At 45.0% G+C, this 144,179-nt stretch overlaps 1 long non-coding RNA gene across 2 annotated transcripts; it reads left to right on the top strand.

The window, feature by feature from the left end:
- Positions 1–2,444: 2,444 nt before the first annotated feature.
- LOC132682139 (uncharacterized) lies at positions 2,445–92,009 on the top strand. 2 transcript variants are annotated; one of them, XR_009611493.3, is made up of 6 exons: positions 2,445–2,700; positions 11,983–13,042; positions 20,647–20,740; positions 21,347–21,563; positions 84,336–84,444; positions 88,304–92,009. It is a non-coding gene; the product is annotated as an uncharacterized LOC132682139 (long non-coding RNA). The 2 variants fall into 2 exon arrangements; XR_009611490.3 differs by lacking the exon at positions 20,647–20,740.
- The last annotated feature ends 52,170 nt before the right edge of the window (positions 92,010–144,179 follow it).

Here is a 144,179-nt window from a genome sequence, read left to right on the forward strand (position 1 = left end):
GGGGTAGGTCAGCTGGTGTCTCCAGCCAGCCCCACAGGGAGATATTGATGGTGGCAAATTGACTTGGGCCAGGGGTTGGCCTAAGCCTTGTGTCCTTGACTGGATGGATGTGACGCTCAGGCCTGGGAAGGGGCACCACACTGATGCACGCTAACAGTCTTCTGGAGAGAATGATGCTTAGAACAGCCATTTTCTTCAAGAACAATGAGAAATGTAACCACCCTCACCCTCCTTATAGGCAAAGTGTACGAGAAGGAGCCTCCAGACGATTCCAGTTCCCGACCGTGGAGGCAGCCCCGACGTTCAGGTCTTCCCAGCTGATGTCCCGCACCTCATGGAGCAAAGACAAGCTGTCCCTGTTGTGCTCAGTCCAAATACTTGACCCACACAATCCATGAGCGTGGGGTGCCTGGGTGGTTCAGCCCGTTGAGCATCTGACTTCAGCTCAGGTCATGATCTTACGGTTTGTGAGTTTGAGCCCCGCGTCGGGCTTGCTGCTGTTAGCACAGAGACCCCTTTGGATCCTCTGTCCCCCTCTCTCTCTGCCTGTCCCCCATTCATGCGCTCTCTCTCAAAAATGAATAAACCTTAAAAAAAAAAAAAGAATCCATGAGCATGATAACATAGGTGTTGTTTTAGGCCGTTAAGTTTTGGGTTAGTTTATTTTTTATGGGTTAGTTTACTTATTATGCAGAAAGAATGACTAAGACACTGTTTCTTATTGGTTGCACCTGTGTTTGCCTGTTAACCTCCTTCTCCTATGCTTCCATTGCTGACCAAGCCTTCTTATTATTGACATATTTGTAACTTTTTTCAAAAATCCTATTACTATAACAATAGAAATCTAAGATATAAGTCACCTAAACAAAACTTTTTTTATTTATTTGCCCAGACTTGTCATTTAGATCCATGAGTGCTTTCTACCTGCTTACTGTGCGACAGGTTGTAAAGAAATAACGTTCCCTCTTTCGATGCCCTCCAGCAAAGCTGTCTTTTCCATACAGACCAGCCCAGGTTCATGCAAAGGAAAAAATTATTCAATGATGCTTGTTAAAGACTTTACCCGAGGGGTGTTTGCAATGGGTGTGGGGACCACTGAAATGGGTTCTAGCACTGGGGGAGAGACATTGGACTCAACTCGGCAAGTGGGAATTTATAGTCAAAGACTGGGCTGGGGGTTGGAGGATGGAAAATTACTAAGAGGGAACATCAGCAGTCAGGGGGGGCTTCTGGGTAGGCTGACCTAACAGGATTCTTGCTGAAGGCAGGCCAAATGATCAGACGTCACCTGGGGAACGGTGGGCGATGAGGAACACAATCAGATATTGAGGTGATCAGATATTGAGGGTGGGGGGGGTTCCGGTTAAACTGACTTCTCAGGACTCCTGCTAAAACTGGACAATGCACAGAGGAACACGGAAGCTCAAAAGTCAGACCCAGCCCAAATTACTCAGAGGAGCCTGAGTAGAGACAGTTTGGTCAAGAAGAGAATGTTTGTCATTCATAAGCTACACACACACACACACACACACACACACACACACACATACTCACACACACTAGAGGTACAATTAAATCTTGCTCTCCTGAGATATATTTTCACTTCAAGGTTGGCTTTGAATGCTGTTGATATTGATCCATTGTGTATTAAATACTTACTACTTACCTAATTTCCAAGTTAGTGTCGGTGGTGACAGGCAGCCACACTTACTTTCCACCTGTCCTCGTTTTCTTTCTCTTTCCTTTCATTATTACTTTTTCCCCAGGAAAGGTTTGTTGATCATATGGTCTAGGACATGGGGGATTAGCAAAATCCCAAATAGCTAGGTGATTTGAGGTGTGGACTGAGCCCAGTAAGAGATGCATATATTCTAAGAGTCTGGAAGACTAGGGTTCCCCCACAACGCACGTTCTTGCTTCTGGAGTCTTAATTCAGCACCAATCCATTCTGTTTCCTAAGTCAGATTTGAAACTGTGCTTAGGTCCTTGGGTCTACCCATTCTCTCATCTCCTGCTAACTCTTACTGAGGTCTTTTGTCTCTGTTTCTACCTCTTTTCTCGGCCATTGGGGCCTTTCCCTCAGGCACAGAGTCAAGGACAGTCTATGTGAGCGCTGCAAAGATGACCTTTCAGAGTTTTTCATTTTATGTCTTTACTGAGAGACTATCTTTAAATTTGTTGAAGGTGGACCAGGAGACCCAGGGCTGGAGTTAGAATGAGACCAATGAGGCAGGGTAGTATAAATGCAGGGCTGGATCCATCCAAAAGTTTGAGAATCTGTTTATTGCGGGGTTTTTGCATTGATTTTGCTTTTCTAGAAAACATTACTAAAAAAAGACGTTTGTCTCGATTGCTGAGTTTGGGGCACCCCTTAAATTTTGCACCCCAGCCAAGTACTTTAATCACCCCTCCCTGACAGGACCACAGGCCTCTTTCCTTGTGGGTTTATCCTCCTTCCAGCTCCTGGTTAGGGAGACGAGGCACAGACACGCTGCTCTGGCCCTGGCCCAGCCACCCTTGCTAAGCCACTGCTTTCTCTCTTCTTCACTCCTGCTGCCCTGCATCGTCACCTTCCTCTCACTCTCGTGTAGGCCTGCCCCATGGGAACACTGGAACATCTGGTTGATGTCTGCACCTGGAAAGGGCTGAAGCAACTGACTGGCAAAATTCCTGCACACATGACTCTCAGCATGGATACAGGTAAGTGAAATGACTTTTTGTTCTTTCCACAAAATTATCAGAGCAATCATTTCAACGTTCCTATTCAGACTAGGGTCCAGAAATGGCATTCCACTGTGACTTGCACAAAAGGATGGCATCGGATGCATCCTTTTTTAAAGCCAGTAACGTGTGCCCCACTTATCCCCTTCCTGAAACTCCTCTGTCTTTGAATGGGAGTGGGAGTCTGAGTTTCAAAGGTGATGGAATGGATGGTCTGTCGGGAGGGACGAGGTTATTCGCTTTCCCGTTCATTGTTTAAAATAAAAGCTGAGGGGCGCCTGGGTGGCTCAGTTGGTTAAACGTCCGACTTCAGCTCAGGTCACGATCTCACAGTCTGTGAGTTCGAGCCCCGTGTCGGGCTCTGTGCTGACAGCTCAGAGCCTGGAGCCTGCTTCGGATTCTGTGTCTCCGTCTCTCTCTGCCCCTTCTCCGCTCATGCTCTGTCTCTCTCTGTCTCAAAAATAAATAAAAACATTAAAATTTTTTTTTTAAATTATAAAAAAAATAAAATAAAAACTGAAAGATTTTTAAACATGACAAATTATTCTTTCACCATAATAGTTGTATCAAAGCAGCAATATAAAAAATGATGCCCTTCACTTTGCTGATTGTACTTATTATGGTTCATGTGACCTGTAATTTAAATTTAATGAAGTTTCAAAGGAAAAGCTAACAACATGGCAGATTTCTCTGACATTATGGATATATGCATATATATGGGCCCCTTCCTTCCTGCCTGCCTGCCTGCCTTCCTGCCTTCCTGCCTTCCTGCCTTCCTGCCTGCCTGCCTGCCTGCCTGCCTGCCTGCTTTCCTCCTGCCTTCCCCCATTTCCCTCTTTTCTCCCCCACCCCAGTTTTAAATATTGAAAGTCCTTTGGTGGGGCACCTGGGTGGCTCAGTTGGTTAAGCATCTGACTTCAGTTCAGGTCATGATCTCACAGTTTGTGGGTTCAGGTCCCGCATGGGGCTGTGTGCTGTCAGTGTGGAGCCTGCTTGGGATTCTCTGTCTCCTTCTCTTTCTGTCCCTCCCCTGCTCATGCTCTATGTCTCTCTTTCTGAAAAATAAATATGTAAACATTAAAAATAAATAAATATTGAAAGTCATTTGGGGTTGGTCTGTTAGCCATTTATAGCAATGTATTACACCCATTCTAATGAGCCAAATACACCTTTGTGTACATTTTAAATACTGATAAGTTTGGTTTTAGTAATGATAATCTATGGGGCTTTTTGGCCAGATTAAGCATAAAGAATACCTTCTTTCTAGATGTCTCTGGGCATTGAACCGTGCTGTTTTCTACTGCACAGACAGAAAATATATTTGGATAGACTGGCATAGAGTAGAGAGCTCATCAGAACATCAAAGTTCCTCTTTCTGGGACATGTTTTGACTGCAGCTTAATTCACCCTCTAAAGGAATTTAAAATAGATTCTTTACCTATAACATATATTTGGCAACACTTTGAATTTTAATGTGAGTCTTTGCAATGGAGACACAGCTGAACCTGGCAGCATATTAATGTCACTGATAATAGCACATTTTATTTAGAGAATTTACCCTCTCCCCAGTTCTCAGTTAGAAGCCCATACACAGTAATTAAACCATTATAAAAACACAATAAGATATACCATAATAGAACTATCCTGCTGTCGAGGCACACAGAGCAGGAAAATCAGGATAGCACAAAGGAACACAATACATCCAATTTAGTCCTGCTGCGGAAATGCCACAAACCAGTGCCCTCCAAAGGATAAGTAGGGGGAAAGTTATTTCCACAGACAACTGGGCCTCGAGTCTTCATTTTTCAGAAAACAGCAAACCAAAAGCAGCAAGCTAATCAATCAACCAGCCAATTGATCAGTGAGAACAAGTGTCCATAGCATATGAGGCATATAAGATGCTGTCCTTGTACTCAAGAGGCTTGCAGTCATTTGGGAAGTAAAGGCTTAAAACAAAAAACACAGCATGACAGTGGTTCAAGATCTACCATAAGAAGAACAGGATTAAACAAATAATATAGAAAGCATGTGATACTAATCCAAAGGAAGCCCAGCTTATTATGCCCCAGACATGCTGGGGAAGACTTTACTCAAGGGGGCTTGAAATCGGCCTAAAAGAATGCTGAAAATTTGCACGACAAGGGAGGAGAAGGAAATGGTATAAAAAGGAAAAGTTTTAGGAAGCCAGATGTTCAAGAAAATATTCACAGGCAGATAGTTGGTGTAGGAGTTCATAAAATAAAGCATCAGACAATTAGACCGTGGATGTATTGTCTTTCCTTTAAAATTGAGAAACAATAGGGATGCCCAGGTGGCTCAGTCGGTTAAGCGTCCAACTTCTGCTCAGGCCACTGTCTCATGGTTCGTGAGTTCAGGCCCCACGTTGGGCTGTGCTGACAGCTCAGAGCCTGGAACCTGCTTCGGATTCTGTGTCTCCCTCTCTCTCTGCCCCTGCTCCCCTCATGCTCTGTCTCTTTCTCAAAAATAAATAAACACTAAAATTTTTTTTAATTGAGGAGCAATAAAATTATAAAATGTAGGAAAAATACAGATATAAGATATATATATAATATGATTGGATCCATAAAAGAAATTCTCGTGTAGCAGAGAAAAATGACTGGAAGGAAATATGTCAGATGTTAATTTTTTTGATGGGAGATAGGAATGTGGGTGATTTTTTGTTTTTAATTTGAACTTTGTATGTTTTCCAAATCTGAATCCAACCAATAGAATTCCTACAATGAAGCAAAAACAAAGGGAGACCAAAAAATCTCAAAGTGTATTTTTAATGGCCTCTTTATATAAATTTTACATTCTACCATTCATTCATCCATTGACTAATGGGCAGAGTGTGTTAAAATGATTTTTCTAAACTGTATGTAAGGACTGAGTTTTTTCTCCCCAAATTCATACGGTGAAGCCCTTCCCCCTTATGTGACTGTATTTGGAGATGAGGCCTTTAAAGAGGTAATTAAGGTTAACTGAGGTTATAAGGGTAGGATCCTAATCCATAAGAACTGGTGTCCTTCTAAGAAGATGAAGGGACGTCAGAGATGAACGCACACAAAGGAAAGTAACAAGAGGGCACAGTGAGAAGGTGGCCACCTGCAAACCAAGGAGAGAGACCTCAGGGGAAACCAAAACTACCAACACCTTGACCTTGGACTCCCAGACTCCACAACTGTGAGAAAGCAAACATCTGGTTTTTAAGCCACATCAGTCTGGGGTATTTTGTATGGAAGCCCTAGAAAATTAATATACTATGTCTACATAACTTATATGGATAATAGAATTTTTCCACCTATGTTTTTTCTATAAAATTAACATTAAACTTACTCATGACATTTCTCTACCAGAGTGAAACTTCCATACCAGTTATGTGTCCTACTCTTGGTTATTTATTTATTTATTTATTTATAATTTTGCTGAGTGCAAGCAGAATGTTGGCCATGGGTCAACGCTTGAAGAAGCTACAGATTATATAAGGCACAGAGGACAGTCTCTGCCGTGCCAATATGAATATAAATAAATATGAATGCAACAATATAAAGGAGTATCAATGGGCACTGCTGGTTACCTAAAGAGACAATCCAGGTAGGAGATCCGATTTGCTTCTTTTCTTATGTGTGAGGCTCCGTGCAACTCTTCATTCCAGGCTGAACTATCCCCTCAGCTCTGTGTGTGCTCCACAGTCAGTCCTCTCTGGGAACTGCCCTCTAGAAGACTGCCTCCTCCCCCAAGGACTGTACCCTGCCTGGGGCAGCTTCCATCAGATAATTGCTAGATAAATGGAGGCAGATAAAAGTCTGACCCCCCTTGTCCCAACTGGGGACATCTCTGAAAGTCCAGCCCAGCTCCAGAGCTCACCGTGCTAAGACCTTTGCCATGTCCACAGTCCAGTATTACCCTCCAGCCAATCCTACTTTCTTCCTCCCCAACAGGTATTAACCCAGAGACCACACCCTCCTAAATTTCCTGTTTGGTAATCCTCATTTCAGGGACTCTAGGGAAGAGACCTACAACATTTCTCAGTTTATCTGCACCATTGCTTCCTGCCCCAATCCCAGACTGCTTATCTATGTAATCTCAAGGCAATTACCTACACATCAAGGATCATGAAACACCCAGTGAAGCATCTGTAATGTGCTCAGGTGGTTTGTCAGGACTTCTGGTGAGCGGGAAGATTTACTTTTTTTCTGATTTGAATTCCTAGTGAAACTGTTGTTGATTACTGGGATTAAGTCATGAAGGTTCAGTTTTGTCTGCCTTTTCCACCAGGTAGTTTTGTCCCTCTCCAGCCTTAGGAGTTTGAAGTGGGGAGTCCAGATCTCCCTTGGTCCTTAGCAACTGATCTATATTAGAATCGTAGAATATTAAATGTCAGAGCTGGAGAGCACTTTAGAAATTATCTAACTCGAAAATGGCCAAGGAGTTTTAATACATGTTGTGATTGGACTAGTTAGTGGTGGCTGTTGGAGAGCTGCCTTGAGGATCCTGAGGATGGCCAGGGCTCATTTGCAGAGTGCTGTGGTTGCTTATGGATGTCGGGTGTGGATGTGGGATGGGGGCTGGTGGCAATCAACTTCACTGACATCCTTGATAGTCCTACTCTCTTTTTTTCACTGGAGATGACTCTGACCCAAGGTCAGACTACCCAAGGTTGTGTGGCTGGTTATAGGAATTTGAACCATAGCCAATATGACTCAACTAACAGTCCGGAATCCTACATCCCATGGATGCTGTATTTAGCCTCTCTGGCTAATCCTCCTCTGCTCCAGCCCCTGGTCTACTTGAGCACATGAGTCTTGGACCAGATCCCAGTCCCCCCTTCCTTCTTGGCTTTCTTCTGTTGCCATATGTGAGCATGATTCTCTGGGCCAAATTCCTAGGAGTAGTTTCTGTTTCCTCTGTGTCTCTCATAGTTAAGCCCAACAAAGTTCTAGCACTTCAGGGTGGGTAAACTTGGTGAGAGATTAATTCTCTGCCTCTCCTCTCATCCATTCATTTATTCATGAAAACATGTTTTAGGTACTTGCTATTAGAAATACTAAAATTCATACCAAAAATCCCACCAACACCTTTGAGCAGTGACTTAAATGTGTAATAAGGCTCATTCTGCCTTTAGCAGACATTTCTCTCTCCTCCCCCTATTCCTCCCCTGCTAATAGCATCCTGTTCTTCACTAGGGGACTTAATCTTCCTTCCCCTTCCACATGGTTTTATTGGAGCCATCAATCACACCAACACATGATCTGGCTATACAGGTGGATACATGGTCAAAACCTGGCTGCGGTAGGTAAATAATGCTGCCCCCACCTTTTCCAAAAGATGGTGATGCTCTGTTCTCAGAACCTGGGTATGTTTTGGGTATTCGTTGTCATCTACATATGAGTAGGCTCTTTAATATACATTGCTATTACATGGCAAAAGGGACTTTGCAGATAGCATTAGGGTTGTGGACTTTAGGATGCTGAGATTATCCTGGATTATCTAGATGAGTCCAGTGTAACCACATGGGCCTTACAGGTGGCCTCTGGAAGCTGAAAATGGTCCACAGATGAGGAAGGAAACAGGAGACAGGGATTGTAATCCGACAAGCACAGGGAATAATTTCTAGCAACAGACTGAATGAGCAAGAAAATGGATTCTCCCCTAGAGCCCACAGAAAGGAATGTATCCTTCCAACACCTTGGTTTTAGTCTGGTGGGACCTCTGCCGGACTTATGAGCTACAGAAACATAACTTAATACACGTGTCCTTTTTTAAGCCACTGGGTGTGGCTACAGAAAATAGAAACACTGGTCAAATATCCTGGCCACAGTGATTGGCCCAGACATGGGCATGTGATTCAAGCTGAGCCAATCAGAGTCCTTCCCCCAAGATTCCAAGAAGTCATTTCTCTTGATTGTAGCTATGAGCGTGGCCCCTGCCAAGTGGAGAATCAGATGAAAACTGAGCCAATGCACAGGCAAGAGCTGCGGTGGGAGTCAGTGCAGGTCCTGACAAGGTTCCTCTCCAGCTGGGCTTGAGGCCAACTCTACCCCTGCTCTTCCCTGTCGCATAAGCCAATTAACTCCTTCTTTGTTCAAATTCATTTCAGCTGGCCTTCTTCTACTTGTCATTGAAAGACTTCTGATTAAATTGTGTCCCTCAAAATGCCAATTCCTGGTCTTCCATACTTAAAATCACTTCTCAGGCTAATATATCTTCTCTAGAAAGAACCCAATGAGTGCATATATCCCCAAGGAGTCTTGGCACATGAACAGAAATGAGTGATGCCAGAGCTCAGAGGAAAGAGTACACACAACTAGGGGTTTTGATAGAAGAGGGGACTGGGAAAGATCTGGATCATGGGGGAAACAGACCAGGGAGGTGTGGGAGAGGGTGTGGTATCGAGTGAATGAGTGAATGCAGGTGGAGGCAAACCATATGAATCTGAAACACTGGGAGACACATGGGGGTTAAAGAGGAGAGGGGCGATAACCCTTCTGGAATCTGCTTGATGCTTTCCACTGAGGCAAGATTTTCAGTTATCTTTGGCTGCCTTGACAGTTTCGATAATCTGTTCCAGTTCTGGGTGAGCAGTGGACCCACCCCGAAGGAAGGAGGACACCTGTTCCTGGGCATGCCCCCTGGGCTGCCAGTGCTCCCCTACATCGAGTGCTTCTGTACCCCTTGAGTTAACCCGCCTGAGCAGGCTGCTATGAGGGCCACCAGGGTGGCCGCTGAAGTCCTGAGCGTGGGCACAGGCAAAGTACCCACAGCTCTATGGAATATCACAAGGTAGAAAAAAGAAGAGCTACAGAAAAGCAACACAAAACAATCTCCCTGTGCCGTTTGCTTATTGTTCAAGTTTGAAATTCTGCCAAGTGCTCATACTTCTCACTTGTCAGCAGTTTGGTTTGAAACAATAGTGAAAACGGCCCTCTTGGCCTCTACCTAAACTTCAGCAGAGAAAAAAACAGCCTCAGAAGTTGAACTTGAATGGTCTCCTTACCTTATTTGCCCTGACCCCGAGTTGCACCGCACTAACAAGGAATCTAGAACACGGGGCATGGAAATGCTGTGTTTATGAGATGAGGCTCAGGCTTACACATTCTTTGAGTCAGAGCCTCTGGAGTTGGTGGTGATTTAGTAGAGATGTGGGAGGGAAGCATTTTGCCAACTTGAGAACCCCCTTCTTAGGTTCAGCATTTTAAGCAATTTGAAAACTCCCATCTTTCAGCTTTGGGAGTTTATTTTCTCTTGGAAAATGTCTGGATCCTTTTTCTCTGTAAGTAGGGAAGAAAAAGGCTGCGAGTGAAGATGACAGGTTTACTTGGGCATGAAATCACTGTTGGACAACTCATTTTTCCTGAGTTAAGTGTCAAAAAATCTGCAATTTACAAAAGAAGTTTTCCTGAAATTACACATAGGGTGGATAATTGAGAGCAAAGTGCCTGGGCTGTCCGGCTGGAGCAGCACTGCCCTTTCTGGGAACTTGGGTCCCTCCCAGTGCAGAGTCCCCGGGGCAAGTTGTTGATTTCCAGTACTGGGGTCTGACCCACACCTGCTTAAGTCCGCAGCTCCTGGCCTTGCCCAAATGTCCTCGTTTCTGAGCAGCCCCGAGGCTAGTTTCTAGTTTGTTTGTAAGATCGGCAAGTATTCAGTTTTGTAGTGTCACTTGATAATGTTTTTATGTGAATCTCAGGAAAACTGGTAAAGAATTAAGAGTTTTATGTGGCCTGGAAGGTGGGGGAGCTGGATCCTCCCCATTTAGCAACAAGTGATTGACAGCTTCTCTGTCTGCAGTGGGCTGCCCGTCACCAATGCCATCAGAATCTAGAAGTGGGTGTTCTGGCGTTTTCTATTTCTGTCTCTATGGGTTCTGACCTATGACTCTCTCATCTCCCTATCTGTCTTCTGGCTGGTTTGGCACAACAGTGCTGTCATGTGGATCCAATCTGGAAGCCCCGAACAGGCCATGGAATTTTAGGTCTGTGCAGTAAATGGCTTCTTTCAAAAAGCCTGTACATAATGTGGCTTTCTCAATTAATGTGCTGCCTACAGGGTTTTCTTAACTCTTATTTGTTTAGTGTGTGTGTGTGTGTGTGTGTGTGTGTGTGTGTGCGCGCGCGTGCGTATACGTGCACGCGTGGGTCTTAGGACTTTGCACCATCATTCGTTGACATTAATAGTATTACTTATCCTTCAGGAATCACCAATTCCACTTTAAAATTATGACTAGCTCCCTAAGGAAAAAGAGAATCTGGAAAGAGGCAGCGAGTGTAGGGATTGAGGCCTCCCTAGAAATACCGGCTTAAGCTTTGCAAGTTTTGGCTCCCAGGTATACCAGTATTCCAAACGTCAGTATAGAAAGGAGACTGAGGCCCCAGGATGGGGCACTAAGCTTTTCCGCATGGAAGTCAGTGGTGCAGGCCAGCTTTGCTGTTCTGGTGCCACATGGTCCCTTGCTGTAGGGAGCAAGAATTGAGTAGACCACGTGCCCGTAGGAAGGGCCAGTTTTATGCTCACGGTGTTCATATGTTCCGAAGTGCAGGCCGAGGTAAGATCCTCTCCTCCAATATCAGACAGTCTGTGAAGAGGCAAAAGCTCCCCAGTGAACAGCCTTTCCCCTGGCTTCTCCCGACTGAAGTGTAAATGACTTTTGAGAGCAGAATAAGCCGGTCGATAAATTCATTCTTTGAACTTCTCTGACTGGGAAGTGGTTCTGAGGCTTTGAAAATCTTCAAAGATCTCAGCCTGTGAAGTCAATAGGTCACGTTTCGAGTTGCCGGAGCGAAGGCCAGGATTCCGCTCGGCACGCACTGTGTTGAGGACCTAGTATGTGGGAAGCATTCAAGGTGCTGCTGACCTAGGAAGAGCACAGCCCCGGCCCTTCAGAAGCTGTCTGGGGAAGAACAAAAGACAAGGACATGCATGTTCTCTAAGCTTAGTCCAGACAGCTGTGGGAACCAAGGGTGGGGATGGGGATATTGGGTTGGGAGTGGGGGAGGGAAGATGGGGAAGGGATAAGGGCTCTTTGCGTGCAAGTCATTGCATAAGGCAAAGGTTGGGAGGCAACAAAAGTGATCTGAAATATGGCCTGTCCTTGTGCATTTCTTGACTCAAAAGTTTGAAATGATGACGCAATGCTAATGACACCTAACATTTATTAAGCCCCTGCTAGGTATCAGATATGATGAGTTTACATGAATTGTCTCATTTAGTTCTTATCATAAATTCTATGAGATTTGTAAAGTTATCCCTACTTTTTTTCAGATGAGAAAACTAAAGCTCAGAGAGGTCAAGCAAGTTTCCCAGGACCTCTCAGCTAGAACTGGATATAAATCCATGTGTATCCGTGTAACTCCAGCGCCTTCCCCCTAAATCAACCTTTTTTTCTGGATTGCTTGTTTTTTCTTTTCTTTTCTTTTCTTTTTGTTCATTGTGGAGACCTGAAGAAGAATCCTGTGGTCCTCGGTCCTGAAAAGGGTCTACCAGAATTCAGAGGACCTTGTGTCTCTTGCATCCAAAGCCATGGCTCCTGGCAGCTGGGACCTGGGCCTCACCACATGCACCACGCGTCACTGGCTTCCAGGTGCCAGGGGCTTGGGCCGAGGCCACACAGTTGTCTGCACGGGGCCCGGCCCCACCGCTGGCTGTCTGGAGTGAACGCCCGGGATGGATCCTCTCCGTCTGCCAGGCTGTTTTCCTCATCCATCTGCCTTGTTGGCTTTTAATGCAAGCAGGAAACAAAACCGAAAAAAGAGGAAATCGGTGCTTTACAGAAAAGGGACAACATCTTCCTTTAGCCAGTGGGGGTCTGAGGAGGGGCGCGGTGACTAAGGTTTGCGGGGCGCTATTACCTGCTGGTGAGGGGCTACAGAAGCCAGCTGCGGATCAGGCTGTGTCGCCGGTGCCTGCGAGTGGCTGATGCGGAGGCCTCTTGGCGGCTGGGGGAGGCGGCACGAGCTGTCAGCTTCGAGCAGGAAGCCAACCCAGCCCGCGGCACCCGGAGGGCCAACAGTTGAATGAAACACACACTTGGTGAGGATGTTCGGCTTACAGATGTCACTAAGCTGAAGCCGTGATCTCTAGGAGCCAATACATCGCGGCTTGCGGCATTGGACCCCACCGACCTGACGCTCTCTTTCCTCACCTGTGGCCGAGAAGGGATACGGGATAAGCCGCTTCTTGGCCGCAAGTCCTGGGAATACTATTTTGTGTTTGGAAACTGCCAGAGAAGCACTGATGAGCCAGGCCATTGCGCCGAGCACGTTGGTCGTGGCGGGCTCCCTTCCGGTGACTGAGGCGGAAGCCAGGGAGAGCACAAGTTCTGGTAGGTGTCCAGCGGGCAGGCCAGGGCCACGGCGCGTCCTGCGCTCATCGCCTTTGGCTCAGGTGGGGGACGCGGGGTGTGGCTCTTGCCGTATCCTGGGGCAGGCGGGCTTGCGTCTTCTTCTGACTTGAGAGGCCATTGTTCTTGGAGGCCTTACACTCGGGTGGCACGTGATGTGTCGCACTTCGGGCACCTGTTCTTTTCCAGGGAAGAAACACTGATCCAGCACCGCAAGGGCTTTGCAAACAGTGCTCACAGGCAGCAACCAAGGGATCCTCCGCCCTGTGGTGTCTAGGCAAGGGTCGCACACACGCACCTTTGTGTCTCAGCATTACGTTTTCATGATCGAGATCAGAGAAAATATTTGTCCCTATACTTGGGAGACTGGGACAAAAAACAGCCATAATCTCACCATCCTCATGTGCCCATTCTTGACACGTTTGCATACGAATTCCCAGCTTTTTTAGCCAGGCATTTTTTTTTTCCTACACCCGTGGTTCAAGACCACGCCATTTGCCGAGCCCTTATCGCGCGCTAGGTACGGAGGCTGCTGGAGAAGCTTTGGGAAGTTTCGGGAATATCAGTTTAACCAAATGGTAAGCGATTTAAAAGAGTTTCTTAAATGAAAGCAGATGTGGTTGTACTATGCAGTAGAGTGAAACAATGTGCATGAATCAAATGTCATTATGAGCGAAGACTTCAAAGATGGGCCACCACGCAGCTTCTGCGTGGGGGAGGGGAGAAGCGGATTCGTAACAGGCCCCTGTGAGGAAGTCCCTGCAGCTGGTTGAGGTCTATCCTGTGAGAGATGAAAAAAAACCAGACGAGGGCAGGGCAGAGTGCAGGACCGAAGTTCTTAGAATGCAGAGTTGAGCTCACATTGAGTTCTATGTGCTAGGCATCATGCTGACCTCTTCACATGTATTATCTCATTTAATTTTTACAGCCACCCAGGAGGTAGGTTCTACTGCTAGATTTCCTTTGCAGATGCAAAAATTGAGGCTCAGAGAAGTTAGGCCACTTGCCCAAGATTAAACAGCTTTTCGTAGGCCAACACCCACGTGGCTAAAATATCAGGAGGGCATCTTCCAAGATGAGAGATCTCACATAAATATAAACCACAACTCCTCAGTTTTATTAGAGTCCATTGAATATGAAAATATGAATGTTTCTGCATAGTGTGTTGTGTTTTTTGTTTGTTTGTTTTGGATATTAGAAACATAGTCCCCTTTACACACTCCTTATAAAGCTTGAACAACTTGGTAAGGAATCCTTTTAAAAGATAGCCCATGAATCCCTGGCCTCTTACAGAGATTATTCTGTACATGACTTAACCTTTGATTGAAGCTCCATTTGGCTGCCAGGAGCATCCATACTGTCATTCCGAGAGGCTCTCGGGGTGCTTGGGTGAATGGGATTCTTGGTCTCCCTGGAGCTGGCCTTGCTCTGGCACTGCCTGTGGCCTCCGTCCCCTCTCCGCCACCTCTGGTCTCTGCTTCCAGGTCTGCCGTCTGCTGGACACTTCCCTGTCTCCTCTCTGTGTTTATCTTCCCGTCTTCCTTGCCCATCGCCTCAAGGCTCAGCTTCCACAGGAAACATGTTGTCTTTTTCTTTTTTTTAATTTTTTAAATGTTTATTTATTTTTGAGAGAGACAGAGCACGAGAGGGGGAGGGGCAGAGAGAGAGGGAGACACAGAACCTGAAGCAGGCTCCAGGCTGTCAGCTGTCAGCACAGAGCCCGACACGGGGTTCAAACTCCCGGACCGTGAGAGCATGGCCTGAGCCAAAGTTGGACACCCCCGTTGTCTTTTGTGATGCAAAGAGCTTCTGTTTGCCAAGTGCCAGACGCTGTGAAGTCTCTACACGATCCCGTTTAGTCCTTCATGCAGTCCAAGGGGCATCTTGGGCTTGGTTTCTAGCAGAGGGCACTGGCTCAGCCACGAGGCCATTTGTCTCTGTAATAAGCTCGCGGCTCTTGAGAGTGGAGCTGGGATTTGGACCCATGTCTATCCAATTGCAATCCTGCTTCCTTAGGTGTGCGTAGCGCCGTCTGTAATAACTGGGCCTAGGAAAAGGGTCCGCTCCTGGCCTTCCGCATAACAAAGCAAGACATGGTTAGAGCCTCCGCCGCTTCTGGCTTGTTTTCACCAGAGCAGCAGTGAGCTCGAGGGGTCTTAGGGAGGTAGCAGAGTCCTGCCTCTGAGTTGATGAGGAGCCCACATTCTAGAGACAGCGGCTGAGGCCCAGCCCTTCACCCGAACGCACGTGCTCCGTGACTCGGGGGTAATGCCAGCACTGAGCTCACTGTGCCCTAAGTGCAGTCCTACGAAATGCTGGTGATGGTGACAGTAATCCTAACGCTAATGGCAGCAGACCTTCTCTGAGGGCTCGCTCTGCGTCCGGTGCTGCTCGGAGGCCTTCACACACAGGAGCTCTCGTACCCTCACTTTGACCCTGTGCCGTAGGTCCATGCCTTCTACGTCTTACCGACCGGGAAAACCACGGCACAAAATGGTCAGGTGACGTGCCTGAAGCCACAGCCCTGGGAAGTGGTGTGGCTGCGGTGCCGACCACGGGCCATCTTGGTTTAGTGTGGGGACGTTGCCATTCCTGTCCCCTGCCAGACAGGGGGATCCTATCTCTCCCTCTGTGCCCCTGACTCACCCTGTGCCCTCCTGTTTGGCTCAGGTCTATGCGGCTACTCTCTTGCACCCCCCCCCCCATCCCTCCTCCTCCTTTCTCTCCTCCTTCCCTGCTTCGTCTCCTCTTTCCTCCCACCTCCTTCTCCCCTCTCCTCCCTTTCTTCCAGTCCCCACAGTGGCCTCTGCCTCTCGAAGCTGGGGCTGCCGACTTCAGGTAGCCCAGCCGTTGCTGCTGCCGTGTTCGTGTCCCTTGGCGTGCGGTGCTCCCCCAGCAGCCACGCTTGCCCTGAGCACACAGCCCGCTCTGAGTGCCAGTTGCTTACCCACCTTGCCACCGATCGTGCCCACGTATCATAATTGTGCATTTTTTTCCTTGAAAGCCAAATGATGGAGCTAATAGGGTTCATGCTGAGAACAGATGTTCTTATTTCTGTATGTGGCGAGGATTCTGATTCTTTTGTACTCCCATTTGAAGTGTTTCTGGTCGAAGGGTTCTTGGGAAGGGCTGAAAACTCACGTTGTCCTTCCAGTAAGGAACTGGGCACAGGTCTTGAGGGGGTGTGAAGTAGCCTTCCTTGGCATTTTAGACTCCATCTGCTTCCTGAGGACACAATCCTGTTCCTATTTGAAAACTGCCTTTGCTCGCATTTTATAATTAGGCATTCAGATTTTCGCTTTTCTAGTTGTTTCAATCTCAAGCTAATGTGGCAGTTAACAATTCGTCCATTTTCTGCTTTATTTCCTCTTCTCCCCATGCTTGGAATTCATGGAGGGCTTTTTTTTTTTTCCATTCCCATTAAGAATGCTAAAAGACTGTGATAGTATTATTCATTCATTTAATATTTATTGAGTGCCTTCTATGTGCAAGGCACTGGGGTACGAGACAAAGTTGCCACTTTCCTGGGGATAGTGTTCTGGTCAGGGAAGACAGACAATAAACAAACAAATAAACAAGATAATTTCAGCTTATCTTGTTTCAGAAGTGCCGTGGAAAAATGGAATCAGATGAAAGAACAGAGACAAGAGGGGAAGTGAGGGTGACTTGGTATAAGCTGGTCAAGGAAAGTCTTTCTGGGGAGGGGAAAGTTAAGTTGAGGTAAGGGGAAAGCATTCTAGAAAGGGACTGACAACTGCAAAGGCCCTGGGGCAGGGGAGAGTTGGAGAGTTAAAGGCACAGGACAAAGGCCAGCATGGTTGGGTGTGCTGAGCATGGGGAGGGGATACAAGGTAAAGTCAGGGAGGTGGGCAGGGACTACATCTCATAAGACCTTCAGGGTTTCTACCTCTCCCCCCCCACATATTTTTTTTTACGTCAATCCGTAAAGGATGACTAACTAAAAACTTTCCCTACGATCTTCTTGTGAGTTCTGGTCTGCTTTCTGGACCACCGGCAGATATTCTATACCAGTTTCCCCTTCACCTGATGGGCTTTGGCTGAACTCTCTTCAGTTGTACTTTGTCTTAGGGCTGAGATGGAAGAGGAAAATGCAGACTTACTCAGACAAGCCCTAGATGGATTTCCTTAAATCAAGCCTCAGTCCTGGTGAAATTTGACCACAGTCACAGTTGGTATTTCAGTCATCAAAGGCAGCAACACTGTGCTCCAGTGAATGATACATCGCCTTGAGTCAGAGACCAAATCTTACAGCTTTGTTCACTTTGGACACACATACATACAGAGAGATGTCTGCATATGTCTGCGTTTTAACGGTGCTGCTAATATCAGGGAGGGGTGTGATGATGCCCCTGGACAACTCCTCTGGCTCGTGCAAAGCTAGTCCTCTTCTGTTCTGCTCAGAACGGGGAGAGCAAAGGGTTTCATCATGAAATTGCCCGAGGTCATCTGTGGCCATGTGGTGAGCATTGTTTTGGGGTCTCTTAGGCTCCCTCTGTGGTCCCAGGTCAGAAGTAGAGGCTGGGGTCTTCTCGTGGAGTCACGGGCCTCTTCCAGAATGAACCCAACTTCCCCAGATGCTGTTCACAAACTTGCCCTGCCTTCAGAACCTGAGGTCATGTCCAAAGATGAAAGGGAAGGTTATCTCAAGAATCTACCCAGTTTCGGGGCATCTGGGGGTGGCTCAGTTGGTTAAGTGTCCGACTTCGGCTCAGGTCATGATCTTGCAGTTTGTGGGTTCGAGCTCTGCGTCGGGCTCTGTGCTGACAGCTCAGAGCCTAAGCCTGATTCGGATTCTGTGTGTGTGTATGTGTGTGTATGTGTCTGTCCCTCCCCCTCTCACACTCTGTCTGTCTCTGTCTCTCTCTCTCTCTCAAAAATAAATAAACCTTGAAAAAAGAAAAAAGAATCTACCCCGTTTCATTCAGGGGGAACCTATACACAGGCATCACAGGCATCTATGGGCTTCTACTGGCCACTCTTTAAAGTCAGTTCCTGAGCACCTGCTGCAGTCCACACCACACCGCCTCCACAGGTGTGCCCATGGACAGGTATGCATACCACCCATCAAGCACGAGGTGCCTCATCCTAGCTAACAGTAGAGTAGGGACTGGAACGGACCGGGTGAGAGAAGCCCAAAGAAAAATGGAGTGGACTCTGAGGAGGTAGGGAGCAAACAAAATAGTCTCTGATTCACTGGAGAACTGCCCTGCCCAAGACCCGGGTGGGCAGACTGGGGCGGAGAGCCCTCTGGAAGGACTGGCGGTGAAAGCACAGAGCTCTAAGATTTCTGAATGCAACTGAAGGAGCTGGTGTGTTAGACTCAGAAGCCCATGACAGCGGTCTTCAACTATTTACAGTGGAAGAAGTCATTAGATTTGTGCTTTGCCACCCTGGAAGGCAGAAGGCAGAACTGGAAGGCGGAACGACGCCAAAAATAGCGGTGACACACGGGTGCATGGCAATAATTGAGCGGATCCTGTGTCCCAGGACCTGGTATAGTCTACGAGGAGTTCCTTTATCAGTCCTCACCACAGCCCTCTGAAGGAAGTCACACACATGTCCTCCTTTGCCCTTTACCCTTGGAAAAGATAAACTCAGGCACAAGAACTTAGGCCTTTGCCCACGGTCACGCAGCTAGCAATACGGAGAGCTAGGGTTAGACCTTTTATCTATAGCTGGCTCCAAAACACATGCTAGTAATTGATGCCCATTGTCCCCTTGCGATTTGACACAAGGAAGAACGTTCTCAAATAATGGAAGGAGAATATGTGAGCTCTTTGTTGCTGGAGGTGCTCAAGCTGAGACGGTGTCATTACTCAAGGGAGGTGTGTGGGCAGAGATGTGGCTGCATGACTGCCAAATCCCCTTCCAACCCTGAGATGTCACAAGGGTTCAGGAGCTAGGGAGTCTTAGGCCAGCTTGTTCTCAGCTGAAGGGAGACGCAGAGCCTAGGAAGGGCACAGGCTCATCTGTTCAGATAGATTCTGTGGATTTGCCATTATGGTCCAGTAAGAGCCTATAGGTATAGGGTCCACTCTGTCTCACACACCTCAAACCTGTGGAAAATCAAATGGGAAGCACTGAAATGCTGGCCTCAGAGGGGGGTTGGCAGTGACTTGCCTTATATTTTGAAACAGTTTCCACCCTGAGCTATTTCTTAGTTAAAAGTACCACAATTGTTAGGAAAGGCTCTTCTGTATATATATATATATTTTTTTTTTAAAGGCGCTTCTTTTTAATTGTCTGAAACTACTGTAAGCTGGTAAGCACACCGCTTGATTTCCTCATTCCTGACCTGGGTGATCCAGGTGGAAAAAGGGTGGGAGGTGGGGATGGGCACAGAGAGAAAAGTGTTCTGGGCAGAGAGGACACCAAAACCTGTGGGTCTCTCAGACCTGCCCGAGGTCCTACCTTCAGACATGTTGGTGTATAAAATAGCAATTTATATCTATTAGTTTGAACTATTGGAAACTGCAATCTTTACAGGTTAAGATGGCTAAATATAGTAATATAGAGTGGTAGTAATAATGCTAGCAATTAAGCAAATAGTGGGCATTGAAGCTTGCTCATTAGTACTCAGATCTGCAAAGGGTTGGAACGTGTTCTTATTTTCTTTGGAGGTCTCATTTCTCACTTGATAGCAGAAGGGTGGGTGAAGGAGGGAGAGCATGTTTTAATTTCCTGATTTAATGCAATTCTGGTCCTGTGATTTCAAGCAGCCTCTTTTATGTTAACATGGTTCATTTTGAGAAAATAGTGGTCCTTTGGGGTTTCTTCCCGTTTCTGTTCTCTTTCTGTTCGTCTAATGCTGCCACCGTCTAAGGGAAGCTCGTGTAACAGCACGGGCAGGGGAAAGGGGTCCTCAAGGGTGTCCCTGGGTCCTTGCTGGCCTCGCCTGAGCTATGTGTCCTCCTCGCTGCTACTGGGCACCCTGCATGTGTGCCTGCTGAGGGCTCCCGCGGACACCTATGGACCGGGCCTCCACCTCTGCCTCTGCCTGGAGCTCCCTGGGTCTGTAGCCTCCTGTTCCTGTCTTCTTCCTCATCTTTTGGTCTTTTTAGTGTCGTTGAGGTCCCTGGAGGCTGGTAAATTTCAATCACGTTCTCTCCACCTGCCTCCATCACGCGAGGCCCTGGGAGGCTGCTCGTATGCTTTCCTTCTGTCTGTGCTTCTCTGCCTGCTCCCATGCCACGCCGGATGCGCTGGATCCCAACGCAGGCTTTCTGTGAAAGGCTTTCGGGTTTTCCAGCCAGCGCCCAAGGAAGGAGGGCCCTGACCTCAATGAGTGTGCCAGTAGTTTCTCAAACCTGTAGAGAGCTTCTAGGAGTCTCATGTCCTCTCCCTATCCTCTCTTAAGATTTGTTTGAAGGGTAATGGACAAAGAGAAGTGGGGACCCTGCTTGGGCTGACTCATGCCTGTTCTCTCCTCTCTTCCTACTTCCTCCTGCTTCCCTTCTGGGTGGAAAGAGCTCCTCTTAATGTCAGATCACCCTCTTTTCCTACTTGATGGAAGGTTTCTGCTGATTAATTTACGTGTTGCTGTTCTATGACTTTCTTTGGTCTAGGTGGAATGAACTTCACCCTTGCTTGGGAATCAACATGGGAAATACAATAGGGTGCATTTGAGAAACAGTATTCCCGATGTCTACAAAAGGCCAGGTAGGTGCCAATCACTTTGATTCGATTCTCCTAACAACCCTGTCCACAAACTCAGTTTATAGCTGATACAACGCAGGCAGAGAGATGGAATGATTTGTCTGAGGTCATACGGAATGATTAGTGCCGCAGAACCGTGATTTAGACCCAGACCTCCCAGACTGTAAAATGTAAGGACTTCCCACTAGCAGCAATCCTCACAGGTCTAAAATATCTACTACATCTGTCACATATGTACCACACAAGTGTGCTTTTGGTGAGACTACCATATATTCCTGTATTTCATAGAGCATAACTCAGAGGGAAAGAAGAACCTTGCAATATTTCAAGATTATTGTAATATGTTCATATTTAATGAAATATGCATAATATTTATGTAGTATTTTAACTCGAAGAGTTTTGTACCTCAGTCTTATCATCGTCTGGCTTATTTACTCTCCCCCACCTCTGTGTGGCCCCATTGACGCGGTGAGTCTCTGCTGGCCATTGGTTGGGTCTGTTGTTAGTAGTCCCAGGTATGGGTTGGCAGAGCGGGAACCTCCCATCCTGTCCCCCCACGACCTGTGTCGTGTTCTACTCCCATGGTAAGCTCCCATGTCTCCATGACAGGCTGGCCGAGAGAAGCTACTTGCAGACGGCCACGGCCAGCACTCAGAAGTGGAGAACATTGTTTGGGAGTCAAAGAGACAGGCCCCAGAGGCAGGCAGGAAGAGTAGCAGACTTAGCACCATTGCCAACTTCCACAGACCAGCTGATGACCCATGTGAGCCCAGAATGGAAAAGACTGTCACATGTTGGGTGCTTGGCCTGGACCTCACATCAGGTGGTGAGTATTGTCCGTTCTGACCGTGAAGGTCAGTGACTAAGGTATGAGTACAGTGTGGGTCTGACAGCTCTGGCTTCTCACTATGCCAGCCTGTGAGCCCAGAGTGGGGACTCAGAGAGACAGGACCCGGGCAAGATCCTCCCGGCTGCCCTTGCTCACAAGGACTCATGTAAGGCACAGGTGCCATGATCGTTGAGTGCCAGAACACATTCTACGGGACCGTCAAGGCCGATGAGCTAGACCTGAATGTCATGGGGCACAGCTCGATTTGGGGCACTCATGGGAAGCGTCATCGTGTGAGCTCACGATAGAGATGACATTTGAGTTGGCTTCTGAATAACAAGTGAGAGTTTGCCAGATAAGAAGTGGGAGAAGGCATTCCAAAGAAGAGGAAACAGCAAATTCAAAGGTGTCAGAGCAGGAAAGTGTGTCTCTGTGCGGGGTCTGGAGAATGCCTTGTTGTGGGTTGGAGGCCACTGGACCATGTGTCCTTGGGAGGTTGTATTTCCTACTCCAGATGCGCTTTTTGCATCATCATGATGACAAACGTCTGCTCCCTTGTTTTGGTCCCAGTTTCCCAGCCCCTCCCTAAGTGGAGCTGACTTGTCACTCTGTCCTCTTCCCATAGACTCAGCCCATCCTGATCCTTAGCACCAACCACTGACCTTTGTATATTAGAGATGAGAAACATCTCATAATATAAAGGAACTGTGGTTTAATTCTCGATTCTACTTGATCTTTCTCCCATGAAGACTTTGGCCTGGTCCTCATAGACTCATGGTTAGGCCCATAGCTAAGGGTCCTGCCTCTTTTACTGATATTTCTCCAAACATTTGAGTCCTTTTTTTGGAACTGAAGCTCAGTGACTGGGGACTTAACACATGCTATAAAACTTCTGTGGTGCAGCTGCCTCTAAATTGATCCATTATTTGTTTAGAGGGGCTACTTTTTTCATTATTGCCTGAAAAAAAAATCCTGCTTCTAATTATTTACGGTTTCCAAAATTGCCTCTGTCTCCATGTGTCGACTCTGAGGTTTTCTCTCATTTACCACCGTGCGTGCTCTAAATTATTAGTGCTAAGCCCATGCCTTTGTGTGCTCCACACTGTGTCAACATTGGGGGAAATTCTCTTTCTCTTTCTTTCTTTCTTTCTTTCTTTCTTTCTTTCTTTCTTTCTTTCTTTCTTAAGTACCTACTATGTGCTAAGCACTGGAAATAGAGTGGTAAGCAAGACATAGTCGTTGACATCACAAAATTTAAGTTTTAGTGAAGGAAGACTGATGATACCCAAATAAGTCAATAGGAAAGCTATTTAAAGACTTAGATGTGCCAAGAAAAAAAAGATCGATGTGTTAGAATCTGATGGGGGGTAGATGCAGTGGTAGTGGGATGACCTCTCAGGGGATGTGTCATTTGAAACAGAAAGCAGGGGCACCTGGGTGTCTCAGTCGGTTAAGCGTCTGACTCTGGATTTCGGCTCAGGTCAGGATCTCACAGTTCATGGGACGGAGCCCTGTGCGGGGCTCTGCGCTGACAGCGTGGAGCCTGCTTGGGATCCTCTCTCTCCCTCTGTCTCTGCCCTTCCCCAGCTCGCGTGCTCTCTCTCTCTCAAAGTAAATGAATGAATTAATTTAAAAAATTAAAAGGAAAGTACGTGATGAAAGTAGCTGAGGGAAGCACATTCCCAAACAGCAAGTGTGGAGGCCATGTGGCAGGGAAAAAGTTGGAGGCTTGCAAGAGGCAGTGAGGCATGCCGTGAAACAGGATAGTAGACAAGAGCCCAACCTTAGGGAACAAGGCAAGGGTTTTGCATTTTTTCAAAGACACTTGTTGAACCATGTTATGGAGGATCTGTTATTTAGCCCGGATTCATAAAAAGTGATTGCAATGGAAGGTCCAGAGACTGTACTGTGAGGACGGAGGCTTCGATGAGGATACGAGCCACATTCAGAGGCAGAAGCTCCCCATGCTTTTTGCAGTGTTCAGTGGGCTGCAGGGAGATAGCCAATTTCCATCTTAAATGTCCATCGTCAAGCCAAACCCGTGAAACCACGCGGAGGATAGAAACGGCTCCCAACCCCTTGGCCTCGTAGCATCATAGTCTTTCCTGGGAAGGGGTGTGTGTGCGTGTGTGTGTGTGCGCGTGCACACATGTGGATGTGCAGGGAGCGTGGAACGTATGCCAGGCTGAACGCCTCATTTTACTTTCATTCTAAAGTTTGCATAACACGTTGGGTTGGGTACTTTTGAGGTCTCGGCTCTGGCTAAGAAATTAGTGAAACTGCAAACAGGGAAAAGGTAACAACAGGTCACCAAGACAAAACGCTTCCAGGACAAAGGTTTTCAACATCTTCCGCACGTCTCTGCTGTGGCTTGCATAAACTGTAGCTGTTTCGTTCAAATTTTATCTCAGAAATAGTTTTTTGTCTATCAAGAAGTTATGATTGACAACACTCGCATGGATTTCTTTTGTATCGAAAGTTCATCCACTGGCGATAGCACTCACTCCGATAAATTTGTGCCGCCACATCCACTTAAGTTATGTGAACTATGAGGGAAAGCTTGTCTCGCATCTTAGTTGAACTGGACCATTTTCTGAGCCCATCGGATGGCTTAGTTATTGAAACATTATTATATGTAAATATTTACCTACTACGAATCAAAATTGTCTTAGCACAATAGATTCTGAGGCCAAGACAGCAGCTGCCCTCCATCACCGCTAGCCTAAAATATTTAAGTAGCCTCGTGTCTTTATTAATTAACTTCTTACATTTTACAAACACCAGAGTGCTCATGAAGAACTATTACTATGGAAAAAAAGTGGAGGGAAATTCAGCCCACTTGAAAGGTAAAAGAAAAGGTGAGAGGACGGGGGTACAGGAGTCACAGGAAAGTCAGAAGAGTGCTCCGTCCAGGACAGCCTCCTCTGGTGTCAACATCCCCGTCTTCCTGCCTGTGTTTGACAGTTGTCACAATGTCAACAAGTCTTACATGTGTACAACATAGACTCACCACATACGTATATATACACAGAGGCGTACGTATACATATGTGGACATGTGTATGGAACTGTTTATTACAAATGCATTTCACAAACATTCACTCAGTGAGGTAACTGACAGACCTTTGAACTCTACAAAGTTCAACACTACTGCAGGCAGTAGGAATACAGCGGTGAACAAAACAGATAGAACCTCTGCCCTTGGAGAGTGTCCACCAATTTTAAGAATTCTGGGGTATTCTGTCAGATGCTGATACCATGGTTTGCTTAACCATTGTCCTGTTTTGGGACTTTCCAGTTGTTTCTCATGATTATAGAAGGTCCCTGACCTATGATGGTTCTGGCTTACGATTTTTTGACTTTATGATGGTGAGAAAGAGATACCCATTCAGTAGAAACTGAATCTTTGAATCTTGCATTTTGATGTTTTCCTGGGCTAGCAATATGCAGTGGGACCCTCCCATGTGACTCTGGGTAGCGGCCGCAGCCCCCAGACGGCCACATGATCACAAGGGTGAACAGCCGATAGGCTGGCAACCACTCTGTATCCATATGGCCGTTCTGTTTTCATACTTTGAGTATAATAGTCAATCGATTGCATGTGATATTCTACACTTTATTATATAAAATGGACTTTGTGTTAAGTGATTTTGCCCAACTATAGCTAATGTAAGTGTTCTGAGCACGTTTAAGGTCAGTGAGGCTAAACTGTGATGTTTGGTGTTAGATGTGTGTTAGATGCATTTTTGACTCGTGATAGGCGTAACTCCGTTGTAAATCCAGGAAGATCTGTATTAAAAAATGCTACACTAAATGTCTTTGTACATTTTTGTCCTTGTGTGTGAGCATGTATCTGTAGGACAGATTTTTTTATTTAAGGCTTTTCCAAAAAGTTATTCCCCTAGTTAAAAGCTTTGAAATGAGTTTCATTTTGAATTATGTATTTTGATTAATGCCATTTTGCCAAATCCAGAAAATCATTTTAATAAAAGGTTAGGGGGAAACTCCTCTGGGGTTCTTTTTCTATTTCCCTGCCTTTTGCCAAAAATTTTTTTTAATGATTTCCTTGCCAGTAACTGCTTTTGGCATAGCCAGAAGCTGAACATCATGGGGTTGGTGGGGAGGGTGGGGGGAGACGGAAAGGAGCATTTGGCTCCAAATTGCATAATTTGGCAAGTTTTCCTACTACGGTAGTCATGTTTTTGCAAGATTCAGTGAACTTTCTGAAGGCTGACTCTCCAGAAAAACCATGACAGCATGGCTGCCTCTCTCCCTCTTGACTCATCCCTCTCGCCCTTGTCGTTCAGGGCTCTGTGGAGGCTGTTGAGTTTCTTGGGCTGTTCTCTTGCCCGGTGGAATAGGCCTTACTTCTTCTTTATTCCATTTTGCATTTGAACTCTTTCCCCTTCTAGTAGTTACCTCAGACACGATAACAGAAGGCCAGTGAGGGTTTTCCTTGCCAAACTCCACTGGTGTATGTGTGTAGGTAGAGACCATGAAGATGTGCTTCCAGGATGACTGATGAAACGGCATTCCATCTTTGTCTGACGCCAGAATAGTCATCGACAATGGCAAATACCCTTTTTTTTTCTGACCGTAGGTGACACACAATGTTACATTGGTTCCAAGTGTACACACAGTGATTTGACAAGTGTATACATTGTGCTGTGCTCATCACAAGTGTAGCTCCCATCTGTCACCATACGTCACTTTTATAGTATCAATGACGATATTCCTTAACGGTAGCGAATAGTCTTGATCACTTACTCGGTGCCAGGCACTGTGCTAAGCCCTCGTCTTGTTTGTTTCATTCCCTTAATAACCCTACAAGGTAGGAACCATCCTCCCCATTTTCCATGTGGGAGAATAAGAAATGAGAAAGTAACTGCTCAAAGCGCACCCAACTAAAAGTTGGAAGATCTGGAATTTGAAGCCAGGTCTTTTGCATTCTGGAGTCCCGCAGTCCTGACCTCCGTGCATCCTGCCTCATTTCCTGTCTAGGCTATGTCTGAGGGTATCTCGTGTTGAAGGAGCTTTTCTCTACTCGTCCTCTGGCACGCATCAAAGCCACAGCCGTAGGCCAGTGCTGAGCTGCTGAGAAACACGATAAAGGCGTTTATGATGCTGCTGCAGATGACTATGACCTCATCTTCCAAGACAGACCTACTATGTGGGAGAGAGGAGGCAGAGTTAGACTCAGAGACCTGAGTTACAGTGTTAGCTCTATCACTTATCGAGCACTGTGACTTTTCTCGGTTTCTTAACTTGGAAAATAGTGACCATCACTCCCTTCTAAGTTGCAGTGAGGACGAGACAGTATGTGTACAAGCCCCCACTAAAGGGTACTTTTATTGTTATTTGTTATTATCGCCCCAAGTGAGGCAAAGACAATCCAAGTCTCCATGAGAAGAAAGAACGTAAGTCTGAGTTCCTGACTGAGGAGAGGCAGAAGTTTCCGGGAACTGCAACATGGATGAACCTTGAAAACATTACACTAAGTGAAGGAAGGCAATCACAAAGATCACATACTGGATGATAACATTCATATGGAGTATCTGGAACAGGCAAATCTATACAGACAGAAAGTGGTTCGTTGGTGGCCCAGGGCTGGGAGGCCTAGGGGGACTGGAGCGTGACCACTGAGGGGTATGGAGTTCCTTTTTGCGGTGATACGCATATTCCAGTGTCGATTCTGGTGATGGTTTTGTAACTCTGTGAACATACTGAGAACCATCGAATTGCATACTTCGAGTGGGTGAATTGTAAAGTATTGGAATTACATCTCAATAAAGATTATCTGTCAAAAATAAGTTTCTGATGTCTGCTTTCTTAAAAGAAATTGAGAGATACTCAGTCTATCATGTTTATATTGAACGCATTTCTCAAAAACAGCACTGCCTCTTTCTTAGCCAGGGCATTTAGACAAAAGTATCAAAATATCAGTACAGAGTAAAACACAAAAAAAGCTAAAGGCAAAACAAAGTCAGGAAGAGAAGCTAGACGGAAAAAAGTAGAAAGCTGGAAAGGAGACTGCCTATAAGTCTACACTGAACCTGACTCATGCTCCACGGGGCAGGCATTTTGAGCTGTTTGTTATACAATGATGGATCTGCAGTGATTCACCCACACACTCTTGTGGGGAATCCATGTGACAAAATGGCCTCCATGAAAAAGCAACTTGACCTTGCCCCACAGGCCACACAGATGTGCGTGTGGCAAGATGCCAAGGTAAGATGAGGACAGTTTGGTCCTTGTAGAATCAAACCATGGTGGCTGAATCTCAATTAACTGACCTATCCATCCAGGTCCAGCTGTAGGTGTTTGGTCCGCGGCAGGTGTGATACCTGCCAAAATATGACAAGATGCAGAAGAAGTAACTTGGCCATAAATGTCTTGTCTCTTGTCTCTGAAAAAAAAATACCTATAAAAGTGCCTGGCTCATGTTAAGACCTTAATGGATGTTTGCGGAAAGGATTGTTGTTGGAATGAACCCAGCCATAAAAGATGTTGTCTCCCTCCCTGACTCTTAGGTAGTGAATCCAGGGGGAAAAAAAGAGATGAACCACTTTTTGACATAATAATTTTTATTTTTGGTTGTACCTTCCAGTTTTTAGAGCGCCCCTACCTACGTCAATAGCTCATTTGATTTTGAACAGCACTATAGAGGTATAGAATGCTAGATGGCATTTAGAGATGCCTGTCCCGTTCAAGGTCATATGGCCAGGGTCAAGACCCAAGTTCAGTGTCTTCCCAGGTCATGTGAGTTGAAATTACCTGGCCTAGTTAGTCAATTTAATTTTTCAATGTTTCAAGGGATTATATCGAAGCTACCCAGCATCACAGAGTGTGCTGTTGGTAAAAACATCACATATGGCAACGATGGGGGTTGACCAACCAAGTACCACTTCTTGAAGCCAAAATGAAGGAGGGAGCTATGACTAAGAGCACAGAATCCAGTGCCTGTGGGGGAAGGGGCTTAACAAGGTGGTTAAGAGCGTAGGTCCAGAACCACATTCTGGTTGCGGTCCGGTTTTGTCATCTGTTAAATTGGGACAGTGTCACCATGATGTAAGATTGTTGCCAGGGTTGAGCGTGCTGTGTGCTGAGTATTTAGCAGAGTGCTTAGCACATAGTTAGCGCTCCTTAAAAGCTATGTTTTAAACACTCATTTCTTTTTTCTATTTTTCTTCCATCCTCTCATTGCCATCCTCTTCACTGTCATTTGCTCAGGAAAGTACAGGGCTGTCTCATAACAACTGAGAATTTGGATGTCTTGTGAGGAGGCACAGACATACGGATGGGATTCAGGGTATGGCTGTGGTCTGCCCTCTCCACAGGCTGGACAAGGTTGGAACTCAGAGGTCCACACAGGGCAGCAAGCATAGGCAGGGATGTGGTGAAGGTGGGGGTCCGGTGGGGAAGGCTGCGGCAACAGGCACCTGTCTGGTTTCAACGCTGCAGTCGAAGCAGCCAGGTACAGGACTTGCACCGAGAGGCCGAGGCATCGGTTCAGAATCGGATGGGTGAGTGGGCCGTCCAACCTCCCACCACACACTGTGGGTGCCCCGGCTCAGGGCCTTTACCCCCAACCCCTGGGCAGACTCGGGCTAGCAGACAGGTGCTTTTCCCTCCAGGCAACGCGCGGGCCTTCAGAAGCTGGAGCTTGCAGCAGAGGGTTCTAAAGGGAATCTCATTAGCTCTCAAATGCCCAACTTTATTCTTTTTTTTTTCCCCGTATATGAAATTTATTGTCAAATTGGTTTCCATACAACACCCAGTGCTCATCCGTGCCTTCCTCAATCCCCATCACCCACCCTCCCCTCCCTCCCACCCCCCATCAACCCTCAGTTTGTCCTCAGTTTTTAAGAGTCTCTTACGCTTTGGCTCTCTCCCACTCCAACTTTATTCTTGATGTTCCTAAGACATGAGGGACAAATGCAAACTAGTAAGAGGGGGCGAGTTAAAAATCACGTGATGTCTCAACCACTGCAGGATTCTCCAACCCATTAATCAACTCTGTCAGTCGCCAGAGACTCATTTGACCCCATGAACCCATCACCGCAGGTGCACGCGACCTTCTCTGCACGGCCCAACATCCAGTCTCCTGTCTTCTACTAAATCTTTTGGTGTGCACCTGTGCAACAAGGTAAAGGACATCGTCTGCGGTTTGTCCAGTTTAAACCAGTACCTGCGAGAAATGAGTGTTGATTTCAAATCTGGGCCTTGCAGGAAATGCTAATGATGTGCTACGGGGAGAGTGGGAAATACCACTGGCTAGATGAAGAGTGCAGAAAATGCCGCTCAGTGGAACGGGCTACTGTATCAGGATTTAAGAGACTTGAATTCCAGACTTTGCTCTACTGCTGACTGTCCTATAACCTGGGTTGGCCCCGGTGTTGTTGACTGTTAAATATGGTTAACCCTTGAGCTCTGTCTTTGACTGTCACAATGATCTGATGAGATAATATGGGGAGAAGAATTTTGGAAACTAAAAACTGCTTAATCCTTTCATTCAAAAGTATTTGATAGCAGCATATTGGATACTAACTCAATGTAGCAGGTCCGGAGGGGGCAAACAGACCCGGGGTCTCTGTTGCTTACAGGATGAGGTTAAGCCTCAACTGCTATGAGAGAAGGAAGCAGAGTGGGGAGGACGGGGTGGAGGAGCAGGGCCCGGAGCCTGGGAGGGAAACTGACAAGGCAGTTCCCTCAGGTTCAACGGGCAAAGATTATGCCCATGGAACCAGACTTCAGGGATCAGGAACCACAGCCGGGAACCTGGAAAACAGAGGCGCCGAGGTTCAGAAAGGGGGCTGCCGAAGCCCTGGTCAGGAACCCCAGCAGGCCCGGGGTGCAGGCAGCCCAAGGGAAGAACAGGCCTTTTCAGCATCACCCCCTCTTACCAGACCAGCTGACCGAAGAGACACAGAAGCAGCTCTAAGTAAGTGCAAAACAAAGCAGTGGGGCTCCCACTTGGGTGTCATCGGGATCACCTGGGGCGCTTCTGAAGCCACAGCTCTCTGGGCCCCACTCTCAAGTTTCTGATTCAGTAAGTTCAGGGTGGGGCCCTCGCCCAGGGCATTTGCATGTCTAACAAGTTCCCAGGTGCAGCTCGTCTGCTGGTCTGCCGGGGACACTTAGCCAACCGAGCACCCTGGGGCAGTCTCTCTGAATTCCTGGCCCGTGAAAGAAATGGTAGGCAGAGCAAACATGTCCGAGTGTCCCCGCATCCCCCTCACCCGAAGCAGGTGCTCTGACTTGGTGCTGCCACAGGCTCAGACCGCCCACCCCCACCCCCACCCCCACCCCCACCCCTGATACCAGGCTAGGAGCCCTGGTGTGGGCGGTGCTGGGACTGCCTTCTTCTCTTTGTAATCGTGGACAGGGGCCGGCCCGGGGCGTCTGGTGCCCTCTCTGCTTTACCTCCACGACTTGAGGATGCTCGGGACAGGTTAGAACTACCATCTATGGACACAGACGGTTTGGGAGCATTTTTCTCTCTTGGAATATTTGCAACTAGGAAAACACCTTCTGTATCACGTTGAATCGCTTCCCTCGTCTTTGTCTGCCTTTCTTCAAGGTTTGCAAGTGGTTGTGATTAGCCGGTTCCGTTTTTCTCATGTTCTGTGAGGCTTCTGCACTGGTTGTGCACCGTAAACTGGAAGAAGTTGGGTGGCCCCTTGACTCTCCATCCCTTGCACGGTCTTGGCAACACGACTGGTAATGCAGGGGCGTTCTTCTTCCCCCTCCCCTCCCTTCTATTCCCCGTCCATTGAGACATACAGGTGCTCTTTGCCCTTCATTCACAATTTCCTCAGTGCTCCGGTGGTGGGGAGAGAAAGACTAAGTAGAGTATAAGAAGCAAATTGTTACTCGAGCATAGAGGATGGAGTGTGTTGGCCATGGCTGGGTCAGGGAAGATTCTCTCAACTGGCGTTTCCTAACTCCGGCTGTGTGATACAATCCCTGGGAGTTTTTTGTAACTAATACTGATCTGGGATGGGACCCTTGGCATTGGAAAATTTGAATCTCCTCAGGGCATTGTAATGTGTAGTCAAGCCTGAGATTTGCTGTTATAAACCAATGTTTCTTAACAACACCTGGGTGCTAAGCACAGCTGCATTTTGGTGTGACTTCCTTTTCATAACCACAAGCCATGCTAAGGAGGGTTGGAGGCTGCCACCTATGGGGTAGAAGTCCACTCCACAACCCTAAGTTTAGACAGGTAACAATAGGAAGTAGGTTACCTCAGGACCAGGTGGGCAAGATTAAAAAAAATGCAATTTCTGAGGGCAGCAAACAATCCCCAGCTGAGGATGACAGGGGCCGGAACCAATTCAGGAGTACGAGCCAAGGATTTCAGTGCCGAGAGAGCAAACTACCAGGGTCAGATCATCCCAGGCCCCTGGAGCCAGCACAGGGATAAAGCTTCATTCCAGAACCAACTGCGGCTCAAGGCAGGAACTCCATGTCCTGGGCCAGCACTGGGTGAGTGGGACTGTGTTCACCCGGGGTTTTCCCACCCGGGACATGATAAAGAGGAAGGTAGCAGGGTCTTGAAAAGTAAAACGTGGAGAGGAAATCGCCTGGCTTCCATAATGCTCAACAACCAGTTGCATTGTTTTTGTTTTTGTCTGCACCAAACTGACCTAATGTTTCTGACGTTGTACAGATCCCCGGGATAATGAGAATCCAGACAAAATAGTCTCTCGGAGCAGCGCTCTTTAAATAGTGCAAATGAATTCCCAGGGGATCTTGTGAACTTGGGAGATCCTAATTCATCTGGTGTGCGGGGCGGGGGGAATGGAGGGGCCCGAGAGTCTGCATTCTTCACGGTCCACCATGCGATGCTCATCTGAGGGCCACTTTTCAGTAGCAAGGACTTAGAGACAAGGGGGTGTCTACCTCAAATGCACCGGAGGACAACACCCCGCGGAGACCCGTGGAGTCGCTATTGATGAGGAGGTTGACACCTGCTTTCCCTCTTTTCTCAGATCAAGGGAGTCTATGGTTTTTGCCGAAGCGTCCCCTTCCTTGAGAAAAATGGCTTTCTGAAGACCTGAGTGCAAGGACAGCATAAACAGTGTCTGTCTCACATCACACGCTGTCCTTCTCCTCACCCTGTCCCATAGGAAAGACTGATGTTCCACAGAGTGAACCAGGCTTGAGCTGACCTAGTGAAGCAAGAACCACAAATAAGTAACCTGTTACCTGGGAACAGAGCAGCAATTCTTTCATAAATGAATGTCAATGAGGTATAATTTTCTGCTGTAGCAGAATTTCTACACCTGACAGTATTCTTAATATACTTTAATTAAGAGGTTAATCTGTTGTAGAAATTGCTTTTCTCTGAAGCCACCTGAAATCAATTTAAACTCAATTACAAGTGGTTAGCTATTGTTTATGTGGTTAAAAATTAGAGAATACATTTTTGCTTGTCAGGAGCCATCCGAGCAAATTTTGAATGTCATGATCAGAGGAGAGTCTGAATAGTTGAGTGCTCTTTAATGGGCATAGAGAAACCATTAGAAAATATAATCAGTCATATTTGATGACTGGACCTTGGGACTCAGCTAGAAAAGGGTCTAATCATTTCTGTCCCTTAAGTGCCACGAGGATTGCTCTGCTGAAATTAATTGATCATTACGTGCTTTCTGAGAGCCTAATATACCCTATTTGATGGAATATAAATTGCAAAAATAATCTGTAAATTATATAACAAGCTTCAGAATACATTTGCCCTCTGTCTCTTTCGCACAGATTAAATCTGACAGCTAGTTTCAAAATGATCAAAATTGCTTAACTCCTCCAATAGTTTGGAATGCTTGAGTTTTACAAAGAAAAAAAAAAAAATCTATTGCCTGCCGTGTGCCCAGTATATAAATTTGAATTACAATCCATTTTCCATCAGCAAAACGTAGAGATAAAAAGAGGTCTGAAAAGGTTTTTGGGGGGCTTGAATGCATTATTTTATTCAATCGCTTAGTAAGGTACTTAGCTGCTATTAAAAATTTGGATGCATGTCAGAGAGAAAGTAGCTGTTTTGAATCCTATCCACTTCCACACTAAGTATATGAAAGACTTACATGCCTCTAATAGGGCAGCCAGCTTGCTAATGTGATATCCCATAGTCTGGTTGAACGACACACAATGACAGCACCCTCCGCTGATTATCGGCGGGTTAAAGGTTTCTTGTCAGCCTTTCAGGTGTCAAAATGATGAATCCAATTACCTCCTCTGTTTGTGTGGATTCTTCTGGGATCAAGACATTCTGCCATGATAGCGTACACATTCCATGACATTTTGGTTAAAGTTGCAGCAAAGTCTTTTCTCTAGAACCCTTCCCCTCCAGAGAATTATTTTCAAATTTTTCCTTTGGGTTGACACTTCTCGTATTTGAAATAAACCTTCCAGGATTTTCTTCCATAAATGTTGAATGGTTAACTATTGAGTAGAGGACCATCTGTTCCTGCCTAATTGGTGTAATGAGGGAAGACCACATTTTTGGAGCCTGGAAAGAAAAAAAAAAAAAAAAAAACAACCAAACGTGCGATGAAGCGGGTTTCAGAGTAGTGTTTAGCATAAGAGGCTGGGGCAGCTCCCTAAATGTCAGGACAGTGGGAAGTTTTCTGGGAACTGGGTCTTTGAAAGCTAGTTATCTCTTGGGAGTTGAGGGAGGGGTGAAGTCAGCTATGGGGACCATGTTTATATTACGTTAGGATTCTGGGTTGGACTCCAGAGGTTCAAATCCTGGCTCTGTCACTTGCTAATTGTGAGAGCCTTGTGGGGGGAAGACTTCTTAGCTTCTTAAAGCCTCAGTTCCCCCCAACTGTCAAATGAGGCTAGTAATGAAGATTTAGTGCGGTAGTGTCTATAAAGTACTCGGTGGAATGTCAGGCATGCTCACTTCCTAAGCTTTTCATCAGAGTCAAAGCAAAGCATAAAATGACTTGGTGTCTCTCTTTTCTAAGCCCTAAATAGGGGTCCGTGATTTGAGAAAGCCTTTTTTTCCTTGGCTGGTGAAATTTTGGTATGAAGTCTTTCAGAGGTACCAAAACGAAGCTGCGTTTGATTTTTCATTTCACAACTACCTTGATGACAACTCCTCTTGGAGTGAGGGTGGAGGTTAGGGATCGGAAGGATAAGCTGTGCATCGGGAAGGGGGGGGGGGCGTCTCTGCGTGGTAGTCTCAGTTCCTCCATAAAGCAGCCGTGGGAGCTTGAGAGCAAGAAGTCCCTCCTTCTCTGTGCTCAGTTTGTGCAAAATGACAGGGTTGAACAGATAGATGACTGTTAAGGTGGCTTAGAGCACTGAGATTCCACGATTGTGTATTGCTCGCCGTCTCTGGGAGAACGTTCCCTGCTCCACACCCAGGCCACAGGCAGAAGGTGGGCACAGACGGGGCAGCACGGTAGTATGGTGACTGCGGCTTTCACCCTCAGGCTGCTTGACCTCGCTGTTCATGACCCCCATGGTCCCACTTGGGGGGCCCCATTCACTAAGGCACGGTTTTAACAGCCTTTAAAAATCATGTCTCCCCTTTGAAAAACCCAGAACAAAAATCCTGTACTTCCTGGGTTCGCTCCACCCTGGGAGACGCTAAGAAACCCCCATCATATCCCCTGACACCCCTTCCCTGCTTTGTGATTTGAAGAGTATCTTCTCTTCCCACCTTGTCCTGCGCTTCCCCAAACATCCACCCTCAGCAGAGGCATTAAAAGGGCACCGTGAGGGCCAGATTCAGCCCACAGATGATGTCACTTGTCCTGCCCCCCACCCCAAAAAGGTTTTCCACAATTGGTATTAATTCCCAGCATATAAAAATCAGAAGATTTCACATAAAACCCAGATTTCCAGCTTCTTTTGAAAAAAACAACAAAGAGGAAAATATGAGCAGAATGTCCCCCTAGGAGGATGACCTCATTCTTATACCAGAGGGTGAAGAGTCTGGTCAGGAAGTGAAAAGGGCGACACCCTGATTCTGTACTCTGGAGAGTCTCAGGAGCAAGGTGAGAGATGTCCCCTCGAACTGGCCCAGGACCATCAAGTTAATGAGTCACCAGGAGACCCTTGGTGCAAAGAAGCCTCAAGGAAGAGACTCATTCCTGCCCCCTGGCTTGCTTCACTCCCAGCTGCCTGCCAGGTGCTCAAAGGCATTAGTCTGTGCTCCACCCATGGCTCATACCTTTTAAGAGTTTCAGTTCTATGAGATTCAATCCTTGTGAACATGCAAATCCCTCAAACAGGAATTGCACTTTGAGATTTAAATAAATTATACGTCACCGATTGTACATTTTGCTGGGAACAGAGAGGAGAGGGCCTGGGGGCATAGAGGTTCTAGGCTGGGCCAGAGGGTTAAACCAAGAATCTGGGAGAGGTGAGAGAGGGGGTGGGGCTGGACAAAGGACGGATGGCTCACAAATCTCCCTGGACCAGAAGTTCTGAAAGTGAGCACGGGGTAGGGTGAGATAGGGAGTGCCATGGCCCTCTCTCAGTGGGGTGATCATCTTGCTTCCACACGTTGTCTTGGGAGGATTGGTGCTCCCAGCCGTCTGCATCCATAGGAGGACAAAAAGTCCTCAGGGGCAACAGAACGGTGAACAGGAGGTCTGGAGCAACCTCACTGCAACGAATTTTAGGAACGGAACACATGTAAATAGTATGCTGCCTGTGGACCTAATTTTCCTTGGACGCTAAATTGCCTTCCACCTCTGAATTTCTGTAATTCTGGTTTCTTTTGCCATCCCATGACAACGGTGACTTTGGGCCACACGTGAGGGGTCAACACTAGTGTAAACCTGCATTTGACTTCACATGATACTCCACGGTTTGTTTGCCTGTCAGGTCACAGGTGAGTCCTGTTGAAAGCAATCCTGCAGAAATTGTACTCTAGAGAAGGTTCGTATTAGAACCACAGCATCACTAAATCAAAACTAGTGAGGAAAATACCACCAGTGGCTAACGTCAACCCATGAGATTGGGTTCAATGTGCCGGTCAATGACTGACCTCAGAGAGAGTCAAAGGCCATGAAATCAATATCTACATAGTTACTTCAATACGATACTTAGCATCACCTTGAATGGAGTCATTCATTTGCGAACCCAGTTACTGAACCGAATGCAAGAACGGATGCCCTCAGAGTACACGTGCAGACAAAAGGAAATTCCGATTGAGGAGATAATCTCCATTGATTTAGTCATACAATGAAAGGTTTCACTCCTGTGCAAAATACTTTAACAGGCAAAGGCTTTCTGCTTTGTACTCTAAAAGCTCTAACTCCATTTCCCTAGAAATTGCAAGCATACTGTCACATTAAATTCAGCTGAATTGTCTGACATGGAATTTTGGGGTTGAATCATTTTGTCTAAAAAGGAAAAAAAGTAGATCATTGGCTTTTTCTCTCCATAATTCTTTTGTTCATTCACTGGGTACTTCAGCCCAGTCCTACTGACGGACTGAAATGTGGCTTATGCTGCATGCAGACGTGATACGAGATTTGGGTTGTCCACTAAAGCTGTCAGAATATTTTTAGAAACATAGTTAAAAACACATTTCTGTCATCCGTATGCAACTATCATTATCTGTATTTCTCCTCTAACCTTTTGTACGTCCATTGATACGTTGTAATAAAAGTTAACACGCATTTTTTGGTTTCTTCTTTTAACGCTCTAAACTTGTTCCATAGGCTTTATTTTGAATGACTGGATAATAATCCATCAAATGAGTCCACCATTGTGGCAGATGACAAAACTGCCTCTTCATCTCTCCCTGTTTCTACGTCCTTTGCCACGTGATTTTTGCAGCTCCTTCCATTGAGGTGAAGTTTATTTTCCACTCCTGGAATATGGGCTGGTCTTATGACTTGCTCTGGCCGACAGGATGTAGCAGAAGCGACCGTGTGCAGATTCCAAGCTTGTGCCTGAAGATTTTTGTACTTCCGCTTTCCTTCTTGGAACCCTGCTGTAGACTATCAACATGAGAACAGTCCCCAGCTAGCCTACTAGAGGTGGCAAAACCACGTGGAGGGGTACCAGTCGTCCCAGCTGTCAGAGCTAAGCCCTTCCTGTGCCCGTCGGCTTCCGGTTGACCTATCAGCTGACCAGTTTCATGAAGCAGTCTGGCTGAGATCAGAAGAAACCTTCTCCTGATCTGTAGTTCAGTGTGAAAGAGCAAATGCATATTGTTTTAAGCCAAAGAGTTTTGGAGTGGCTTACTGTGCAGCAATAGCTGACTGAGATAGCCATAATTCTCTATTTCCATTTCGTTGTTTGGGTATTTCCAAATTTTCTTAATTGTCAAAGATGCTGGGATGAACATTTCCGTGCAAGTGGAGAATGTGTCTCTCTGAGGAGTTTCATTTCGTTTAAGGAAACTGCCAATTAGATTTTATCTCCTTTAACACTTACCAAAATACTGTATTATTGAAATTCTGGGGTTGTCTATAAAATTATCATTGTCAAGCAAAATCAAAGCTTTTACATTGCATAATTGCTTTATATTTCCATATGTGGTGCAATAACATGCATTTTCCTTATGGAAACATATGGCACATGATCTATCCAATCTTAAACCAGGAAAGTCACAAAAAACCTCAGAAGCTCATAAAAACTCTGTTTCAGCTGTGTGAACCCTGAGCATATTGACTTCTCTCAGATGGTTCTAAATAATGACAAATATATATATGTATATAAAACCAACCCATCTTTTCTCCTCCAGAGAAACCATGATTACCCTCAAAATTTGGCAGCCTCTTGAAAATGCCAAACCTCTTCCTGAAGAAGCTGTGACCACTTGGATTGTATATTGGCATGGGGTCTCCAGCAAGCCATCTGTTTAAATATAAAATCATTCTACTTAATGACTGCTGCATATAAACTGAAACAGTCCCGCGATAACGGCACTCTTTATTTATAATGTTTCTTCATTGGATCGATACAGGTCTTGCCCAACAATGGTCTATATCATGTCAAAAATCAGTCTGAGGTGTTTGATATTTGAGAAGAGTTGTCTGAGGAGAGCACTGGCCGTCAAAGATCTAGCCCTTTGTAAATTAGATCACCAGAAAGCAATATAGCCGTGTTATTTATTTCAGGTCCCTCGGTTCATCATTATTATCATTGTCATTATTAGTGCCATTATTGAGGTGTCTTCAAGAAACGAAAAGCTGATGAAAGGCATTCTTGGAGTTTTGGAAATCTTATCCTGGATGATCCTGTCACTTGGGTTTTTACCGTTTCTCCAAACCAGACAATACATCCTATTTAGATTTTGAAGCTGTTTTACACTACCTCTCCTTTGGTAACTTGTTAGGCATCCTTTTATTAGCTTCTGAGAATTAGAATCATTTTCTTGCGATTCCTTTGACCAGCAGGAAGTTCAACTGCAATACGTGTCTTTACCTAGATCATGCTATAACTCTTCTCCTCCCTCCATTTCCCCTTCATGGCTCGCCTACTAGTTTAATCTTTATTATAATGGCTCTGTTATATTTGTATACATTTGCAGATTCCTTTGAATACTTGTTGGTAATATTCCTGTCCTGTCCTGACTATGTAGGCCTCTGGAAAAGTCTGAGTCATTCTGATCACTTGCCTTACCAGAAAACTAGAACTATCATCATGGAGTATTAGAACCATCTGGTCCTTCATTCATTTTGCAGAGATGTGGAAGCTCCGAAAGTCTGCCTACTTGAAGGGTGTTCACTGTGGCCGTAGCTGAGCCAGCTCTGAGACACAGAGCTCATGTTCTCTTTGAATTATAGGCATTATATACAGTACTTGTTCACTAAAAATGAGAAAAGTACCCCCTGTAACATTTCACTCGGTATAAGAGTCTTCATGATGAAGAGAAAGACCTTCCCCCACCCCATGTCAATAGAAGTTGTATTTTCCAAGCATTTCTGACATCCACCCCTTCTTACCCAAATCTAAATAAGGTCCAAGAGGTGAGTTAAGCCCCGGATTTTTCAGGGTTCTTACCCACTTATATAATTCCGGTGTTTTGAGTCATACCCACTAAAAAACCCAAGAGTGTGAGTTATCTGGCCCAAGACTCTCCCTGCCCAGTCATCTTGAGAGTCCACGATTTGTATTTACGAATCGTCCATATTTTCCCAGGGGTCACTTGACACTTTTGTATGGGTGGAGAGAGAGAGAAAACCCCACAAGCGTCTGCCTCCCTCTCCCCCGGCAGGGGGAACCTCAGGTTAGCATCACGTGCTGCCAGGGTCATCAGAGCAAAAGGGCTCTGTGTGTCCCCGTGCATCCAGTATGACACTCCCCCACCCCATCCTCGCTTTATCAGGACCCCTCCTGCACAACCTTGCCCCATGAGGTCTGGGGCTATTATTATGGACCTGAGGTCTGCTGGGATCAGGCGCTCAAGTGATCATGTACCGTTAGATTTCACTTGAAAACTGGATCATGTGTATATGAGTTGCCACCATATAATAAAATCACATTTCCCTAAAGAAATATTTTTAAATAACATTCCCATTTGACCTTATTAAATCTGAGAACTTAGCTGAACTAAAGAATTTATAATAAGCATCAGTAATGAGTTTAACACTGAAACTTTGCAATACTTTTTGGAACCTGCATTTTTTTCTTAAAGGAACGCCTAGTGAGCCATTTCACATCAGAGAGATACGTAATGTGCTTTACTGAAGGAAACTAAAATCTCAAAATGTTCTCTGAAACAAATTGGTTAATCAGTCCCCACCTTTTTGCTGCTTCATGATCGGGAATCCTGCTGTTAGTAAAGCTTCTATCTTCCTATGACTGCCTTCACTTTCCTTTTCAACAGGTTTTTTCGCCTTTCCTATCTAAACCAAGAGTGAATGTGTATATAGTCTTGGTGGGAGAGAGTCAAAGTCAGGATTTTGTCCCATGGCCAAGAGGAAGCTCCAGGATATGTCTCCGAGGTCATAGGTTATCTAAAATCATGGACATGTAATAATAAAGATGATGATATTGTCAGTTAACATTTATTGAAGTCCTATTATAGGTGGTAAATTAATGTGCCTCTTTCTTTTGAGCCTTAGTTATCCCTTTACTTACTAATGCACCTAGAAACGTTTAGTGAATCACCTTAGATAGATGTTTGGTTAGATCCATTCATTTATTGATACCTTCTCTGAGCTGGGCAGTGACCCATATGCTGGGGGTACAGCAGTGAACATAAAATATCCCTATTCCCAAAAAGCTTACATTCTAGTGGGGTGGGGGATGGACAATAGGCAAATCTGTTTGTCAGGTAATAAGTGCCATAAGGGAAAAAAATAAATAGGGAAAAACAATAGTGATAGAAACAGAGCAGGAAGCATTATTTAAAACATTTATAAAGGTGGGGGCGCCTGGGTGGCTCAGTTGGTTAAGCGTCCGACTTCAGCTCAGGTCATGATCTCACACTCCGTGAGTTCGAGCCCCGCGTTGGGTTCCGTGCTGATGGCTCGGAGCCTGGAGCCTGCTTCAGATTTTGTGTCTCCCTCTCTCTCTACCCATCCCCACTCATGCTCTGTCTCTCTCTGTCTCAAAAATAAATAAACATTAAAAAAATTTTTAAAAAAGGTTTATAAAGGTGGTCAGAGGAGAAATGTAAATTTTTGTTTTCACGTTTTGGAATTATTAAAGTTTCTTTTTTCTCATAGGATAAATGCAGATCATCTAAATCCCATTAGGGCAGCAATTCCAAAATTTGGACTCTAACTTCCTGTTAGCTCCCTTGACATGCATTTGCACACCTTTAGAGATGTACCTGGAGAAGGCAAATAATCTAAAGAAGCATGAGCATATGACCCTGGAGGTCACCTTGCCCTTAACTTGTAAAACACCATTTGTAGCCAGTCTGACGTCAATCAGCAAAGGCTGACAGATGATTCATCCGTGTTCATACCATTGTTGGTTCCTGTTATTGTTTTTCTCCTCACATTTTAGTTAATCATTTGTTTGAGTTAAGGTTAAACACTCACGTGCTCTATTGGGCCTTTTCCTACGGTTTTGTCCGGCCAAACCTTTGATGAAGAAATGTAGGTGTGGGTGATATAAGGTCCCTGTCCTTTTCCCGAGAGGGCCAGCACACTGGCATGAGAGGCCAGAATGAATGAATCCAGCTTGTAAAACAAACTCCTAAATATCTGGAAGCTGGAGAACAGAATGTGTCACTTTTCACACAAGCAAACTCACCTTGAAGGTCCTATTTCTACTCTGAAATTACTGTGAAGCCTCTTTTTTAAGTTCTTTGTTCTATTGAGGTATAACTGACATATAACATCATATTAGTTTCGGGCATATGTTATAATGGACTTGTATACACTGTGAAATGACCACTGCAATTAGTCTCATGTCTGTCCCCACACAAAGTTACAAAGAATTGTTTTTTCTTGGGATGAGAATTTCTGAAGTTCATTCTCTTAGCAACCTGCAAAGACGTAATACAATATTATTGCCCATAGTCACCATGCTGTGCATTACACCCCCATGAAATACTTATTTTATGACGGGAAGTTTATACCTCTTGACCTCCTTCACTGGTTTTACAAAACAGCACCCCCCCCCCCCCCACTGCCGGCAACCACCATTCCTTTCTCTGTATCTATGAGTTTTGTTTTGTTTTGTTTTGCTTGTTCATTTGTTTTGATTTTTAGATTCCACATATAAGTGAAATCATATGGACTTTGTCTTTCTCTCTGTGACTTATTTCACTTAGCGTGATGCCCTGAAGGTCCATCCATATCACACATGGTAAGATTTCCTTCCTTTTTGTGGCTGAGTAGCAAAGTTTGAAATAATTCCATAATGAGCCATTGACCTGAGTCCACAACATCAAATAACAAGAGAAGGGAGGGCAGTGAGGATTTAAGGATAAACACAGGAAGGACAGAGACCAGACTCCATCAGGAGTTCAAAAACCCAGATCTGCTTACAAAGTACATTCGAACCAAAGTTTCTGAGTCAAAAGTCACTCCTAAGATATGCAGACATGAAGGCAATAGCTTAATAATACCCTCCTACTTCCTAGCCAGGGTGAGGCACAGTCAGACCGCAGGAGGGTCTTCAGCAAGTCTTGCTTTTTTTTACCTTTTTTTTTTTTTTTTTTTTTTTTAATATCCTCTTTCTTAGCTTTACAGCAAACAGGACAGACACTCTGGACCCGACTGGCTCCGTCTGGATTGGGAAGCCTTCTTCCTACGCTTGTCAGAAGGCTCTTTGTCCTCAAATACAGAAAGAGGTAGATCTCGCTACCATCAACAGCACATTTCTGCCCAGGCTCCAGATGAAACTTTAGACCGGAGTGAAGTCTTTCAAAGTTGGGTCGAGCCCAGGCTGGGCCCTGCTCGCAAGAACCTAGTAATGACTTTCTGGTAACCACCCAAGTCCGAGAAGCCTACAAAATGCTCAAAACAGGGTTTTGGAAATGAAAAAGAAGTTTCTTCTCTTAGTTCATCTCATCACCATCTGGCTAGCTTTTATAATCCTTGTTGCACTGTGATTAATTTTTTATGCCATAGGCTTCTGCTAATTAATTGTAATTACCAAGAACAGGAAATTTCAGCGTGACCAGATCATGTTTACTCAGAATGACAAAGTTGGAGAACGGTTCTTTAAGAGACGTTCTTGGGGTTGTCTGATTTGCAGAGCTGGATGGACCTTTGGATATCAACTTGCTCAGATAGTTCACTAACACCTGAGCAAACGTGTGTGTGTGTGTGTGTGTGTGTGTGTGTGTGTGTGTGTGTGTTAGCCCAGGTCTTGTAGCTAGTTAGTGACAGAGGGAGGATGAGCACACCAGCCGGTGGTGTTCACACCAGGCTCCGCTGCCTTGAGAACTAGTTTGAACCAGAAGCAGCCACTCCTCCCCATTTGGGTGGATTCATCAAATCCAGGATGGAATTTGGTCAAAATGCTGCATTGCGTCATCGTGTCGCTTTGAAACTCCAAGTTCTTTGGACATAGAGTTCTTGTCTGTGTGATGTGAACCAATAAATTCCCTGGAAAAAAATCAGTCCAAACACTTGGCTGGTGTTTTGGAGGAAAAAATAAATGTGGGTGATTGAATTTTTAACATCGAATTAAGCAGCTGTGTTTGCATCCTATGGGCACTCATATTAGATCTAGAAAAACTTGTCCAAAGCTGGGCTTGGGTCACAGAATTATATGGAAATTGTGCCGTGACTGTCAAAGCAGCACAGGACATATCAGTGCTCCGTGGATGTCTAGGGTGATGGGGGAAGCTCCGGGTTTTAGTCCCGTGTTTTTAAACTGCCAAGCTATGTTTCACTTTGGAAGAGTCGATTTTTTTTTTCCCCCAAAGGAGATATTTATAGATAATCTAATCTATGCACATAAAATAGCTAAGGGCAATATTCTATGTTTAAAATGATAAATTTCTCCTTTCTAAAAATAACAAGAACAATAATATTGTCTTAATGAGCTAAGATTTGAAATTGTGAGTTACAGGAATCAGTGTTAGAATTAGAGCATCGTCAGCACTAATTCGTTTCTGGATGTGGATTTACTGGCCCCGTAACCTATTTATCTGGTATATCAAGTGCTCAGCGCATGACCTGTCTTATGCGAAGAATGAATGCTTCAGTGACTCTTAGCTTGTGAGTTTCGTAAAGGTAGGAGCTACATCTTAATGCACCAGTTTTAATCCACCCCCCCCCCCCCCCAGTGAAATGACTGCCAGACTTTAACAAAGTAGACCTGCCACAAATATCGGTTGGATTGGGAGGTACTGAGTTTGTACCTGAGGAGGTTAACGAACGGTGATGCTCTGGGAGCTCAGAGCAGAGGAGAACTGTGGCCACGTCCGTGAGCTCAGTGGGGTATTCGAACTGCCATGTGGAGGATGAATTAGAACGGAACGTGTCAGCTTGCTTCGTGCAATCTCCCCCTTACGGCAGACTTTAATTAAGGACGTTCTCCCATCCATATGGTCGTCAGGACAGGGACATTTTTCAGTTCCTCCTCCGGCCTTCTTCTCCTCTTTCAGCCAATGACCTAGTGTATAGATTCTATCTCTTTTGTGGCCTTTTGGCCTCTTGAGACCACAATCTTGACTCAGGTCTTCATTATCTTTCACGTGGACTCTTGTAATAACAGTATAACTGTCTCAAGAGTCTGGTCTGCTCTGGTTCATGTTGTGCTTTGTTACAAAGTTTATTTTCTAAAACCCAGTCTGGCCGGTGAACTCACCTGCTTAAAAGTCTTTAACGGCTCCCTAGTGTCTGTGGGTTAAATTTCACATTCTTTTGCAGGGCATCGAAGGTCATGCTTTTCCTTCACCCCCACTGTCCCACCTCATGTGACCCTTACTTTACCTGCAGGACGTGGCTCTCCTTGGGGCTTCTGCTCCTTTGCTGGTGTTATTCTTCTGCCAGAAACAGCCTTGGATACTCTCTGCCTTTTGTATCTGTCCCCCACTAGCCAGCAGTCCCCATCAGAGCAGGCGCTGTGTCTCTTCCGCTCGCTCTTTTCTTCCTAGTATTTAGTCCAGTGTCCGGCACGAAACAGGCATCCAATAAACATTTGTTGAATGAAGGAGAAACTTACAGAAGACGGTACATATGATTTGCATTGAATTAAAAATCAAATACATTCTCTGGACTAGGAGGGGGCATACCCAGACCGAGCTTGCTCCGTGCAGTTCAGTGTTATACATAGCAGGGAACACAAAGAGCGAGGAGACATAGTCTCTACACTTTAGGAAGTCAGTCTGAAATAGTCAGCACTGGCAGGAAATGTTAAGGCTGTCAGAACAACAGGGCAGACTCCAGTAGGGAAAACCTAAGGGTAGTCTCCTTACAGGAGGATTGATTCCCTGCCTATGATTTGCGCTCTCCCCAAGCCAATCTGCACGTAGTTCTCAGATTCACCTTCTCAGGGGCCCTGATGGATATATCAGCCCTCCTCTTAAAAACCAAATGTCCTGTGAACCTTGTTACCTGAACGTAAAAGCCCAAACAACTTATTGAAGCCATCTCTTCTCCCCAAAGGCTCCAGTCTTTGGCTACCGGGCTTCTGTGGGCCTCTGTCTTGCTCCGGGAAACTCTTACACTCCACCAGCCTGTGCTGGTCCATTCTTGCAAGGGCGCTGAGGGCCGTGGCAAACCTAAGGCAGCAGTACTGTCCTGGGAGCAGTCATCACCTGTGCCGGTGTGTGATAACCTTGCTTGTCTGGGTCCTAGGAGGCAGGTCTCAGTGTGCCGCACCAAACTCTTTTTTATTTTTTATGATCTTCTAGTTATGTTTTATGACACCCTCCCCCTCTCCATAGCCTACATTCAGGGCCCTTCTGCCTGCAGGAGCCTCAGGGAGTATAACTGGGCTTCTGTCTGCTGGCCTCTCTTCCAGCCTTATGGTCAGGGTCCACTACAGATACTTTCCAGTTTCACTTCGGTGACTTCCAGAGTCTGTTCCCTCCCTCCTGCTTTCCTCCATCCACAGCATTGAGAGCATCCTCTCGCATTGAGAGCCGTGAGGATTACCCAGGAACTTGCTAAAATTCAGATTTCTGAGCCTCACCTCCAAGAACTGTGCATTTTAGATAAGCCTTCTGGCTGGTTTTGATACAGGGGGTTCACTGCCTACACTTTGAGAGACATCTTAAGTGTGGTCGGTCACCAACAGTTCTTGTGCATATGTTCATTCATTCAGTCAGTCGGTCACATATTCAGTTCCAAACATAGGCATTTTTTGGTGCAACAGAGCTTTTATAACAAGAATTGCATGTGATAGGATCAATTAATTAAGAACAACGGGTTACATCTGCTGTTTATAGTTCTAAAGCATTGTCTTCTAAAACCATTCAGTAATCATACCTCCTTAAGGGGAAAAAAATGCTGGAGTCTCTTGTGCACAGCTGCCTGGAGAAGCTGTGTGATTTACTTGGCACATCGGCGGATATGAAAATAGGAGAAATCTGCCCTTACATGGTGAGAAGAAAAGAAATGCCTCACTTCAGTGAGATGGATGGGTTTGCTTAATGATGTTTAGTTTTTTAAATGTGATCCTTATAATTTTTTTAATTCCGAGAGGAAAATAATAACTTTATAATTGTGCATCCAGAAAGGTAGCCCCTAAGGCCCTAATATGAGTTTCGCTAACTAAGCGTTTATCAGGAACAGAACTGTCAAAGTAGAGAGAACAAACCGTATTGGTTCATTTAGCCTACTAATTTCCACATGCTATGGTGGGGACATGGTGATAGAATCACAAGGGGGGACTTACTTTCCTGGCTTCAGGGGTTCATCAGGGTTTAGTAGGTGGTGACATAGAGAGATCACATTTTCCCAAGTTCAAGGTTAGGGGCCATGATATCACATATGGTCTTACAAATTGCAATGTGAGATTATTCTCAAAATGCCTGGGTGTATGTTCCTCTTTCCACATGAATTTACAACTCATCAGCCAGACTGATCTACTCACCAGCCCCTAACCTTGCCCCACACCTCCCAGTTGCTTCCCTTTAGCTCATGCAATTTTCCTTTCTTGGAATACCCTCCTTGCTATTGTTCTACCGTCTAAACCTAACCTTTATCCAAGATCCAGTTAATGTTCTACCTTCTTTGTGAAGCCAGCCTAAATCATCTCAGGCCACAATGAACTTCAGAACACCTTTATGCCTTATTGTTCGCCCTCTTACTTGGCATTTAACAGATGCCAAGACAGCATTGCACACCATCTTACGTACAGGTCCCATTTCCAGAGGAGTTACACCACTTCAGTCTTGTGGACGGCAGTGGTCATGTTGTGTTCACTTTGCATTCACTAGATGGAGCATAACGTCCGACCCGCGCTGGCCGCTCCTTAAATTTAAGGTACGGACAAGAACATGGACGTTGTCTTTATTTTTTATGTGTCAGGTCTTCTGTTTGGGGGGCCATTCCATCGTGCAGGCTCTGAATTCCACTTCTGTCTGTGCCACCTAAAATTTAAACGATGGAGGTTGTCAAGTTCAAAGTTATCTCCTGGGGTAATGTCCATTGACACCGGAAGCCTCAAACTCCTGCTTTCCAGGGCCAGTCAAGTAACTAAGTCGGTCTGCGCCCACCCAGCTCCGTATTCTTGCCACAAGGTGATATGGGGTCTAAGCCAAGGGGGTCTGTTCTGCTCAGAGCCATTACTACAGCATGTTTGCAACCCACAGTGTGCCCCACTGGGGCTCTAATGCCACCAGCTCTCCGTGGTCATCTAACTCACTGCTGTGGCAGTGTGTTCTCTGGTTAAGACCCTCTGGCCACCCTGACCCAAATGAAATGTCTGGCTGGACCCAAGTGCAAACTCCTGTCTTCAGGTGTACCCTGACATAGGACCCCCTTTTTGCCCAGAGCCCAGTTCTCAAATATCAATACCATCTTGCTGTGCAAGGCTTTCTGTTGGCTTGCGTCTCTGTTCTCAGTTTGATGGCCAAAGGCGTTCACCAAGTTCCAACTCTCTGCTGCCCTCACCAGGCCCTTGACCTCATGGGCAACTCTGATTAACTGGGTTCCAGATGAGACAAATAAGTCTTGGAGTCTGAGATTCATCACGTATTTTGTGTTGAGGGATTTTGTGTGTTTGGTCACTGATGTTTGTTCTGGTTGTGCGTGGGGGGAAGGGGGCGGGGAGGAGTTGCTTTCTTTCTTGGTTCACTTTCAATTATTTAGGTGCATTTTGATTTTTCTTCTCTATATACCCGCCATCTTTTCTTCCATCCACTTGAAAGAGCAATGCTATGAAGTAGGAGAAGTCAATTATTTGGGGAAAGGCAGTATGGTTTAAACTAAAAACATGTGACATTTGGAGTAAGGCAGATCTGTGTTTTAGTCTCAACTCCACCTTTCGCTGGCCATGAATTTGGACTACATTTTTCTGTTGTTGTTGTTTTTTTTTTCCTTTATAAGAAGTGCATTATGTAATAATATGCAAGCAAAACTGACTCACAGAGGGTGCTCAGTACTGTCTCTCTCTCCCCGCTTTCTCATGAAGTATTTTCGCTTTGACTAAGGTAGCCAGTCATCAGCTTTCCTGCTATAGAGATTAGCAGTCACTGTGTGGGAGACATTTATTATCTTCTTCTCCCCTCCCCCTCCCTCTTCTTTGTCTTCTTCGGTCTGTGGTCTCTTAGACTCGGGAGGAAGGATATACATTGGGCAAATGTTTAGTCAGCAAGCCCAGAATTTTCTCCTAGCGCTGACAAAGGGATCTTACTTGACCTTCAAGCTCGGGAACCGTCCTTAGCCTACAAGCTACAATGTTAGTTATAGGAAAGCTAGGCATCCTGCTATGTCCTGTTGGATGACACCGGGTCCTGAAGGGCTTGTTGGAAGGCTAGGTGCTAGTTTCTGTAAGTATGATGGCCAAATGTGATTCTACTAGCAACATGAATACGGGGCAAGACCTGACTGACATTACCAGTGGTTGAATTTGTACCGTGTCAGAGATTTTGGGATCATACCATTCCATTATCAGAAGAGACTTGTGTGTTAGACTCTCACTCCCACTTTACAGATAAGGCAACCGAGGCTCAGAGAGGTAGAAGTAACTTGCTCAAGGTCATAAAACGGGTAGAAGTCAGAGCTGAGATTTGAGCCAAGGTCTGACTGGACGCAAGTCTGTGCTTATATCGTTGTGTTCCATCACCTCTAAAAACCAAGAGAAGCAGCCAATGGTGAGGGCAGCCTGCGGGGATATAGATCTTCATTTGGCTCTGTGTGGACCCACAGGTATTGGCATCTCATTACCCTAAAGAGGCTCTTAAAGGGTAAGTTGAAGGCCAGTGTTAACTATGATACCATAAAAGAATAATGTCAGATCGTTGCCTCTGTCTGTTACTGTTCCAGTGTTGATTGATAGGTTACATTTTTAAAGATTGCATCAGTAATTCATGCTTTATTACTCCTGAATTAGCGTAATGCTTCAAATCATCTTGTTATAATTCAGCATAATTATCTATAATTAAAAGTAAATTCCTGTAGGGTGAGAATATTAATTCCTATCTAAATCTCTTTATTCTGATTGAGCCTATCAACCATTACCCAGCTCATAGCCAGCAATTCTGAGCCTTTACCGTGGAACTAGCTTTGCTCTATCCAGTGAGTTTATCCTTCCTGTGCCATGGCGTGTTCTCTTTTCCTCGGGATCAGCATCCCTCCAGGTATTTTGCCTGAGTAAATGTTCTTAAGGCTCTTGGCTTTTGTTTGTTTGTGGTTTATCTCACTTTGAGGTTCTGATGAAAGCTCTGAAGCAAGGTCTAGGACAAAACCACTTAGGCACATAGACACAGTTCGTGCATAGAATTTTAGGAGAGTCAAGAATCTCCTGGGACCTAGCTTCTCCAAGTGGGGCTCCCAGGAATTGGGAGTTTGTCAGAGAAGCAAATCCTTTGACTTTGGTCGAATCAGAAATTCTGGGAGTGGGGACCAGCAATCTGGGTTTTAAGAAGCTTTCCAGATGATTCAGATGACAAAAGTTTAAGAACCATGGCACTGGGAGGAATTGTAGACCTTGCCCTGGCAGGAGGTCATTGAACGTACTCGAATAAACATCAGTGCTTCTGAAAGCAGAAAGGTAATGGATCTTTGCAAGCTCTGAACTTGTTCCTTTCACTGGGTATTAAGAACTGCTTCGTGTTTCAGACCAAGGATCCGTTTCCTCCCAGTGAGCAAGGAGGAGCAAACATGGAACCATCTGGGGATACCTCAAGGAAATGTTCCCAGGTGCCTGGGAATATTAAAGAAGATTCAGGAGGTGACAGAAATGGGTAGGCCCTCTCCCTGGGTACATGCACATCCTTAGGCGGCTCTCCAGCCCTACCTGTCCTCACCTGGGGTCATCCTTGCCCTTGGGGCAAAGATGCTGTCTCTGGAGACTCTCACACTCCACAGCAGAGCCTGGGTGTGATTCGAGAACATGGTGTGATGCTCAAAGTTTCAAGAAGGCAACTTTTGAGGTCTGTCTCTAAGTTTTTCCGGGTAGGAAGTTTTACTTAGCCAGGTCACTTGGTCGTTAGAGCTCATTTTTGAACGATGTTTCCATGTTTAAGTTTTACTGTGTAAGGAAAACATTGCTTAGATTTATAAAGAAGTTCTCACAGAAGGCCTAAATCTTTCTTTTTCTTTTTATTATTTTTAAAAACTTATCTGAATGAGGCTCCGAATTTATTTTTTTAAATTTTATTTATTTATTTTGAGAGAGAGAGAGAATCCCAAATAGGCTCTGCACTGGCAGCACATGGGTCTCAAACTCACGGACCATGAGATCATGATCTGAGCCAAAGTCAAGAGTTGCACGCTTACCTGACTGAGCCACCCAGGTGCCCCAGGCCTAAATCTTCCTTCCTTTCTCTTCTTTCTTTCTTTTCTTTTTTTAATTTTTTAAATGTTTATTTTTGAGAGAGAGACAGAGCGCAAGCAGGGGAGGGGCGGAGAGAGAAAGGGAGACACAGAATCCAAAGCAGGCTTTAGGCTCTGAGCTAAGCACAGAGCCCAATGCTGGGCTCGAACCCACGAACCGTGAGATCATGACCTGGGCCGAAGTCAGATGCTTAACAGACTGAGCCACCCAGGCGCCTCCCTCTTTTTTTATGTTTATTCATCACATTACTGTGAGATCATGACCTCAGCCAAAATCAAGAGTCAGAGACTCAACCGACTGAGCCACCCAGCCGCCCCCTAAATCTTTCTTGAGTAAATGCCTTGACACATGGAGTGCATTGCCTTGATTAACCATAATCGTGTGTCTTCACATCATAGGCTCTGCTTCCAACTCTTGCCCCTTCTCTAATAAACCCACCCACTAGCCTCCCAAACTTAGTGCAAGGAATGACAACACACAGAAAACGTTTTCTTTAAAAGTGAGCTTCCATTTAGATACTTATCATGTTAAGTGTTTACATTTGTGTTTTCGTCTTCGAAATGTGAGAACCGCAGAGGGGTTATGTGTTTTAAATTTAACATTTTACCATTTCAGTGTACTAGAAGTTCTCTTGAATGCTGATAAGTAGGGTGCCTAGAAGAGTATGGAAATGTGATTCTTCTTTATGTTGGTCACTTGGCTTCTCTGTGTTCAGTGGCCAAATTCCTTACAAATTCATGTTATTGGTTTCAAGGAGGGACGAGATTGCAGAGTGTAAAAAAATATCTATTAGGGGCTGAAGTTGAGATGAGTTCAAGAAAGAGCCATCCTCCTTCTGCAGGCTCCACTGTCCTGAATGCTTTCTCACCTTTGTGTCAAGCTTCTACTCATTCTTTAAGATCCAGATTAAATATCATGACCTCTGTACTAACACTGTTTCTTGTATTACACGCTTACGGCATCGTTTCGTAAATGCCTGTTTTCAGGCGTGTTTTCCTGGCATTCTGTGACCTCCCCAAATTGAAGCCCTATGTTATACTAATTCTTGCACCCTCAACACCTATCATAGACGGGCACACCATAAAAGTGCTGTAAGTACCCCTTGAGTTTAGAAATGTTAGCACGCACACAAAGCGGGTGTAGAGGGGTAGAAACGAAACACAGTTTTGCTGAGTGAGCCACTTTGTGGGTCCAGCTGAAGGCTACAGCTATTTCTATTGGCAACCAGGACACCAAGATGCCTCGTGACAGAGACTTCACTCCATTCCTACATTTCAGGAGATCTTAACGCTTTTAAAAACAAAAGAAAACAGGGAAAGAGGCTTTTAATTGAATATTTGAACGGGCCCCAAACTGCTAAGCACTTTCCATGAATCTAAAAATTCCCCGATTTGCTTTCCCCTCTGGCTACACACCCCATCTCTCTTCTCTGCTGAACAGCTGTTTTCATGTGTTTTTTTTTTTAATGTTTTATTTATTTTTGAGAGAGGGAGCATGAGAGGGGTAGGGACAGAGAGAGAGAGAGGGATGGAGGACCTGAAGAGCGCTCTGTGCTGACAGCACAGAACCCGACCCAGGGCTCAAACTCCCAACTTGCAAGATCATGACCTGAGCTGAAGTGAGACACTCAAAAGACTGAGCCACTCAGGTGCCCCATTGCCTTCATGTCTTTAAGCCCTGATCTGCCTTCGGCCCCCTCAGTCCATTGAAATGGTTTGACACCAATGTGTCCAATGGTGACCCTGTCTCTGTATCTGCTGGTATTCAGTTCTTACCTCATTTGGGCCTCTTTGCAGTGTTTACTGCTGTGGTCATATGATCACCTCCCGCTTTTCGAAATGATTCCCTTCTTTTTCAAAAGCACCTTTTTTTTTTTTTTTTTTTTGGTAATTTTTAAAAAATGGTTGTTGTGCCTTGGCTGCTAGCCTGCCTGAATATCTAAAGTCCTTGTTGGTTGCTGTGTTTCCTTCAGTGTGGATTTCCCTAGCAGTTCTGGAGAGGAGAGGGGCTATTTCAGAACCCAGCTGACCAGCATGGACCCATTGTTCACCGCTCCACTCCAGCTGTTTCTTTGAGCCGTCATCCTCCTTTCCGCCCTGGAATCTTTATACTCTCTACTCCCTCTGCCTAGAGATCTCTCTCTCTCTCTCTCTCTCTGTCTCTCTCTCTCTCCATCTTTGCTTTGCCTCAGATATTTGCCCAAAAACCCTTCCTCATAGGAGTCTGTCCTGAACACCCAACCACCACCATGCTAGGTGACTTATCCTTCTTACCATTCTTATAGCACAAGATGCTTTTCCTTCAAAGCGTACGTCCAAATTTCTGAATGTATATTTTGATTTCCATCTCCCCGACCTCTTTATTTCATCGCCACGGGTTAATACTCTAGATGCCATGAGTTGGGTGTTATTTGGGACCCTAACAAAAACAGCAGCCTTCTTAGATTTTCCCTTTCCCTGTTGTGATTCATGCCCTTGTTCCCTGAATAGGTCTGAACACTTTTTTCTGTTTTCTACAAATTATGGTATAAATTGTAACTGAGTTCCTTTTCCCCTCCAAAACTCCTCTCCTAATCAAGCGCTATAATTCATTGAGATGACTAAAATACATTTCTCATATATGTTTGGCCTTCCACCATGGTTCCTGACTCACCTCTACCAAGAAATTCTTGGAATTTCCAAAGTGTTGAGAGTGACAAAAGTGTCTCTTGTGATGTTCATGAGGTAATTTTGAACCCCACCTAAGGATGGGGCCTCCCCACCAGGGAAGCCAACCCAGGCTTAGAGGGTGAAAATTTTCAGTCCCACCCCTCACTGCCACCTCCATATTTGGGGAGAAGGGGAGAGAGGGCCCCGAGGCTTGAATCAACTGCCGATGGCCAATGATTTAATCTATTGTGCCTATGTAATGAACTCTCCATAAAACTCCAAAAAGGGTTTGGGGGTCATCTGGGTTGGTGAATATGTAGAGGTCCCCTGAGAGAGCATGGGAGCTCCTTGCCTTTTCCTCATGCCTTGTCCTATGCGTCCCCTCTGTCTGTCTGTTCTGGAGTTATATCCTTTTATGATATACCAGTGACCTAGTAAGTAAAATGTTTCTCTGAGTTCTGTGAACCTTTCTAGCTACTTAACTGAACCCAAGAAGGGGCTCGTGGGAACCTCTTATTTATAGCCAGTCAGTCAGAAGTATAGGTAACAACCTGGGGTACATAACAACGGCCTCTGAAAGGTGGGGGTGGGGGACAGTCTTGTAGGACAGAACCCTTAACCTATGGGATCCGATGCTAGCTCTCCATAAATAGTATCAGAACTGAGTTGATTGGGACACTCAGCCGGGGTTTGAGAATCATCTGTTGCTATGGGGGAACTGCCACCCCCACCTCCTTGTTGGAATTGGGTCTAAGAACGCGTCTAACCTACCACACAATCTCCCCCACTCCTGGCAACTGAGCAGACCTGGGGGCTGGGGGCACTTGACCCATGGGCAGAGACGCAAGGGGATCAGATTTCTACCTGGCGTATAGTCGGTGAGGCAGTCTGGCACAAGAGCACTGTTGTAACAAGGTCAGCAAATGATTAACTAAGCTGAGTAGAATTCTTCCCCGAGGGAGCTGAATTGGAGATGTGGGCAAGTGTCCACTAGTTGGAAGGAGAACCCAAGAAGGAAAGCGCATAAAGAAGCTGGAATCTGATAATAACTGAATCTTGGTAAGGGAGGAACACCAGAGAGAGGTCACCAAGATCCTGCTGCTGGATGGGAAACCAGGTTGCTAGAACTGTCTTGGAACCCTAGTGCACTGTGCTCCACCTACAATACTAGTCGGAGTCTGGGTACTCTCTTCTTTCACAGCCACAAAAGCCCAGCAAAGACTCAAAATTCAGGATGCTCCCATTTCTCTCTCCTGAATTTCCCTTGTTTTCTCCAGGCCCCTTGAGGAATTTTCTACATGGTATCCCTCAGCACAAAACAAGAGCATTTATCTATCCTTTTTCTTTTTTCAAGTTAATTTAATGTATTTATTATGAGAGAAAGAGCTGGGGGAGGAACAGAGACGGAGAGAGAGAATGAGAGAATCCCAAGCAGGCCCCATGCCGTTAACACAGAGCCAGACATGGGGCTGGGTCTCAGGAACCGTGAGATCATGACCTGAGCTGAAACCAAGAGTTGGATGCTTACCTGACTGAGCCACCCAGGTGCCCCTCAATGGTGTTCTTTATAATCAGAGTTTCTGACTTTATAACTTGAAATGTTCTACTTAATAAAAATTGTCAGGGAGCCTCTGTCCTCGAAATAAGGTAATTTTTGCACACTGAGATCTTTCTACACAGATTTTATTTTTATTTGAAAGAGAGAGAGAGAGAGAGAGAGAGAGAGAGAGAGAGAGAGAGAGAGAGCGCGCTAGCATGAGTGGTAGAGGGAGAGCAGCCTCCATGCCCAGGGCAGAGCCCAACACGGAGCTCAAACCCACAAATTGTGAGATCACGACCTAGCCGAAACGGAGTCAGATGCTTAACCGACTGAGCCACCCAGGTGCCCCCAATGCACGTATCTCTTCTACATCAAGCAACTATATCCATGGTCTTGGTTCCCTCCCCACTTCACATATGACCTTGCTGGCCACAAGGTTACATGTAATCTGTGTGGTGGAATGGAGGAAGCAGTGTGGAACAGAGGTGGCAAACACACAGCTTGCAGGCTGGTCCCAGCCCTTCTTTTACTTTGTTAGATTTATTTATTTATTTATTTACTTACTTACTTATTTATAGAAAACGAGTTGGGGAGGGGCAGAGAGAAGAGAGAGAGAATCCAAAGAAGGCTCTGCACCAGCAGTGTAGAGCCCAGTGCGGGGCTGGAACCCACCAACGGCGAGATCATGACCTGACCTGAAAGTCAGATGCAGGTGCCCCTGATCCCAACCTTTCTAAGCGCCCGGTTTGGCTCACAAATATTTGTAAGATAGAATTTCGAGTGAATGTGTAAAAAGAAGGAGATTTGAATGTGTAAAAAGAAGGAGATTCCCCATAAAAATCTAGATTTTTAGATGCTCTTCAAACTGTGAACACCCGTTGGCCAGAACTGAGTAATAGTCACCCCCCTACCTTAGTTAGTCATACCCTTAGCTCCAGCTCTCATTCATCCCTGGCCCGCCCTGTCACTTATGTGCCTATCCTACCTCTGTATTCATCGGACTTTGTGCTCACCGACAGCCAGAAGGAGGGAGCAAATGAATGAGGAGAACTACAAGTTGTTTCTTAAGCCAAGACAGGAAAGAGATTAAGGAAGGGGTGCATACAGGAGAGGCTGTCAGGGAGAGATGCTAAGGATGAGACCCCGGCAGTGTCATTGGGTGTGAGGGAGGGATCATTGATGGTTTTCATGAGCCCGAAAGGCAGATGGCACTAGGGTAAAGAAGCTGATGATGGTCACGTCAGAAATTGGAAATTCTAAGAACTGAGTCATGAAACACAGAAGAGAGGGCTGTTTTGGAAATGCATGATAGTGGCTGTTGATAATGTCTTCAGAATTTCAGAGACTCATGAAAGCCTCAAACAAAAGTGAAGCCTAAGATACGAGGGGCAAACGGATATTGTCCAAAAGAGAGGTGATATATATCTATGAGGAACATATATAAGGAAGTAAGGATGGTCCTGATTACTACGTGGGGAAGGTTAGCACCCAGGGCTGGAGAGAGGTCGTCCGTCCCCTACGAGATTTGTGAGCTCCTATGGCACTTTGTCAATCCGTGTTTTCATTTTTCTCTCAAAATGAAAGGAATCTGAAAAAGTTTTGATTCACAATTGAAAGCAATGCTGCCTCTAAAAAAAACATGTTGCCATCACAGGGTTTTTTTTTTTTTTCTTCCCCTGCATATTACCCTGTGGCCTGTTTTGTTTTTCTCAGTGCTTTTGAGAATATCTCCTATAAAATAAATACTGCAAATTTACATGGATGAATTTGACTTATCAAAAATGCTATATAATAGCTATTCAATACTATTTGGCATATCTGCATATATCACTGAGAATTGTGATTTCTGTTTGCAAACTCCACGTGCCTCAAACCCACAACTGCTCAGACTTCATTTCATTAAGACCTCGAGATAAACTCGCTTTGCGTTCCCCTTCCTTGCCTCCCTAGGAGTCCTACTAAATGCACCCACTTCTGTCTTCCTCAAGCTCCCAGACTAGAGATATCCGCTGTTGAATAAAATTTTAATGATTTATCAGGGCTAGCCCTTCTCACAAAGCCACGTCCGGCTCCTGACAGAGGCTAAGAAAATTCTTTCCGATTCACTCACTTGGAAGGCCATCTCTTCTGTGGCCTCAGGCTCTTTGCTTCCTGCTTTGTTGAAAGCTGTAAGTTATCAGGTAATTTTTGCCTCTCTAGCTTGAGCTCTACCTGAAGCAAAAGAATGCCTGAACTCCCTTCTGAGGTCAACACGGGAAGAAGACTTGGTTCTCTTCATTGGTGGCCACCATCTTGTTTCTACTCCCAACACTGATATTTCTCCGCCCACGTCTTGCTAGTCAGCTACTTCTCCCAGCATTGACTCCCTCCCCTACGGCGAACTCCCACAACACACAGCTGTGGAGTTTCTCTGTTTACAATTTGCTGTGGGGTTCATTATATTTACTTGATGGGGAAGGTTTCAATTACACCTCAGCTGGCTTGTTGTCTTTAATTTGTACTCCCACTACCTGCTCTCTTTACCTGTGCTTGTAAATATATGGAAGGAAGATATTAAAAATGTCTTCCTAGGTTGGCCCAATTGTTTAGTTCTTTTCAACTAACAACTACTTATCGAAGGGCAAATTAAAATCTGAGGTCAGTGAGAGATTTGTAGTGTTCACAGCATCAGTGTTTTTTGGAGCTGGAAAGATCTTGGGAGAGAGATTAATCCAAAATCTTTATATTCCAGATGAGGCTTGGGGAAGAGAGATGATTTACCTAGGATCATTTCATTAGCTAATGTCAGATCTCCTGATTTCCAAGACAAGACCCTTTCCAGCCCAGAATATTTATGTATACATGTGTGTGTGTGCATGCGTGTGCGTGTGCATGTGTGTGTGTGTGTGTGTGTGTGTGTGCATGAACGTAGGAGTGCATGCATCCTCAAGAATGGTTGCCATACCTGTCAGAATCATCTGGCATGTCTTTTAAAAACTACAGTAGCACAGGATGCTATCAGACCCCCTGAAACAGAATCTCTGGGGCCAGGAACCCCGGGTCAGGGGTGGAGAATGCTGTTTTGCCTCCTCCCCCTTTTCTCTCACATCAGGCACTGCATTTTCTAAGACTGGCCCCAGTTTTATGTGAAATGAATCCTAGGTCGGTTCACTACACCACATCGTCACAGCAGAAACCAGAAACCCGGAGGAGAGAGGTGTGTATAGGCCCTGTATCTTTTTTTAATGTTTTTTTATTTTGAGAGAAGAAGAGAGAGAGAGAGAGAGAGCACACAAGCAGGGGAAAGGCAGAGAGAGAGAGGCAGGGTCTACACTGTCACACAGAGCCTGATGTGGGGCTTGAACTCATGAACTATGAGAATCTGAGCTGAAATCAAGAGTCAGATGCTTAACCAACTGAGCTACCCAGGCATCCCCAAGGCCCCGTATCTTTAAGTAGAGCTCCACAAGCCTAACGACGGGCTTTGTTTATGTGTTTACATGGAGGCAGCCACCAGCTTGGGAGCAGTACCTGGAACCGTGGGCGTTCTCTGGGGAAGCTGCCACATGAGTCAGGCCTGCAGAGAATTGTAGAGTGGAGTCCTTGATGTGCTTGGTGATGATTCAGGGGCACAGCTGTCACCTCGCTGTGCTGGGCTGACCGAATAACCCACTCCTTCTGGACCAGAGTTGGCCTTTATGGGTGGTAGGGAGTTGTCTTGACTTGGACGACTGCATAACCACTTCCACCAGTAAAAGAGATGGAAATGATACTGTTCTCCCAGAATCAGCCATGGTGTATGTGTTGGGGGGTGTGGTCAAGCCATGGAATTGTGGGGTCAAATGGTCCAGGATGACCAACTCCCAGTGACTAAATTACACTTGCTACTAAGGCATTAGCTCTAAGAAGACTACAAATTAGCTGGATGTACCCTTGGGCAGTTATTCACCAGCCTGATACAAAGGTGGGGAGCTAAATCCCTTCCTATATTTAGGCATTGGAAAGACCCCCTGTGGTGGAGGACTTGGGGCGGTCCTGCGTGGAAGCAATGAGAATAACCCAGTGACTGTGGGGCTGCCTCCCAGTCCCACTATGGATACATACATCTGCATTTTGTTCAGGTGCTCTTTGTTCTTGACCCTCTGGAGGTGAAATATTGGCCTCTCTTGTCCTGAAGATGCCCAGGGTGGTGCCAAGTTCATAAATATTCACCTTCTTCTCACCCAAAGCCTTGCAGTCTTGCAGGAAAACCAGAGGCTGAGGAGTAATAGGAGGCATACTGTGTCACTCAGATTTTTCTGGCATCACTTTGTCTCAGAATTGGAGAGTATGTCTCCTACTTCATGTTCAGCAATCATTTAGAAACCAGGAGTCACAGAGCAAAGGGTGGATTTCATGTCGAGCAAAAAGATCTCGTGGAAGTCAATGAACAGATGCAGCTAGATCAATCGTGCCCGTCCACAGAGACAAAGGATTACAAGTCCCAAGATCTATGTGTCTTTATTTGGTTTTGCCTTGAATTCTTCAGGCATTCTTGTTGGACAGCCAGTCTTGGGAGAGGAGCTTCTTGACTAAGAAGCCTGCCCATGTTGAAGGGGCATAGTGGGGAGAAGTGGGCACTGAGGTTGAACTATAGCAATAGTTTAGTAATATGACCCTCTGACAATGCTCCTTGTCAGCTTCTCTACTGCCTAAGCACAGGTTGGAGCAGCGGATGAGGGCATCTTGAGTTACAAGAAGAGGAGCCACCATGATAGCTGGGTCATGTGAAGAGAGAAGCCCACCGAACTGCAAGAAACAAGGGGAAATGAAGAAGTTCTCTCATAAGAACCCACAGGATGGTTAGTCTATGCAGAGGTTAGGGCTGGAGGCAAGATAGCTCTTGGGGCCTTAGCACTTGGGGATGGTGGGTCTTCATGCCCTTCCACTAAAGCAGTGTGGCCAGCTCTTAGGTTTCTGTTGCTCTGTCTCTGTATACTTTAGCTTTCCTCCCAGCACCCTTGACTCAATAAGACCCTTCTATGTTGTATCTTCTGTTTAATCATAGTTTTTACTTCCTCACAATTTCGGCTTGTTCTTAACATCAGCTGGCTCAAGGCTCCTCGTATCCTTACTTGGTGTGACTCAGCCCCCATGGCAAACAGCCTGTGTCTCTGTGTGCCTCCCAATTCAAAGTCCTGTGAGTGAATATCTGATTGTCCCAGTGGATCCCTGTGTGAACTCAGCTCTTTACAATAGGTCATGTAATAAGCCTGGATAGGCAGCCTTGAGACAAGTAGCTACTTCCAGTCCAGTCACATGAGGACGGGGTAATGGGGACATATATAGGGCTGCCATTTCAGCGGGGTTGGAGAGGACAGTATCTCTTAGAAAAGGCTGTGGATGTGATCTAACCATGTTTTACTACAAGCAGATAAAGGTCTCCCAAATAAAGGGAAAAGCAACAGTTCCAATCTCCGGCAAATTCCATAAACTCAAGTATTGTTACTAGGCCCTTAAAATATGGAGAGAAGTTTGAAGTGGCCTTGATAAACTATACACAGGCTAAAGTATAATGTTGATGGAACCAAACACTAAATTTAGGGATACATTGAATTGCACACAGATGCAAAAATGGCAGGCAAGGGGAGAGATGGGGAGAAGAGAGGCTTGGAAATCCAAGCAAGCATGAGATACAAAGATCTGGAGGTCCCGGTGGAACACAAGCATCACTGAATATGTCAATAATGTTGAGTTAGAATATGAAATATAGGAGCCAATAGAATCTCTTGTATTCTTCTCAGCATTGGCTGACTCCTTATTACATTTAGTTTTGTTTTCATGTTTTTTTGATAAAAGAAGAAAGGAAAAGAAAAAGATACTAGAGAAGATTGGGGGATGCAAGGGAAAAGGAAAGAATTTACGAGGAACGTGAAATGATAGTTGGATTCTTTTCATCTGGGAATTAAAAAAAAAATAAAAAAGCAGGCTAAGGATTGACTTTTTAAATTAAGCATCAAAATCCAAGGCAGCAGATGGGTGGACTATCCTTTTATTCCAATGCCACAATTAAAATCAGAGAGAAAAATGGGGAGGCAAAAACTATTGGCAAGTTGATTGCCAAGCAACCGATTGAATTGCAAAGGGCCAAGCCAATTCATTTTTCTTAACAACAAAATAATTGGGCTGTGTCTGAACTCTGTGAAATTATCTCCTTTTTAAAAACACCAAATGAGTTTGATTATTCAGTAATCAATTCGCTCCTCAGCACTAGCATGTTGTATCAGCCAAAATAGCTGATGTGACTCCAAAAATGTCAATTCAGGGGCACCATGTAAACATACCCCCAACTTTCATGTGAGAATGAGCTCCAGAACCGGAACTTCAGTCACTGCTTTGCCCAAAGAGACAGCTGACACGAACGCCACTTGGCTTCCTCTCGGAGGGTGTAGCGCAAGGAGGTGAAAGGCAGTTTGCCTTGACCTCCCTCCCTGGACTGTAGGAGACTCATCTATTTGTCAAGAACATGCTGTAAAGCAATTCTGACACAGACTACTCAGAGGTAGCCCAGACTTCACAGGTCAAGGGCATGTGTCCTCCAAAGACTCCATTTTGTTCACCAGCCACAGCCACCCCTACTTGTGAACAAATGGCTACAAACTTGGGGCTGTCCACAACCCCCGTAGATCTGATGGTTCATTAGAATGACTCAAAGACCTCAGGAAGGCACTTGTAGTATTATTATAAAGGCTGCAAATCAGGACCAGCCGAGAGAAAAGACCCACCGGGCAAGGTCTGGAAGGACCTCAAATACAGAGCAGCCACGTCCTTTCCTCCTAGATTCAGGGTGCATCGCCCTCCCGGCACACTGATGTGCGCTCCAGCTGGAAGCGCACCTGAGCCTCTGCGTCCAGAGTTTTCCTTGGGGGGTTACTATGTAGTTACGATTGAGTCACTGGCCACTTGTTTGAATTCAATCGGCAGCCTCCCTCCCCTCCTTGGAGGCCAGCGTGTTGATATCTCAGGGCTCAAAGCTCCAACCTCTAGTCACGTGATTGATCTTTTGGGCATGGCCGGCCTCCTTTCTGAACTGACCTAGTGGACCCCCGAGTCACCCCATTAACCTAAACCCAGATGTGATCCCAGGGGCCGCTATCTTCTGATGAGCCTGGAAACTCCCAAGCTTCTGAAGCTGCTACCATTTCCCATGGGGAGAAAAATAAAACTTAGATGCCTCTTCTGCCTCCTAACCTGCCTCCCAGGGGCTTGCCCCTCCAGCCCGACCCTCCCCTCTCCTATCAGGCTTCCCCACAGCTCGTAACTGCAGGCACCCGGAGCTCGGAGTTGGGGACGTGGCTCCTTCCTCCCATTCTCATCACTTGTTGATTCAGACTGTTAGTGAGATATTTATTCCAAAGCCCCAGCCGACAACCCTAAAAAGAAAAAGTTGCTCACTGGGGCATTTCCCAAGGCGTGTGTTGGGCTGCTTGGCCTGCGTGTACCTTTCTCCTCCTCCGCCTCCTCCTCCAGTCGCCCAAGAACAGTGGCCTACACGCGTCTGTAGGAAGCTACCTTCTGTGTTCTTACCTAGAGAGAAAAACCAGGCTCTGGGGAGGGAGGCAGACAATGGGCCAGCAGGCACAGCACGCGTGATGGTGGGCCCCACAGAGCCGGGAGGAGGGAGGCGGGGAGAGCCGGCAGGAAGGACGTGAAACATGGGCCTTCCTGCAGACGGCTGGCGAGGCCGGGCCGGCTGCCGGCGGTAGGCCAGAATATGCCAGAACGTGGCCTCCCAGGGAGACGGGTCCGCCGAGGCGGTCAGAGTCAATTGTTTGAAAACGGCTTTCTGAAGGAAGGATGGCAGCAAGAGTAACGGTGCTGGTCCCTGCCCTCTGCGTCCCCAGACACAGGGACCAGGAAGAGCACAGAGCCAGAACAAGCCTGCTCCGTGGGCGGCCTGCACTCACAGGGGCAGGTGGCCACACAGGACACATGCACCGCTCATTGTGTTCTCCTAGGTTGATCCGGTCGTCATGGAGACGGAGGGAGACTTGGGAGGTTGTACCAAGGGCACAAACCGGGAGGTTGTGCCCTTAGCTTCCAGATACGTAGCCGAGTGTGGCGCTTTAGTCCCGGGTAGACTTAGGTTCGAAACCCAGCCCCGCCGGTGGTTCGCTGCCTGGTGTGGGGCACGTGACCTGGCCTACACTGAGCCTTGGTTACCGTGTGTACAAGAGAGATATTAGTACCTTCCTCTTTAATGTTGTCGAAGCTCCTATGTTACCGTCACGTTTAGACTGTTTCCCTTTGTCCTCTGTCTTCAGGTCTCTGGTGCCACTGTCCTTCTGTACACAGGGCTTGTAGATTTGGCTCCTGCTCTGTTTCCTGCTGGGCCGTGACAGTTCAGTATCCCCTGTGGTCCCCAGAGTCTGCCCCTGAGAGCGAGCAGTGCTGAAAGAGAATTTACCGTTTCCCCTTCACTCGCCCCGTAGACTTTGCTGGAAGAAACTGGAGACTGGCATTCTGTGTTGTGATTCAGGGACACCGGAAAGGCCTTTCCTCTACTCACGCCCCCCCCGCTAATAATCGGAAACCAAAACGAAATCTCTCCTCTGTGTTGCCTGCTGACATGTCACCATTGGCATTTTGTTCTTTTGATTTAAGGCTTTTCAGTAAAGTGCAAATTTTCTTAGAAGTCATATTTAAAGGCTGACATTTGTCTATCCCCGTGAATGAATGAGTCATTCACTCAAGGGTCCTCCTGTTAGGGAGGGCCTGAGGCCACCGTCCACGGAAGAAAAGCAGTCCAGCCTCTTACTGACACCTACTTCACAATTTTGCTCTGAGCCCTTTTCAGCAGAGAATGCAGGACCAATCTCTCGCCAAACCCACAAAACTCTGATTTTCAGCCTTGGAGTTTCTTCCTGCTTTGCCCAGCCCCCACTCCACTTACGGCCACCTCCACCTGCCACTATTGCCAGAAGAAAAGGGTTAGCGTTTGTTGGGGGCCTACCGTGTGGCTGGTAGGGAGGGCGATGTGTATTATCTCATTTAAACCCTCATTGCAATCCTGCACCAGGGACCTCTCATCTCCCTTAATGAAGAGAAGAAACAAGTAACATAAGAGCCAGTAAATTGCCCAAAGACATCAAACCCGTGGATGGTCTAGCTGGGATTTGGACCAGGCTGGTCTTGCTCTAAAGACTTTACATAAGGCAGGGTTAACTGTTTCTACTTTCTTCTTAAAATTTTTTAAAATGTTTTTTTTTAATTTATTTTTGAGACAGAGAGTGAGCGGGGGAGAGGCAGAGAGAGAGAGGGAGACACAGAATCCAAAGCAGGCTCCAGGCTCTGAGCTGTCAGCACAGAGCCCAACACGGGGCTCAAACTCACAAACTGCGAGATCATGACCTGAGCCGAAGTCATATGCTTAACCGACGGAGCCACCCAAGCCCCCCTCTACTTTCTTCTTGATCCTGTTGCTCTGCTTTGACTTCTAGTTTGTTAATCTTAATACGTAAAAAAAAACAAACAAAAAAAAAAAACAAAAAAAACACCTTCTAGGAAGAGGATAATACATCTCAAACAAAAAAACAACCCATGACAAAACGCTAGTATTTTAAAGACATTTTATTATGAAACAAACATCCATAAAAGGTAAAGAATAATATGACAAACTCCCTCTAATCATAGACTGTTCCTGCAGGTGAACAGGGAAGATCAGGGGAATAGCCAGGCAATATGAAAAGCACAGGGAGAGGCTTTGACAGGAGCCAGCAAAGCTTGCATCCCCTTCAGGGGCACCTGGGTGGCTCAGTCGGTTAAGCGTCTGACTTCGGCTCAGGTCATGCTCTCACGGTTTGTGGGTTTGAGTCCCACGTCGGGATCTGTGCTGACAGCTCAGGGCCTGGAACCTACTTCGGATTCTGTGTCTCCCTCTCTCTCTGCCCTCCCCTGCTCATGCTCTCTCTCTCTCTCTCTATATCAAAAATAAGTCAACATGAAAAAAATTAAAAAGAAAAAAACTTGTATCCCCTCCAGAGTCTTTCTGCAATTCCTTTTCTGCTACTCCCCACCGGAGGACAGGCCCCAGCTAGGTCCTTCACAGGTAACCACAATCACCAGTCCTTACTGGCAGCTTACCGTGAGGCCCAGTGCTTTGTGCCTCACAGATCATAATGCATGTCATTCTTCTGGCCACCCCGGGGGGAGGGCAGAGTTACCACTGCCCCAGTTGGCAGAGCTGGGTGCTAAGTGCAGAGATGTGCGTTTCTCATCTGACGCCTCAGGCTGCTGGTTAGTGGTGGAGCTGGGACAAGGACCCAGGTGACCAACTCCAAAGGCCTCCTCCGGTCCTGAACTTGACTTCCTCAGTTCTTCCCCCCACTAAATTTATGAGGCACGGCATAATCTGAAAACACTATGTTCCCCATCCTTTGATCACAGGACTATGCTAATCTCTTCTTGTTTCCTTCTACCAAATGCAAACCATTTAGAATTATTATTTGGTAATTCTGCGACATTTGTCCTGAAAGAGCAGGGGGCCCGGGACTTTGAGATTTCAGGCCAAACGTTGTTCACCCTTCTCCCAACTACCTCTTTCCACTAAGCTTCCCTAGACAATCTGTGGAAACAGGGCATCCACGGCCCCGGTCTACCCTCCACCTTACCACACCCCAGTTTTCAAACAGAACTGAGACTCTCCTTATTTGTGAAGTTGCCAAATCAATTCTACGTCATTAACTGAGAGCAAGCAAGCCAACAAGGGACCAGATCAGAGGTGCCAGGATAAAAACAGGGATTCACAGACAATTTTAGCAGCATGGGAGAGGTGCTAGAATGGGCACGGCTGGCCGCAGATGAAGGCATCAGGAGACACCCCAGGACCTCAGCTCTGCTGAGTCCCTTTCGAACAAAATCACACCCCGGAGCCATGTGATCCTAGCTCACCTTCCATGTAGTGCTGGAGACAAAACCCGGCCCCAGGAAGCTAGGGTGCCGGCCTGGTCTGCCCCAAGACAGCAGCGGAGGAAGGGCCCCGAGATGCCTCACACCCATGAAGGGGGGAGAGCCAACTTGAGGCGGACGTCTTCAAAGAGGCATGGGGGCATGTTTATAGGGTGGGACACCCCCCTGTGCCAGACTCTGTACTAAGGCCTTAGACCCATTATCTCCTGGCCGCTCAGCACAGTGGCCCTTCCTCTGCCGCTTGTGAGTGGTGAGTCGGGTCCTACAACATAGTGCTCGAGAGGGTGGCCTCGGGACCGCAGGGCCTGCCCTTCCATCTGAGCCATCTCCAGCCACGTGGCCTCAGGCAGGTCACAGAAGTTGTCTGGGCCTCAGTTTCCTCCTCTGTGTCTTGGGAACAAAAATAGTTCACGTTTCATAGGGTCGTTGTGAGGCTTACCAGTTAGCACGCATAAAGCTCTCAGAACGGTACGCGGAACCTGGAAAGCTCTACACACGTGGTCAGATACCGGAGAGAAAAGCCATGCCGGCCGGCAGCGGCTGCCAGAGTCCAAATCCTGGCACCGTGACTTGTGTGACCTTGGGCTAGACGCTCAAATCCTCTCAGACTCAGGTCCTCGTTTGTATGAAGAGGATAATGGTGACCATATCAGGGGGTTGTTGAGAGGTTTAAATGAGTTATATTACAAAGCCCTGAAAACAAACAGCACAGGCACCCAGTGAGCGCTCAGAAAAATTATTATTCTACTCTACCACAGCTTAACATTGTGCGAGGCCGTTACCTGGAGCAGAGGTAATGGAGTGACCGTGGTACCTATGATTTTCTTCCGTAATGAAATAATACAAAATTTTGACCAGAAAATGACCACTTCGCACACTAATCAGAATTTCCAAATGAGTATTTTCAACAGCTATGGTCTCAGTCATCAGCTCCTTATCCATGACCTCTCCCCTTTCCTCCTATCTGAGTCCCACGCCCCCCCTGATCCTCTGTGCTGGCGACCCACCCATGTGACAGTCCTTTGTTACCGACTCACGGGTTTCTGCCACCTGCCTGAGTCTGTACATTAGCCATCATTGCTCCACAAAGTTATATGGCTCATGAAACAGAGTGGCATACTGAATGGAAAATTAAGCCACAAATAAGCTGGTTTCATCACACTCTTGCAAAGGTGCATGGAACAAAATTTTTCCATGCGACTTGACTCCAGATTCAAAATTGCAGTAGGGCTTTAGTAAAGGCAGCTACTATTTATATCTCACATTGTTCTGGGAGTTTTCCGACTATCTCAGAGTCATAGGCGTTCTGTAAATGTGTCGTCTGTTAGCTCCTCCCCTTTCAGTGCTATTAAAAGTAGGCAAGGAACGTGAGATTTGGGGATTTGCTTAACCAGTGGCCACGCAGCACGGCCCAGGTGATTTTGGAGAACTGGAGAAGGTAGAGGAGGAGGGGTTTGAAGGTTCCGCTTTGATCCTCTATGCAGCACGGGATCGTGCAGATGGGCTGGGCCAGGGCTACAGAGCTGCAGAGAAGTCGATCGGTCAGATGTCGCTGAGAAGGGATCAGGTGGATCGGGGACAGTCTGGATCTAGGGTAAATGAGAAATTGAAAGAAATCCCCTCTTTGAGTCTGGAATGAGAGGGAGACAAGTGTCATGAAAAGGTTGGGAAAAATCAGGGATTTAAAGAGAAGAGAAACCACCAGTCTTTATCTATTCAGCACCATGGGAGAAATGTATGAAAGATGTTTCTGCTCTCAAAGGGCTTACACTTTCCCTGGGGGAAAGAAGACACAAATATACAAAAACAAGAATGATAAGACAACTGATTCAGAGACCAGTCTGGGCCATGAAGAAGGATGTTGCATGACAGGAGAGCATTAATACTGGTGTGTGATTACTTTCCAAATGGTTTCTGTAGGCAATAACCATTGGAAGGTCGTGTCAGGCTAGGGGCGGGGACAGAGGAGGCTGTAGACAAGAAATGCCAACGGAGCTGCTTTGGAAGCATTGGCAGGAATTGCAAAGGTGGAGAGGGAAGGCCTGCAGGCGGGAGCCAGAACATGGAGGCCCAAAGGCCAGAGGCAGGGCGACTGTTGCCAAGGGGAGTCCTAAGGGGCGAGTGGCTGGACGTAAAGCTATGGAGGGAGAGCAACACGAAGGGCCTGCATGAAGGCTAGGGAATGTACTATAGTGTCAAATGAGGCACGTTATGTAAAGTATGCAAATACATTGAGCCTCTTCACTGGCCATGGGGCTTTTATCCTTGGCTTTTGACTTGGTCTTCCAACAGTTACCTGCAGGACAGAGGTTTAGGCCAGTTAGGGAAGGTGTAGTCATGGTGCAGGATCGTGAATGGTTCAGGACGGCAGTGCCCTTGGCCGCAGAGAAGAATCCTTCCAATCACAGATCTCTGAAATGGATTAGTCATCATCTCCCTGCCACTTGAATATGTCACTTTATTTTTACCACTTACACCTTCAAAGGTACCGAGCAATTTGTACATGTCGAGCACCGTGGTAGGCACTGGAGACACATGATTAAGAGATACTTACAGGAAAATGTCTCAGTGCAGGGATTGCTGCTTGCACGAAGGGGGTGTGGGAGGAAGCACGTAGCCTGGAACCTCAGGCTCCTCAGGCACCAGCCCCAGGGTTCAGGGAAGGTTATTTGGAGCTGCTCTGGTCTAAGCCAAGTCTTTGCAGGTAAGCAGAAGATGGCAGGCAAGAGCAAAGAAGGGAAGGAGAGGGCATTCCAGGCAGAAGGGAGAACATAAGCAAAGCCACAAAATGGGTGACAAAATTAAGAGTGAGTTCTAGAGTCCAAGTACCTGGGTTGAAATTCTATCTCTGTCCCCTGCAAGCTTTGCCAAGTTTCGGCAAGTTACGTATCCTCTCTCTGACTCAGTTTTTTTGTGTATAAGTGAGAAAAAGGATAGCATCTATCAGATAGGGTTATTGTGAGGAATACACGATACACCACATATGAAGAGATCAGCATGGTGTCCAGGGCATGGTAAACACTCACTGAATAATAACAACAATGATCGTGACGATGGCGACCACCAGTGGTTCAATGTTATTGGAAATGCAATGGAACATAAGACGTGGTAGGCAATGAGGCCAGAGACATAGGTGTTGATAAAAAAAAAATCTTACTATTGCTTTTTATTCTACAGGTCAATGGGACTTTTTAGAGGGTTTTCAGCTTGGAATAACACGAGCAGGTTTGCAATTTAGATGGATTCTTCAGGGCTCTCTGTCATCAACTGATTTGAGGAGGACAAGACCAGGGGCAGGAAGATCTGTCAGTGATATTACAGTAGTTCAGGTGAGAGATGAGAAGCACTTACCTAATCCAGGGGCATCACAGTAGGGATTCAAAGGAAGAGGCATATTTGAGAACTTGAGGTGGCGCACATGATGGGAGTTGGTAAAAAAAGAAGAAAGAGCTGAGGATGTTCTCAGTTCTTCCAACCGGGAGACTGGATGAAGAGTGATTCATCCACTGAGAGGGGGACCATAAAAAAGAAGCTTGTGTAGGAACAACAAAGATAAGATCATTCAGAAGAGCTGAGTGGGAGGAATCTGCAGATAACCTTGGAGAGGTCCAGTAGACTGTTGTTTACTTAACAGGGAAGCTTATGGGAAGGCCCCAGCTAGAAATACAGATTTGCATGTAGCCAGCCAATATAATAGTGGTTATAGAACCATGAGAGCAGATGAGATTGCCCAGGAAAACAATGCAGGATGAGAAAAGAAGAGGGTCAAGGACAAAATCCGGGGAAATACCACTATTTAAGGAGCATGATTGGAAGAGCAGCCTATAAAGCCAAGAAAGAACTGATCAGAGTGGTTGCCAGAGAAACAAGAGGCAGTGTGATGGACATTAGGAGAGCAGAGAGCATGAGAAAGAAGGGAGAGATGGATTCTCTTGAGCGCCACACGGAAGCCCACCAAAGCAGGACAGAGAAGCGCTGACCGATGGGTAAATAGGAGGGAAAGAAGGGGAGAAAGGGGTGTGAGATGAGGAAGAAGAGACAGAACGTTGCCTCTTTGAGATATTTTGTTGAGAAAAGAGGAAAGAGAAGTAGCCAGAAGAAGGAAGGGAAAACAGAGTTAGAGGATGCTTCATTTTTTCCCCTTCTGGTGGGAGATATTGAAGAAAGTTTGCATCTCATAGAAAAGAATTTATAGAGAAGAAGTTGTAAAGGCAAGAGAAAAACAAGATATTTGATGGATCACAGTCCAAAAGGAGATGGGTGGACGTGATACCAAGAGCTCAAGAGGAATGAAGTTGGTCTAGAATGGAATAGGAACGAAACAGACAAACGAAAACACCATTTTGTCCATCTTTTGTGAGACTCTAGGCAAGGTGAGGGGATGAAGTTGTGTGTGTGTGTGTGTGTGTGTAGCAAGCTTCAACTTTGCACATAACAGTCTCAGGTTTTTAAAAGATGGAGAAGTGGAGGCCATATACTGGAAGTGAGGGGAACAGGGGGTGATAAGGATGATGAAACCTTGCTGGAGGGTTGCAAAGAAGTGGGATTTCCACTAAAAGGATGCTGAGCAAGGAGAAGAAAAAGACGGACCCTCTGTCCTGAAGCTCAGTCGAGGGAGACCACGATTCTGTAGCAGTACCCATCTGAACTGCTGGGTGCTGTTTCTCTTCCCTCTTTTAATGAGCTGAGTCTAGGAGGAGAAATGCAGTATTGACTCAAGGCTGGAGTTTTGCCACTTAGATACGGTGAAAGTCCAGGGATGCAAGGCTACTGGGGGTCCTGGTGACAGAGTAGTTGCAAGCCACAAGCTTAAAACAGGCTCAGGAAGCTAACAGTAGTTCTTCTGTCTTCTTGTTATTCCCGTTGAAGCTCAAGGGAAAGAAGTGACCTCAGGAGCAATTATGCATATCTTATAATCATTATTCTTTGATAGATTAGATCCCGTTTTCATTTTTGTTCCAATTCACAATCATGAAAAACAATATATTTAACTTCAGATGTCTCCTTGTCCTTGTCCTGGTGTTACGCTTCAGCTTCAGGTTTTGGAAACTCCAGAACCATTGAATGATCTCCCAGGGAGATCAGAGTTTCCTCAGCCACCTGGGGGATATCATGGTCTTTATGCACTTTTCGCAAGGGAGGGGGCATCTACCCAGACCTGCTTGAGGGGAGGTCATCCAGCTCTAGATAGATGTGACAAAAGAAAGACCAGGGAGTCACCTAAACAAACATTTGGAACATGTGGTAGAACAGGAACCCAGCTATCCCTCCTCCCGCCCCTCCCAAATAAGAATACGGCACGAGAGGTAAAGAGAGTAAAAAAACAAATAGGCTGGGCTGTGGTCTAATAGAAGTCAATTGGTTGGATGGGAAAATTAAGGACATAGCAAACGAGGTTGTGGCACTACCTTAATTTAATCAGAGCCACCTTTCTTTTGGTTCTTGGGGGCGGTGGCAGTGCAAGAGCAATAGTGATTTCCTCTCCCTGGTTCCAGAACACTCCCTCAGCAGAGTGGCTCGAGAAAGAGCTGACACCACTGTGGATGTGTCACGGCCGGCTCCTTGGGAGGCCAAGATGCTCGGAACACGTGCATTCTGACATGTCTGGCAGATATTTGGAAAGGCCCTTCATACTCATCAGCTCTAAGATAAAAAGTTTCCTGACACGGTCTCTTCCATTCATTAGCCACGGAGAGCATGCAGATGGCTTGGGTGTCATTCTGACTTTGGACAGTAGAGAATTGAATTAAAGACCATAGAAATACACTGTTAAAAGTAGGAATGACAATTGGTACAGCACATAATGGTTTACAATGGAATCACTCTTTTTAAAAAAAAATTTTTTTTTAACGTTTATTTATTTTTGAGACAGAGAGAGACAGAGCATGAACAGGGGAGGGGCAGAGAGAGAGGGAGACACAGAACCTGAAACAGGCTCCAGGCTCTGAGCTGTCAGCACAGAGCCTGACGTGGGGCTCAAACTCACGGACTGTGAGATCATGACCCGATCTGAAGTCGGACGCTCAACCTACTGAGCCACCCAGGCGCCCTACAGTGGAATCATTCTTGTTACCATATCTGAGCCTCTCAAAGACTCTTAGTAGTAGGTTGTTATTCTGAATAAGAACAACCCCTTACATTTCTTAGCTTGAAAATATACTTTTTTATTATATTAATTTAATTGTATTTCATTTCTTTCCTTGTATTTCTAAGTCACTTTTATCTCACTCCCTTCCCTCCTAAAACTTCCATAGATTTCTAGAATTAAAAGCTCTCATTGATGTTTAGACAAGTTGTTCTTCCAATGCTATCTCCTCACTTCACCTCCTTGGAAATATATTTCTTTGTTCTCCTTCCGCCTCCGATCCTGTCCTTGCCTTCCTCTTCTCCTGACTCTTCTGCTCTTCACAAGGCTCTGTCCTAAAATTTAACCGCTTTTTAAAGGCTTCGCGTAAACACCGTCTCCTTAAAAAAATCATTCTTGCCAGGGCACCTGAATGGCTCAGTCGGTTGAGCGTCCGACTTCAGCTCAGATCATGATCTCACGGTTCATGAGTCTGAGCCTCGCGTTGGGCTCTGTGCTGACAGCTCAGAGCCTGGAGCCTGCTTCGGATTCTGTGTCTCCCTCTCTCTCTCTGCCCCTCCCCCAATCGTGCGCGCTCGCTCTCTCTCTCTCTCTCTCTCTCTCTCTCTCTCTCAAATATAAACATTTAAAAAAATTAAAAATAATCATTCTTGCTAATACATTCGGATGTGATCTCTTCCTTTCCAAGGTTCCCAATATATGTGATAACTTTGTTTCAACAACTATGTCATAATGGTGTCAGACATTTACTGAAGTAACATATTAGATTTTAACTTCTTGAAAGCCCTGGCTTTCTTCTTTTTAATTCAAACCCCAGATCAAACATGACTTCCAGTGTGAATTCTTTTCCACACACTTAATTCCCTTCTCTGCCTACCATGTACTTTTTACATGCTCCGCACAGATGCGCTTATCACATTATGTTGAGATGGTTGGTTTTGATATTTATCTTCTTTTTTAAGCTGTAAGCAACTTGAAGGAGCATAGCATAGTGGTTAAGCTGCCAGACTGTCTGGGTTTAAATTCTAGCACTGCTAGCAATGTGACTTTAGGCAAATGACTTAACTTCTCTGTGCCTTAGTTTTCCGATCTCTAAAAATGAAAAAAATAATAGTAGCTACCTCATAGAGTTGCTGCAAGGATTAAATGAGTTTTAACATGTAAAATGCTTATCAGGCAGTGAGCAATTATAATTACTGTACTTCATTGTCCTTTGTATTTTTATTGACAAGAACAATGATTACAGTACACAGGCACACAGCAGGTGTTTGCTGAATGAATGAATAAATAAGAAAAGGTGTATATGATGTTTCTTCCTAATAGATCCCAAAGTCAAAGATAGAATGTCTTTTCACCCAGAGGTTTCCCACAGCAATTAATATGGGGTTTATAATAGGTGACCAATAAATGTCCGTGGAGCATGCTTTGTAACTATTAATCCAGGGACTGCCAGATTGAGAGCAATAAAAATAATAAATTATACAATGAATTAGGCTCCCATCAAATAAACGGTCACACAGGATCTTACATTAAGGTTGTGAGAACATTTCCCTTTCCGGTCAGGAAGATTACTTAACTTGCATGGATGGTGTTAGCCAGACTCTGGCTCACTAACGATGTGGGGGATGCCCACAACGTAGATCTCAACCCGGATCACGGAGGGTCCGGGACCACACGAGGGGAGAATTTTGACACTGAGGTTCTGTGGCCCCCAAAGGGTGGATGTGGGCCCCAGCCCTGCCACGAGGGAAGGTGCACAGAACCCTGCAGAAGCTCTCCACAAAATCTGGTCAATCTGACTCTGCATCCCAGAGGAAGGCTCCCACCGCCCTGGGGCTTTGGCTACGAGGAGTGAATCAACTGGGGATTTTGAAAAAGTGGACTAAAAGAGAAAAAACAACCCTTCGGGGCAGATTAATCAGGCAGGCATGGGGCTATTTCACAGTCCGGCAGACAAGCACTCTCATGTCAGCCACCCCACAGAAAAAGGCAGGGGACCTGTTTGTTCGACTAGAAACGCTTACCCTGGCTTCTTCTCCCTCCCTCCCCACCTTTGTCACTCAACTTTCCTACTTCTGTGTTGGAGAGGTTTCTTTCCCCCTCCCTTCGGCTTTTGAAAGTAACATCGGTGGAGCAGCTAATGAGGCGGTGGAAAGCAAGCTGGTCCGTTCTGGGTTGCTAATGACTCCATTCCCGGGAGCCTAATCAAAGATTTGTACATTTAATTGCTGTCAAGTCAGCTCCAACCACCTGCCATTTCTGCAGCACCTGAGCTCCTAGCTCGGTAGCCCCTGATTCTAAATGAATCCATCACCATTTCTAAAGGCCAGAAAGTCAGGCTGCTGGGCAACCCTGAACGGGGTATATCCTGGAGGGCAGAGACCAGCCGGCCTCGCGGAGCGTGCCTGATCTAACCGGGTCGGCATTGGAGGGACACCTGTGCCTCTCTGGGACCAGACTTCTGTTTCTAGGGGGAAGGAAGGGTGGGTGTGGTGAGGACAGGGTGTGGGAACAAAGAGGAGGAAGAAGGTGACATCTGATCACACTCTTTCTGAATCTGTTAATGCTTTTATCCTGAAGGATGACTTAACTTCCATCCCGGTGCATGGTTGGCCCATGGATCAATATTTGCTAGGCAGCCTTTCCACGTGAAATGGTAATTGTTTTATTGTCTTTCCCAAATTCAGGTCGTAGTTGTCCCCCTGGGCTTTTTTTTTTTTTTTCTTTTTTTTTGGCGATTTCAGGAATGAGAAAACAGTTAATCTGGACCTGTGTTCAACCTAATGGTAAAACAGGCTACCTCATGGGGATTTAAATGAGTTGGGAAAGAAAATTATGTTTAGCGTCTCCTTTTCTAATTGCAGTAAAAATTCTTTAAACACACATCCTATACTCGCACGTTATTCTTTTCTCCTGTGATGGGTATATCGAGTACATGCATCGTAGCTGACCTTTATGAGATCAGTCTCCAGAGCGATGGTTCTCAAACTTGAGATCGCGTCGGAATCGCCTGAAGGACTTCTTAAAACCCTCCTTGGCCGGGCCCTCCCGCAGTTCTGATTGAGTCTGCTGTGGGTGAGGTCTGAGGCTTTGCATGCCTAACAAGTTCCCAGGTGATCCTCACCCCCCCCCCCCCGGACTGAGGGAACTTTCTTAAAGCCTCTTGGAAATGGCAATCTCCTTGTCTACAGGGCAATGAGATTGCCATTTACTGAACACTTGATTAGCTGCGTCTGGCTGCTGGTAACTGAGTTGACCATGGCAAAGAGGCACTGACCCTGACACCTCAAGCGGGAAAAGAAGGGAATTCTCCTTTTTCACCTTCCCATCACACGCTCACATGTGATGTGTAAAGGAAGAAGATACAAAGCACCGAACAGCGGTTGGGCAGATACGGTGCTTTGCCCTATAGATAAATAGCCCCTCCCGTCCCCCGAAATCCTTTAGTTGGAATATGGCTACTTGTATTTGGGAATTCATTTTCCCTTAGGGTGACCAGCCCTCTCGGTCTGTTCAGCCCTGAGCTTTCCCAGTGCTAAAACTTAGGGTTATGGGCAAATGGGGGCCCTGATCACCTTCCCTCCCTTTTGGTTAAGCAGAATCTACATCAAGAAGGGCATATTGTTAATTCAGATCTACAAAAACACAAAACAAAAAACCCCGCAAAAAGCCAAGGTAACTATTGTCAGACTATGAGTATTTTTGCCAGACCCTGCCAAGAAAAAGGAGGGAAGTAAGGTATTTAGATTGATAAATATTCACTCACGGTCCCCAACTTGCCATTGGCAAATACTTGCCCTAGGCAACATTGGGACTGGGCCCATTTTTCATTATCGATTAATAGTGAGGAGGTTTTCTTTTTTTATTTCCTCGATCTGAATTTCTAGCCTTTTATGACCAGCCAGTTGATCTGGTGAAGAGGTTGCTGTGACCAGCTGTGTCCTACAGCTTTCTGTTACTTGCTGTTTTCTTATATTTCTTTGTCTTCCTCCTCTCCACACAGTTGTCGCCATGTTCCAGACAAATGCACACTTGTTTTGATTTCCTCCTTACGGCTTAGTCTATTTATATCAGGGGACCCTGGAAAGTGTGCAAGATAACCTTACTAGAAAGCTAAATGAATTCTAAAAAGCAAACACCATACGATCTGCCAATCAGATGGGAAAATATTGTTAACTGTTATTCACTTACTACCTGAGATCTTTCCCTAGAGTGCTTGAAATCACAGAACTGAGGTACACTTGCTCTCTGTTCACCTTTGGAATTTAGGTCTAAATGCATCGATGATCTGGGCAGATAGAACAAAAAAATAATTGCTCGCAACCTGACAAGACCAAGGACAAGGGTATGTATGTGCACGTATATATTTTCATGGAAAAATTAAATCAGCGGCTCTCTTGATGGAAAATTCAGTGCTCTCCGAGTTGAGAATTCCCCAGGAGCAAAACTGCCTTGAAGGAGGGGTCTCCTGATTCTGTCATTTTCCGCTCATCTTGCGAGGCTGCACCGAAGCACCATTTTCTGGGAGTATCCTTCCCTAGCCCGGCCCCTCCCCACCTCCCGGCCTGTTTTGCAATTATTTGGTGCCCCTGTTTTAGCTCTTCTTACGTAGCCTTGGGGTTGTTTGCGTGTGTATTTGTCTTTACCTTTGACTGTAAGACTCGGAGGCCAGGATACAGGATATATTGCTAGTGGGCGCCTTGCTACCTCATGCAGTGCTTGGCATCCAGTATGTGCTCAATAAACATTTGGTGATTGAACACTGGCCGTTATACTTGAAGCCGTTTCGGGGGTTCTAAACACGACTCCTGCTGATCGTTTTGTGGTATTTATTTTAATACGGTAAACAGGATTGGGGCCAAGTCCAGAGATGTTTTATGTTCCTCCCTTGTAACATACAGTCTGGGCACAGACATCCTCAAAGGTCAAATTGACCAAGAGACGGGATTAAAAGCATGAGGTTGAAAAGGCAATTGGTTCGCTTTATTTCACTCATAGTTCATACGCTTGCTTCGTTCCCAGTGGTCCCATAAAACCCAGAGCTATGGAAAGTGAAACGATCGGGAAGCTCATCCCTCTTGCCACCATATTTCCCCCTCCCCCTTTCCCGTGTAAGTTGGAAAGCTGCCTTCTGCTCTGCTGTGGGACAGACGGGCTGACTCTGGCCCGGAGAAGCATTTATTATCAACCTGGAAACCTGGCTGGGAATAATGTTCAAAATGGTACTGTTGGGGCCTGGGACAGAGGTCTGTGCTCAGCCCAGCCTAATGCTGACCTTCACTTTTTCTGCCTTCATCTCACCAGAGTATAAGGCAAATGGTGAAAGAAATGGAGAATGTTCTCCTCTGGAAACTTGGACTTTATTGCAGGTGGGACTCACTTCACCCCAGTAGGAGTGGTCCCAAAGAGCTATGTGAAAATCACATTTTTAGAAGTCTAGTCATATTTAAAATGCACTCCAAAAACTGGCCATTTGAGAGAGGTTTTCATGAATACTTACTTTCAAAGTCTCGTCTTTGCTAATGGAATATTAATTCATAGTCCCGCTTCTGTGAAAATCCAGATTTCCACCGGCTAGATTTGCTCCACGCAAGGTGCATGAGAACTGTTCAAGTTTGGTTGCAGGTGGCATGGAGATGGGTAATCATTAATCATTATTAATAAGTTCGGAGTCCTCTCAGGCACTCGTGCTTGGGGACTTCAGCTTTTCCTCCCTCGTGCCGCCTCAGGAGTGCCCCTCCGTCTTCCCTCTCTCTCCCACCTCGCTCTTCCCTCCATGGGATGAACAAGATAAAAACAAGAGGACCAAAGAAGAGAGACCTCTGCAATGTTCTCCGCTTTATTCGGAAGGTATGGGCTTGCAGCCAGAAGGTGATGAGCGAAACTGAGAAATGGAAAGCAAAGAGAGGGGAAAAATTCCAAGCTCCGGACCAGAGGGTAGCAACAGGGTGGATTTAAACCTCCTGTGGAATCTTTCTTCTTTCTGAGACATACCCTGCCTGGGAGGGGGATTCAGTGTGATGTGTAAGAGTGCCCACACAGCACTCGTCACATCCCGTCCCTAGTTTCCTCTCACACTAACCCCGTGTTCAATGTTTCTGGGCCTCAGTTTCCTATACGGGCACGGCAGAACCTCAGACGGTCTGTAAGCAGGGGTGCCGTGCGAGGGTGCCATCCGCTTAGTGCGACTGTTCTGGAATTACACAGGACTGTTTTTCAGTTAGGCCGTGTGCCAGAAAGAGAGGAGAGAGTCTAGTCAGGATATTTAGCTTATCAGCTGCCACTGCACGAATTTTCCCCTGCTACAAACTTCCTAACATTCCGACCCTTCTGGTTTGAAAATTTCCAAGGCTGTTCCTATGCCAACCAAAAACATCACACGATCCGTGTTTCTTGTGCAATGTAGCAGTGGGGTCTATGTTACCAGGAAGATGTGTCAAAGGTGTGGTTTATTTCTCATTCTTTTATGTGGAGGCTAGTGATTTCAGAGAATGCAACAGAGCCCTGTGAGACACTGAAATGCTCATCCAGACACCCAACTGCCCTGTGCCTCCGCCAGGTCCCTTAGGATAAGACAAATGCTCCCAGACATCTCGTCCATATGGAAAATGTCAGACGGTTCATCTCAAAACTCCAGTATCCGGGTGTTTTCAAAACACCCGAGCGCCGCCCTGAACTACACAATTATAAATCAGATGCTTGGTTTCATGCAGTGTCGTCTGACTATTCTGGACAAAATCCTGACATGTACTTTGTCTCTTTTTTCGGACAGTTATCCTAATTTCTATCTTTGCAGTGAAAGAACAGCTTCTATCTGTCTTCACCAGTCGGTCTTCTTATTTTGATGAGGGGCTCACCTCAAAGATGAAGAGTTTAACCACTCAAACCACCACCACCAATAACAACAGTCACCGACCAACCGCAAAAGAAAGAAAGCATGAAATCAAAAGCCCCAGGGCCCAGCCCTGCAGTCCGCAACCTTGCTGTGATCTGGCCAGGTCATGAGCTCCAGCCTCAGCTTATTCACTTATACAACAGGGATGATAACCCTCGTTCTGCAGACTTCTTGCAGGATTCAATGAGACGCAGTTTGGAAGTACTTGGAAATAACACGTGCACTGCATTATGTTTTGGCCCATTGATCATTCAGGCGTTCGGCCTTTGCTCTGGAGAAGGACCACTGACAGCCATGCACCCACAGGCCCCAAGCTGGGCTTTTACTCCAGCCATCCCTTTGCCATCCCAATCTACACTGTCCACAAGCTCTAGAAGTCAACAAATTTGAGATTCTGTTCCCACAAGGGCCCTCTCTGGTCTTCCAGAAAAACAGCCATCAGCTTGCCCTGCTGGGTGAATATTGCTCAATGCTGACCTTAGTTAGCTATCATTTTAACCATTCTCAACCAAAAAACATCTACCTGGGTTAGAGTAGTATAATCGCACTACCATTTTTTTTTTCTTTTTAGAAGACATTTTATATTAAAAGTGTTTTTGGTCAAGTTTATTGAGGCATAATTTGCATACTATAAAATTCGCTCTTTTTATTGTACAGTTTTATGAGTTTTGAAAACACATGGTCTGTGTGACCACCACTGTGATCCTTATCTAGATCGATTCCATCATCTCCCAAAATGCCCCTTTTCGAGGTCAACCTCTTCTTACTCCAGGTCCTGGCAACCATTGATTGGTTTTCTGTCTCCATAGTTTTGCCTTTTCCAGAATGTCTTACAAATGCAGTCATAGAGTATGTGGTTTTGGGGTCTGGCTGCTTTCACTTAGCATAATGCATTTGAGATTCATCCATGTTGCTGTGTGTATTCATAGTTTGTTCCTTTTTATTGCTTAATAGTAATAAGCAGTCCAACGCATGCACTGTATCCGTTCAACAGTTGAAGGACAGGGAGATGTTTCCATTTCTTGGTGATTATAAATAATGCTGTAAGCACTTTTGTAAGGTGTTTCATATGTACATACATTTTCATTAGACCTTTGCTTTTAAGAGATGTATGTAAGTTTCATTCCGGATGAACAATCAGAGACTGAGAGATTTGGGAGACCCCTGGGGAGAGGAGAGAGTATATTTCCTTCAACATTCAGTCAGGCCCAGACCTGCCAGTTAAACAGGGACTAGTTGTAGCAAGAGGCTGTTATTATTTCCACCGAGGACACTTGTAGAATAGAAATGAAAACTAACATTATTTTTCTGAGCCCCAGGGGAAGAATATAAGTACATGATGGCAACCATCAATTTAGTGGGTCCAAGGTTGTCTAGGCGATTAAAGTAATATTTCCACGGGTTTTGGCAATTCCCGGCATAGGTCACCTTCATGTACTGGGTGAATTCTTTTTCAAATCACTGGTAACTGTTCTTTAATATGTAGAGAAGAATAAAGCACCTGTTGGCAGATTGTTTACTAACAAACTCTCCAGGGTCGTTCAGGTTAAATAAACTCTCTTTTTGGCTAATGTAGGGGGGAAACCGTGGTTCTTAGTTGAAATAGTTATATTGGAATCTCTACTGTGCACACGACACCAGGGTAATTATCAACCCCCACTGAGAGTTTCAGGCATAGCATCAATTCTACCTGATTTCTCCCTGTACCCATCACAAAAATAGGAGTTAGGGAGGAGAACCAGCCATACCAGTAAGAAAGTTCAGCTAACCCTGGAGTCTCATCAAATCTCTCCTGCCGTCGTACTTTTTCACCCTGGGGCTCCTGTGTCCTCTGACCCCTTACCATTAAATATTTGTATCCACTCAGGAGACATTTACTGTGCGCTTGCTTCTGTCAAGCCCTTGGATGAGTCGGGAGCTCCCAAAGATGACTGCACTTAGAGAACAATCATGCCTCTCTCACGTAGCCTTCAGTGTGAATGAGTTTCAATGCTGGTAGTGCTCCAATCATCTCTGGACAATTTTTTTCACAAGCAGCAAAGGCGAAAGAAGAGATAGCTGAAATAGCTAAACTAAGATGTAAATAAACAAATGTTTTATTTAAGTAGAAAAATAAAAGTTTTGCCTACCTAATATATGGCGTTACGCAAGTACGACAGTCTCGTGTTCCGCCTTTTGATTACGCGTGTGGGGCATCTCAGCTTACCCGTGTGGGCCAGCCCTCTCTGAAACGTTATTTCAGTGAGGAAGTGTGTTTGGAGTTCTGAACAACTAACTTGTGAACAGAACTTCAGACACAGCCTACAAACAATTTGAAGAGTTAGATCTGTCGACGGCTGATTTACGGAACTGCTGGTTTGGGGTTCGTTAGTGTCCACGTTGGGAGGCACCCCACCGTCTGAGCCCTGAGTTCTGTCAGTACCACTCAGTAGCACTGAGGCCTTAACAATATGAAAAATACTAATAACAATGGCAATAATAGTGAGAGGAGCTAACTTTTTCGGAGCATCATAGCTGAGAGAATAGGAACGAATTTAGCACCGTGAGTGGTTCCAAAGGTCTGAGACTTGGAGCGGGTGGGTTAAGTGGAGATGAAGACATACAGACACACACGTGTGCATACACACACATATACGCATACATGTGCACGCACATACATACATACATAAACACATGCACACAGATACATGCATACATGCATGCATGCAACTGGGGAGCAAAGCCAGAGCCTGCTCCCCTCTAGTGTTGTTATAGGGCTTGACTGTAGGGTTTTACAGAGGGAAGTCTTGATTCCATTTTGATGATGACCATAAATGTGAGATCAAAGGCAGGGAAATCCGTTATTGGCTACTGCAGTAATCCAAGAACGGGTGATAAAATCCTCAGGATGGAGGGAAGGCAGCAGACCCAAAAGGCTATTTTACAAAGACAGATTCATTTGGGTTTGGTAGCCAACTGAATGGGAAGAAAGGGGGGTGTATGGGGCCTAGTTTCTAAGCGGTTGATCAGTGGTTCTATTAATTAGAATGGGAAACATCAAAGAATGAGCCAGTTTGAAGAGGAAGGAAGACACATTTGGTGTTAGATCTGCCATGGAAATTACCTGGAACTACTCTGCCTTGATATAAAGAAGATCTTCCTGATATTTTAATCTATGCAGAAGTGAGCTCTCCATCACTAGGAGTATTCAAGCAGAGGCTTATATAACCATCTGTCAAGGTTATAAAAGAGGCATTGCCTGTATTGGGTTAGAGGCCAGGGTGAACAGCCTTTACATCCTTTCCAGCCGTAAGAGTCTATGATACTCCAGAAGTAGGGGGAAAAAAGGCTATTTATTTCATGCACTGTTGTGGTCTCCAGACAGATTTTAAATACCACTGTGACATATACCATGAAATAAAAACAAGTTGAAAAAGGGAGTGGTTAAGTTAACTGCACACTTTTTATGTGCGTGCCAGTAGCTCTATATTTACTTTAGATGCATTTTTTATCTGAGGCTATTTATATCCAGAAATTTAGCTACTGCATCACAAATCGACATTCAGTATTTGGCACACTTACAATGTCGGGGGCTCTGACATAGCCATCTCTCCGCGCGTGTGTATAAATGTGCGGTTACGTATGTGTAAATAAAAAAAGACCATGATTTGCAACCAAATGATTACTATTTTCCATTTAGTGCATATCTATTCTATTACTGCAAAGCAGTCATTTATAAATCTTTCACCAGGCAGCGATTTTGAGGAGAGTTAAATATCAATCTAAGTATAACATCAGTATGTAAACAGATTGATGAATTGCTAGATTGCTACGATATAAACCATATGGAACCGTGAACAACGCTCTGAAGAGCTAGGGATAATTTTAGCATTTTATGAAAACCGAGGACAAGACAGAGCTACCCTACCACTTCTTGAAACTTCTCAGCGCTCTTCTGTTTTCACTCTCCAGGCTGCATGGAACAATTAGCATTCTGAACATTAAAAATATAACCTGCTAGATTGTTTCCGTCCTCAGGCAGGATCAGCGGACTCTGTGGGTGTGAGTGCCGGAAAAGTCTGCAGAAATAGACTGGGGAGGATGTATTACCCTGAGAGGCAGGCTCTGTTATCTGTTCCCTCAAATTCCGTACGTACATGGTTAAGGTTCCAAAGCACTGAGCAGGTCTTCAAAGGGATCCACGAAGGGGGAAAAAAAAAAAAAAAAGAAAGAAAGAAAAGGCTAAGAATCCTTTACTTCTCAAGTGGCAGGAACAACACTAGAATCCAGGCTTCCTGTCTGTCAGTTCTGAGCTCTTTTTATAAAATGACACTAGCTTCGCATACTAAATCCAGTGATGGCATAATACAGTTTATACTTTGCTGCAGTCATGAAAGCTTCTCTCTCTCTCCCCCCCCCCCCCCCCAGTTATATAAGCGGATCCTTTTCTCTTTCTAGTTGCAGATACAGCACTGCACTAACGCTGAGGGTGGATGGAATGAAGTTAAGGGATCCTGGGGATTCTTTTATGATTTCAGGAATTTTAGGCTAAAATCTATGTGGTCAGAGTAGAGCAGAGAATTAAGCAATTTTGGGCTGAATTTAAGCACAAAAGGCAGCCAATGTGGAAAATTACTTAATCCTTCGCTGAATTTGGGTTCTGCAAACCTGACCTGCATCAGCACAGAAGAGAAAATTCCCTGGGGGGTACTCAGAGGTGAGCCACGGAGATTAGCAAAGAAGGCTCTCAGGTAAGGCTCTAAGAATTGCAGTCATTTAGCCAAGGAGGCAGAGGGCGGATACGGTAATGGCCGCCAAGTTTACACCACACTGTCATACAGGGAATTATGGCCTGTCGTCTCTGAGCACAGAAGGAGGTGGGCTGGGCCTCCAGACCCAGACCTTCACCTTAGCTTCTGGGAAACCTGTTAACATAACACGAGCATGTGGACAATGAAGTGTCCTTCCTCTTCAGAGGGGAGGCCAGCAGCCCCGGGGACAGGCTGACACTTTCTTCCTGAGGGCAGGAGAGGGGTCCGGGAGTGCCTGGCTGGGCTCGGGAGGAGCTGGGCTTAGGAGCAGACCCTGTACTTCTGACTCCAGACTGGCCTCCTTCCTCTCAGGAGGGGCCCTAGAAGGAAGACTGGAAAGTGACTGGAGCGAGAACCATCGTTTTGCTATGTTTCCTGTTTCATTCTGCTGGGGAGTGGGGGTGAGGGTGGGGTGGACGCTTCATGGTTTTTAAAAATAAAACAAACACGAGTGCCCTGATTTACTGTGTTGGGATAATTTTCTTTTAGGGACTCTAACAAATGCCTCTTGCCATTGAATATGATGATTTATTCTAACTTCATTAGGTATCGATCCCAGATTCGTCTCCCGAGGCCCTTCCAATGCGCTTACCTACCTGGAGCCTCTCGCTGGGACAGGCACAAAGAACAGGACCGAAGAATTCCATTTCTAAGAGTGAGTATAGTAAGCAGGGGTAGAAAAACATGTGCACATCACCTTGAGTGGAACCCGGTAGGGCTTGGTGTGAGGCCCGTCTTGCAAGGTTCTAGTGAAATAAAAAAACATGACACCATAGGACAGAATGGGCTTTATAAGTTCAGTGCATTGAATTAAGTGGGCTGATTACTGTTCAATGAGAGAATGGGTAATATGGAGGAAGGGGGGAAGGAGAAGGAGATGGAGAGAATATTGTAGCCGCAGAAGACTATATCCTGAACCTTAAGGCACTAAAACCCACGCACTTCCCAAAGGGAGTGTCTCCATGTCACTCACTACCTAGACATCGGTATCATTTCTTCACTGCGTGTGCCGTCATCAGAGGCGCTCCCGATGATGTCAGCTGCTCCTCTAGGCACGTAACCTTTGGCAGCAATAGCACGTATTTGCTCCTGCCCGACTCCGGGTAGCAAGTCCACATAGATAAAGCCCTCCCCTCAAGGCCGTCTCCCCACCGATGACCTCTGGGGCACTCAGGCTCAGCTTTCCTGCTTTGAGAACTTCCTAGTTAAGTCCCCCTTATCACTGGGAAAACTTGACCTCTAACATGCAAAGCGGGTCATGGAGCAGGGAGAACGGAACTCTCTGACTTTAAAGTCAACTTGGCTTTGCTTACCTTTGAAATAGAGCATTTGTATTTTGAAACTGTTTATGAGAAGTTCTCTGAGTACTGAACTGCAAACACAGATACCAAGAAATTCTGGGGCCAGAGTGTCCAAATAACTGGGATAAGGACAATTGAGTTGAATAGTAATAAAATCTGGCACCGATTGTTTAGGCTTTCGAATTCTCCGATGACAAGCCTTCCTTGGCTCGGCCCTTTGGTCCAGGGAAAAGAGCACAGGATCTGGAAATAAAGAATGTGTATTTGAGTCTTTTCACTGCTGTCCCCCAACTGTGAGAACTTAGGCATTCTGCTTTGTTCAGGACGCTAAGCTTCGGTTTTATCACATGTGACAGGGATCAGCAACATCTACTTTCACGGGATTTTTGAGAGGATTAAATGAAGGAATAAATACTTTCCAAGTGCTTCATGAGGAGTCCTCCCCCCGCCCCCATTTTATAGATAAATATACTGAGGTCCAGAAAGGTTAAGTAACTTGTGCAAGGTAACACAGCCGGTAAGTATTATATCCTGGAACTTCGATCAGAGTAGGTGGTCAAGAAATTTCTGTTAAAATGAGATTAACATCATGTATGTGATTCCATCTTCCTGAGAAAAATTTGCCTTTTGGGCAAAAAGAAGCCTGGTGCTCTTTCACATTTTCCCAAATTGCATTAGGCTCAATTTTCTGCCATGAGACATGGAAGGAAAATGAGCCCCTGTTGCATTTGTTTCTCCGGTTGGTTTCTCTGATCCTTGTAATACAAAAATTACAACAGGATTAACCCAGAACTATAGACAAAATTGAGGAAAGCATTAACAGATAGAGTCCTTAGTATCGTGCTTTACGAAGAGTACACGTTCAATAAGCGTATGTTGACTGAGGGTTTAGAAAGATCAGTTCTCCGATATTCTGGTAGAGGGCCAACCAGTCCCGGAAAAGAAAACAGGCATTTCAGATGGCTTTAAGTGTCCTACTCTGGAGGAAAATAAACAAGCACAGAGTGAGGACAACAGGGCTGGAGTCAACGTGACACTCTAGGAACTACAAAATCACATCAGTTATTTTGGCAAATGGAGTTCTAGACACTTGCCATAGCACCAGATGATGTTTATTCCCACAAGAAGATTATTATAATGCATCTCTTGGATTAAGTTTTTCCTTTTACGAGGACGCTATGTCAGAGTCGGCTAAACTAAACTAAGGCTAAGTCTGCCTTCCAAATGTACCTGCTTTTCACTTTCAGAAGCACGCCTACATCTTCATACACTGCCTTTATGACTTGGTCCTCAGAATAATCGCGGTGGGGGGGGGGGCGGTAAATAGAGCAGGTATTATTATTTGTGATCTTTACGGGGTGGGGCTGGGGAGACTGTGTATCCTGCGTGCATCTAGCAGGGTGGCTGGTGTATAAACAATACATAGGAAATACACAATAAATAATAGCTATCATTGAGTGCTTTTACTGGGTGGCAGATACTACTTTAAGCACTCCACATACATGGACACATTTCTTTAAGGGGAGTTAGGCATAACTGATGAGCGTGTGAGCCTGCCACTCGCCAGCTGAGTGACCAAGGGCACCTTGGCCCTGGTTTTATCACCTGGAATATAAGGAATAATAACAGGGTAACCTCATGGTGTTGTTGCAAAGATCACCTGAGTTGATACACATACAATAATGCTAGCGTACCTGAACGCTCGATAAATACTGGCTGGTATTTGTATTTATCCCAAAGTAACCTCTCAAGTCGTTGGCGGAACCAAGATTTGAACCCGGGCTGCCTGGCTCAAGACCCTGTATCTCTAGTCACTATTTATTTTGAATGAATAACGAGACAAGTGAATAAATAACCTAGAGTTGCCCTGCAAGACGGTGGCCGAATCCAAGTCCCCTGTCACTGCCCCCCTCCCCCCCCAACAACTATAGCCCTAGATCGAGGCTGGGCCCTGGCAAATACACAGAGCCACTTCTTGGAAGGAAGCAGGAAGTTGCCACTTATTTATGGGTTTTATGTTCCCTCTTTGTCCTCAGGTCACACTTCCTTCCAGGCTGCTGAGCCTGGTGGTGTGTGTGCGTGTACTTAGAAGTGTACCCCTTCCCTGCAGAGGTCAGTTCTTTTGCATTTCAGTGGTAGAGGATTGGATTCTTAACTCACTGAAGGAGAAACAGAGTGAGCAAAACTCTAATAAGTGACATTTGAAAAACACTGTCCGGTTCACAAAGCGCTCTCCCATCCATTTTGTCACTTGATCACTGGACATAGATTATGTTCTCTGTCTTTGAAGCAACCCAAGCATAGAGGCATCACGTGACTTGTCCAGCTCGTGGAATTGGTAAGTCCAGACCCCAGACTTTTCACCAGGGTCTGCCACCTCTGGGTCCCACGTCCCTTCCTTGACGAGAACTATGACCCTTTACACTAAGGGAACTAAGGGAACTTGGGCCTTGTCCTTTGTCCTTGGCCCTGTCCTTGGTCCTTGGCCTCAGAAAAATAATTTCATGGTATTTCCAGTGTAGATTTTGATCTCCTTGGGAAAGTTTCGTTTTGGACCTTCGTGATGACGGAGGAATGGGACAAGATGAACTCCCAGGTCACACGCACAACCGTGGAGTCTGTGATTCTTTCCCAAGAGTTTACGAAGCATGGAATGCTTGGTACAGGAAATATCCCAACAGCTGTAAAGAGCTATTTATTTGGGACCATCCAACCACGTGCTGTGATAGAAAAATGTGGGAGAAGGAGAGGGGGCGTCGGGAAAAGGATTTTACGGATTTCACGTATGCTCTTGTCTTATTCTGATGTCCTATGTCAAAACTTTTGTTCACGGCACTCTCCCACATAAAGCAATGCTCCCTGGATGCTCTCTGCCTCATCACGCTCCTTCCCCTCACGTGTATAGAGATTGTTTTTCATTTTGAACCCAACTGCTGCTTCTTTGATTCTGTAGCAAATCGCCCTTTTGAGTGTGTGGTGTAATTACTCCCATGGCAATGGACCGAAGTTAGACACAGGCCATCATGTGAGCCCGCAGCCTGAGCGGAGAGACGGGAGCAAAGAGTTCCTTTTAAAACCGCTCTCCTTAATAATAGCAGGACAGAGGTAGAAAATTACTGGCATTACAAATTGCTTTTTTCCATAAGGGTTTTGTCCCTATCTTTTAAAAGGCTGTGTCACACTGAGAAAATTTCTCTACGTTTTTAATTGCAGATAATTTTGTGTAAGGAAAACCTCCCAGTGAAAATGGTCTGATGAAATGTGCTTAGTTTGGCTTTGGCCGAGCTCCTCGTCGTCCTAAACGAGGGCACAGAAACACGCACAAACAATATTTGCTGCTACCTAAAAAGTGTAACCGCGCATTTACGGCAAAAGCAATGCAGGAGATTGAGAAGTGGAGACTGGCCCCTAAGAAGAGCTCCGCTTACATAAAAGAGGAGGGCCGAAGGAGGTGTGGTCTGCTGCCACCAAGCGGTGAGCCACGTAAGCCTGATGGCTGCCAAGAGCCCTCACTTATCGGGAGCCCAGCCTGGTCCCTGGGGAAGGTGGACAGGAAGAGGAGGAAAGTGAAGAAGACGCCAGTGCCGCCAAAGTAACCGTTAGGAAAAGACGCGTCCTAAAGCCGAATGCGCTTTTTATTCGGAGAACGCCGCATCGGGACCTCATTCGTGCTGTTTTAAGGCCCGATTCTAACAAGCTTAGTTTTCAAACCCTACAGCACGTTAGAATGAAGGAATTAGCACGCGAAGAAAGCCAGCGAACACACTACATATTTATTTTAGTCTTAACAAACACCAGTAGCAACCAACGCGATACTGGTTACGGACTCAATTTTAAGGATGATGAAACAGGTTCAGAGAAGGTCAGCCAGTAAGTGATCAAGTCTGTCTTCACATTCAGGGTTCTGGCCTCAGAGCTCATGTCTCTTCCTTTTCTCCCCCTCGCCTTTCCAAAGAGAGGCACGCCGAGAAGCAAGCCTTCATGGCCGCACAATGACAGGACAAGGGCGGGAGACAGCATGGAATCAGTATTGAAAATTTGCCGCACCCTGGGATGATCCAGTATAGAGGAAAATGGCCTCCTCGGTTCCCAAATGCGTCTATTTTAGAGGATAGTCGTCATTGATTTGCATCAATATGTCCAAATGCGTCGACTTTCTCGGGGTAAAGAGTAGGGAGAAAGAATCCTGGGGGGGATACAGGTTCAGGGGATCCAGGCGTAGCTTTGCCTTTCACTGGCTGTGGGAACTTAGCCATGTTACATCACCTCATCGCGCCTCTGTTTCCTCATCTGAAAAATTAACATAATTATTCCGCCTACCTCATGGAGCTGGTTCCGGAGGATTCAATGAGGCAATTCGTAGAAATAGTTAAAGCTGTACCTGACGCTTAGGAGGCATGACTTATGAAGCATAGACGCTTCAGAGAGGTAGACGCTTACCTCCCGAAAGGACTAAATCTGACTTCATATTTAAATTGCTCATCTGTCCATTCATTCGTTCAACACACATTCACTAAGTCCATATTATGAGCCAGCAGCGGGTGGCCACCAGGCAAACAAATATAAATAAACTACCGCTCTTCGCCAGTAGGAGCTCAGACGTGTAAACAAAAAATCTGCCGCGACGAGGGAGGTGCTGGGAGAGCATTTCTGCGGGAACACGGAGACGGGAACGTGCAGCCTCCTACCTCGCCCTGGAAGGAGTCAGGATGGCCGCCCGGAAGTGAGGTTCCACAGAAGGTGAAGAGGGAAAGGGCATTCCAATGGAGGGCACAGCATGTTTAAGCAAAGACCCAAATGGAGGAAGAGCAGGTGAATTCGCACGTCGGGTGCCGGTGTGTGGGAGGCGAGTAGGAAAGGGTATAAGGCTGAGGAGGGAATATACACATATTTGTTCTAATTGTACGGTACTGAGAAAACGGATTCGCTCACGGAACTAGTTGCAAAAGGTAGCTTTTTTATAAAAAAAGAACTCAATTTGCAATCTTGGGGTCCTCTACTAATTTGGAAGCTCGAGAGGCAGTAAGACATTTTTAGTTCAAATCTAAATTATTATCTCCCAACATCTTACGTTTCTTACCATAAAAGTCAGATGGAAAGCAGCGCGACCCTAGGATCGGGACTAAAATGGTGTAAAACACAGTAGCATGTGCGACCTGGTCCGTGTCCACTTGTCGCTGCTTGGCTGTCAGACTGGGATGAGAACACGCACCTGAGCCTCACCGGGCACACGAGTGAGCAAGGCCATGCGTGTGCACCCTGGTGAGCCGGGAAATGTCTTGTACTGAGCAGTTGACGTGAAGTAGGCTGGTGGCTTCGCAAAAAATATGAGCAGATTTTTTTTTTAATTATTGGGGCGCCTGGGTGGCTCAGTCGGTTAAGCGTCCGACTCTCGATCTTGGCTCAGGTCGTGATCTCACGGTTCATGGGATGGAGCCCCACATTGGGCTCCGCGCTGACAACGTGGAGACTGCTTGGGATTCTCTGTCTCCCTCTGCTTCTCCCCGACTCATGCTTAAGCTCTCTCTCTCTCTCTGTCTCAAAAGTAAACAAACACGTAAAAATAAATAAATAAAATAAAAATCATTATTACTATTATTATTACTGTCAATTTCAGTGACAAATTCCGCAAGTATCTGGATGCCAAAGTATATGTGAGACCCGACAGCCGACACCACGTTTTACGCATTTCCCTCCGCCCGGCACCCAGCCCCGAGCCTGCCACACAGTAGGTTCTCTATTGATGTTTGTCGAGTAACGAGCAAACATCTGGATTCGGACATTTCCAGGGTGCGCGTATGGTAACCGAGACCCTCCACAGCGGTTAATAAGCCCGGGGAGCACGGTGTATGGAGTGGGAAGACAGGTAGGGAAGCACGTGAAGGAGACGGAGAAAGTGCCAGTTGGCGGGCCCCGGTGATCTGACTATGCGACGCCAGTGTGTGCCGTGAGAACTCCTTGGCCACATCACGTACCTACTCGACTTCGCTCCCATGTAACCAACTTTTCATTTGCTTTAACAGCAATGTAAAATGTAACGGTGATTCATCATACATTTTGGGAGGACCTCTCGCTTGGAAGGAGTTGGTTGGACTCTAGAGGATTAGTGGGTCGAGAACCAAGTCGGTGCATACTGAAGGCACTGGGCTCTCTTAGGAGGCTGAATCATACACCCCAATGGAAACTTTCCCCATCCCGGGAGTCATTAATGTGTCATAACCCATAATTTAGAAATTATTGGGTGTTTGGGACTTCCTTTCTCACTCGGCCCACAGATCCTTATCCTCACACACAGACCGAACCCTCAGAGTATCGATGAAGGAGGGGACCCTCCGTCAGCTCCTGTTGGAGGAATAAGATGAGCACAGACCTAATCAGGGAGCGTCTACTCTGGGCTTCTGAACAGGACAATAATTTTTGCCGTCCTAAGTCCTATGCGTGACTGCTGCTCATCGTTCTCAAGATCTCAGCACCTTTTCCTTCTGGCGGGCCCTGGGTGACGAGTCAAAATGAAGTACTCCTCCCCGCTCGGCTGTCCGGTTCACCAGGGGTCAACCCACAAGGGAGACTGCTCAGTGAAGTGACAGAGGTCACGCCTCTGGGGATGGAAGTCAACCTTATCAGTGTTTTAGAAGCAGACCTGGATTTCTAGGCGCCTCCACACGTGAGCCCCTGTTCTGTTTCCGCATTTGCCGTCAAGGGTTATGAGATGGAGGGAGAGACGGGGTCAGGTGTTTGCAAAGGTCACTCAGTTTCATGTCTGAAAGGTGAGCGGTGATGTCAGGATCAAGTGGCCAGTGAGGACAGGGGAAGGATGACAGAGACAGACATTTCTTTTAATATTTTTTAAATGTCTATTCATTTTTGAGAGAAAGAGAGAGAGAGAGAGAGCAGGGGAGAGGCAGAGAGAGAGAGCAGGGGAGAGGCAGAGAGAGAGGGAGACAGAGAATCCATGGGATCCATGCTGTCAGCGCAGAGCCTGACGTGGGGCTCGAGTTCATGAACTGCGAGATCGCGCCCTGAGCAGAAATCAAGAGTCAGATGCTTAACGGACTGAACCACCCAGGTGCCCCTGGAGACAGACCTTTTTAAAGGCATAACCCCCACCCCCCGGACTCGCTCCCATTTCCCCCCCTCCGGCCATCCCTTTGTGCATCCTGCTGGTAAATTTCGATGTTGATGCTGATATTTAATTTTATCTGCAGAAAGAAGGCAAAATAGAGCTCATCAGACATTTAAAGGCAGTCATCTGTGTTTCTTATTTACTTTTAGATAAGCAACATACCCACATAATTTACTCTTGATAAAGACTACAGGAACTGCTCGTTTGCCAAAGACAAGTGACTTTTAAACAGCGAACAGTTTGAGATGTTACCAGAGCAAAACTTGTAATTCCTACTGGCCAATCCCCACCTGCCCCCACCACCCCCTTCTCTCTCACACACACACAGTGTTTGTTGAGCCCATATTTATAGATGTCACCAAGAGCCTGTGCCTCTGTCCACTCCTGTTTAAACATCTGCATGCCCATATGTTGGGACATCAGTCAAACTTTGCTCCCTGCCAGCTCAACTGTGTTCCCCACATGCCCGGGGCTTCTCCTGGTCTGCTCCCCAGCCCCATGAGCCCCATCACCCTCCAGAGGGTTCCACATGAAGGCGAAGGGTCTCCAGGGTGTGCACAGGAATAAGAACAACATGACGGCCAGGCCTGCGGGACAAGGACATCTGTCTGATTGCTCCACTCGTTTCTGCCCATGACCTCACAGAGGCCTCAATTGGATCAGGCAATTAGTATGGGCAGGATCAAATGCTGCCCAATTTAATTCAATTACTCTTCACCGCAAGAGAAAATATGGTTATTATAGTGACAGGACCCGTGTGCGGAATACAGGCTCCTGGCCAGCGACCTGCCAACACGCTGCCAAGCTGTGAGGGGCAGGGAGGGCGCAGAAGAGGATGATTGGAGAGGATGGGGCAGAACCGTACCAGCTCCAGAGTGTCGGAAGTGGGGTTCGTGTCCGGCCACAATCGCCCAGAGGCCCCTTTTCTGACAGAAACCCCCGGGTAATGGGGGCATATCTATTGCCCAGGCTTGGGATCGAAATGTGGAGGAGTCAGCTGTTCCACGAGAACTATGAATTATTTACCGGGTCCCGGGGAGAAAGGGGGAAGCACGAGTGACAGCAGCCAGAAGAAGAACGGCAGCTATTTTCCAAAATTACCGTTTTAAGGGAAATTTCTTATTTATCATTCTTAAGTCTCCATGGCAAATCTGACAACTAAGAAGACAATGTAGACATTGAGTCTTTTTTTAAAAACGTTTCCGTCCCTTCACTGCCATTGATCTCCCCGTATTTAATAACTAGTACTTTCATTTTGCCCTTATGGTGCATTTCCTGTTGGCCGGTTATGGTCAATGATGTTTATGTGGGCCCATTCCTTTTAACCTCTCAAGAGCCCTGTGAGCTAGAAGCTTTCATTACTCCCATTTTGTAGGTGAGAAAAATGAGGTTTCAAGAGTTGAGTAACTGCCCAAGGTCACATAGCTGTAAGTGGCAGTGGATGCCCGTTGGATCTGTTGATCCCAAAACCCCTGTTCTTGACCATTATGCTGAACTTCCCCTTGGCCTCCTTTCATCAAATCTTCCTTGCCTTTCTATGCACGTCCTCGGGTCACTGAAGAGAGAGAGGTCTGACCACACGCTCAGTACATTGGATACACAAGAGCCCACGTCCACATGGAATCATATCATTGTTTCTTAACTAACACACTGAGCTCTGGGTTCAAATCCCAGCCCCGCCGCTTCCTGGCTGTGTGACCGGACAGTCTCTGGGTCTCAGTCTCCTCATGCATAAATGAGGAACATATTTCCTCATCGAGTTGTGGGAAGAGCTATCAGAGTCAACGCACTTAAAATGGTACCCGGGGAAAAGATGCAGAAGTTGTCAGCCGTTAGCATCACTTCCCTTCTGGAAGCAAGTAATGCAAAGATCGGAGGCAAAGCCGTTATCTGCCGTATGCACACATGCACACTTCCAGAGGTAGACTGCACATATTGGCAGCGTCCACATCAGTCAAGCCTTTGCTGGGCCCGGTGATCATGAGTAGTTATCTTGGCTGACGAGCCCAGGCTTAGTGGGGGTGGGGCGGCTGTAGGAGACCGGAGCGACTCTGAAGCAAGTTTCTTTTGGGGTCGAGTAGGGTGCTCCTCTGACTTGATCCCTTGTCTGAGGCTCTACCCCTTTTTCCTCAGAAACACAGTGAATGGGAGAGATTGGGGGACTCACACAGGGAAGGGGCAGTAGCTCCCCCCACCCACTTACACTGAGTGACAGGCACCGGCTATGCCCCTTTCCGTTCCCTTCTGGCCCACTGCCCTCTACCCCAGCGGACCAGGGAGGCACGGTGCTGAATGTCCATCGTGGTAAATGGCCTTCACACAAAATTTCTGAGTTTGCCAACTTGAAGTACTGTCTCGGAGCTTTGCAGGGAGTTTTGAAAATTCTAGAAACTCACAGGAATTTCCCCAAGGCCTTACCACACTCGCTTGGGTCGGCATGGCAACATCTCCGTGAAGCCAGGGTGGGGGCGTCTCCAGCCTGAAGAAACGGAGCGTGATGCTTCGAATCATACGTTGTTCGTGGTCATTCTTCACCACTCGAGCTGCTTTTAGGGCCAGGGCCACTTTTGCAGGTACTATAAATCTAAGCTAATACACATATCAGTGTGTACCAAATAACGTGAGCTCTGGTCTGGAGTCGGGCTTTACGACGATCATTTCCTCTCTCCACCAGAGCCCGTCATGGCTCCACATTGCTCGGATGTATGGCGTGATGAACCACTGCATTTGGTGCCTGTTGTGATCACTTATGATGTCTTGGCCCCATGCCCTCTGCTTTCAGATCCCCTGTGGAGGATACAGAACACGCTAATAGAAGCCAGATCTTTTTGGTTAGTTTTGATTGAGCTTCATGGAGTTATAACTCTGACAGTGGTATTTTCATTAAGAGGAGAATGGTTTACTGTCCAAACTGGAAATGGTGTCTTCTTGTATGGGATTGCAGCTGGAATAAATGGAGTGAAGACGAACAGAAAAGCAGGCACCTGGCTCTTCTTCCTTATTCTGCACTTCTGAGTGAGTTCTGGTCCCTCCCAGCCTCAATTTCCCCATTGCTATGGGAACTGAAATCAATCCTACGGCCCACACTGTCTCCTGCAAATGAGCTGGATTAGTGTTCACCACCCTGAGCCCTCCAATATCCAGCACTGTAAATTTCAGTTGTAATTGCCGGTATTACTCAGACAAGGAAAAGAAATATTTCCAGTTCTGGGAAGAGCAGGGCTAACAGCTGTAGCTGAACACGAGACGGGGGAGGATGACAAACCACAGACGTGCCCAGCTCTTGGGTGCTCCGAGGGGAACCTGGGCAGAAAATGGCGGCCCCCGTCAGGTAACTGTTTCAGCGTAACACGAAGAGATGTGACCTTGATATCCACGCCAGCTGAGTTCCTGAATAGTAATATTTTAAGCAATACGGAGCATAAGACAGATAGACTCACTTAGCATCTGGGGAGCCAATGGCACCCAGGCTTGCCCAAACTGGCCTTTCTCATTGCAGGGTGTGGGAGAACACAGGGCTTTGTGGGTCCCTGGGGGCCTGCCAGGCCCAGAGCTGTTGCTCAGCTGTGGGAAGCACTCCAGTTCTCAGGTCTGCTAATGAGTGGTGTGGTGTCTGGCAAGGGCCTGGCCTGTGAGCGAGTGTGACTAATCATGAATCTTTTCAATAACGCTGACAGTTCATTCTCCGCTCTCTCCTTCGGCTGCTCTCTGTGCTGGAGCTGGCTGAAAGAGGAGCAAATTAGCCTCATTCTGGAAAAGGCAGGGCATGATAAAGGACCCCCTAAAAGGTCTCCAGTGCTCCGTGCCTGGATGTTTTGCAGCCGGTGTAATTATCTGACTTGGGTGGCTCGACAGGGTATTTTTGATGTTGTTGTTCCCTCTCCTCAATAGCAGGCAGTGTCTGAAGACAGTGCCCGGTTACTGTTCTGGGAGCTATTTAACAAATATAGGTTTGACACCAGCAAAGACAGTGTCATGATTATCCTGCATATGCGCCAGCCCAAAGTGACGACCCTCCCATTTCCTGTCCAAAGGCTACATTTTGTTGAATTATGCTTCTGTCCCCACACGGAAATGTGGTAGACCTTAAATGCCCTGGACTCCTTAATTGGGGGTGGGAGCCAAAGAGGGGATGAAGCTTTCCCTCCGATTCCTCTGTCTCCCCGCCACCCACTTTGCTGCTTGATAAGTTCACTGTGCTTCTCTCACCACAGCCAAACTGCGTGTTCTGTCACGGGGAAGGGGTGTGTGTGTGTGTGTGTGTGTGTGTGCGTGCGTATCTCAGGAAAGTTAGTAATGCCATCTGTTGGTTAGTGGACTGGAAGAATTTCAAGCTGGAAGGCAAGCTTTGCTGATGTTGGACCAAAACACTTAGAAAAGAGTGGTAATTGTCAGTGGATGTGGTACTCTCATCATGGACTGGGCTTCTGAGAATAACTCATATATAATTTTTTTTTAGAGAGGGAGAGAGAAGGAAAGGGGCAGAAGGAAAGAGAGAGAACCTTAAGCAAGCTCCTCGCTCAGCGCAGAGCCTGACGTGGGGCTTGATCCCACAACCCTGGGATCATGACCTGAGCCGAAATTAAGAGTCAGGCGCTCAACCAGCCGAGCCACCGAGGGACTCCTCAAATATAACTTCTTAATAACAGAGCCAAAACATTTGCACGTCGAGAGACATGAGCAAGTGAAAGGGGAGGAGAAGTGCATCCAGTGCTGGGAAACTGAGGCCGTGTGTACTGTTCTTCATTCCCTAAGATAAACGCATTGTCTGGCACTTTTCACCCTCTAGCATGTAGGCCTGTTTCTTCTCCCTTTCTGAGCCTGGTGGGATCACTATGCACTCTTAAGGAGGTCCAAAAGGCTAACTAGAGACACTCAAGCTGTATTTTCCAAATCAAAAATTGAGACATGTGTCAGAATATTCTCAGGAATGATAAGTGAAAGTATTTGAAATTAAGAGTTTTCTTTGAACATCGTGACCACAGAATTCTCTTTCAGTTTCTGAAGGCCGTGTGTGTGTAAGGTGCCATGGGTTATGGTTTCAGGTAGGGGTTGTAAGTGGTGACCGCAGGTCAGATTTCTCTTCAGCCATGCGGTATCTCAAAAACTGGGGAACTTCTCATGAGCATCCAAATTTCGAACTTTTTTTTAAAAATCATCAAATCTGGCAACACTGACTTCATAGACCCGCATGAAACTAAATGGTTGCTGCCTTTTTACAGAATACTTTGTCACACTCCTCACTACTCTCTATTGCTTCACATTTAACCTCCTTTTCCTACCTATATGATCTACCTGCCTCTCCAGGCATTTAAATCTGTGCTTGCTGATTCAGTCACACATACCGGTGGTTAAGGCTCCTGTCTGTGCACCATCACAGAAAGGATAGAGTTTCTTGACTCCTGTCAACTCACGTCCCACCTCAGAGGGCTGGCCCTCAGCACAGTGTTGGTCAAAACGTGACATTCCCTGAGACATTGGGAACTCCAATGTTTATCATATGTTCCAGCTTTGCTTCTTTGATCAGAGAAGATCCCCAAAGAGGGACTCATCAACAGATGATTTTGGTCATTCCTCGATGATATAAAATGCAAGACACAAACATCTCATATGCCTTGTTTGTTCTACTGTTCATGCAGCCAGTTTTGTAACCACAAGAATCTTTTTTAGAAGAATAGATGGCTGGGTCTGGGGGTAGGACTGGGGGGTAGGAAATTGTTGGGCTTCCAGATAATACACTGGTTAATTATGGGACTTCTTATAGTGTTTTGAGCTGATTCAGTAGGGGAGAAACAGGGATGAGAATGCCCAAGTTTAGAATTTAGAATGGTCTAAGTTCATTCCAAAGTGTTTATGTGAGTATATATGTGAACGTGTGTGTGTGATCATCTTTTTTTTAATTTATTTATTTTGAGGGAGAGGAAGAGAGAGCATGAGCAGAGAGGGACAGAGAGAGAGGGAGAGAGAGACAATACCAAGCAGGCTCTGAGCTGTCAATGTGGAGCTCGACATGGGGCTCGATCGCATGACCGTGAGACCATGACCTGAGCTGAAATCAAGAGTCAGATGTTCAACCAACTGAGCCACCCAGGTGCCCCTCATCATAGATAATTCTTAAATCTTCTATTTTCTTGAGAACAATATTATGAACTTCATCATTTCATGTAAAAACATAATTCACAGATACAACATGTCTTTAACAAAATTCTACTAGAAAGTGAGAAAGGTATTAACATGTATCCAGGAGACAAATCAGCGTTTGTGAAAATCATGGTGTCATTTATGATACTTGTCAACTAGTTGTAGGCCAGTGGGGGGGAGGGTACCCATTCATTCATTCCCTCATCAGCAGATATTACTAAACACCCACTCTAGATTGAACCACATAAACCTTCCAACATTTGAGCTTTTAATCTTTGAAAATAGACATCTCACATGGTTCCACATGCACCGTGCTAGGTACTGTGTTAGGAATGGGGATAGAAGAATAAGAAACAAGAATGGATTCGTAAACAGCAGTGCAATGAAGGGTCACAAGTGCTGTAATGGGAACATGTAGAAAAGCCTGTGAGGACCCAGGGAAGGCGGAAGTCGGGGTGGGAAAGTCTATTGTGGTGAACACGGTAATCTTCTCAGTAGATGATGCAATCTTCTTTTTAAAATTATTAGTGGTATTAGCTAATTTAAACGGAGGATTTCTATTACAGCTCCATGTTAAGAATTTTATATTTATCTCATGTTATCCTCACAGACCCCTATGGAGTAGGAGTCATCATAATCCCCATATTTCAGAAGAGGAAACAGAAGAGTAGAGAGTTTAAGGACTATACTCAGATTACACAGCTGGTGAGTGCTGGAGCTGGGATTCACCCTGTCACCGTGTAGACACAACCATATCATGACCATGTAAACACAACGTTGTCCTGGTTGTGAATAAATAGCAGTAACAAGAACAAAGACTTATGACTTTTCAGGTCAAATCCGTCTTGGGACCCACAACCCACTTGGTTTCAACCCCTGAGAGACAGTTTTCTGGTACCAGTCTAGACCACTTGGCATTGAAGCAAATAGGAACGTACTTACACTCACATTCACACACGCACGCACACGTATGCTCCCAGGCCCACTTTGGAGTGGACTTACCCCCTTTCTGAGGCCTGAACTTATACCTACTGAAGAACACGATGCAAAGGCGGTAAAATGTGGTGGTTTCTCAAGCAATTCCCTATTGTGAAATGGAACGAGAACGTTGCCATGATGTAAATTCCAGGGATATTACATGAAGGAGCCAGCTACTATTTTGTAAAGTGATTGGTCCTCCTTGGAAGAATTTCAAATGGTCATTATTCATTGGCATAGCCCCGGGGACGATGAGGGGAATAAAAAAAAAATTGTAAGTTAGAGCCCTTGAGGCTTTTTATCAGGCACCACCTTGTCATAAACACAATGAGATTGGGTTTCCTGGGTGTTCTCAGGGCTCATTATGCAACAAGCCCCTGGCTCTGTCCTTCCCAGAAAAAGTCCAAAAGCCACTCTTGCAATGTAGTCTCCCCCCTGACCTCAGCAGGGCACAGACAGCCAGGGCTCGGAGTGTGATTCTCATAGTCCTGGGATGGAAAAGAGGACTCAGTGTGGAAGGGAAAACAAGGAGAACACACCATCAGGCGACTGTGTCCACCACCTCCTTCTCCTACCATTTCTTGGATTCCTGACCTCAGCCGTGGGCAGCAGTAGCCTTTGTAAGGAGAAAACCAAGACTCAAGCTCTAATGAATGGACTGACAGGTGATTCAAAAGAGGTGTCCTACTCCTTTCATCATGTGAGAATAGAAGTCTTCAATCAGAAGAGGACCCTCACCCAACCATGCTGGCACCTTGATCTTGGACTTCCAGCCTCCAGAACTGTGAAAAATAGATTTCTGTGGTTTATAAGCCAAAAAAAAAAAAAGGTATTACATGGAATATGTCAACCAGAAATGTGAAGAACCAAAAAAATGGGGAAGGAGTCATGAAAAGAGACTTATCGTTAGTGAAAGGAAAATGACGGCCCTGAGAGGGGAGGGGTTGGCTGTGGCTGATACACCACAACCTGCCACGTCAGTGACAGCAGTGCTGTGAGAATAGGCAAGTCCCCAAATTGCACTGGTTTAGCACCACATTCATTGTTTGCTTAAAGACCAGTCTCAGGGAATCCTTCGCTAACACAGTATTTCACGGAGCCAGCCAGATGATGGAGGGTGACAGAGAACTTGCAAGATCACGGGTGTTCATGGGCCAGGCCCGAGTGTCACACATCACTGTCGCCTACATTCCTGACCTGGAACCGAGCCAGCATGGACCCACGCAGATACCAGGACAGCCACTTCCGAGCCATGACTCTACGCTGGAGAAGGGAAGCCTGAATCTTCCGCGGGTAGCCGCTGTCTTCGCCACACCTGCACGCGTATTACGATACAACGAATGAACTTCAAAAGACTGTTTGAGAGAGTCCCACTCTCCAATCAGTCACTCATTTCAAGGAAGCACTCACATGGCATCGAGGGTCAAACCACTGAGAAGGGAACCTGTGAGTTTACTGTAATTTGTGACCTAAATTATGTTTCTTGTGAATACCACTCTTTTTATGGTGCTCTAATTTTGAAACATTTTCTGTTAGATCCTAGGTGCCTGGAAATGTTACTGTATTAATCACTTTCAGAATTAGCATTTTTTTAATGGTAAATTGAAGTTTGTCAGGATGCTTTATTACGGTATCATGGACACTTCCTTTGGTTGATATATATTGTAGAGACGTGACAAAGACAGTAAGACCCATATCCGTATCAATGTGGTGTCTGTGTTTTTAAGACACTTCAAATTAAAAAGGGGTTTGCATTTAATGAATCTTTAAATGATTTCCTTTGTGTCTTGAGCTGTCATCCTGATCATTTGCCCCGTAGTTCTTGTTAAGCAGCAGCAGTAGCAGAAGTCCTCAGACATAGAATAGAGGGGGCTATCTTCTGTCCGCCTGGAATGTGTTCATATGTGGTCATGAGGGGTCCTCTGTAAGCAGATAGTGGGAGCAGGGCATTACCAAATCTTTACAGTTCCAAAAGGTGAGGGGACTTTCCCCATCTCATCCTTTCTGAGCATTTCATTTCTGAACACATGAATAGCAGAAACTCTGGGTGTATAGGGGAGGAAAATGATAATTTACAGTCCCGTGTAAGATACTTATTTGAAACTAGATTGAAATATGTCTATATCAGATCTCCATTTTTCTGTGTATCAGTCTATCTGTATCTACCTTGTTTATGTTCTGCCATTATTCCCACCGAGTAAGTCTCATCCTTCTGATACACTTCTTCATGTCAGGGATTGTTTCTTCTATTATTTTTATAACTCTACCTCTACCACCAAAGTGTGTGCATGCATGCAAGCACACACACATGCACACACATACATACACACACACATGACACAGCTTGAAAAGGCAGCCCATGACTTGAAGTTGATTTTGCTGTTTTCTTATTGAAGAAACAAGATATAGTGGCAAAAGAAAAAGACCACAATTCAAAATGATATATTAGAATCAAGTAAGACAGTGAGTAAGTGATGGGAGAACTCCAACATTTTAGGCAGCAATGGAGAAAGGTGGGGGAGCGTGAAGTGTATACTCTAGGTTGAGTTATCCTACGTTGAAGGGCTATTCTGGAAGTTACACTCAGTAGTTCAGTTTAGACTCTATTTGTCAGAACCTAGCTACAGGTCCGTCCTTGCTGCAAGGGAATCTGGGAAGCATAAATTTTGGTTGGATGTTTTGTGACTGGGATAAAATTGGAGTATTTTTAGTAGAGAAGGGGAGAATGGGCTTTAGACAGGCCATTCACTGTGTCTAGCAGATCCAAGTTATGCTTTGGGGGCCATCACTGGAAATGGAGTCCTAGAACAAAATACAATCAGTTACAGAAAAAAGGCTAAACTCGGGGTGCCTGGGTGGCTCAGCCGGTTAAGCGTCCGACTTCGGCTCAGGTCATGATCTCACGGTTTGTGAGTCCGAGCCCCACATCAAGCTCTGTGCTGACAGCGGGGCGCCTGGAACCTGCTTCAGATTCTGTGTCTCCCTCTCTCTCTCTGCCCCTCCCTGCTCATGCTGTCTCTCTGTGTCTCTCAAAAATAAATAAATGTTAAAAAAAAAAAAAAAAGGCTAAACTATGTTTTCCCCAGTCTGAGTTGTCTTATGGAAATTTCAGCTCTGTTATGAGTTTTTGCTACAACTAAGGATTCTTGCTGTTGTGGTGACAGTGGTTCGTTGGAAAATACCACATCAGCAAGCAGAGGGAAGAAGCCATGTCAAGCGAAGACAAAACCCAAGCACAATCTTCTTTTTACTGAAACACACGAGAGCTTTGCCACAGCATAAATGATGATGACGGAAGTGTCTACAACAGCAAGCAGGGCTCACAAACACCACCGGACACTCCAGCGCTTGGAAGGGCGCTCCGAAATTACACACGGGGGTTAGGTATCACCAACTCGAGGGGGTGGAAAAAGCATTCTCGATCCTTCTCTGCCAGAAGAGGTCTCTCCGCATAGCTGGAATGGGGATGAGTGAGGTCAAGTTAGGCTCAAGCACGGCCCAATGTGAACTAAGAAAACCCTTCACACTGTCTGGGGAATGTTATCCAAGTACTTGAATTAGGCCGATGCCCTAAAACAGCCTAACACAAGAAAGACTTTGGTATCTCACTTCTCTCCCATGTCTTCTTCCTTTTGCCCAGCCAGGGGGAGTAAGTGAATTCATTGCCTGAGCAGAATTAGGTCAGACCAGAGCAGAATATCAAGCTGACAGAGGGGAGCTTCGTGCCAACATTGATTAAATGAGAAGGGAAAAGAAAGTCTCACTCTGAATCCAAATATGGGAGTTTAGAAGGGAAAAGGCTAATGTTAGGCTACTTAAGAATTAATACAAAAAGACACATTTGTTATCAGAGAATCAAAGAGTTTCCATCCGTGAGAATACTTTGCTGTAAAGAAGCCACGTTTTTATGTTGATAAATCTTTAAGACGCTCAAGCTTTAGCTGTTAGGCTAAAAACCGTTCATTTGTTTTTTAGAAAGCCTTCAAAAACTGTGCGTATTACAGCTCTTCAAATATATATCATGGCATACATTATTCTTGCAGAATTGTTTTCTTAAGAGTGTTCTGACTGCCACCTTCCACCCTGGAACTGAAAGAGCGGCTCTCCGTCATAAAGGGGACAGCTTCTGACAGTCTTGTCTCCACAAATGACAATCTCATTAATGATGCTAAGTTTATATTGTAAATATATTATCACCACTCTCATACCAACTGCTTATGTTAAAAAATAATTACTAATTAGTTCCAGCAAGTGCATTATAAAAAGGTGGCTAATTTTAACTATTTTTCTTCTCCTTATTTCAGAAAAAAAAATTGAGTGATTCAGAGAAAGCAATCTGTTACCTGCAGCAATTTAGAATTTTTTAATGATCTGTGATCAGAGTTTTTAATAATCTCATGAAAATGGTGGTTCAGGTAACAAGAAGTGACTTGTAGCTTCCAGCTTGTGTCTTTATCCTTGAAATTTAACGATTGAGAATAAAGCTATTTTTTAAACTTTTTTTTCAATGTTTATTTTTTGAGAGAGAGAAAGAGAGACCGAGTGCAAGCAGGGGAGGGGCAGAGAGAGAGGGAGACACAGAATCTGAAGCAGGCTCCAGGCTCCGAGCTGTCAGGGCAGGGCCGGATGCAGGTCTTGAACCCACAGACCATAAGATCATGAGCTGAACCAAAGTCAGACGCTTAGCCGACTGAGCCACCCGGGCATCTCAAGAATAAATCTATTTTACTGACTTTATCTTTGTTTCTGATTTACCTCTAGGATGCCTTGTAAGACGTTGTCTGGACACCCATCCTACTCTCTCTGACAGCAAGCTAATATTCTTCTAGGCCTCTTCTCTTGCTTTCTGCTCTTCAGCCTCAAGCAAATGCCTGGTCCCCGTGACCCCCAACCCCTTGCTGTCTTTAGCTACACCTTCCCCCTGACTCGCAGCACCACCACCCCCCATTCTGCCTAGATTCCAAGATGGAATTTTTAAACCAGTCTCTCCCCAGACCATCTTGTCTTCAGCCACTTTCCAGCAAAACCCCAACCTAGGATCGATCAACCATCCATTTTCTCTACTCTTTATACGTTTCCCTATATTGGCTCTACCACAGATTTGTGTTCTCTAATATCAGTTGTTCCAGAAATCCTGTTCATTCCCCAAGAGCTTATATTCCTCGTTGTGGTGGGGCTGAACTTGACCATTCCCCATTGCCAGCTGCAGTCTGGCTCTGCCTGTAGCCTTGCCTGGACACCATTCTTGCCAAGCTGGACAGCACCTCCTCTTTGCCGAGGGTGTATTAAATGGCCATGAGTGAGGGTTCTGGGCTGGACCATTGGGGTCCATATCCTGACTCTGTTACTTATGGGCTGAGTCATCATGGCGAGTTTCTTCACTCCCTTAAGGCTTCATCTTTCATCTACGAGACAGACATGAAAAAGGAAGAAATAATAAAAGAATTAAGTGAATATTATGGATATGATTGTAGAACTAAAGTCTAATAATCTTTATCTTTTCATTGCAGTAGTTCGTTTACTAAACCCTAAATTCAATCGCTGGCATACTGAGTTTAAATTTTCCGTCTCAGTATTTGTTTTGTTTGTCCCACCTTTTTCTGTTCCCCCCACCTCTTTTTTCTCCCACTTGTTTCTTGCTCTCTTTTGGATTAATCAAGTATTTTTTTAATTATTCTAATTTTGCCTATTATCATGATGAGTATTACTTTTATTTGGGTGAGGATACTATCAAATTGTGGATTAAGGATTTGTTTGAGGGAAACTGGCAAGGATGAAATTCTTGATCTGGCAGCAAGGTATTATTCTTTTATTTATTGAGCACCTACGCTATAACACGGCCTCTTCAAAGCTCGGAGAATCAAGCAGGGAATAAAAACAATAAAAACTGCCCTCATGCAGTTTATAATCTCAACAAAAAAGAGCACGGACTCTGAGGTCAGGCAATCCTGGGTTCAGAAACTAGGGTTGTTGGGGCGCCTGGGTGGCTCAGTTGGTTGAGCGTCTGACTTCGGCTCAGGTCATGATCTCACAGCTCGTGAGTTCAAGTCCCGCTTCGGGCTCTGTGCTGACAGCTCAGAGCCTGGAGCCTGCTTCGGATTCTGTGTCTCCCTCTCTCTCTCTGCACCCCCTCCGCTCGCACTCTGTCTCTCTATCTCAGAAATGAATAAAAACATTTAAAAAATTAAAAAAAAATAAATGAGTGTTGTCACTAACTAGTTGTGTGATTTTAGACAATTGCCTATGCAGTTCATTCAGCTGAAAAGGTTGGGGTGACACTTTCCTCGGATGGTTATTATAAAGACTAGAGACAATGCATAGAAAGCTCTGGCACAGGTGGGGCACACAGTATATAATTATTGTTATTACATTCACCAAACACTACCATCTGAACATCTTGCCACAAACTAGTATTATTAAATATATGCCAAATGGAGACCACTTTAATATTACTCTCACTGTCTCTGCCCACACAATGAGACTGTGATATATGCGTCTTAAATGTTTGTATTTTCCTGCACGCTGATTTTCAATTTTGTGAGCATGATTTACCTCGTGGTACATGAGTTTGCAATACTAATAGGATCTGGAATAATAATAACCATGTGTAACATATGGTGACATTCGCCATCTTCCTAGAGAAGGCAGATGTTTAATGTTAGTGTTATATTACTTCTGGTGATTATTATTAACTACTAAGTTTCACGTTCATGCAAAAAAGGATGGGTGAGGAAAGCAGGATCATGACTTTCAAACAGTACCGTCTACAAATCTACCTACCCAGAACTGCGTAACTAATTAGTAGGAAATGTCTTTTCAAATTCCCTGGCTCATAACTACAGTTGTTCACCTTTGGAATGACTAGAAGTTCAAACTCTTTATAATTATCGCCATGTTGAAGTTAGTGCAGACACTTGTTATGTATTTATCGCGTTTGAGTTCACCTAGACACCAAGGAGTGAATTGCTCATAGTGTTCAATAATACGTGGTTTGGGTTGTACCTCCTAGGAAAATGCAATTTAGCCAGAAAAGAAGTGACTTATTGTTTTACCAGGGGAGGTCATTGGCAGTAGTTCTGGAACTTTGGATGCCTAAGGATTGCCTAGGAGAAAGCAGGGAGTGAGGGAGTGTACTTTTGAAAGTTAGGATTGTTATAAATGCAGATTCCTGGGCCTCACTCCCTGTGACTCCAAGTGGCAGATTGGTCACAAATAATCTCTTAATCTAAAGAGGGAACTCAGTGGGGATCTTTCACTTCTTGTGGCGGTGCCCAGGAATCAAAGCTACGGGTAGGATATCTGCCGAATTATTATCCTTCAAAGCTTTTCTTGGGATTTTTACCGTAGTTATTACACTCTAGAAAAGCTTACAGCTGTACCTTGACCCTACTTTAATTTAATATTTCTATAAATGTTTATCTGTAAAGAAATTATATGAGCTATATTTCTTGACCTGAAAATGAAATCGTACATAGTGATAAATTTAGCTATAATTTAAGGGGAAAGGATGAAATTAGAAATATCGAACCAGTGATTGGCAAAACTAGAGGTCAAGTCAATTCGATCACAAAAGAAATGTATGAGATGTCAAAGAGCTCAACATCCATCAGACAAAAGAAACAGATAAACAAAAACTAATCATACAGTATTTTAAGCATTAAGGCACAGAGAAAGATACCATGGAAATGAAGAATGATGGTGAAGAAAGAAACATTTGATTTCATCTGGATGCCCAGGGAAGAAGTGACATGTAAGTGGACTTTGAAAAACAGGTAGAAAGTCATTGAACAGAGGAGGGAGAAGGTATATCGAAGCAGAGGGAAGAGCGTGAGCAAGGATGTGGCTGGGGCAGCTGGTTTATTCAGGTGGGCAGAGTAGTAGAAATAGATTGAACAAGTAAGCTGGCCGAGTCGCAAGGGGCCCTGCATGTCTGCTAAGGACTTGGGACATTTCTCTGTAGGGAGCAGGGAACTGTTAGAGGCTTTTCAGCAGAAGAATGACATGATAAGATCTGTGTTTTAGAAATGCAACTCTTGCTGTGACACATAACCGAAATGGGGCCTGGTCTGTCCTGCCCCTGGACCTTTGTATATGCAGTCCCCTTGCCTGCATGCCTTTCTCCATCTGTGGCCCTGGTTTGTGGCTTCCAACTGTCTCTTGCTGCATCTTCAAGCATCTGGCGGTTCACTCTGGTCTACTTAACTCCTGCTCATCTCCAGGTCTCAGCCTTAGATGTCAGTTCTTCCATGAAATCTTTCCCGGCAACCCCACCCTACCCCAGAAATGGGTCAAGTGCACCTAATATGTATGTGCTCCCCAAAGGCCCTGTGACCACCCCTACCAGAGCCTTTGTCCGATGGTAACAAAATCAATATGTCTTTCTCAATAGACTGAAAACTTGAAGTCAGGGAATGTATCTTGGTTCATTTTTACATAGATCATGTCTGCCTCCTCCCTTGTCTGACTTACATGGACACTCTTGATTTTCCTTGAATTGATTAATTTTTGGCACTGGCCATGGAGCCTGCTTGATAGTCTCTCTCTCGCTGTCTACCCCTTCCCCTCCTCTAAAATTAAAAAGAAAAGAAAAGAAAATATTTTGAACTGAATGATAATGAGAAGACTCTAGTCAAAACTTGTATATGCAACTGAAGTCATTATTTTTTTAATATTTATTTATTTTTGAGAGAGAGAGAGAGAGAGCATGAGCAGGGGAGGGGCAGAGAGAGAGGGAGACACAGAATCTGAAGCAGGCTCCAGGCTCTGAGCTGTCAGCACAGAACCTGACAGGGGGCCCAAACCCATGGACCATGAGATCATGACCTGAGCCAAAGTCAGATATTTAACTGAATGAGCCACTCAGGTGTCCCTGAAGTCATTCGTAGGGAGACATTTTATACTTTTAAATCAATGCATACAGTTAAAAAAAAGAAGGGCTGAAAAAAAAATCAATGGTCTAAGTATCCATCTCAGCAGTAAACAAAATTTTGTTAATATCTTACAGACATTTAAAAAAATAATAAATAAACATCTTTATGTCAACCAACTTGAAAATACATATGAAATAGATGAATTCCTAGAAAACCACTACTTGCCAAAGCTGACTTAAAAAAAAAAAAAAAAAGCAAAGCCAAAACCCAAAAAACAAAACTCTAAACAGTCCAAAATAGATGTAAAAAAAATGAGTCCAAATAAAGGAGATAATGATGATGGTGATGGTATTTGGAGTGCTTTGTAGACCCTAGCTCCCATTTTTCCTATTGTGGGGTTTTTATTAGGCTAATGTCTGGATTCCCACCTTACCTCTTATTTATTCCTCTTGACAGGTTATTTATTTAACCTCAGAGCGGGGTTGAGGGAAGGTTCTAGGCATGCTCAGTTCAGTCTCTCCTTCCCTCAGTTCAGATCTGGCTTCCTGATGAGAGGCTCTCTGCTCTGCAGGTGGTAACCTGCTTCTCTTCCCCAGGAGACTCGCGATTGTCCAGTGATGCCTGTAAGTGGGAGGGCAAATTGTCTTCTGGGAAAAAAGATTAGCAAGGTTGCACGTCTGGAGACGTCTTCTCTAACTGCATCAGTAATAAAAGTAACGTTTAGAGCTTCCTCTGCCTTCGCCCTGTGTTTATCTCTCAATTCTTTTCCAACCTGGGAAAGGAAAAAAGTCATATTATTTATTGATCTTTTAAATTTTCAACAATTAAGTGGCTCCATTTCCTCATCTGTAAAGTGAGGTAATAATAGTATTAAATGGGTTGATGTGAATGAAGTGATAAAGACGTTGTCTCATAAATAATAAGCACTTAATAAATGCTACTTACTAGTTTATTTTAAAAAACGAAACCCTTACTGCATGCCAGAACTGGGCTAAATGCATTATTACTGCATTATGTTGTGTAAGATTTACAAGAAACCCATGAGGTAGGCGCTGTAATTAATTACTCTTATGTCATACATGAGGCTGAAATTTGGGACAGTTAAGTAACTTTGTTGAAGGTCACACACTCTGTAAGGTCTGCCTTCAAAGTGCTCAGCTCTCCCTTGCAATGACAGGCCATTGGCAGTTATAAGTGGGTGAAACGAGAGAGAGCAAAGGATTTGCCGTGTGGGAGAAGCCATGTGGAGTGCAGGCCAGCTAATAATAGCCCTGAGTCCTGAAAAAAAAAAACGACAGTAAGTTCATTACGATATTTAAAAGGATGTGGTTTAACAGAAGTAAGATTCAAAGTGACATTAGATATTCATGGAACTGTAAGCATGTCCAAGAGTACTTATGAGTGATTTGAGTATCGCACCGCTCTAAGAGAAAAGATTCGGGGCTTTTCAGATGTCTCTAGCTAACCTTCGGACCCCTAACTCCATTCTCTTTGGTGTTTTAGCTCCACGAGAAAGTCCGAAGGGTTGAACCCTATCCCCAGTCATTCCCACGCAGGTTAAGTTAGATCACTCCACTCTTGCGAAAGATTCCGAAGATTTCCTTTCCTCTCCTCTCCCACAAAACTGGGCTAGCCAATACCTTCTTTCTTTTCAGCATCACAAGCTTTTCCTAATCATTCCTGAGGAGAAGGAAAAGACCTTTTCGGAAGGAGTGTATGATATCTGAAGCAGAACTCGGTAGCGCTTGGTGGAGGAAACATGACTTCTTTCAAGATGAAAACATACAGGCCCCTTAAGCAGATTTGGATCTTGCTAATATTCATGCAGGTGTTTGGAAAATCTTTACTACCTGAATCCGGGCCAGGAGCCGGAGAAAAAGATGTTCCTTACACTTCAGTGAGGGAGTACATGGGAGGGGATTGTAAAGACTAGTCATTTCAGGAGCCAAAACTGTAAAATTCTGAGAAGGGAGCTCTGCATTAAATTTCAAAGTGCTGTTCACAAAAAGTCAAGTTGTCCAAATATCTGGAGTTAATGAATTAATCAGCATTTGGAACATGTAAACAAAACTAGAAACACTTCAAAGGTTTTTTTTCTTTTTTAATGTATTTGTGTGAAGTCTTGTTTCTTATTGAATAAATCTGACATGTAGCAATGTGTAAATTTAAGGTGGACAGCTGTTACTTGGATACATTTATGTATTGTAATATGATTGCCAATGTAGCCATATTTATCCTGTTACATAATTACAGTACAATATTACTGTCTATATTTGTAATATTGGGCATTTGATCTGTATAGCTTATTTACTACTAGTCACAAGTTTATAGCCTTAAACACCGTTCATTTTTATCCTCCTCCCATCCCCGGATAACCACTATTTTACTTTGTATTTTAGTGTTTAAACTTGCTTAGATTCTACACAAAAGTAATATCATACAATCCTTGTCTTTCTCTGACGTAGAAGTGTTGTTCTTCATGGCCGATCGTGCTGTCTTTGGGCAAGTATGAATCTGTTCTCAGGGAGCTCGGTTTCCCCATCTGCAGTGAGGACTCTATAAAGCATATTGGCACGTAAAACGGATTCTTCTAGAAGGCCCTTGACTTTGACTTTCTTGGATACGGCAGCTATAAAAACCACAAATACCTGAGCCAGATTTTCCTTGTGCCCGAGCTCCCTGCCCCAGGAGGATGTAAAACGCTTTTCAAAAGTACCATTAGCTCTGGTGAATTGCGACTTCCTTGTATTATATGGTACCCAGGTGGCTTTTAAGTGTTAACACAACTTCCTCAAAACTGCCTCCCTGGGTCCCAAGGATTAACTAAGGTACTTGGAAGGTGAGATCTGCTCATCGTTTTAAGATTTTCTGTATTTTTTTTATAGGGCATCTCCAGTGAGGCCACCCCAGAGTTTCCGTTTTATAGGAATGCCCCTTCCCAGCAAGAAAGAATACTTAGGAAGCTGGGTGTGACATCTCCAACATGAAAACAATAAAAAAAATGGTTCCAGTTGCCAACCGGAAACGAATGTTACCTTTCCAATAAGAAAGAGTGTTTTTGTGAAGCTCACTCTAACATTCTTTAAGCCTGCCTTTCGGCAGTGAAGAGAACACAGTGAAAGTGTCTGCACGCCTATGTTAAGACCCCTCCGTGTTGAGGTCTCAGAAGAGAACTGTCCTCTGTCCTTCAGTTGGCTTTACCATTCCTTGTTTTCTTCTTTAGGTAGAAATATTACCTCAAGTTCAAGGCTCGTGCCCTAGCTCAAGCCCTAGCTTCATGCAGTTTTACAGAGATTTTTGTAGAGTGAGTGTCTCTGAAAATCATAGCAATTTGCAGTCTTGGATTACCCCCAAATACTAAGCAGAAACCCGTGTCTTTCGGCAACAAATACCACAAGCCCAGGGGAAAAAAGAAAACGTAACATGTGGAAAAAGAAGGCAAATAAAAGGGGGTAAATAAAAAAGTGGGTAAAAGTACCAGAGGTGTATTCCCCCCATTTCCAGAGAAACCACTCAGTCACCACGAACACTTAAACTTACTTGGGAACCTCTCATCAGAGGAGCAAGTAAGACTCTCTATCAAAAACCATAAGAGAAACATTCATTACAAAACTGAGCGAAACATGATTTTGCTCAAGCTTATCAGAGCAAGAAAAAAGGAAATTCTATAAAGGCCTTTTCCAACTGCATTTGTACAAAATATATTCCATGTTGTTGATCCACACGACGTTTAAATCAAGTTTATTTTCAGAATGGTAACCTGAACAGGACTGCTATACTGTGTGTGTGTGTGTGTGTGTGTGTGTGTGTGTGTGTGTTGGGAGAGGGATTGCTGGGGTCAGAGACCATAAATGATAAACAATGAGTAATAATTGTGTGGGAGGTAAAACACATCTACCTTTTTATGCCGTTATATTTGTAATTATTAAATCCCAGACTTGAGAGAGAGAAAACCTCAGGTTCAGTAATAAAAACTATGGTATCTGCCCAAATTTTGCAAGAATAAAATCTGTGTGTGCCAGGGAGTTTTGATGGATGATGAAACATCTTACATTTTGCTCTCAAGGCTTTACCAGGTCTCCAGGACCACGGCTGAATTACAGCTTTGAAATGCTCAGAAATGTACACTTGATTCCTTAGGTAAATTATACATGAAGCTACGCTTTAAGCGTTTGCTAAATTTATAGTTGCTTTAAATGGTATAGAATCCCAAAGTGTTTGGCCTCAAAGTAGAGAAAAAAAATTATGCTGATTTTAAAATAATGTTCTGTTTTTATTAAAACATGTACATGCGTTATGGGAAATTTGGGAGCTCCATAAAAGAAAAAGAAGAAGAAATCATGCAGAATTTAGCGCTCAGCAATGAAGACCATTGTATCATCTCACATATTCTTTCCTCCGACATTTATCGAGGCCACGCAGTAGAATGTTGTATGGATGTACCATGGTTTATTGTACAAATTCCTTGTTCTAAGAAGTTGAGGCTTGTTTTTGAGGTCTTGTCCCAATACATAATATGACAATGATCTGTATACGGATCCGTTCGATCTCCTGCCATTAACTCTGGGCAGGAACAAACGCACATGAAGGGAAAATGAGAAACATGGCAGTGGAGAAGAAGCGTCGCTTTCTAGGAGGTCGGCTCTGCCTCCCTTAGGCCCTGTGGGCCAGTGTCTGACTGGCCTGCTGCCTCCAGGGCTGGGTAGCAGTCTCCTCATTCAGAGACCCGCTTTGGATAGTTTCATGGGGAGAGATCCAGAAGACTCCCGGGGAGATTCTAGAAACACCTCGTCTTCCAGCTCCAGGAGGGCGGACAGCTCTGGGGATGTGTCTAAGCTGGAGACTGGGATCTGTGGGAGTGAGGGGCGGGAGCAGCAGGCAAGGTGGAAAGTCTTGTCTTGGCATATATACTATCAATATATCCCATTGCTTTGAGAAACACTGTGGCTCTCCTGCCCGGGCGACTCCTGGGGTGCCGCATGCCCTCGGGTGGGTGCACAGGGTAGTAACAGGCTGCTTTTATGATTCTTGCCTTGGCAGGGACAGCGTCCCCCCTGTGCTCTCCTGTTGCAAAATCTTCACTGAGTCCTTAGAGCCCACACGGCGTAATTCCTTAGTCTGGAATTAAGTAAATGAACTGCCCTCTCCCTCTCTGGCCCAGCCTCGCCTCGCCACTCGTTCTCAAAGTGCTGTCAGGACTCTGTGCTCTCAGCCCCCTGAGCTTGAAATGTCCTTCCTCACTTTCAAAGTCTCCCTCTTTCTGTAAAACATCATGTTCTCTGTGGAGCCTTCTCCAAGAGTCCAGGCAGAGTTACCTTCTCCTCACTCTCGTCCTCATACCGGTCTCAACCTCAGGTTGGATGTCCCCGCATTGCCTCCCCCAGGACGCTGTGAACCTCTTCACGGTGATGATTGAGTCTCTGTGTGTCTGGCTTCTCGGTAGTGAGAGCAGAGTCTGACACACAAAAGGCACAGCTTTCCAGTTTCAATTTATTTTCACACGAATGGGTTGAATGTTTGAAGCCACCAAACTCAGGAATTTGCTGCTGAGGATATATTGGATATATTGGATATACTTAGGATATATTGAGAGCATATATGCCAAGAGAAATAACTGTTTTAAAGTTTATTTATTTATTTTGAGACAGAGTGAGCAGGGAAGGGGCAGAGAGAGGGACAGAGAGAATCCCAAGCAGGCTCCACACCATCAGCACAGAGCTGGATGCAGGACTCAGTCTCACAACCCTGAGATCATGACCTGGGCTGAAATCAAGAGTCGGACGCTTAACGGACTGAGCCCCGAGGCGCCCCTGCAGCTAAATATTTTTAAACAGCATTAATGAGCCAATATCCACCTTTATAATGAAGTCGTCTGTGCAATCCACCTGACCTGGTTATTAAAATGGGGGTAAAGTCACAAAACAAATTTGTCACAAAACGATTTTTGAAGAATCTGTTGCTTTTCATTATATCCTGTTTTTAAAATGAACACCAAAAGAAGTAACACAAAAGTCGCAGCATCATATTATCTTCTTCAGAAGTATCTCTTATTCACCTTGGTTTACTGAAGTATTCATGGGAAGAGCAGAGAATCTTAGAATTTATGTGAAACCCAGAATAGGTCCCCACACATCCCCTTATTAGAAGGCTCGGTACAGTGGGACCTCAATATAAAGATGGAGGTTGTTATCAAATGGTTACAAGTCATTTCATAAGAGACTCTTAAAAACTGAGAACAAACTGAGGGTTGATGGGGGGTGGGAGGGCGGGGAGGGTGGGTGATGGGCACTGAGGAGGGCACCTGTTGGGATGAGCACTGGGTGTTGTATGGAAACCAATTTGACAATAAACTTCATATTTAAAAAAAAACAAATGGTTATAAGTCATCAATAGGAACACACAGTGAATGTTTCAAAAGTAAATATAAACTAATATATTCCTTGGAGTGGCTTTTAATAATTTTTTTCTCACTGAGTTCTTGGGAAGGGCCACCAAAATTCACAGTGCGTGAAAGCCCAGAAAACTTCATGTGGTGGCCATTTTACGCAAGAAGTGAAACAGTTTGAAAAGTACCTTCCAAACACTTGAATTTTATTTTGATAGTCAGGGTTTGGTATAAGGAGAGTTTATCTTGGAAGGCACACTAAGAAATGAAGTAAGTGAATTTAATCCTACCGGATCTTGGTGTAAGGTGAGTTTACCTGCAGAGGCTGTCAGGGCAGAGAACCACAGGGGGTCCCTGTGGTTGTCCCACCCATGCTGGGGCAGCCATAGCTCCCTGTGTGTGTAAGTAATTCTGGGGACAAGGACTGCATGCATTGTGTATAAAGGACAGTAAGGCCCACGGACAGAGGCGGCCAGGGGAACAACACCAGTCCTGAAGGGTTTTCCAAGGGAATGTCATCCTTCAGGATTCCAGAAAATGAGTTTCTAAAGGGAAAGCAGCTTGCACTTGACTTAACGTTATTTCCATGCTTACATTTACATTTTAGTTAAATGCGGACGCTGTTAGTATTTTTGAGCTTTCTTCCACTTGAAAGTCATTTAAACAAGAGCCTAGATAAGTAAGATAGAGATGGGAACGTGCAGGAGAGGCACCCAGGATGGGTTTCTCCTGGGGAAGATCCCAGGAAATTGAAGGTTGACATAACACAGGGGCATATACTAAACGAAACAGAACATCACAGTTCTTGAAAACTATAGAGGCATCACACACAAAATAGAAGACCAGTCCTAGAGGAAAAAGAATTCTGACGTTGTTAACAGTCTTTGCCTCTGGGTAATGAAGACAGAGGGAGACTTAAACTTTTTATTTTGGGCTCTACATCTGGATCTTTTAAAAAATATTATTATATGCATGCCTTGCTTTTAGTCAAGGAAGAAAACCTTAAAGTAACTCTAATGGGTACACCCTTTAAAAATAAGCAGCTTGGATTTCAGGTCCTCAGGCTATGACTCAATGTGTTGAATCTTTTAAAGACGCTGCCTTCGTAGTCTGTGTAGCACTAAATTGTTGCTGTTGTTTCCATTAAACATCTATTAACTGTACCAAAATGCTCTATAAAATAAAAATGAGATACTTATAGCAATTTCCTTAAAATCTAAAAACCAACAAAAGAGAGAGAAAACAATGGGGCTTATCTTTTTCCCCCACAAGTCACCTTGTTTTCATGTGTCCTCAAATTCATCTAATGCATGAACCTTTTCAACTTAAATGTAATATAAGCAAAGTACAGATAATTCCCAGTGATAGCACTCTTAAAGAAATGCCCCATAAAATCATGGTATTTGTATTCTATTTCATGAAAATATAATTTCCACCCCTTCTTCAACCCAGGTGAAATGAGATTGGGTCTTAACAAAGCATTCTGTTTATTGTTCCCTGTTTATTAATAGGGGACCAATAAAGCCTTTTAAATGAAATGTAATTCAATAGAATTAGTTTGAAAATAAGTAGAGCACGTGTGGTTAACTTTGCTTTTGAAATTACCCTATCAGGTGCAGATCTTTGTAATTAAAGAATCCTAATTCACAATTCTCTGAATCACTGCATTTGGCAGGCAAATGCCAGTAATTTTCATTTCACAACACAGTGCCTCAGACAGTAATAAGCCAGAACGAAACACATGCAGGTTTAATCAGGTAACAAAGCATGTCAAATACTTATCCTGAAACAAGGGAGTCTGGCACATGAAGTGTGAGCCTCCGAGAAGTCCCTTAGGGGATGTTATATTCTCTGATCTGTACCTTTTCACAGCTTCTGCTGACACCTTTAAGAGCAAAAAAAAAAAAAAAAAAAAAAAAAAAAAAATCTCATCCCGAATGGGCGTCAGTATTCAAAACAAATCGCTCTCAATGGGACTTCTGGGAGCCAAAGACACAAACACAGGTGCGCACACACACATGCATAAATGCACACATACGCACATACGCACATTCATTCACCGATGAGTATCCATGCGAGTAAAGATGCAGATAATTTTTTTTAAAAAAAAAGGTACTTAAAGAATAGTCTTTGCTGATCATCAAGTAACCTTGGTTTAAATGCCATAAGAAGGGGGAAAGAATGCTACATTTAAATATTAGGAAACTATATAAAAGTTCAACTTTTTGGTCTCTAGGGTTCCCAACTAGCTGTCTTAGAACCCAGAAACAACCTATCAAAGTGTTGCTTTTAGACGGAGAATCACAAGGCAGGAAGACTTTCCATGGCTCTCTTACAGCAGCCTGGGGATCCTGACTAAGGGACCTGAGACCTAAAATCTAGGGACTATGGAGCAACCAAGGAGCTAGTGAGCAGAAACGTTTGGAAAATACATCACTGTAGCCTACATTCAAAGGTAAGTCTCATCCACCAGTGGACATGATTGCCCACAATAGTGCCTCCCTTAGACCTAGAGAGCCAGGGTGGCCAGCCTAGAACCCTCTTTTTGCTGTGCCTCTCCCTGTGGGGTGAAGAGTCCATAGGGCCAGGGGGAAGAGCCCATCAGAATCCCTGTCACGAAGGTTGGGGTATGGGGTCCCCAGTACACACACCCTCACCTCAAACAACTGGAAGTCATTTCCAAGGTCCTTGCTGTCTTTTTCTGAGGTCCATCCTCCTGAGGGCAGAGTTTATTGCTGGGGTACATACTCTAGGCCCAAGGTGGTGGCCAAAGGCTGATTGTTGGAGTGGCTATGACTCAGATCTTGGGTTGGGGTAGCCATAAGTATGTGCTCTATGTCTTTGGTGAGGTAGATGGAATATAAGCAGGAGAGAACTGGGAGTGAGCCCCGGGTGGAGGCAGGTGGATCTATTTATTCACTTTCCCCAGCCCCACATCATTAGGAAAGGACCTGGCCACATTTCTGCTGAGAAAACCTTATGTAGGTTAATCTGAGGCCTCAGGATCTCAACAGGACGATGTATTTAGCTCCTTTCCAATCTCCTTTCTAGTCATGACCAAGAAGCTCTCCTTGGTGGCCTTCTGTGGTTATCTGACATTCAATGACAAACTTATTTTCAACTGTAGTAATGAAACAAAATGAAATATAAAAATGCCTAGTAAAGAAACATAGTGAAGATTTTCTTTTCCTGGTCATCATATACATATAATCAAGCCAGTTGAAAATTAAAATAAAGTTTTACAGTATGAGCAATTATGCAAGTAATGGGTGAAAACTTTATAAATAAAGTAGTTTTTGAAAAAGAGGGGAAGCATATCTACATATTTGTTGCAATCATGAGCATACATTTCAGTCTAATAGCAAGTACATCAAAATTACATGAGTAATAATTTAAAAATTTTGACACTAAAAGTCAAATATTTCACGTATAAACTAAGATTGGTGTTTACCAAACAAAAATAGTATGGTTTGCAATTTGCACCTTATTTCTCTGTTTTAAATTTTAAACACGAATGAAAGTGCTGCATAGTTACAATGAATGACAGAATTGAAATGACTGAAATCTGTTTCTTATTCTTTCCACTCACTATGTGTTATGGACGGAATTATATCCCCTCCCCACCAAATCCATATGTTGAGGTTCTAATCCCCAATGTGATTGTATTTGGAGATGGGGCCTTTATGGAGGTAATTAAGGATAAGCAAAGTCATGAAGGTAGGCCCTGACCTTGTAGGATTGCTGACGTAATAAGAAGAGAAAGACACTGGAAATCTGTCTCTGGGTGTGCACAGAAGAGAGGCCATTTGAGGACTTCGTGAGAAGATGGCCATCTACAAGTGGAAGAGAGAGGCCTCAAGAGAAATCAGTTTTGCTAGCACTTTGATCTTGTACGTCTAGCCTTCAGAACTGCGAGAAAATTATGTTTAAGCTCCCTAGTCTGTGCTATTTTGTTATGCAGCCCAAGCTGACTAATATCCCATGATTGTTTTTTATTGTTTATTTTGTATCTATTATGTAATTGCAGGAATGTGTAGTACCATAGAAAATGAAAAGTACACTGTCACTGAAACAAGCTTGAACAATTTCAAATCGCTAGCCACAGACTCTTGAAAGAAAATGTGCTGCTCAGTTGGCATGGGTGGGGGCCGGTGGGGAAAGGGGGATTCTCTTCATTAAGTTCTAAGTAAAACACCGTGCTTAGTAAAGAACGCATAATCAAAGCATGCTAATTTGATATAACACTTTTATGTGTAAAATCAATAAAAACTTCAGCAATTATTCTAAACATTAGAGATGAAAAAAGATTTTTTTTAGGAAGGCATGTTTTATCACTGACATTTTTAGAAGTGCCAGCACATGGAGATAATAAAAAACAGACAGACTTGTACCTGATTTTATCGCTGCTTGTAAATTCTCTACAAATCCCGTACCCCTTTATTACCTGCATTCAGAAGGACCACTTCCACAGCTCTACCTTTGATATCCCACTGTCCCTCCTTTTTCTGGATCTTCTGAGAAGCAGCCATTGGCCTCATGGGACAGTAGCTACAGTCATCTCAGTGGGTCTCACATCACATGAGAACTCAGGCATCATGATCCCTGAAGGAAGGGAACTGACCATCTGCCACTCTAACTTCAGGGTTGAAGTAATATTTCCTTCAGGTTACAGCGGTCCTGCATCACGGGGGAGGAGAAAAAAAGGAGTGGTAGAAAATACATTGAGCCTCTGTCCAGAATTCTTTGTCAGCAAATGATAAAGGAGTCTTTTGGGGGTCTATTTTCAGGTTGATCCCTTGGATTCTGTTATTATAGCAGGTAGTACTAACAGGTAGAAGACTATTGGCTCCAATACTAATATTCCATGTGATTTACTACCTTGCTGAATTTTGGCATCTCCAGTGTTACTTAGAGCTGAAAAGGTACACTGAGACTGTGTTTAGTCATTGGCAAGCTATGGAGCCAAAAGGAGCTTTGGTTGGTTTTAAGAGCCACAAGGGGAAGTCTGGTTGCTAAAAGGAAAGGAAGATAAGAAACTCTAGCTCTTTTTTTAAGAAGGAGCTTCAAGCAGTTCTGTTGCAGAAAGCCCTACCACTCATCTCTGATTTAATAATTATATTTTCTGACAGTTCCCCTCATGTACCATATCACTTATTAGCTGTGTGCCAGCTATCTCCTTGGTGTAGAACAGAACTCCACCCCTCCATCTCTTGGAGTAGAAAATTCCAGAAAGATGGTGCTTGGGGGGAGCTGGAGAGTCCTGTAAACAAGCCATTAAAATGATGTTTAAAAACAAACAAAAAAAGATCTGTCCATTTCAGAGTTAATTTTAAAATATGTATTTCAAAACAATGGAGGGATTTGAAAAAAACCTACCAGCTGGACTTCTAAGGGGAAACAATGCCTAGTACATAGCAGGTGCTCAGTAAATAGGTATTGAGTGAAGGTTCTCAGCTCCTTAAAAGAAAGCAATGATTTACTTAATTTTCGGCTAATTGTTTAAAAACAAAGAATACACGAATATGTCCATTTTTCACTCTCATACTGGCAAGCTTTATGAGTTAAAAGGAAGAGGAAGAAATGGAGCTTCGGTGAGTAGTGATGTCCATGAGTGGCAATGACAGAATTGGTATAAAGAAGGGAAATCCTGGAGTCTGAATCTGTGGCCTGAACCAGACTCTTGAGACATCTGGTGGGACAAACAATTCCTCGGGAGAGGTCAGGCCACAGATCAGAGCACAAAGCAGCCTGCCCTTGGATGGCGAGATAAGGTGACATATGGTGGAGGGAAAGAGACCCTTCTAGGCCCTTTCAACAGGGCCAGCTAAGGGGTGGCCACAGATGTTTGTTTGGACAGCCAAGGGACTTGCAGAACATTGGGCTTTTTTCCCACCTCATCTGGAGCTCTCCTTCTTGCCAGATAACCTGGAAAGTCAATAAGTCTTCCTAGACCTAAAGAGGGAAGGTGTAACTCAGCATTCTGACCAATGATCTAATCAGATCATCGACCCAAAATGCCTGAGGTCAGAAAGTCATCACCTATTGCCAAAACATTAAGGTTTCCAAAAGGTGGCTCTGAGTAAATTGCATCCTTCTGAGGGCAGTGATAACCACACTCAGAGTGTGCTGTCTTACTCACTTTTTATTATAACTAGACACCAGGTAACAGCTCGGCAGAGACATTATAGAGTAATTTCAACTGCAGATAACTGGGTAGAATAGAAATACTTCAAAGTCCTTTCTTAGGCTGAGATTCTTTTGTGTGATTGCTTTCTATTCTCACCTTACATTCCCATATTCCACTCCATTAACAGATGCTGGGACCAAGTACGTATAAATGGATGATGTTCAAGTCAGACATGGAAGGAAGAAAACATCTAACCACCGCCGCCCCCTCCTCAATCTATTCCCTCTTCCTTTGAGAAAAAAGTCGTATCAGTAACAAAAGTTCAAGGTAAGTCTCCAATAGTGCCACTAGTGTTTTATTTTTGGTGAGAGAGGCTTCCACAAAGCGTAATCCAGAGCTAAATCCAGAATGTCATGTTCCCTGAAGCTCTTTCCTAGATAAGGGATATTATCAAATTGCCATTTTCTACCCAGCTTTGCAGGTCACCAGATTTCTCCTAGTCCAGAGACCTTGAAGCAGAAAACAAAAATGGGGTAATCGTCATCATGTGACCTTGTTGGGGGCTCAGTGCCTGCTTTGCCCCATGAAGAGTGAAGAAACAATAGAGTCCATTATGCAGAGTGTCCCCAACACGAAGCTACCCCAGAGTGTGTTAAGTTTTTTCTTTCAGTAAGATTTTGAATGAGAAAAATAATCTGATATGGTTCCACAAACAACAAATTTTTAAACTTTGTGGTGAAGGCTTATTTCCTTTGACCTTGACCATGGCCAACATGCTCCATCAAAATAACCTTGGGTTACCGGGTATGGATGTATGGGCTTGGAGAGAAATAATAACGGCAAGGACTTGGTAAAAACAGTAATAAGAACAAGATGGAAGAAAAGCAACAAACTGCACCAAAATGGAATGTTCCATTCAGGAAAAAAATCTTCATGGATTTTTTTTTTTTAGATCCACTATTTTGGACTTTCAAAAGTGAAGGCAACATGTTCTAAAATGCTTGGACTGAGCTCAAACAGACTGTGTCATTTCATCTTGACAGAGATCTCTTCCAAAAAAGACTCACTGAACTACTCTGGATATGAATTAAATTCCTTCTGTTGAACAATCTCAACTTTTAAATATTTGGGAGAAAACTCAAGTTGACCAAAAACGCATTTTTTTTTCTTGCTTGATATTCCTTCTGTATGATGCACTGTTATTAGTGAGGGTTTAACATTTACCTTTAACGTACCAATTGCTTATTGGAGAAAAAGTGATGGCAGTCAAACAGGAAAGTACTACAAATTAAGTTTTTGTTTTGTTTTGCTTTTTGCCCATTAAACTTTAGACTTCATTTTTTTTTTACATTCTATAATATGGTTCGGCATTGGCAAATTTACTTGTTTCTTTGACAAAAATTCTTTATTATGTATCTAACATATACCAATTGCTAAGTACCAGTAATTCAGACAGAAAGGAAGGAGACTCCTTTGTTTCAAGGGATCCCTGGCCTGTCGAGGGAGATACATTCACAAGCCAGGGATGACAATACAGGATAACACCTGCCTCTTTAAAGGAGGAGAGGGGACAGGAGAGGGGACAAATGAGCCTGTACTGTGTGGGGAACAGAGATCTCAGGGACTACCATGAAAATGTGATTTGTCCATAAAAATCACTGTGGCGATGATTATAAAAGAAATGATCCAAAGGCCCATGCTAAAATATCTTATGAAGTTATACATCATGTAAGTGTTCAATGCATCATGCGATGGATAATTTTTTAAAAGTTAGCAAAGTATTCATTCATTTGCTGCTAGTATATTTCCTTTCTTCCTTTTTAATACAATTGAAGAAAAAAGGACATATTCATGTGTATGCAAAGTCACTTCAGCTCAAAATAATATTCATTTGTCCATGAATGGAAGGAACAGACACTGAGCAGCCTGCAGAAGGCGCTAGAATTTCTGTTACATTCGGCCGTTTACACACTCATTTTCGAGAGAACGGTCTTACTAGATTTCCAAGAGTGAGTTGCTTATCGTGCACGTTCGCTGATCCTCCAAGATGGATGCATTTTGGGTCAAACGTTTCTGCATCAAACAGGAAGTTCCTGTTCACGATGTCTTGCTCATAATGGCTGAGAAGGTGATCAGGGTCTCTGGCACCACTAGAGTAAGTGAACACCGTCCGGCACCAATCAAACGCCGGGGTGTTACATGAATGTCTCCTTATTGTTTCACAAGGGGGTGTTGGTGACATTTCTAGAGGAGGCACGGTTCTTGGCATTTTTCTCACGAGAGTGCCCTCTGCTAGCTCGATGAGGGAACACCTCCCATCTGATTAACGAAGGAGGAGGCAGCGGGAGAACAGTCTGGGAGGCCAGGGAAATGAACTGCCCTCTATGTGGCTGCTTTTGGGTGATGGGTGTGCCCTGATGTCACGATATTCTCAGCTAGAGCCATTGGGAGAACGGGCAATGCGAATCTCCTAGGTTTACCCATAAGTTCCACCGAAGGGGAGTTAAGTTACATTTTTATTTTCCTAGGAACCCCCCTTCTTCTGTGGGTAAATATGAGTAGCTGTTGGCATCTACAGAAAAATGGGGCTTATAGGTATCAATTTGGAAGTTTCATCTCTCTGGAGAAATTGCAAGATGGAACATCATTTTTGATAATAATCTCTTGTTGTGACGGAGTCACTGGAGGGAAAGGGGAGCTTTGTTGTTGGTCCAATTCGTGGTTTAAGTACCAGGGTTTATGACACCTAAGAGTATGCCTTTTAGAGAAAGTTTGATTGGCTCTTCAATTTTCATGGGGCGTTCACCCATGTGTAGGAAAGTCAGTCACTGTGGAGGGGATGATGGAAGTTGAAAATACAGTCTCTGCTCCAAAGAGTTCCTAGCATAAGGAAAAGGGCCATTCATTTTTAGACCTTAAAGAAACCTTAAAGGTGATGTGGTCTAACCCTCACGCTTTAAATACAGGGAAATTGAGGCTCGAGGAAGCCACTAATTGGCTCCAGGACACATAGCAGGTGTTAGAACTAGTATTCAGCTCTTTATCTATGATCTTTTAAAAACAATGCATTGGCCTTTCTATGAAAGGGGGTAGGGTTGGGGGGAGACGTACTCTTTGATGATGTGATGAGCCGGGTATCAGAAAGGAGAGCTCTCCACCTACAGGTCTGGGACTACTTATGAGTAAATGCTGTGCTTTGCTTCCCACCATAACCAGCCTCCAGTTGAGCAAATCTTGATGGTTGAATAGGGTTTCACTTTCAACCTCAGGCTGACAGAAATGGTCATGATTCACCCAAATTCCCTGTGAACAGAAACAACTTGACTTCTCACACCTCCGGTGAAGGCTGGACAGTAAATGGTAGATGGCTTCTGGTCTCAGTTCCAAATTTTTCTGGCCCATTTGATATTCTTGAGAGCATATTTCAGATTGACCATATGTGCTGTGAACAGCATCCACATCTCACCAGTTGACATGGGGCAGCCATGGCTGGCTGGTAAAGCCAGAGTTCTACCTGTGTGTGGATAAATTCACTGTGTGTCGTATAGGAGTCAAAACTCAGCTCGGCTGTGGAGTGGCTTAAGACTGGTCATCTTTCAGTGCTCTAATAAAAATAAAAACTCCACAAATGGCTGAGTTCTAGACTTGGTTTAGAGTTGTACTCAGTTGCCTTGACAGACGAGAACGCCCAGGAACAAACAGGGAGCTAGTATTTTCTTCTGAAGGGTTTTGAAGGAATCTGCTTGTCTTATAAAAATCTTGTTGAGGATCCTTATATGTCAATGACATTGCTAGCTGCTCTGAGATAAGAAATTCAGAGTAGGAATCATTCGGTTCCAGGTTACAGACTCACTCCAACTTGCGTAAGCTGGAATGTGAAATTTGTTGGAAGGAGATGAGATTATCACTTGGAGATCGGGGCAGAAAGAGGATCCAGGGTGCATGAAGGCCTGGAACAAGGAACTGGAGCAGAATCGGGAACAAGCATCTTCCCTGAGGAGCCTCTGTGGGCCATCTGCTTCTCTCTGTGGATCGGTATCATGTCTGCCTTTATAGACTGGCTCTTCCTGCGTTTCTGGACCCTTGTTCCACATCACTTCCCAGTCTCAGAGCTCTCAACTGACCGATCCAGGTTATAGGTCCACCTTCCAGATTTCGGAGAAAGAAACACTAACAGTTTCAGCTTACCTAGAGATTGGCTCTCCCTTTTCACCTTTGGTTTAACGAACCCTGGCCAGGAGCTCAATGGCATGTCGAACGATCGATCTGCTGGGGCCAGGTCCAGGGGTGGGAGAGGTGATTCTGCGAGGAGGGTGATTTGAGCTAGGCAATTGCCCTTCAAGCAGCTCCCAAGAGTTGTCATTCTAGGAAGGAGCTCAGAGTGACTCATAGATGTTATAGCTGTCATATTCGTTCCCTCAACATCTTCTTAAATTTAGCACGGTGAGCACAACTGTTTTACAGATAGGAAAATGAAGGCAAAGGGTTGTCAGTAAATTGCTTATGTCAATTTGAAACCTGAGTCGCTGGCTCCTGACTCAGGCTTTGCAATGTTAAATATTTGTCTCTTGCACAGCAAGGGCTGGCTAGCTGTGGAGGCTCCTTGACTTTCAGAGAGGGGTGGGGAAGCTTGTCCAGATAATCTGCAGCGAATCCAGGCAGAAAATGAAGTAGGCCCATGGCTCATGCTATATCATTTCTTACACACACACACACACACACACACACACACACAGCTCTTCCCCAAAGCACGGCCTGGCTCACCAGGGAGTATCCTGCTACCTTGAGAAAGTGTGGCCCCAGGTCAAATGGTGGTGGCTCAGCTCAGTCTGGTTGAGCCTGGCACTTTTCATTGGTAAAAAAAAAAAAAAAAAAAAAAAACTTGTTAAAATTCATGTTGAAATATTCTTCCATCATTCTGAAAGTATGCACTTTGCTCATCTGAAACACATAACCAACTTGCCAGTTTCTAAGTTGAAATCTGTGTGTGCTGCCCAGAATAACATTGACTCAGTATTCCTTTTAACATCAAGCTTCGGTAACGATTCCCTCCCCTTTCGGGTTTCCTCTTTGATGTCCCCTTCACAATCTTTTACCCAAAGGTGCGCACACACGCATACGCGCGAGCGTGAACGCGTGTGCGTGTACAACGACAGATATGCACATGCCTTTGCCCTCCTGCACGTCCCAAGTTGCAAGGAGTAGTGCACACAGCGTTTGTGGACTGAAACATCTCTGAAGCTGACCATCTTCACGTCGGAGGTTAACAAGTCGAGGTAGAGACGAGCCAGTCCTTCCCTACACTGTGTACCTCTCTCCTCCTCTGTGGAATTTCAGTACTACCGACCGATTGCTACGTGCCGGTTTGTTGTGGAAAAGGTTTGGCAGCACATTCAGGGAGATTTCAGCCAGAAAAGGTACATACGCTTTTCTTAGAAAAGAGGCATTAAGTTCTAAGGGAATTAGTGCAACGATTCCTTACTTCACAATATAGTTTACGAACGACCCTCGGACAGGCGGAAAGGAATTCTGAGGCCAGAATACAGGTCCCAGGCTTCATCATTTTTTTTATTCAAAACACCTGCGGAGTGGTTAATCTTTATGAGACTCTCGTCTCCCAAGCACATGTAACAAGAATGAAAACACCGAACCCTCCCCGCCCCCCCACCCCCACCCCGGGCCCTCCAGATGTGGAGACGTTACTTGAGTCAGAACCTTCTCTAACAGTCTTATTTCTAACAGTCTATCTACCGCTCACAGCTGTTATTTTTTCTTTTGCCCCAGCCCCTTTCTGGACCCCACACCCAACCTCATTCCCACCCTACCTCAAGCCACTGAGAGGGCAAATGCGTTTCTTTCTGGCCATGCCTCTCTGGCACACAAATAATACATGAGATAGCAATAGCGACAATTAAGATCCCTGAACCTTTTCTATAGGACAGTCACAGTGCTGGGGCCACAGCAGATGCCATTACTCCTTGCTTAGCCCCGGGACATAGGTTTAATTCCCAGGCTAGGACGTAAGATCTGCCTGCCTTTAAGCCGCATGCTTTCAACCATTAAACTGAAATTTTCATTCACAACAATATTTTAAGTTTATTTATTTATTTGGAGAGAGAGAGAGAGCGCGCATGAGCAGGGGAGGGGTAGACACACACACACACACACACACACACACACACAGAAAATCCCAAGCAGGCTTCGCACTGGCAGTGGAGAGCCCAACAAGGGGCTCGAACCCACGAGCCGTGAGATCATGACCTACGCAGAAACCAAGAGTCAGAGGCTTAACCGACTGAGGCCCCCAGGGGCCTCAAAATATAGTTATTTTGAGTATTTATTTCTTCAGTCCTCTATTCCAAAGATATCCGGGTGAAGCAGAACATCGATGGGAACTCCGGAAGGACCATTCTCAGACTTCAGCTCCAGCTCTGACCTCCATCCGGCCCAGACCCACAGAGCAGCTGACATTTCCGGGCCCAGATAAAATGTCTGGAATGCACTGTGACAGAGAATGCCAGCCTCGAATGTACAAAGAACCATAAAACCTGGGATTGGCACAACTTCTCCCTCGCGGTGGATTACTTTTGGTTTCTATTTTTCCATTCTCAGCAAAAACAGGTGTGCCTTCCTGAAGAGACAAAGTGAATCCCAGAACATGTGAGTTAAAGAGAATTACTTTTAGGTGAATATCAGTGCTCTTTAGATTCATAGGGGAGGGAAATCCCTGAGTGAGATTCTCTCTCTCTCTCTCTGGCCCCGCTTGTTCTCTCTCTCTCTCTAAATCAACTTAAAAAAAAAAAAAAAGATTCACAGGAGAAAAATAAATAGGAAATCAGAACCACAGAATCACAGAGTCTTTAAGTTGAAATGATTTTAAACCTTTTTGTCTAATTGCTTTTATTTTAGAGGCAAAGAAACCTAACAGAGAAGAAAAATATCTTAACTTGCCAACTCTGCTCTATTCCATGAGGTTGGATGTAATCAAAACACATTTGGAGATGTAGCACAGCTTGATAATCAGCCTTTGAGGAAAAACTATAGCTTTTGATAAAATTATAGTAAAATGCACAATTTTATTGGTACTCAAAATATTACTAGTATCACTATATAATATTAAGGCCTAATAAGCCTCAAATGAAACTATTAGAAGAGACTGTTCAATAAAAAGCCACTCTATTGGGGTACGTTTCATTCAACTTTGGCTCCACAAATATCGTTTGAACACCTACTATGTGTCAGGCACAGAACAAGGTGCCATGACTTCAGAAATGAAGGCATAGTTCTTTCCGGTTAAGAATCTATAATCTGGTGGATAATCACCAGCTTTGAAATGTAAGTTATGGAGACAGCCTTTGTAAACATTTTAGTAATTTTGCTAGTTTATCAGAAGTTTCAAACCACCTCACATCATTTACGTGGAAAGTCACGCACACACACATACACACACTACCCTTCCGATACATTATCAGTGTCAAAACTGAAAGGTCTGAGGTTTTACCCCCCTTGCAAACTAAGAAGCCAGTCTGTAACAGTCTCATGGATGCTGGTAAAGGACATGAGACACCTGAATCAGAGACCGAAGATTATATTACTCACAGCAGTAGTAAGAGGCTGATCTGCTTATTTTATCAGTAGTGGGACCGTGCTAGATTATTGTATAGCTACGATGCTCAGACTACCAAGATCAGGCCCCACGTTTCGATCACATGATGAAGGGCACAGCTTCTTTAAATTGTGGCTATTTTGAAACCTTTTCAATTACATAGGTTCAGAAAAGCACCTTTGGAATGCATTGACTGGCAACTTTGAAACTGACAAATGAATAGATGGATGTGGGGGCTTGACTTCTATCACTCAGAAGAAGGGCACCGAGGTTCTACCACATGGCAGAAGTCTGATAACCCTTTCACTTCCTTATTTTAGGCCTTTAAGGCAGAGATTTTAATATCCATCTCAGAGGCCAGGAGCTGAGACGTACGTGGATTAAATAGCAGGCCCCAGGACAAACAGCTAGCGAGTCTCCGATCTTCGTTTGCCATCACTGCTTCTCCTTCCACCAACAAACAGCTGTACCCACAAAGATGCATCATACCTCACCTTCTACGGAGCCGTGCAACTCCAAAGGTTTGTGTGTGAGTAAGTGCATAGAATAGCCATAACACGTAAGTTTATACACAGATATGTGGCATATATAATTTTGAGCAACTATTGTAAGGAACGTTTCCTTCCCGATCGTTCCACGGTTCGCTCGCTCATTTTCTTGGTCTTTATTCAGAGGCTATCTTCAGGTGCTTTGTTCCCTTTGGTACTTAGCACCAGCTAACTCAGTCAGTATTTTCCTCATTTATTGTGTTTCTAATCTGTTCTGCCTTCACTAAAATCCAAGCCACACGAGGACAGGAATTTTTGTCTGTTTACTGTTGAGTTTAAAATAGCTTCTGGCAAGTCGTAGGGGATCAAAAATATTAAGTGAATGAATCATGAGCATCAGGTCTACACTGCCATCTGAACGTGCTGTGTATGGGAGGCTCGGCTTGCCTTCTGGAAAGGGGTGGGGACTTTGGCCTGTAATCACAAGAGTTAAGAAGTGTTTCCCCCAAGTGAATACCACCAAAGAAAACAACAAGGACTCTCTGCCCTTGAGAGATTGCAAACTAACTGGGGAGACTAAACATATAATGCATGACAAAAAAAAATAGACTAGATCCACAGAATAATATGTCAACATCAACCGTTAAATCCAGCAAAGGCTGGTTTCAAAAAGTGGTAAGTCAAGGAGCTTTATCAGAAAGTGTTTGTCATGGGACGCCTGGATGGCTCAGTCGGTTACGAACCTGACTTGGTTTTGGCTCAGGTCACGATCTCATGGTTTGTGAGTTCCAGCCCCACATTGGGCTCTGCACTGACAGTGTGAACCTGCTTGGGATTCTCTCTGTCTCTCTGTCTCTGTCTCTGTCTCTCTCTCCTTCTCTCTCTGTTCCTTCCCCCCACCTTCCCAAATAAATAAATAAACTTTAAAAAAAATGTTTGTTATACAGGAGGAAATCAGTACATACCTGAACACTAGAAAGCATTTTTACATAGTCTCAGAAAAGGGTATGCACATACACACCTTATAGAATAAGTACCTTTGGAGAATACTTATGAGAAGGTCTCAAGCACACGTAGTGGGACTATTTAGTCTGTAATGTGAGCATGCAAAATATATTTCTCAGCAAATACTTTGTTCCTTGCATAAACACAGTTCCACCAAGGGGCAACTTAAAACAGCAACTTAAAAAAAAAAATAGAGACAACAGAAACTCCTAGGAACACTCTGAACAGGCAGAAGGTAATCACCAAACTGGAATCTGGACACCACCTGATAAAAACCAATTAAATTTTGTAGAGGTGGCAAGTGATAAAGGAAGTAAAGTTAACTGGAAAAGACCTGCGATGGTTGCTTCTAATCTTTCTGCTGTTCTGTATATTTCTCTCCTTTTTATTTTTTTCCTTTTCCCATTAAAGCTTTCCCTCTCATTTCTTGCATAAGTAATTAAACCTTAACCTCAGGTAGAAGTCCTAAAGGCAATTATCAATAAAAAACTAACCACTTAACTAACGGGAGGTAACTTCTGTTTCCATGCTGACTCACCACGTGGTCTTAAGTTGTCTATAAATTCTTTGGAAGAAATGCACTGCACAAAGCAGGAGATATTATGGAGCAGGTACTACCATTATTCGTCTAAAAATAACCCCACTTTCACTTTTGATGTCTAAAGCTTCTATTCTTTCTCTTTCTTCCTCTCCCTACTCATTGAACCTTCCAGTAAAGTGATGAACAAGTCCATGGGGGTTCAAGTCAAGATTCACAAGAAAAAACCATATTGATGTGCATCTACACAGTTGTGGACATTAGAGAAACTTTTATGAAGTGTCCAACATACTGAGATAGTAAGGGAATGTGCAAAAGTCTAGAAGAATATTCCAAAAAGGTGTTTTCATTATATTATACTGTATATTCGTTTAAATGCAATGCACGTGACATGTGGCCAAGTTCCAGAAGCATAGTCACAAGACACGGCTGCTTCTTGAGACCAAACTACACATGTATTAGGACCCAGTGACCTTGATCTCATGGTAGAAATGTCTCCTAAGCCCATTGCTCTTCACTTTGCAAGTCAGAAATAAGAAGTACTTAGGGGGGCCTAAGCGGCTCAGTCAGTTAAGCATCCAACATTGGCTCAGGTCATGATCTCACGGTCTGTGGGTTTGATCCCCACGTCGGACTCTGTGCTGCCAGCTCGGAGCCTGGAGCCTGCTTCAGATTCTGTGTCTCCCTCTTTCTGCCCCTCCCCTGCTGGCATTCTGTCTCTCTCTTTCAAAAATTAAAAACAAAATTAAAAATTAAAAAAGAAGAAGTACTTCATGGTGGAGACTACACACAGAAATACCTTAGTGTTGCATGATGCTAGACTGTTCGCCCCTGTGGTGAAATAGTTGAGGACCTCCAACAGATATACAGAATAAGTACATTTCAAGAACATTAATGAGAAGGTCGCAAGCATGTGTATTGGGAATGTCCTGTCTGTGATATGAGCACACAAAATATATTTCTCTGCAAATACTTTGTTCCTTGAATAATTTATAAATTACTTGACATATGAAATAGCATGCAAATTAAAACATACAGAAATAGAACAGAAATTTCTAAAAATAGAGCATTTTATTATTTTTTTTTTAATTTTTTTTTTCAACGCTTTTTTATTTATTTTTGGGACAGAGAGAGACAGAGCATGAATGGGGGAGGGGCAGAGAAAGAGGGAGACACAGAATCGGAAACAGGCTCCAGGCTCTGAGCCATCAGCCCAGAGCCTGACTCGGGGCTTGAACTCACGGACCGCGAGATCGTGACCTGGCTGAAGTCAGACGCTTAACCGACTGCGCCACCCAGGCGCCCCAAAATAGAGCATTTTAAAGAACGGCTTAAGGATAAAATAGGCAATATTTTTTATAAATACATTTTTAGTCTTTTTTATTTTTGAGAGAGAGAGAGTGAGAGAGAGAGAGAGAGAGAGAGAAACAGAGCATGAGTAGGGGAGGGAGAGAGAGAGAGAGAGAGAGAGAGAGAGACAGAATCTGAAGCAGTCTCCGGGCTCTGAGTTGTCCGCACAGAGCCTGATGCGCGTCTCGAACTCACGAGCTGAGAGTGAGATTATGACCCGAGCTGATGTCGGATGCTTAACTGGCCATCTCAGGTGCCCCTAAAATTGGCAATATTTCTGAATGCCTTGCTAACCATGATGGCTTCGTTTTCTCATTAGCTAACAGCTCAAGGCTCAACCTAAGCTTTGGCCAAGGTTCACCTTTAACGATAATGAAAGAAATCCGTATTTCAAATAGTCCTGTGGATAATGCCAAATGCTTTCTGCCCAGATCTTCTCAGGTGTGATGAGCCCCTCAGCATCTTGCTCACGGTGAGGTGGGCAAAGAGCCTGTACTAAGAGAAGGAGAAGGGTCAGCTCTGCTGTCTTCCTTCCTCCGGCTTACATCACTGGGTTATCTTTCATCGGGGGCTCTTTGAGGGGTTACTTTCAAGCCAGTGTTCCGTGATGGCTGATTTAATGAACACTAGATCATATAATCCATACACTTTTTCAATAAAGGCACATGTAAATGCCATATGCTGTAATATTGAAAGTGACAGAAACATGGAAGCGGCTGTGTTTCTGGGTTGCAGACCTCCTCCCTCACCTGCCTTCTGCTTATTGACTCAAGGAGCCATGCCAATCCGTATCATGAACGGTAATAAAGCTCAGGATCTTTCTAAATTGCGGGGGGGATAAAGAGAAAAGATCTACTATATGGCTTTATAATCATTTGTGTGAGGCATGCACATTGGGCACCACCGCTCTAGGAATTTTTCAAATAGGAGTTCCTCTTGATTTTGAAAACACACTTAATGACGCTGGTAACGTGAGATTTTAATTTTCAGACATCTGCGTCAAAGTATCAGACTAGGATAAAGCTACCAAGTCAGGACCAGTCTTGCTTTTCTCTACTGAGGTGACAGTGTAGCCAAATGCCACATTTTACTGTCCTCATGTTTTATTCTTTTTTTTTTTTTTTAGTTTTTTTTTCTTAATGTTTTTATTTATTTTTGAGACAGAGAGAGACAGAGCATGAGCAGGGAAGGGGCAGAGAGAGAGGGAGACACAGAATCGGAAGCAGGCTCCAGGCTCTGAGCCATCAGCACAGAGCCCGATGCGGGGCTTGAACTCACAGACTGTGAGATCATGACCTGAGCCGAAGTCGGACGTTCAACCGACTGAGCCACCCAGGCGCCCCCTCATGTTTTATTCTTATCCCTGTCACCAGCTAATAATAGTTCTTCCTCAGCATTGCTGGGTCTATAATCACTATTATTTCTTTTTATTTTTTTATTTATTGAAAAAAAATTTTTTTAATGTTTATGTATTTTCGAGACAGAGCGAGACAGGGCGCGAGTGGGGAAGGGCAGAGAGAGAGGGAGACACAGAATCCGAAGCAGGCTCCAGGCTCCGAGCTGACGGCACAGAGCCCGACGCAGGGCTCAAACCCATGAACCGTGAGTTCACGAACTGAGCCGAAGTCGGACGCTCAACCAAGCCACCCAGGCACCCCTATTATTTCTTTTTAAACAGTTATTAGTGTAAGCTATTTCTTTGGCCTATGACTTATGGAAAATGTGCAGTCAGTAATCTTTTGACTAAACAATTAAAGGTGTATTAAGAAATAAACTACCAATACATGCAACAACTTGGGTCCATTTCAAAGGCATCACGTTACGTGAAAAAAATCATCTGCAGAAGAGTATGATTCCACTTACCTGAAATTCCAGAAGAGGCAGACTAATCCATCATGATGGAAATCAGGATGGTGAGTGTCCCTTCAGGCACGGAAAAATGGGATTGACTGGGAAAGGACAGGTGGGAACTTTCTGCGGTGATGGAAATGTTCCCCATCTTGACAGAGAATTGGATTAAATGAGTGTATGCATGTTTCAGAACTAGCTTATCTGTACGGTTAACATCTAGGCGTTCGATTGTATGTAAATGATGTCAATAAAGTCAGGTGCCTAGTAAAGCAGTTTCTTATGATGACATCTTATTCTTATCCAGCACCTGAAGAGTAACTAGTTTGTTTAGTGAAGTTAGTTCCAAAGTGAGGAGGATCCAACTGGTAAAATCTGCACATTAGAGTCAGGATCTATAATCACAATAGGTATTGTTTTACTGCATATTGACTGTATGCTAAGTACTATGCTATTGTTATCGCTATTGAAGAAAACAGACATAAAACAACAACAACAACAACAACAACAAAAACCTTGAGTAATTTTGCCAAAGATATGTAAGCAACAAATGGTAGAGTTGAACTTGGAACTTGGGTTTCTCTCCTTATGGAGCCCCTGGCTTCAACTACTGGGAACAAATATGTTCTCTTAGAGAACAATATGAGAATTTTAAGTCTTTTCAAGGATGCAAAATAAAAAAAATCATTTATTGAGTGTGCATTTTGTGCCAGCAACCATGTTAGGTGCTTCCTATCGTTGTTTCTGCAGAATTACTATTATTATCTCCTTTTTTTCCCCAGATGATGGATTTGAAGCCCAGAGAGGTTAAGCAACTGGCTCAAGATCACACAGTACATGGACGATCTTTGATTCCATTCTAGAGCCATGGAATTAAAGCCCAGTTTTTTTCTACTTTCAGTGATTCTTCACTAGAAGGTGCATCAGAATCAAGGGTAGCAATTTTTAAAAATCACACATTTTGGGGCCTACCTTGGCTACTTTTCTTCTGTAGAGTAAAGGAGGACTTGGGCATTAGTTTCTTTACAGATCCCACCAGTGATGCTCAGGAAAATCCTACCTGAGAACCACTGTGCCAAGTCGTCATTGGTTTCTCAACAAGACCACCCCCCTCTTAAAATGTCTATGCATTTCTTTTATTATAAAATTTAATACAGGGGCGCCTGGGTGGCTCAGTCGGATAAGTGTCGAAATCTTGATTTGGGCTTGGGTCATGATCTCACAGTTTGTGAGTTCAAGCCTCACATCAGATTGGGGATTGCTTGATTGCTTGGGATTCCCTCTATCTTTCTCTCTCTGCCCCTCCCCTGCCCCTGCTCATTCTCTCTCTCTCTTTCTCTCTCAAAATAAGTAAAATAAACATTAAAAAAAATTAATACAGAAGGGGCCCCTGTATAAACAGGTAGGCTTAAACATCAGTAGATCTTGGTTTTAGACTCACTTCTGCCACTAGCTGGCTGTTAGGGCTTTAGGCAAAATCATTGAGATCCTTTGGAGCAGTTTCCTCCTTTATAATATTAAAGATGGGGCGCCAGGGTGGCTCAGTCGGTGGCTATGTGTCCAACTTTGGCTCAGGTCATGATCTCTCAGTTCCTGAGTTCAAGCCCCACATTAGGCTCTGTGCTGACAGCTCGGAACCTGGAGCCTGGAGCCTGCTTCAGATTCTATGTCTCCCTCTCTCTCTGCCTCTCCCCTACTCGCACTCTGTCTCTTTCTCAAAAATATATAAAACATTAAAAAAATTGTAATACTGAAGAGTTGAACACGCTTATCCTTAACATTCCATCTTGCTCTAACATTCAATCAGTTAAAACTAATCCTATTTTTTTTTAATGCTGTAACCTCCTTTGAGGTGCTGGAAGGGACCTTGGGGTGTCTATCAGGCAAGTCGGTGGGAATTTGTTGAAATACTGAATATCAACATAAAAAATAACTTACTTGTAGTGATGGCCTCTAGGGGAACCTAGAGATACCATTGGTTTCTAGACAGACTGACTTGACAGAGAATTCCAAATCTCTGTCACTTCAAGAAACATTAAGTGAAAGCCACAATTCTGTATTTCACGCCTACGGTGTCACGCGTGCAGGGCCATCTGGGTATAAAAGAGGTAAGAAGAGCAGAGAACTCTGCCGCAAATAGAGTTCCGGAGATGCACGAGAGACACGGAAGGGACTGGCAAGCGGGATGTGTCCAGTCGGTGCTGACCGTGATGGGCCGGGGCAGCAAAGTTGCAGGATGCTGCCATCGGGTCGCCAGTGAGCTGGTTGGCACAGAAGATACAGCTCCAGGGCTCTTGGCTTGCTGTGTTAGGCGTGGAAGGCAAGCCACAGACAGGGAGGCCTGAGCTCGAGAAGAAACAAGACAAAAGCTGGAAGAACAAGAACGAATGCAGGTGGGCAAGAGCTGGAGGAACGAAGAGAGGACGCCCACCGTGGTGGCTGCACGTGGAGTGCACGGGGTGTCTGAGCGCCCGCACGCGGGGCCCCCAAAGACCGGCGTTGTGGAGGATGACCAAGAAACCATGGCACCCACAGGGCTTCGGCTGGCGCCCGGCAGGTGCCTGCTGCCTCCCCTCTCCTGCTGGGGGCTCCACAGAGCTGAGCGGAAGCCAGGGTGTTGTGGGGGAAGGGGGGTAGCCCACAGGAGGGTCGGGTTTGGGTGAGGGAGGGCAGGACCTGTGCTGCCCCCTGGGGGCAGGCAAGCCTAGAGAAGAGATTGAACTTTGACTCCTTTCCTCTTGCTTCTTTCTCTTGCCTATGGCTCCCTCTTGTCTTTCCGGTCATGCTCTTGATAGCCTTGATGAAAAGTTGAAGAGGTGCATCTTTTCGGGGAGTGAACTTAGGGGGCCTGCTCTCTCCCTTTGGACTTGGGCTCTATGTATTTTCTACTCTCCCAGGAAGGGATCTCGCGGGTTTGTTTTGTTCTCTAACCTGGAGCGGTGTATTTGGGAAGAGCTTTTGGTCAGATCCTACCTCGTGGGCCACGGGCGGAACCGGCAAACCTCTGGCCACGACAGAGACTGAGCTCTTGCATATCAACCGCGGCTGGGATTGCAATCACCCTCCTTCGAGTAGGACAGCCTGTGAACAAAAACAACATCAACGAGTCCTTTGATCATTTTGTTGTAGAAGGAAACACTAGGTAGAGCGTTCAATTAGAGTTTCATGGGCCTTTCAGATACAACTAGATTCCTCGTAGTCACAGTTAATTGAAACAAACAGAATAATGTTTCTCTCCGATGAAGCTTTTCCATTTTAAAACGCTAAGTGTTAAGTTTTCAAGAAAACAGTTCAAATACAAACCGAAGTTTAAAACAATGTCTACAAAAATATGCGTAATGAAGGCTCTAAAGCACTGGCTTTTTATTGGAATAAAATATATGTACAAGAAAATTATTCACCAATGTTAAGAGTACAATCCGATGAGTTTCATGAATGCATATGGTAGTTCCCTCTTAATCTGCTGGAGATATGGTCCCAAGACCCCCAGTAGATGCCTGAAACTGTGTAGAGTACCAAACCCTATATATTCTATGCTTTTTCCTATACATACAGATCAATGATAAAATTTAATTTATAACTTAGGCACAGTAAGAGATTAGGAACATCATCAATAAAATGGAACAATTACAGCAATATATTTTGTGTATATACAAGTTATGTGAATGTGGTCTCTTGCTCAAAATATCTTATTGTACTTTTTGTACAACACTTAAAATTTTTGTTTTAAATGTTTATTTTTGAGGGAGAGAGAGACAGAGTACAAGAGGGGGAGGGGCAGAGAGAGAGGGAGACTCAGAATCTCAAGCAGGCTCCAGGTTCTGAGCTGTCAGCACAGATCCCGATGCGGGGCTCCAACCCACAAACCGTGAGATCATGACCCAAGCGACTGAGCCATCCAGGCACCCCAATACAATACTTTTTGTACAATACAAGATACCTGTTGTATCTTTTTTAATGTTTACTTATTTTTGAGACAGAGAGAGACAGAGCATGAGCAGGGGAGGGGCGGAGCGAGAGAGGGGGAGACACAGAAACTGAAGCAGACTCCAGGCTCCGAGCTGTCAGCACAGAACCTGATGCAGGGCCTCAACTCACAGACCATGAGATCATGACCCGAGCCGAAGTCAGACGCTTAACCAATTGAGCCACCCAGGCGCCCCAGTATTCACCCTTCTCGTGTCGACGTGAGATGATCAAATGCCCGCATGATGGGATGAAGTGAGGTGTAGGACGTAGACATTGTGACGTAGCCTTAGGCTACTAATGACCTTGTGAGGATACATCAGGGAGGATACTCTGCTTCCACACCGCTGTTGACCGAGGATACCTGAGACCCCAGAAGGCAAAACCTCAGATGAGGGCGGACGACAGTGAGCTAACCACCACCGCAATCGTGTTCCCATCACCTTAAAAAGGGTCCTCACGTCTCTTTGTAGCCCATCTTCTCCACCCACACACTGGTCCTTGGCAGCCATTCAGCTTCTTCCCGACGCTATACTTTTGCCTTTTCTAGAACGTCCTTTAAATGGCATCACGCAGTATGTAGTCTTTTGTTCCTGGCTTCTTTCACTTAGCATAAATCTTTTGAGATTCATCCACGCTGCTGTTTAAAATAGCTTTCGGGCTGTATACAGCTTTGGCTCTGGCATTCAAGGTCCATATGACATGAACAGTACTTGTAAGCTTCGTTTGACGATACAGATTATTTTTTCTACCCACAAAGTTTGAAGTACCTCCAAATCGCTGGACAACAGCTTTCTGCTCTTCTTCTCCATTTGCCCTGTCCTCATTCACTCGCTTTTTCTCCCCACAAGGAATAAGGAGAAAGCGTGTGAGGGAGACGCATTGACCCATGTATCGATTCTTTTCTCTTACTGGACCACGTTCCGCCTCCTTTGAAGTTAGGACACCCACCCACGTGAACTTTTTGGCCAATGGGCCGGGAACAGAAGTGATGTCTGCTCCTTCCAGATATCAGCTGTGACCCTTGCTGCCCTAGTAATTATGGCAGCATGTGTGGAGGGGGATCCTGGGTCTGTGAGCAACTGTAATCAGCAGAGACCTCTGCCAAGTGTGTTGGACGTGAAGCACGAGCAAGAAATAGCAAACTTTAGGTTGCGAGTAATTTTAGCGGGGGCCTCTCACTGAAGCACAGTGGCACCCTCGTCGATCCTGACTTAACAAGAAAGGAAGCAAGTGACCCGGCCGTGTGAATGACATCACAATTATTGATTGTCATCGCCCATCAGGAGGTTATTATTCTTTTCCTCCTGGCTTACTCAGCAGCTCCAAAGTGAATGTTCTCCCTTTATGATCAATTGCATCGAAAGACCAAACGTGTTTGTTCAACTTGGTCTCTGACGCAGATGGTCATTCCTCAAAGAGATCATGGCCTTCCTGCGTGGCATTCGATTTTAAACGGAGTGTAATGGGCACAAAGTAATCCCTCCCTGGATGAGAGCAGTCGTCAGCAATCAGGCTCTGGAGCAGACACGTCTAGGGCTCACCTGTGATTCCTCTTCTTCGTGAACACAGCTAGGTTCCATCCTCCAACCCCTCTGCGCGTGAGTCACCTTCGAGCCCGGACATCCGAGAGCAGATGCGTTTGTCCGTACTCTTTTTACTTGAATGGCTGGATGCAGAGGAGGACAAGGCCCTAGAATCAGCGGGAAAGAAGGAGCCCGGGCCTCTAAGTGACAGCACAGAGCCAAGTCTCCCCACTCCCTTAGCCCTCCATCGACCTGCTTTGGGCCATGTTGCAAGCAAGCAATACCCCTTTACTTTCTGAAGCCCCTGAGGTTTGAGATTTGCTTGTTACCTCGGCAAATGTTAGTTATCCGAATACAGAAGCTAATTAGCAATGCTACAGCACCACCGTTTGAAAGCATACGTTCCTTTATTCACACACACACACACACACACAACCCTGTGAGCCCCACTGCGTTTATGAGAAGAGAAGTTACTTACGTGACTTGTCAAAGCCATACACGATAAATGGCAAGTATCAAAATTCATTCTGTGTCCTGAATCTAGGACGGCAAGAGACGGCTACGGTGTCTCGGCAATTTACGGTTTCAGCTTTAGCAAAAATATATAATGATTAACACATGTATACGTATACTTCACGGTTTAGACAGTAGTGGGTTTAGTTTCGCCATCTCTTTAAGGCTTGGTCTCTGCATCTGATGTGATGTGGTCAAGAGGAGATTATAAGCGAGAAAAATTGGGACCCCTCGAGAACAGGCTGACCCTCCGTGGTTGTTGTTGCCTCGGACTCTGGTGATGAAGATACTCTGCGGAAGTCAGTCCTTCACTGCAGAACCGAACGTGCGCATACCTGATACGGGAGTCAGAGGGCCTGAAGGAAGATCCAGGGAAGGTGCGGCCGCTGTAGGTCCGGATCCTGCTTCACACCGATGAGGTCAGTCAGCAGATCCGTCATAATGCATCTGAGCTTCCAAATGGTTAGATTCCTTTTTGGCTTTCTCATCCCCTAAGAAATCTTCCTTATGACCCATGCTAGCCAGAAATTTGCAAGAAAAGCAGTTCGGGGAAATATATGTCAGCCTGGTCAAATTGTCACTTGCAAAGCCACCACGGTAGCATTTAATGTTTCACTCCGTTAATATTGAGCAGTCTGCAGGTACTGACTGACTGGCCAGGGACTGTGTGTTCCCCGCCTCCAGTTTTCGGTGACCTTCCCATTCTTCTGGTGTCCAAGCCCCCGCTGGTGGTTATTTCGCTTTTCCAAAACCATCTTTCAGGGAAGGTGACGATACTGGTCCCAAACACCTCGCAATAGCTTGAAGTCAACGCCACCTCTTGGGGACATCCACTTCATCTGGAAACCACAGGCCTCTGCGGCAGGGGACCACAGAGATGTGGTCTTTGGAAACCGTGCCTGGAGATAGTGGTTCCCAAAGAACAGGACAGGTAGGCCTGGTGGATATAAAGTGATTGTAGATGATACGGGAACATGTTCATTTTAATAGACATGTCCTTTTAGTGTGCAATGGAAAGTTGATCAAGAGATATAATGAACCAAAAGTTTTAAAGTAAATCACTTAAACGAGTGCTTTCAAGCTTTCTTCTGAAATAGTTTCACATTATAAAAGTGTGCATGTTTTTAGATTTACTAAGTAAATGATAGGGAGTTGATATTTAAAAACATTAAGTAAATGCCATTACAAATGATTCCCTGAGATGTCAAAAATCATGAAGGTAAAATTCAAACTGTTGAGCTTTGAAAGTTGCTCCCACATGAGAGAGGTTAAAATCCTGACCTTTATGACAGTCCAATGAGAATCCTTAATTCTACAAACCAGCTAATAACACCCTCTCCTCTGAAGCCCCCAACCCAATTTCTGCAGGCCCCTCTTGTGTGGAGTTCAAGTTCTCACGATCCTGTGTGGTAATCTCCTGAAGGCCCTGATTGTGTCACATGCTTCGGTTTGTGCCGAACTAAACAGAGGGTTGCCCAGACATCAACACCGGGACAGCCCATTCATCGCAGCAGCCACACCTGGATGTTCCAGAAGGCCTTGGAACCGTTGACTACGTGATGTCTTCCAAGAAATCAGGGAGGAAAAGCAGAAATGCCCACACACTTGAACCCCGCCCTTCTCCCAACTCCTTGTACGTGCAAAAACTCAAGACGAATTCTCCTTCTCTAAAATTCTTAGCCAGCTCTTAAAAAAAAAAAAAAAAGAAATCTCTTTGTTCCAAGACTGTGGGTGCCAGAGTCAGAAATGCCAAAAAAGGAGGCCTTCCAAAAAGGGAGTGTGCTTTTTGATATCAGCCTTTCTGCTTATGTACCCGAAGGGCAACCTTGGCTGGTTGGATTTAGGGAAGCAGAAAACAGACTCCGTTGACATTCATTCTTATGATTCAGTCATCTTGGGTCACTGCTCATAGGTTTCTATTCCTTTGTCTCTATGGCCCTGCCTTTATGGAGAGTTTAGGAGTGCGGGACATCCAGGGGCACTAGGGGCTCTCTGGGGCTCATGGCCCCAGCCCAGTCAGTCACATCTCAGAATGTGACTTGCTTTCCTTTTCCTCAGCCTCCCTCCAAACCTGGTAAGGAGTTTTCCTCATGGATCACCCACATCTTAACACAGTTCTTGCTATTCTTGGTGCCAACACAGCATCAGTCAAGGTTAGCTTCCTTGATTAATGGCCGGAGAAGACGGCAGATGCATATAAATAGGCCTTGTCTCATTTCTGAAACGGATCAAATGTTTCTTTAAAAAGATTATTGCAGAAAGTAGACTAGAAGCGATTAGTCGAGATGGTCCAGGTTGGGTTTCCTGAATGTGTTCTGGTGTGTGCATGCATGAGTGAGCAAGCAGGAAGGCCAGTGACTGGGGCTCGGGGGTAATGCATTGGTACATACAGAGGTGGTGATGGATCTGGAAAGGGAAGGACTGAGGAAGAGAAAATTAGTCTCCCCAAATTTATCATAGACCCAAATACTGTTGACCAATGAGATCTTACCTAAGAGTTAGGGATTTCAGTGGTCTAACGAGAAATTTGCTGCTACGAGTGTGCAACTGGCTACGACCCAGTCCCATGTTTTACCACCTCCAGGCCCATCGGGAAGTCTGTTGCCAACGCTTCCGCGGCTTTTTTCCCATTTTGCTTCCCCCTCAGCTCCCCCCCACCCACCTCCGAACAAGGGCAGGAGGCAGACAGTCAACTGTGCCTAAATATGCCTGGTCCAGGCCCATCCCTCATCCCAGTTTGCAAGTCTTCCTGCCAATGGGCCATTTGGCAACCACAGATCATGAAGATTATTAAGTGGAGTGATGGGAGATTTTGACGACAGACTCCTACATTTCAGTCTTCAACTTTTAAAGCGGATTTACCTCTCCGTTCAAATTTTACTGGAATAATTGAGTGGTGGTCAGAACCCAGAGGTAAACACACCCAGCATGTAAAATTTAGAACGGGCTTAGTCATCAATTTCAGAACACCTAGTTCAACTCTTCACTAAATTCATGCTTAGATCATTTGAAATAACATACACATGCTTCAGAAGAAGTCTTTACCCCTTTGATAAAAACTCCTGATTTTTACCACTAACAGCCCTCGCCACACATGATAAAACCATACCTGGAAGGATTGATCCTGGGGGACGATCAAGACCCAGTACCAATGAAGCATCATGAACCTTATCAAGTTATTGGCAGTGAGCTTCTAAGACAAGCTCCTGTTTCCACTGTGCATGGCTGAGGAAGTTGCTTTCCTTTCATTTAAATCCACTATCAAATAACTGCATGCATTTTGTCGCCGAAGCATTTAGGCTGCACATGATTTAGCTAATGACATTTAGGACCAAGAGAACTCATTAACACACATGCTGGTGGACTATTAAAAGAAACCACAAGGTCAAACATGATTTGGGGCTAGCAGAGTATTTAAAAGGCAATGCTGTAAAGGGAATAACTTGATTCACACAATCTTGACTCCGCAAATCCCACAGCCCCCCCTCGCTGACCCCCCCGCCCCCGCCCCAGGAGTTACTTATGTGCAGGGGAACATATCCATGTTTGTGTGAGATTCTGATCTCGAACTCAGCAAAGATTGTCTCCTTGGCTAAATATTTCCATTTTTATATGAATCATGATTGCAGTGACATCATGCTTGGTAAATATTACATAAGGAATTAGAAATTAGTTTTGATCAATCACCCTTAATGGGGGGGTGGAATCATCTCGCTTGAGATTATGAAAGTACTTTACAATATGCTTTCCCACCTCATTATTTTGGTTTCAGGGTTCACCAGCTTTCCAGATCATTTGTATTATGAAAGCCATTAACTGTAACTCTTGTTCATTTCGGGAGGTGTAGATTCTGAGTCACATGTAACACATTTTCTCAAAATATTACATGGCAACAGATTTTTAGCGTCTTTTTGAAACTCTCCCGTTAGCAAAAGTATCTTCTCTTACCATTCCTCAGAGCTATTCACCATTCATCTTGCATGTTGTGAGGCAACTGCTCTCCAAAGTGAAAGATCCCAGGATATGTCTTCTTGGTCTTTCTTAATAAATCATCTGTCAGTCAAATCTCCTTGAACCTAGACAAGGTGTCTCAGCTTTGGGTTTTCCTCATGGCTCAGCCAGTGTTCAGCACATCACAAAATAAAGGCACAGTAAGGACGAAATGAGGAGCTAGGGGGTTGAGTCTCTTTCTAAGTTTTTCATTCTGTGCTATAATTATCCATTTACATATATCCCCACCAGAAAGTACATTTTACAAACTGGGGTCGTATCTCTTTCACCTTTTTATCATGGCACACAAGCACAGAGCCGGATCGAGTTCTATGACTCAAATCTATGTCAGGGTAATTAAAAAAAAATTATTTCTCCTTTTGTACTTCCGAAACATTCTTTGGTGTCAGCCCAAGATATTATCTGCAGGGCTGGAAAGTTGGGAATGCAAAGATATAGAAAAAATTGCTTTTTCTTTTTTCAATTACCAAATTAAGTTCTTTCATCAAGTCTTGGGAGCTAGGATTTTCTAGGAAGTTTCCCTGTGCCTTGGGTAGGGTTTCTGAACGTAGCTAATGGCGCTGGCCTACAAGATTGCCATTGGGTTCACTATGATGGCCACAGAGGGTCCCATT

Source organism: Panthera onca, chromosome A1 (genome assembly GCF_046562875.1).
Source record: "Panthera onca isolate mPanOnc1 chromosome A1, mPanOnc1 haplotype 2, whole genome shotgun sequence".
In the NCBI taxonomy this organism is placed as follows: Eukaryota; Metazoa; Chordata; class Mammalia; order Carnivora; family Felidae; genus Panthera; species Panthera onca.